Raw genomic sequence first — 137,094 nt, forward strand, 5'->3', positions numbered from 1 at the left:
ACATCTGATGGGAGGGCGTTCCACAGGGCAGGCGCCACTACTGAGAAGGCCCTCTGCCTGGTTCCCTGTAGCTTCACTTTTCGCAGTGAGGGAACCACCAGAAGGCCCTCCGCTTACTCTTCTTTTAAAGCAATCCAAGTTGGTTGCCATTTCTGTCTCCTGTGGCCGTGAGTTCCATAGTTTAACAATGCACTGTATAAAGAGATACTTTCTTTTTTCTGTCCTGAATCTTCCAACATTCATCGCCATTGAGTTCTAGCGTTATGATGAAAGAGGGAGGAAAAACTTTCCTCTATCCATTTTCTCCATGCCATGTATCATTTTGAAAACTTTTATCATGTCCTTGCCTTTCCTCTAAGTTAAACTAAACAGCCAGAAGTCCTTCAGGCACTGCCTGCTTCATTGCTGTTGCTTTGGGAAAAGGCCGCAGCTCAGCAGAAGAGCATTTGCTTTTCATACAAAGGCTCCCAGGTTCAGTCCCCAGGTAGGACCGGGAGAGGCCCCTACCTGACACTATGGAGAGCTGCTGCCAGTCAGTGTAGACAGTACAGAGCTTGATGGACCAGTGGCCAGGCTCAATATAAGGCAGCTTCCTAGGTTCCTATGTTGCCATGTTTTGAAGGCACCTATAGAATAACAACAACAACAACAACAACAACAACAACAATTTTATTATTTGTTCCCTGCCCATCTGACTGGGTTTCCCCAGCCACTCTGGGCGGCTACCAACAGAACACTAAAAACAGAATAAAACTTCAAACATTAAAAACTTCTCTAAACAGAGCTGCCTTCAGATGTCTTCTAAAAGTCAGGTCCTTGTTTATTTCCTTGACATCTGATGGGAGCCACTAGCACTGGGAAGTTGGAAGGGACCTCAAGGGTCATCGACCCTCTCAACGCATAGACATTCTGATGCTGCAGAAACAGGAGTATGGTACAGAAAGGCTGGCATCTGAGCAGAGCTTGGTGCTGTGGGTTTGCATTCCCCTGGTGGATGGGACTTTGCCACACCTGCTCTGCTCAGCAGTTTTAAGAAAAGAGGGGAAAGATTCCTCCCCCCCCCCAATAATTGGAGCAGACATTGCCGGTGGGAGGGAAATTATATCTGCTGGGTATGCGGGGGAATGTAGCACTTATAAAGACTCGCCTTATTGCTGCAATTTTTATTTGCTTTTAGTATTATATAATATTGTGCTTTGGATATTGTGTGTTTTAATTCTTAAGGAAGGCGGCAGGGAATGTTTCGCCCAAGGCTTCTGGCCAAGGCACAATGGTTTAGCGGATGTGTTTGTCCCCACCCCATGGACTAACAATCTAAGGGCAGATCCACACCAATACATTTAAAGCACGTCCAATGCACATTTAAAGTTCATGAGTTTCCCCAAAGAATACTGGGAACTGTAATTTGTTCAGGGTGCTGGGAACTCCAGCTCTGTGAGGGTGAAACTACATTTCCCAGGATTCTTGGGGGGTATTGTGTGCTTTAAATGTGCAGTTTTATTATTATTTCAACCATCCAATACAATATTAAAGAACAGCATTTATCAAAAAATTTATTTACATTAAAACACCACACACACACACACACACACACACACACACTTAAAAACAATTAAAAAGGTTAAAAGAACCAATGCATTAAAATCATCCAATTAATTATTTTTTTTGCCATTCACCATATTGACCCCAGTAAAAATTCTCCTTGGCTTTCAGGCAGCCACTGCAAATCTCACAACTTTGCCTGTCACGAATTTGTCAGAATCAGACAACCTACGTGTGATTTTCACTTGATTGTCACCATCAGGTATCTTACTTAACAAATTCAGAATAAACTTTACCCTCTGTTCAGAATACAAAAAGATCTTCTCTAAGTCAATAAAGAGGGGTTTTGGGGGGAGACAGAAGGAAATAAATACACAGCATGTTGCAGTCATTAAAAAAAATATAGTGTACTTTCATATTTGTGGGGAAAGAGACCTTATTTTTCTGTTTTGCATTTTTAAATGTTGTCGCATTTATACGCCACTTCAAGGTGGTTCTCCTCCTCATTTAACCCTCATAACAACAGCCCTGCAAGGCAGCCTTGGCTGAGAGGCAGCAACTGACCCCCCCCAGGTCACACCCAGTGAGCTTCATGGCTGACTGGCAATTCAAACCCCGGTCTCTCCCAGCTCCTAGCAGTCCAACACTCTAACCACTACACCACACTGCCTCTGTGATTATTATAATTAATTTCCCAGTGCCAACATGAAAGACCCGACAGTCAAGACTACAAAGAAAGAAATGACCTGCTCTTTTATTGCAGAATTAATGCCACCTGGCCTAAACCTGTACTGCAACTCACCAACAACGTGCAAAAAAGATCTTTGGGAGAAAACGCCCCAAAATTACTGTAAGGGGTGGGGTGTGGGGTGGACACTAACCCTGGCAGACAGAACCAAATTTATAAGTGTTGGCTAGCAGCGAGCCTTTAAGAGACGATCTCCCCACCCTCACCCCCCAAAATGTGGTGCAGTGTATATTTTAATGGGGGGGGTGGTCCTCTCCCTTGCTTTTGATAGGTAAGGGGGTAAAAAATAGCAGAATCCGCCATCCAGCCTTGCGAACCTCAGAATGGTTGGTTGGTAGGATAGATGGATGGAGAGCTAGACGCCTCCGCCCCCCCCGCCCCCCCCAATCTTAAAGGAACTGGATGATCTTTGGAGATGGCTTGGTAACGATTGGCCCTTTCGCTCCATCCCCGAAGCAGCAGAGGCACCAAAATAACACAGCGCCAGAGAGCAGCAGCAGCAGCAGCAGCAGCAGCAGGACACGTGTTCGGCGTGCAGAGGAGACGGGAGAGATCGCCAGAGCCCCCCTGCTCCGTGGCTCCCCCTCTCTCTTCCTCCTCCTCCTCCCGAGAGCGCAGCAGAAGCATGCAGCCCGGGTGAGGAGCTTCGCCTCGCCAGCCCCCGCCAGGGTGGTGGTGGACCACATAGAAGACCACCGGAGGATGCAGCCAGGTACCTTTTCCAGCAGAGCTCTTTGGGTTCCATGCAGGTGTGCAGCGGTGCCTGCGTTTCCCCTGGGCTGTGGGATGCAAACTTTGATCCTCGGGTGTGTTTTTTTACGGAATAAAATAGGATTTTAATTTTAAATACCTATCTTCAACCAGGTGGGCATCTGTTGGGGAGGAGGGCGGGCAGGGAGTTTTGGGGGCTCGTGAGCATTGAGAGAGTCAGGGTGGGGTGGGGGGAACTGCCCAGGGTTATTTTGCGCCAGGGCTGAAAGTGTGAGAAAATCATGTAATTTTTGCATCCGGGTTGAAAGTGTGACAAAAGCATGTTGCTTTTCCATGGGGGTCGAAAGTGTGACAAAATGAGAATATCTTTTTTGGGGTGTAAGGGCTTCCTTTAATTTAGGATGGGGGGACCTCAGACCCAGCAGGCTGCTGGATATTTGAAGGAAATCCCTACCAAAATCAGGGGGGTGATTCCCTCCTTTCCCCCACCCATCCCCGCTCTCCAAATGCTAAAAGCACGGGGGTCTCGAAGACACGGAAAGAAAAGGAGGGACCGCAGTAGTGCCAGATTCTCCCACCTTCTTCCCTGCAGGTTTAACAGACTCTAAATTTGCCAGTGACACCCTGGAGCAAAATGCACCCTCGCTTTGCGTGTGGACTGGGCAAGCTTCAGAGCTACCTCCATCCTTTCCTGATTTCCCAGTTCAGTAGTGGGGCTATTTCTAGCGGGTTTTAAAAAATAAATTAAAAGTATTCCAATCCAGTCATGCCTTCCGCCTCCTTTCGTTTCGCATCACCCCCACAACACCTGTTCAGGAAGACTGGGGTGGGGGGAATATTACTGATATCTTGAGCTATGCAAAGGCACCCTTTCTGCCTTGCTTCTGAAAACCACAACGAATCCATTCGCTCATTAAGGCTGGCTTTGGGCTCACTTCCCTACTGACTGTTATGTAACCAAAGTGGAAGCAACCCCCCACAACTCACACTAATTTTGAGCAATCTCTTTTGTCTCCACATCCCCAAACATCCAGGCCTGAAATTTTAAACAGAAACAGGACTCCCCTCTCCATCTGTCTCTGCACAGAAGGGTCTGTCTTGCTGAGGGACCCTGGGCAAAGTGGCAGATATTATCAGTCTGCCAAATAAATGCCACCTCCTTGCTCTTTATATTTAACCGCCTCCTAAGAATCAAGAAGATGCAATGCTAAAAATAAAGTGTGTGTTAGTGTGTGTGTGTGTGTGTGTGTGTGTGAGAGAGAGAGAGAGAGAGAGAGAGAGAGAGAGATTATTTCTTCAGTCATTCCAGTTTTCGATCTTTTAAAAATAATAATAATAATAATAATACAGTAATAATTTCAAAAGATGAGTCTGCCTCCTGCCCACCCACTTGGCATTAATGAAATCTCTCTCTCTCAATAAAGTCCGTTTGCCCAGCAATGGGGATCAAACGTTTGCTGTTTTGAGTGGGTCTGCGATTCCAGCGGAGAGCTCTCTTGAGAGCTTCTCCCGGCTTCGATAAATCTGTCCAGTCTCCAAGGAGGAGGGGAATCTGGGTGGAGGAAGACAAGGCGAAGGGCTTTAGTATCAGATTTGTCATTAATTTGGAGCCAGGCTTGTTGAGGATAAATTATGCATCTTGCTGGGAAACCCAAGATGGAACTGTATGCCTTATTACACCCCCAGCATGACATAAGGATTTTGCTAATATTTGATATATGGCTCTTGTAGATTTCATTCGAGTGCCCCTAGAGGGACTGGAGAAATGATATAGAGAGCAGTGAGTGTGGGGAGGGGGAGAGAGAGCTGGGAATCTGCAAGGACAAGGGTAGTCATTCGTCATTCTGTCAATTGCTGGGAAATGCAGGTGGTCCCCGGTCACCTTAAATAGCTTGACCTGAGCTTTGCGTTGCAATCCAAGAGCTGAGCTTTGGGGCTTGTATACAGGGAAGTTTTTAATGTTTGATGCTTCATTGTGTTTTCATATTTTGCTGGAAGCCGCCCAGAGTGGCTGGGGCAACCCCGTCAGGTGAGCAGCATAGAAATAACAAAATAATCATTAAATTCTTATTTAAGGGGCCCAAGGGTTGTATGTCCTGCAAACAGCGAGGATTGCTTTTCTTTTCTGCGGACAGCTTTTCCATTTCGTAAGTTCATTGTCAACGCTGCTGCAAGGGGGTTGGACTAGATGACCCCTTTCGGGGACCTTCCAATTCTTTGATTATATGTTTCTGTGAGCAAATGTATGCTAGCCTCAGATACGCTATCAGGCAAGCTTGGCCGTGTTGACATTTTTAGATTTGATTGCTAAATGCAAGCAAAACAAACAGGTCGAAATTAGATCACCCTCCAGGGTGACAGAAAAATTTCCCAGTGTAAATTAGCTGCATTTGTGTATGACATTCAAATGCTTTCCGGAAACCCTCGCATTGCTGGCTGCAAAGAGGAAATGAACCCCATGAACCACAGCTCTGGGGCACCGGCTGGGCCTCCCTCTCTATTTAAAATACTGTCCTGAACCAGGTCCTGTTACAGGGTCAGCAAGCAGTTAGTTCCCCACCCATCAGCCCAGGGGCCCTCCTTGTGGCTCCCTAAAATTATTCTGTGACCTGGAGTTAGTGAACAATCTCGTGAGTGAAGGTCTTCCTAGGAAGGGAGGCAAGGGCTGGGTGGGGCTGTTGGGTCACACCTTAAAAGACGAAAGCAAAAGTTTGGGGTGCCTGAGAACAAAGGAATTTTGTGTGTCCTCTGACCTCAACCTGCAGGATGTGCTGTTGCCAACTTTTTAGCCCCCCCACCCACCCAGCTTGCTACTGCGGCTTGTGTCAAATGTCCTCACGTACTCATCACTGCAGAATATACAGTGGTACCGTGGGTTACAGACGCTTCAGGTTACAGACGCTTCAGGTTACAGACTCTGCTAACCCAGAAATAGTACCTCGGGTTAAGAACTTTACCTCAGGATGAGAACAGAAATCACACGGCGGCAGCGGGAGGCCCCATTAGCTAAAATGGTACCTCAGGTTAAGAACAGTTTCAGGTTCAGAACGGACCTCCAGAACGAATTAAGTTATTTACCTGAGGTACCACTGTACTGCGGTTAAGGGCACAGAAACACTGGTCATTTGAATAGTTGGCAACTCTCCGTGGAGGTACTAATCCCCACTCTGCGGGATAACCTGCCTTTTCCCCAGAACCAGGACTCACAAACACTGGAAAAACCCAGAAATCTAAAAGCATATGAAGTATAATAGTTGAAAAGCAATTAAGGTATAGTAGAATGAAAATGACGTAAAAAACCAATCTATTAAAATGCAAATAGTAAAACAGCATAGCACTGCTATAAGTTCTTTCCTTAAAAAAGAAGACGGGTACAGTTAGTTTCCGAAGGCTTGTCAGAATAAAATAGCCTTCACCAGCCAGCGGCCAGTCTGGCCTCTCTAAGGAGGGAGTTGCAAATAGTATTAAGAAATTGGCCGGGCGCATTTTGCGACTGGCACGGGTCCAGTTGTGACCCATGTGGAGATCTGTGGGGGACTCCTATGCTCGGGTCCCATTTGTGGGTTTCCCTTCAGGGCCTCTAGTTAGCTGCTGTGCGAACAGGACTAGACGGTCCCCCTTTGGCCTGATCCATCCGGCTTTTCTTATGTTCTTATTTAATTATAGCAGCCTCCAGCAGCACAAGGGGTCTGTGCATCTAGCTGTTAACCAGAAGGTTGGTGATTTGGGCCCACTGTCAATTGCCAAGCTGGCATCCGGATTCTGTGGAAACAGAGTACAGCCATGGATAGCCTCCATGAATTTGTCTGACCCCCTTTTAAAGCCATCTAGGGAGGTGAGCGAGTTCCATCACGGGAGTGAGTTCCGTGGTTCGACTCTGCACTGAATTTTCTCTGTCCTGAATCTTCCCATGTTCAGCTCCACTCGATAGCCAGGAGTCCTAGTGCTACGAGAGAGAGGGAGGAAAACTTTGCCCTATCTACTTTATCCATGCAAAACTGGATATACTTCTACCATCCCACTCACCTTTTCTAAAAAGTCCCAAACGCTGCAACCATTCCTCATAGGAGAGCGCTTTGTTTTGTTTTAATTTTTTAAGGAAAGGGCCATCGCTCAGCTCTGGAGCCCCTGCTTTGCATTCCAAAGGTCTCATGCTTGATCCCTGGCATCTCCAGGTAAAGGTAAAGGTACCCCCTGACTGTTAGGTCCAGTCAAGGACGACTCTGGGGTTGCGCGCTCATCTCGCTCTAAAGGTCAAGGGAGCCGGCGTTTGTTCGCAGACAGCTTCCTGGTCATGTGGCCAGCATGACTAAGCCGCTTCTGGCGAACCAGAGCAGCGCACAGAAACGCCATTTTACCTTCCCACCAGAGCAGTACCTATTTATCTACTTGCACTTGACATGCTTTCGAACTGCTAGGTGGGCAGGAGCAGGGACCGAGCAACGGGAGCTCACCCCGTCGCGGGGATTCGAACTGCCGACCTTCTGATCGGCAAGTCCTAGGCTCTGTGGTTTAACCCACAGCGCCACCCGCGTCCCAGGTAGGGCTGGTGTTTTCCTGAGACTGAACGATGCAGTATCTTAAGTTCCTAGTTCATCGGCCAGGCTCATTCCAAGCCTTCCTATTCAATCAGTCCTAACTAACTCTGGGGGTTAACTGGTGTCGCTGCGCATGGCCTCCTATGATTTGTGGGCAGGAGGCGATTTGCCTGCCACACTAAATTAGCCACGGCCGGTAGTCAGAAGTGGGATTTATGAGCCAGAGTGCAGATTTGCTCAGCCACCCAGAAGCCACTTGCTCCAAAGCAAAGTCTCCTTGAAGCGGCTTTTGTTTTTAAAGCAAGCGCAAAAGGATTCTAAATTAGCGAGCTGGCCTCAAACAACCCGGCCGCCTTACCCCACTTTCCCCTCCTTCCAAGAGACACAGGAAGTGGAGGGGTGGCAGTTCCACGCCGCTGAGGACTGCAGCCTTGCTCAGGCCTCCTCCTGGTTTCCCCTGCGCAAGAAGAAATTGCAGGCTAAAAAAGATAAATGGGGGGGGGGGAGCCAAAATTCTGCCAAGTGACTCCCCTAAGTGGAAAAGTTGCAGCTTTTGAGACTTTTTTTTAGCTGAGAGAAAAGGTGACATGATAGGAGATTCTAAAATTATTCATGGCAGGCTAGTGATAAGTTTTTCTCCTCCTCTTGCAACACCTGAACTCGTGGACATTCCATGAAGCTGAAGAGCTTGGAAGATTCAGGACAGGTAAAGTTCTTCACGTGGCACAGAGTTAATCTATGGAACTCCCTCCCACAGGAGGCAGCAATGGCCACCAACTGGGATGGCTTTAAAAGAGTGCTGGACAAATTCACAGAAAGATATATTATCTGTGATGGCTGTGTTTCGTCCGAAACAGCTGGAGGGGGCCATGTTGACAAAGGCTGGCTTAGAGAACATGGCATATTGAGGGATGTATAGATTCATTAATCAATCAATAAATCAACAAAGCCAGCAGAAAACTAGAGGGTCGAGCGTGGATCCGAGGGCAAAAGTTGCCTTCAGGAAGAACCTAATACAGCTCACACAAATAACCTGGTTTGCGCAAGGGAAAAAAGACCCTGCCCAAGTGACGCTTCCCGCAAAGTCAACTAACCTTTGCAAAAGCTGCCCTGAGTTCCCTAGCGTTTAAAGGCATGGGCATCAAATCTCAAGAATGAGAATTAATTACCCTTTTCCCTTCTGGCTCCTGCGGAAGGGTTTCTGAGTCACAGCAGGCTGTTTTGGATGCTGCGCCCGGAAGGACCGGCCAATTGTGCCCGTCTGTGTCTTTAACAGCATGTGGAGTGAACGCTCCTCCTGCCAGCGCTGGCAGGGGCCGCGCCTCAGCGGGGGCAGCAAAATTGGCACAGCCTGCCTAAGAGACAGGAGGTCCTTCCCCCACTCGGCTTACCGCTGGCCACCTCTAGAAAAGTCACAGAGATGCTGGGAAGCATCCAAAAGAAGAATCTGCTGTTGAACTAGCCTTGGACTTTAAGGCCTCAAGCTGTCTCCTTGCAAGGTTTAACGCCTGAGCTGCCTAAACATGCATGGAATCGCCAGCGTTCCCCTGACAGAAACTTGCAAAGGAGCAGTGAGTGGTCTCTTATGTGGTTGTAAGAGGGGCAGAGAGGCTTTCAAAGTGCTGAGGTTTGACCCAGCAAATTCAGACCCCAAGAAAGCTTCTTTTAATTTCAACTGACAGAAGCTTGCAAAAGGAGCAGAGGGGATGCTAGCAAGGTTGTCGAAGGAGCTTGCAAAGTGCTGTGCTTTGATCCAGCAAATTCAGATCCTGGGAAAGCTGTCCCTAATTGTCAGGAACACGGCCCCCTGCTCAGGTCTAACTTCTCTCTTTCCGTTCCTGAACCACACTCCTCATTTCCTATCCCTACTCTTCCCTAATGCTACTCTTTTTTTCCACACCCCACCTCTTCCTTTCCCTGGGTCTATTCATGCTCCTCCTCCTCCCCTGATTACTTTCTTTTGCAGACTCTCCAAGCACCCCTATTTTTCAGGGGACAGTCCAGGATTTACAGCAGCCATTTTGGTTTCTGATTTGATCCCGGAATGTCCTGCTTTTCCTTAGGATGTTCCTATTTCCATCAGAGAAATGTTGTAGCGTATGAAGTCATGCGACCCCTGAACCAAGGAGATAAGTAACGATGCAACCTTTAGAAGACGTCTGAAGGCAGCTCTGTATAGGGACGTTTTGCAATGTTTCAGTATGTTTTTATATATGTTGGTGGCTGGGGCGACCCAGTCAGATGGGCAGGGTATAAATATTATTACAGTGGTACCACAGTTGTTGAACGTAATCTGTTCCGGAAGACCATTCGACTTCCGAAACGTTTGACAACCGAGGTGCAAAGGGCGGTCAGCAAAATCAGTGGAGAAAATTGAAATACACGCAACGGAAGCCATTCGACTTCTGAGGCACGTTCGAAAACGGAAACATTTAGGTACTTCTGGGTTTTCGGCATTTGAAAACCGAAACGTTCGGTTTCCGTGACGCTCAAAAACTGGGGTACTACTGTATTATTATTATTGAATAGGAAGCCCCTTATTTCATCAGAGAAATGTTGGAGGGATTGCTTTTGGACAGACCTTCAGAAACCCACAACATTGCTCCACAATAGAGCAGTCCTCACGCTCTGGTTTCCCTCGCTTTGTCTCCCATTCCAGGTCATGGCGTGCCCTGAGATGTCCTCCTCCATCTCGTGAACTCCTTGCCTCTGCCCAATGCCTGCGGAACCGCCTGCCACCACCATGGTCCACCCTGAGGGGAGTGCCCTGCTGAAGGCCGTCTGGCAGGGCAAGTTCCGCCTCACCCGCCTGCTGCTAGAGGGTGGGGCCTACATCAACGAGGGCAACATCCAGGGGGAAACCCCCCTCATTGCGGCCTGCGTGGCCCCCTACGAGGACCCTCAGAACAAGTCCCGCATGGTGAGGTACCTCCTGGAGAACGGGGCCGACCCCAACATCCCTGACAAGATGGGGAAGTCCGCCCTGATGCACGCCTGCGCCGACGGGGCTGGGGCTGAGGTGGCTTCCATTTTGTTGGCGCACGGGGCAGAGCCCAGCGCCAAGGATTACTCCGGGGCATCGGCTTTGGTGTACGCCATCAACAAGGGGGACCGGGGGACCTTGCAGGTGCTCCTGGACGCTTGCAAGGCCAAAGGGAAGGAGGTCATCATCATCACCACAGACACGTCCCCCTCAGGGACCAAGAAAACCAAGCAGTACCTGAACTCGCCGCCGTCGCCAGGCGTGGACGACAGCCGTTCGCCCGCTCTGTGCATGTCCCCCTCAGACATTGAGGTGAGGACCTCCCAGTCCCCTGGCGGCAGCGAGAAGGAAGAGGAGCGTGACGTTTTCAACTTCACCATGGCCACCCGGCTCAGCTGCTCCCCTCTCCCGCACGGCAAGGGGAAGGAGGCTGAGGAGAAAGCCCCGGCCCTCCCACCCAAAGGCCGACCCAAGCAGCTGAAGAGGTTGAACTCGGAGCCGTGGGGCCTGGTGGCGCCCTCTGTCCTAGCTGCCTCCCACCAGGAAAAGGCCCGGACCCCAGAAGAGAGGATGACGGCTGAGATGAATGGCCTGAGCTTCTCCAAGAGGCCTCCGTTGTCCCGGAGACACAGCATGGAAGGCCAGGAGTCGTCCTGCCTCAAAATGGCCGCTCACCAGGCCTCAGGGGAAGAGCTGGCCAGCCTAGAAGCCGCGTGGGCAGAGAAAGTCCATTTCAGCCACCTGCACCAGACTCTCGCCCGACGCAACACGGCGCCCGAAACCCAAGACGGCGGCCCGAGTCCTGGCTCCCGGGCTCTGGTCCACCCCAAGCTGAATTGCTTGGACCACTACGAGTTGGATTCCCTCTGCCCCGAGTCCATCCCTGGCTCCCCAGATTCAGGCCGCGTTTCTGTGGAGAGGAGGAAGTACAACGCCTCCCCGTTGACCCTGCCGGCCAGCTCGTCCCGAGAGAGTTTGGAAAGCATCCCCAACGCCGTCTCCCCCATCACGATACGACGCCGGGCCCCGGGTCTCCTCGAGAGGAGGGGCTCTGGGACGCTGCTGCTGGACCACATTGCCCACACCCGGCCGGGCTTCCTGCCCCCACTCCACCTCAACCCCCACCCTCCCCTCCGCGACATCCGGGGCAATGGCAAGCCCTCCTCCCCGGCCCACAAGGGCCTGATCCCAGTGGCCCCCACTTCTCCCAAAGGCAAGAGGCTACTCCGGAGGCACTCCATGCAGACGGAGCAGATGAAGCAGCTGGTCAGTTTTCAGAGCCTGATCGCCCAAGGGGACTCGGTGGCCAGTTAAGACATGGCGGAATGGGAACAGGGCAATCTACAGTCTTCTCGTCTTTGCCTCATGGGGACTTGGAGGGCCTTCCACAATGCCGTTTTCCTGCTTTCCTCGCCGGCCTCTGAGCCCACCCTGTCTTCGTAGCTGGGTTTCTGCGTCTTCCTCCTTCCTCTCATTTTGGTGTTCCATGTCGTAGCCGCCATCTTTATAAACTGGACATACGAAGCATGACGTCGGAGCCAACACCGCGAGGCCAGAGTGTAGGGGAGGGGCCTTTAGAGTGAAGTCGCTGAGGGCAAGTAGGCGACCCAGGAAGTTTTGCCCATCTGCTTGCGATGAAATTCTTTGGAGTGGGAAGGTTGAGTTGGGTGTTGGCTTCCTTGACTGACCCACCAAAATCTTCATCAGGCGTGCAGGAGACTGTTGGCATCCTTCGCTTCCTGCCCCTACAGACGAGGCCTGGGATCTGCAAAAAAGGCAGAGCAATGGAGTCTGATGCTTGACATGGTGACTCCATGGGTCAAGCAACATCTCTGAGATGAAATCTAGAGGGTGAATTCGCATTTGGAAAACATACGTTTTGTGGATCGATGTCTGCTTTGAGGGTCCTGTCCTCAGCAAGCAGAGACCCATCCCAGTAGGAAAGAGGACTTTAAGCCCCCAGATGCTCTTCCCTGGGTCACCTTCATCTATATTCTTTTGAATATTTTTTTTTATTTTGGGTGGGGGGAGATTTCAATTCTCTTGTTGACACTTGATGTTGGTTGGGTGGGTTATGGGAAGTTGTATGCCCAATTTCAGGGAGGTGAATCTACGCACATCTGGTTTTTAGACCTGGAAAGCTGAAAACCAGGAGGGCACATGTTCTCTTTGCCACCTCCTGGAGTGGGTGGCATGGGCAAGGGAGAGCTCTAGCAATGGGTTGCCAGGCTCTCTTCATATGGATCACAGCCCACCTGGGTTCTTTTGGAGGTGGGGTGTGACTTTCCTGAAAAGTTCAAATTAGTTTGCTGCAGCTGGGATAAATGCCAAACCCAACCCAAGCCTCTTTAAACTGGCATCATCCCCCAGCCCCACAGAATGCTGAAGCACCCAAAAAATGCCAAGGCAGCCTTTGCCAACCTGGTTTCAACCTGGAAGTTGTAGTCTAGAGCATATGGGGACCAAAAAAAATATGTTGGCAAAGGCTGCAGTAGGGCAAAACTCCCCCCAAATTATTTGATGCCTGAGACACAGGATATCTCCCTCCCCCTGCCCCCTACCCTTGAATTAAACTCAGAGACACTCTTCGTTCTTCCTTACAAGGAGGTGTATCTATTTCCTCCATCAGCTCCCAGAACAATGGTATGTTACTGTTGGGAGTACCTGGTTGCTAACCACTTTTTGGGGCACCTCTTCCTCTTCCGTTCCTTGCCAGGGCTCAGGGATGGCAACAGGATTTATCTGGCCAACAGGAGCAATGTTGGGATTCCTGCCGCCGCCCCCCCCCCCATGCGGCCTGTCAGCTGTAACCCAGTCTGCATCAGGGAACCCAGACACATCTTTGACGCAATCTAAGCGCGGGTGGCGCTGTGGGTTAAACCACAGAACCTAGGACCTGCTGATCAGAAGGTTGGCGGTTCGAATCCCCGTGACGGGGTGAGCTCCCGTTGCTTGGTCCCTGCTCCTGCCAACCTAGCAATTCGAAAGCACGTCAAAGTGCAAGTAGATAAATAGGTACCACTCCGGCGGGAAGGTAAACGGCGTTTCCGTGCGCTTCTCTGGTTTGCTAGAAGTGGCTTAGTCATGCTGGCCACATGACCCGGAAGCTGTACTCCGGCTCCCTCGGCCAATAAAGCGAGATGAGCACCGCAACCCCAGAGTCTTCTGCAACTAGACCTAATAGTCAGGGGTCCCTTTACCGTTACCTAAGCTCCCCAAGGCCTGGCCAGCTCTATAAGGCCCGAGCCTTCAACGCAGTGGTTCAACCCTCTTGCCTCTTGGCACTCAGTTTGCATGTCCTCTGGGCCAAAAGAGAGCACCCAGCAACCTCCCCGCAAGAAACATTGATTCCATGGCTGTTGGTCCAGTTTGAAACGGATTGAAATGTCTGGTGCAGACCAAGTGTGGGCCTTGACACTGCACTTATTTGGGCAGTCGAAGAGAGCAAGAGGCTCTCCTGCCTCTCCCAGCTTTCCACGTGCCTCAGTTTCCTGCCAAGTGGGGCTCCCGATACCGACCCACGTCTGTAAAACGACTTTGATAACCGAGGGAGGGAGGCTGTGGCAAAGCCGCCAGGGTTGCCGGCAACAACGAATGTATTCTCTTGTTCCTTCCTGCGGTTTAGTAGTGTCGACAAAGCAATAGTACTTCGGAGTAACACTTGAACTCAGCCCCTTCCATCCTTAAGCGCTGTTCCGGGGGGTGCTGAAATGACACCCCCACTCTCTCAGCAGGCACAGGGGGGCTTCAGGAAGGTGGGACCCCCACCACTCAAGGCCTGAGGCCCAATCCAAGCACACTCTCAGCTCTCCTGAAGGAGCACCTGTGCAGTGTTCCCTTTTTCTCGCACTTTTGCTCCCGGTCGTACGGCACACCCTGTGTCGCTGAGTTGTTGGTTGTTCAGGTGGCATGTGCCACCACCCTGTGGTTTTTTCCAGCGATAAAATTCAGTTCAGGTGGGGATGTCCATCCCCCCCTCTACTCCTCTTCCAATTGGATCCCAGCCTCCCCATTTCCCTTGCCTGCCTGCCTTTCTTCCCACAACTGTCCCAGTTCAAGACCAGCCAGCCAGAATAACCTCTTCCTTCTCTCACAGCAGTGAGCACTTAATTTTGCTGGAGGGACTCTTTGAGAAGGACATGCCAGGGCCCCACATTAACCTCCCCTTGCAAAAACTGTTTTTTTTTTTGTTGTTTTTTTTTTGCAAACCCTGCTTCCGCAATCCTCTTCCACTTCCGCCTTGGTAACTGGGGCAGAGCACTGTCTGGCCTGCTGCGCTGGAATGTTTATGAACATTCCATGACAGCAGAGAAGCTCAGCCAATAGCGACAGCTGTGCTGCCGGTGAGGGAAGATGGACCACCCACTTTCCTGCCTACCGTCAATTCCAGCCACCAGGTTTTTTGAATTTCAGTATTCTGAGCTGTGGAGAAGGGCGTCGGTATCCAGGGTATATTTCCTGCTGTGAATCCGCCCCTCCCCCTCCCCCCCGCCGCCCCACATGCTTTCTTCTCCCAGTCCCAATAATGCCCTCTGTCCGATAGGCAGCCCTCCATGCTCTAAACCGACGTTGTTTCCTTAATAGCAAATCACAGGTTTCCCCCCTGAATTTCGTTCAATTGCCTTTGCACTCGTCTTTCTCTTCCAATCGTGGTACAAGCACAATGTCGCCCCCTGTGGCCAAACGCACAACTTGTTGGGTGGTGAATGCCAACCGTTAAAGCTTTTCTGTGCTATAAAGTCCTGTATGGACCAATAGAGATAGATAGATATAAAATAATGTACACATAATACTGAACAAAAGAACTACTGCGTTTGTTTGCTTATTTGTGTGCCCGTGTTTGTAAATAGCCAACAATGTGCTCCACACCTCTTGCCTTAAATGCAGCTCAGAGCTTTTCGTGTCAATCAATATTCTCTTATAGGGCCTGTTTTCACCTGGAGGAGAGACAGTGCTGGAGTCTAAGGGTTTATGTTTCCTTTAGATTTGCGCAGCCTCAGTGTCAGTCCCAAGCAAATTCGGTATATGCTGTCTAGAGTTCTACAAGTTCATAACATATTTAAGCCACCTCTCCGCCACCCTCATCCTAGCATCTCAGACAACAAGGAACAAAAACTCAGGAGCTGGGATAGTCAAAAATATTTGATAGCCAGCTTGTACTTTTATCATTTCTTTCTAATATTAATATCAATATTATATTCATATTTATTTGTCACTTTTTCCCACTGAACAGTCTTGAAAAATAAAAGTAACAGGAAACATTTTTAATGAGCAGTAAAACAAGACCTGCAAGTTCAAAATGCACACCTCTAAAGAAGATATCCTGGCTATCCCGCTTAAAGGGTGAGGTCACAAACGTAAAACCCTAATTATCCTTCCAATGTAGGGTCAAAGGGTCAATAGAGATGGAAGAGACATAAAGTGTTGCTTCATCCTTCCTCTTAGCTCCTGTTCAGGTCAAAAGCATTGGGAGGCTGACTCCTACCCCACCTAGCTGTGATTCCTTGGTTCCTGCATTCTGGCATTCCTGGGAGATTAATTTCGCTACTTCTTCGTTATAAAATGATGGATGCCCGAACTCTCAAGTCAACGGCCAGCAATATCCCTCTGTCCCAAGAGCCCTTCCCAGAACACACACAGGATTGTTGCAGTTTACCCAATGAGCAGAAAGCACTCTTCACATGCTCAGAGAGAGACTGATCATTGCAGGATTAAGACCCAAAGGCTTTTTCTCCAGTTAAGAAGCCTCTAGGGGGATGAATCTGTAGTAACGTCCCTGGCTAGTTTTCTTAGTGGGTGAAACTGCCCACTTGATCTGGATCCATTCTGCAAAAAAATACCCCACCTGGTTCCTCTTGGTCCAGATCCACAAGCCAGGGAGCAGCGGAAGATCACGGTTGCAAAGCTCAGGCAGACTGTGTCAATAAAGGCAGGAGGACAGACAGTGACATTTTAAACAGCTGTTCGGAACAAGCAAGGCGCTTTGGAGGGGAAATGCGCACAGGAGTGTTGTGAAGCCAAGCTGGTCGGTAGCTGACGGCACAGAAGGAGAAATGGTTGTGGGTGGAGAGCTAAGCAAGAGGCAGGCTGGCACTGCTAAGCAGGGAAGTTGAGAGCAAGGACGATCCTGTCTTCTGCTGCCTCAAAGGAAGTGAGGGTAAATCGCACCAGGTTTCCGCCTAAGCCTGCCATACAGTCACTTTCATACTTTTCTGAGCACGCATGCCTCTGAGCACGTGCAGAGTGATGCACAAGCAAAGTTTTTGTTTCAAGAGCAATAGACTTTTGAGCATGGGCAGAGACCCAACCCCATGTGGAGGAATATGTTTGAAAAGTGATACTTTAAGACACAGTGTCTCTGGGTGGGAAGTGGCTTTTGAAAAAAGGTTGAGGCGAGGCAAATATTTCCTGTGGATACCTGTTTTCCAGCACAGGGCCAGGAGACTGAACCTCCAGCTCCTTACAAGCATATTTTAAAAAATAATAATGCTGTTGTTGTTTTTTAGCATAGAAGAGAATAAGATACATTATAGTATAAACTATATAAAAAGGAAAACAACATTTTGTTACAGCAAGTCAAATTCAAGTTTATTATGGGGCAGGTCCATAATAAATACCTCTGTTTAGGAAAGTACATCAAGTAAATATCTGAATCTATTTTTTAAGCTTTCCCATTTTCCTGTTTCAGGGTATAAGGATAAGAGATGCACTATAAAGGAGGCATCAGCACTGCTGGTGCATTTAATTAGAGTAGGTTAATTAGTGTTGGAGCACCCCGTTGGTATGCAGAAAACCCCAGGTTCCATCCACTCCAACTTCTTAAGTTTAAAAAGATCTCAGAAATAAGGCTTGGAAAATGCATGTGGGTGATAGAATTTCTTTCCTCCTCCCCATTCCATTCCTTTGATGTGTTTTGCTCCTCCTGGATTCCGGTCTAACTAGAAGAATTTCTGGAATGAATTCTGGAATTGGGAAATGTACCGCTTACGACCATAAGAAGAGCCTGGTGGGTCAGGCCAATGGATCATCTAATATAGCACCCTTTTCTCACAGAGGCCACCCCTGGGACACTCACAAGTCAAGTACAAAGCACCCTCTGCTCCTGTGGTTTCCAGAAGCTGGTATTGTGGAGGCAGAGCACAGCCATTGTGGCTAATAGCTGCCCCCTTTTCATTTCTCTTGTAGAGAGCCAGTGTGGAGTAGTGGTTAGGGTGTCAGACTAGGACCTGGGAGACCAGGGTTCGAATCCACACTCAGCCAATAAGTTCGCTGGGTAACCTTGAAGGCCAGTCACTGCCTCTCAGCCTAACCTGCCCCACAGGGTTGTTGTAGGCAGGGCTGTCTTAAACATATGCGGCGCTGGGGTGCAAAGATCTGCCCGGCGCCCCCCCCCAGGTTGCTCAGTCCCAGGCGCGCAGGAGGGCGGAGCTCGCGGCGCAGAGCCGCCTGCAGCAGAAGACCCCACCACGACCCTCTGATCGATGGGTCGGCTCTTCCCCGGACTCAACTCTCAGGCCCTGGACTCTTGGCCTGGCACCCTTGAGAGCCCAGCGCCCAGGTGCTCTGCACCCCTGGCTCCTATGGGTAAGACGACCCTGGTTGTAGGGATTGAATGAGGAGGGAGAGGACCATGTACCATGTACCTGAGCTCCATGAAGAAAAAGGTGGGATTTAAATGCAATCAAGAAAGCAGTAGAAGAAGTTGCAGCATCTCCCCACCTTGCGTTACTGAATGCAGACGTCTACACTGAGGAGCAGCACACAGTGTCAACCCCTCCCCTTGCAGCAGTCTTGATATGATGGTATCTTTGGCCATATCAAGATGCTTTTTCAGCGAATCAGTAAAGTGCCACAGGAAAAGAATCTTGCTGTAACCATGGACACCTAGTACAATCACTTCAAACTTGCTTTCTCTGTGTGGACAGTGGCTTTCCACCAGCAACACCCCATGTACCCAGGGCTGGGCGCACGGATGCATTAAGAATCTCAGAGCATAATTTTGTCTGGAGTGGTGTGCTGAGTTTTTCTTTTTTCAGTGGAGCGGAGGAGGTATGAAAGGACCTGCATTTGCTCTGCAGATAATTTGAATATATATATATAATATAAAATAAAACAACAGAGTATTCAGTATTGGATGAAAAATCTAGGAGGCCTCCAGACTCAGGCACATACCAGAAAAGTAGATCTGCACAACTAGATTCCAGAGGTCTGGAAAGGATAACTCAAATAATAAATCAATTTTATAGTTGCTCTTCACTATATGCATAATGAAGATAGGCCACTCTGCTGCAAAGGATTCCTTTCGTTTTATAACTTGTGCCATTCTAAGTTTATCACTGAGCTTCTCAGCAAGTGCCAATTACCTTATTACCATACCCTATTACTAACAATTCTTAGTTACACTCAGTCTTGCCATGAACAGTAGATTCCAAATCAGCAGCTCTGAGAGCTCATATCAAGTTCTGTATTATTTTGTGATATTCTAAACCAACGGGGAAAACAAACAAGATAGTCCTCATGGAGAGAAATGATCAGCGCGTGCGTGCGTGTGTGTGTGTGTGTGTGTGCGCGCGCGCGCGCTATCCGAAATACAGCAGTGCCCCCTGGTGTCTAAATGTTCCTGCTGCTGTTTCTTGTATTCTGCAACAACCAGCTGCTCAATGATTAGGCGTGTGTGGCCTGGAGAGAGTCCTAGGGGCCAGATAGAGAGCACCGGGAGGCTAAATGTGGCCCTCGGGCCCCCACCGCTGCTTCTAACATCAGCCAAACACACCCAACTCAGTTCTGCTTGGTCTATCGTTCTCCATGCCCAAGCATCCAACCAGGGGAGGTGGGGAAAGTTTCACCCATTTGTCTCTATGGCAGCCTCGTTGGACTTGCAAATGGCCATACTTCGCTGCTTGGTTTAAGGCCATTACCTTAACAAAAGAACTTGTCTGACCTGTCTCTTCCTCTAGCGCCTAAACCTCACTGGATACAGGATTGCAGGCAGGGGTGCCAACTTGAATAAAATATGGGACAGGGGCAGGTAAGCTCTGCCCCACACAATCAATCATAAGACGCTGTACACACACAATTGGAATGGCAAAGCTCATTAACTGGTGGTAAGGAGGTTTCAAATATTTTATTGGGGGCCCCAAAGGGACCTCGGCCCCTAGGGGTTGGCTCTTATGGTTGCTGGTTTGGAAGGGACCCCTAGGAACCATCTAGACTGACCCTCTGCAACACTAATAACAACTAATAAATAAAGAAGGGGCAACCAGCCAGGCACATGCATGGTTACAGAGGCTCATTTCATCATTTTGACTTTCCAAAATACCTATTAACCTTTTCTACAACAAAATGGGGCTGGTTATTCCCCAACAAATGTGTTCTAAGTGCCAGGGCAACAGAAGCAAGTGTGTTTTTATCCCTGAGGACCTGATGGTGCTGTGATTTAAGGACGTATAAAATGCACACGTGGCCAGCAAACTATCCTTGTTGTTGCTGGCATCTGCTGGTCTCAAGAGACAATGGAGTGCGCCTCCTGGGGTGAAGTCAAGCCAGGGTGTTAGCATTAAGTTAACCTCCCTGGGGCACAAGCCTGGGCAGTCTGCATGGAGGTCTTGGGCTGCCCAGATGCAGGGCCGTCTTATGCATATCCAGCGCCATGGTGCAAAGCTCCCTTCAGCGTCAACACCCCCCCTTTCCCAGAGTCTTTTAGGGAGGACAGTGCTTTTTTAGGGAGGACGCGGCGCCTCCCGGCTCAGCTGGCCGCTTTGTGCCATGGTGGCCATGGTAGATGGAGGCTCCAGACTGCTTCAGCGTGGCATGGCAGAGGCGGGCGAAGGCGGCAAGCTGGTGCTGGGAGGCGCCGCTTTCAGCCTCTGCCTCTTCCCTGGCACCCTCCAGAACTTGGCACCCCGGCGCCCTGCACCACTAGCCTCTATGGGTAAGACGCCCCTGCCCAGATGACAAGACCCCCACCCCTGCCTCGGCCTGGCTGATGTGGTCCAAAGGAAAGCAGAGCAATACAGTGGTACCTCGGGTTAAGAACTTAATTCGTTCCGGAGGTCCGTTCTTAACCTGAAACTGTTCTTAACCTGAGACACCACTTTAGCTAATGGGGCCTCCCGCTGCTGCTGCCCAGTTTCTGTTCTCATCCTGAAGCAAAGTTCTTAACTCAAGGTACTATTTCTGGGTTAGCGGAGTCTGTAACCTGAAGCGTATGTGTCAGAGCTGCTTCCAGATCCTAGCTCACAGAGGATCACGCTAGCCAGCGTTCACTTTATAAAAGTCTTTATTGAGTTACAGTTTCCATTCTCAAGCTGCTGCGTGCAGCTCTACGTCTTATGGGTTAGACCGGCGAAGCTCCGTCTGAGTCTCCGCCCCCTGTACACCAGCTTAATACCCTAGCCTTACTCCACCTTTTCCGCCTGACCGTTCTTCTCTGGGTCCCTCTGCCCCCCACGGTCTCTTCCTTCCTGGACTCTTCTGACGCTGACCCCCCGGACCCTTCTGTCTCCTTGCGTCGGGCTTTAGGACCTGGCTCCCTTTCCGGGCTGCTTACTGCGCCACCTTCCTGTGCATTTGAACTTGGCGCGCGCGCCCAACCTTCCACTTTCCGCTTAACCGTTTCTTCGCTCCCCGATGGAGGTGTGGCCACTCCTGACTCATGCCCTCCCCCCTGCTGCGAGCTGCCAGAGCTCGATACCTGGCGCCCTTCCTCTCCACTGCGCTCTGTTGGTGACGCTGGCCCCGATTTCCAACTGCTGCCCTCTGAGCCCCCTCTGGACCCTTCTTCCTGGGGTGTCCCCCTAGGCTCCCCCCTTGCTCTGGCCACTGGCGCTCCTTTCTGTGAATCTTCTGATTCACTGGAAAGACTCTGAGATCTCGGGTCGTCGTCATCACTCATCTTTTCTTCGGCCTCCTCCCCCTCACTCTCTGTTTCCTCCCTTGCCCTCGCCTCTGCTCCTGAATCCCTGACATCCATCCCCCCCTCGAAGCCCCCCCTTCCCCCCTCCCCTCCTTCCGGTGCGGGAGCTGGGTGCTGCAGTGTCATGGGGACGAATGCTGGATACAGTTCGCTTCCCGTGGCGGGCCTCCAACTGAAGACTTCCGGTTCTTCCTCCCTGCGCTCGTCGCCGACGGTCGCCTCCTCTTCCATCTCTATGCCACCGTGCTCGAACCCAAGGTCTTCCCCGAACACGTCCATGTCCGTCTCTTCATCGGTCCCTCCTGGGGGCGTTGCTCGCCCGGGACCCTCCAGCCACTTCCTGCGCCACTGTTCCTCTGGTCTATCGTCCCACCAATACGAGGGTTCTGAGGCAGATCCCGAAGGTGACCCTCCGGGGAACGTGTGTCCATAGTCGGTTCCTCGTCCGAGTCGAACCCCTGGAACGTGCTGGCTGAAAGCGTCGGTGTGAAAAGCCAATCGTCGAAAAAGTCTGCTGGCATGGGCCTGTGTGGGAAGAGGGCATGAAACTCGTCTTTGAGCAGAGGTTCCTCCAAAGCGTAGCCCGGCACCCAACTGTTGGCACTGGCCGGGGTGCCCTCTCTGGCGAGAAGGTATTCTACTCCCTCTTCTCCCCATCTCGAGTCCAAAATCTCTGTGACCTCGTTGATGGGCTCCTCCAGTGGCGCTCCCCCTTGCTCGGTTCCCTCTCGGAGTGGACTCGGCGCCGTTCCTGGTTCCTGAAATCTGTGAGGTGTCTTGTAGGGAGTGAGCACCGATCTGTGGAACACCGGATGCATCCTGGAGCCCTCCGGCAGCGTCAGCCTGAAGGCTACCGGGTTGACCTGCTCTTCGACTTGGTAGGGTCCCAGTTGTTTATGCCCTAGTTTCTTCTTCGCTAACGGCCTGGCCGGTACTGCGTGGGCTGCCAACCAGACCCAGTCTCCCACATGGATCTCTTCGCCAACCCTCCTGTGTTTGTCTGCTTGTACCTTGTATGCGTGCTTGGCCAGCTCCAGGTGCCGCCGAAGCTGATCGTGGACCTCCTGCAACTCCGACGCGAACGCGTCTGCTGTCTGCGGCTCCCCCTCCCCCATTCTTTCCAGTCCCGGGAAGGTTCTGGGGTGCCTTCCGTTGTTGGCGAAGAACGACGTCACCCCCGTGGACACGTGCTTCGTGTTGTTGTAGGCAAACTCGGCGAGAGGCAGGTAATCCACCCACGTCGCGGGCTGTTGATTCGCATAACATCTCAGGTACTGCTGCATGATGGCATTGACCCGCTCCGCTTGTCCGTTGGTCTGTGGGTGTCTAGCCGAAGCCAGGTTGATCTTGACGTTCAGGAAGCCCATCAGCTTCTGCCAGAAGTTCGGCATGAACTGCCACCCCCGGTCGGACAGTATTGACCGCGGCAGACCGTGAACCTTGAACACGTGATCTATGAACAGTTTGGCGGTCTGTTCCGCGGTGGCCACCTTCGCACACGGAATGAAATGTGCCATCTTGGAGAACAAGTCCACCACCACTAGCACTGCCGTCTTGCCTCTCGAGCTGGGCAGATCCGTGACAAAGTCCAGGGCCACCCTCTCCCATGGTTCGAACGGGGTTTGCAGCGGTTCCAGCAGTCCCGCCGGCGGTCTGTGTACTGGTTTGGCCCTCTGGCAGGTGTCGCACCTCGCCACGTAGTCCGCGACTTCCCCTCTCATTCTGGGCCACCAGAAGTCTCTGGCTACTAATTCTATCGTCTTCTCTGTGCCAAAGTGCCCAGTGGTGGGCGCGTTGTGCAACTGCCGCAGTACCTTGGCGCGAAGATCGTCCCCCGGCACGTAGATGGCCCCTTTACGGAGGAGTAATCCGTCTCGAACCTGGAACTCGCCGGTCGCCGTCGTGCCCCTGCGCGCCTCTGCCATCTTCGCTCGCGCGAAGGAGTCATCCTGCAACGCACGTCGAACCGCCTCCAGGTCAACAGTCGCGGAAGCGCACGCCCACGCTGTCGGTGCGAAGATGTGCATGGCCGCCGCTGGCATCGCCTCCTCGAGGTATTGCGGTTTACGGGAGAGGGCGTCCGCCATGATGTTGGTGTCCCCCGGGACATACTCTATGCGGAAGTCGAAGTCCACAAAGAACTCTGCCCAACGTATCTGCCTCTGGTTCAGGAACCGCGCCGTGCGCCAGTGCTCCAGGTTCTTGTGGTCCGTGCGGACCTGCACCGTGTGCTTGGCTCCGATCAGGAAGTGCCTCCACGCCTTAAAGGCTGCATGAATGGCCAACAACTCCCTGTCCCAGATGGTGTAGTTCTGTTCTGACTTGGTGAGCTTCCTGGAGTAGAACGCTCCCGGTCTCCACGCCCCCTGCAGGTCTTGCTGCAACAGCACTGCTCCCACGGCTCTGTCCGAGGCGTCCGTCTCCACCCTCATCGGTCTGCTGGGGTCGACGTGTAGTAGCTGCTCTTCCGATGCGAAGAGACGCTTGAGTGCCTGAAAGGACTGCTCCGCCTGTTCCGTCCAGATGAACTTCTTCTTCTTGGAGCTGAGCGTGTCTGTGATGGCCGCCGTCTGCATCGCAAACCCCTTGATAAACTTGCAATAGAAGTTCGCAAAGCCGACAAACCGCTGGACCTCCTTCCTGTTGCGCAGACTTTTCCAATCCAAAACCGCGCGAACCTTGGCGCTGTCCATGGCGAGCCCCTTATCGGACAACCTGTAGCCCAGGAAGTCCACCTCCGACACGTCGAACTGGCATTTTTCCAGCTTGGCGTAGAGCCTATGCTGCTGCAGTCTGCTCAGCACTTCCTTGACGTCTCTGTCGTGATCCTGCTGCGAGTCAGAAAAGATGAGTATGTCATCCAGGAAACAGACACACTTCTTGTAGAGGAGCCCCGCCAGCACGTGATGCATGAAAGCTTGAAAACAGTGGGGGCCATTTTGCAATCCAAAAGGCATAACTCTGTATTCGTAGGTGCCCAGGGGCGTGAACATGGCTGTCTTCCACTCATCGCCTTCCCGCATGCGAATGAGGTTGTACGCCCCTCGCAGGTCCAACTTGGTGAAGACGCGTCCCTTGCGCACCGTCGCGAGGAGGTCGTCTATCCTGGGCATGGGGAAGTCCGATGGCGCGGTCACCGCGTTCAAGGTCCGGTAGTCCACTACAAGCCTTTTTTGGGGCGTGTCTTTCTTCTTGACAAAGAATACAGGACTGCCCCCCACTGCCTTGGACTCTCGGATGAAACCGCGCTCCAAATTGTGATCTATGAACTCTTTGAGTTCCTGCAATTCGTCCTCAGACATGGAATACAGCTTCCCTTTTGGCAACGCCGCCCCTGGTAGGAGGTCAATCTTGCAGTCGTACGGTCTGTGGGGGGGTAGCTTGTCCGCCTCCTTCTCGCAGAAAACCTCCAAAAATTCTGCGTACTTGTGGGGAACCGCTTGCAGCGTCCCTAGCTGCAGCTGTGACTCCTCTTCCTCTCCTTCCTGCCAGGGCAGGATGCAGTGTTCAGCACAATAGGAAGAGCCGAAGGTCAGCTGCCTCTGGTACCACGCCAGCGTCGGGCTGTGCTTGTCAAGCCAACTCATGCCCAATACAATAGGCGTGTCCGATAGTTGAGTGACATTGAAGCTGATGACTTCCTTGTGATTCCCAATTCGCATCACCATTGGTGGCGTTTGCTTCACCACTTGCCCCCCGAGCAGCTCCCTGCCATCCACCGTGACGACCTGCAGAGGCAGTGTGGCAGGCAGTAACTGTATAGCGTGCCGGTCGACAAAGTCTTGCCCTATAAAGTCCGCATTGCTTCCTGAGTCAATGGTGATCGGCACGTCCATGGTGAGGCCATTGGGTAGCTGGAGCGATGCGGTGAGCCGCACTACTGGTTTGGGCGGGAGGGGGTCTGTGGGCTGCAAAATCTCTGGGGACTGCTGCACTGACACGTCTGGCTGGGCCCCAGTGCCTCTGTCTCCAGCCAGACTCCGTCGTTTCCCTGCTGTGGTTCTCCTTGCTGCGTTGCTGCAGTCACCATTGCTGAGGCTGCAGTGTGCTTGTGGAGCCTCTGGGGACACTCTTTCGCCATATGCTGGGGATTGTCGCAGATGTAACACTTCCTGTTCCCTCTAGGAGGCTTCGCTTTCACTGCTCCCAGTGCTAGGGCTCTGGTTGCTGACTGAGCCCTTGCAGCTCCAACCTCCATAGGTTCCGCCCCTCCTCCTGGCGGAGGCGTGGATTGCGCACGCGCTGCTTCTCTGGGAAGGAAGGAGTAGCCCCTGGCTGGTTCGCGCCCTCCACGCCCTTCGTCCCTGCTCCATGGACGTTCTTCCAGACGCACCCCCACCGCCAGCGCCCTCTGAACGATCTCCTGCGTGCTCCGGGGTCTCTCCCCCCTTGCAATTTCGTCTTTAACCGCGCTGTTCAATCCTTCCCAAAACAGGTCTCTGACTGGAGCCGAATCTCTGTCCCATTCCAGGGCACTGACCAATGCAAAAAAGCGGGCATGATACTGCCTTACACTGGCCCTCCCCTGCTTCAGTCCATGTACCTCCTTCCGGGCAAGATCCACGTCTATGCTTGACAAAAAGCACCCATCCATCGCTTTAATAAAGGCATCCGCATTTTGGAGCGCCGGATCTTTATCTCTCCACATATTGCGCAGCCATGCTTTAGCATCTCCATGCAAATGGGACATGATAAATCCCACCTTCTCTTGCTCATCTCTAAAGTCTTTGTCCAGCAGTTGCAGTGCACACATTACATCTGCTCTAAAGTTGGGGTACTGTTGTAAATTCCCATCGAAGTGAGAGACTAGACCGCCTGTTCGTCTCCCCAACCCAATCCCCTCCGGTCTGGGTGTCAGTTGCCCTTGCTTCGTAAGCATTTCCAACCTGACCTGGAGATCTCTGTAGGCGGCAGCTGCGTCCTCCTCCCTCTTCCTGGATGCAAGTATCTCGGCATTCAGTCGCGTCACTGCTTCTCTGAGATCCGCTATCTGCTGTTCGGCCGTCATATTGTCTGCCGTTCGTGAGCTCGCTAGTAGGCACCCGCCTTCTCTCCTCTCCGCGAGGCTGCAGATGCCCACAACTGGAGACGGAGCTTACTGTCAGAGCTGCTTCCAGATCCTAGCTCACAGAGGATCACGCTAGCCAGCGTTCACTTTATAAAAGTCTTTATTGAGTTACAGTTTCCATTCTCAAGCTGCTGCGTGCAGCTCTACGTCTTATGGGTTAGACCGGCGAAGCTCCGTCTGAGTCTCCGCCCCCTGTACACCAGCTTAATACCCTAGCCTTACTCCACCTTTTCCGCCTGACCGTTCTTCTCTGGGTCCCTCTGCCCCCCACGGTCTCTTCCTTCCTGGACTCTTCTGACGCTGACCCCCCGGACCCTTCTGTCTCCTTGCGTTGGGCTTTAGGACCTGGCTCCCTTTCCGGGCTGCTTACTGCGCCACCTTCCTGTGCATTTGAACTTGGCGCGCGCGCCCAACCTTCCACTTTCCGCTTAACCGTTTCTTCGCTCCCCGATGGAGGTGTGGCCACTTCTGACTCATGCCCTCCCCCCTGCTGCGAGCTGCCAGAGCTCGATACCTGGCGCCCTTCCTCTCCACTGCGCTCTGTTGGTGACGCTGGCCCCGATTTCCAACTGCTGCCCTCTGAGCCCCCTCTGGACCCTTCTTCCTGGGGTGTCCCCCTAGGCTCCCCCCTTGCTCTGGCCACTGGCGCTCCTTTCTGTGAATCTTCTGATTCACTGGAAAGACTCGGAGATCTCGGGTCGTCGTCATCACTCATCTTTTCTTCGGCCTCCTCCCCCTCGCTCTCTGTTTCCTCCCTTGCCCTCGCCTCTGCTCCTGAACCCCTGACAGTATGTAACCTGAAGCATCTGTAACCCGAGGTACCACTGTATACGTTTGGCACCAAGAGTCTCCGGAAGGAGGAGTACAGGACACAATCCTTAGGGATTCCGCTCTGGATTTGTGTAGGCTTTTCTCCTTAGCCTTTTCTTCTCCCGAATATGTCCCACAAGGCAGCAGAGGCTTAGGATCAGCTGCTGCTGCGGCACCTCCATATTGTACATAGAAACAAGTGCTTCACAATGGAAGCAATACTGATGGCTGCCCAAAGGGGACGCCATGGGAGACCAGCAAGTTCAGGGTTGAAAATAAGCCAGCTGCTCCAGCGTCTAAGATGGCCTTTAATGAATTTGCCATGAGATGCGAGCTGTCACATCAGCCCTGACCCACGGCTCACGACCTTTGCCCGCTGCGTTTCCCCGGTGTCGCTCAGTGGTTCCCAGGATGCCGAAGAAAGTTAGAAGCTGGCCATTGTTTGCAACAAATTCTTGCTTTTAAACAACGTGCTGGAGAAGCCTAAGAGGCCCTTTGCAAAGCAGAGAGTTTTCTCTGCACTGTGTCCTAAAGTGATCAGCTGGCATCTGGTACCCAGTGGGAACAGACTGAAGAGGCTGGGAGAAAAGCCCCCCCCCCCTTGGGTTCCTGGCCATCTGCGCTGTGTCTGGGTTGCTAGAGAGGGACAGAGAAAAGAAAATAAAGTGGCACCTTTAAATAGAAAAGGTGGTGATGGGAGGGAAGGAGGGAGGAGAGGGAGAGAGAGGAGGACACTGAAGGAAGCAGCATTGCTTCTGCAGTGACCTCCACCAAGGCTGTAACATTGGAAATCCACCACGGCCACTTGCTATCCCGCGATGGCATCGGGTGCACGACGCAGTCCCCAAAGCAAACCTCTGGCATCAGAGGAACTAAGGGGATAGAGAGGAACTCAGCAGCCCCCCTGCCTTGTTCTTGGAAGGGTTCCCTCCTCCTCTTCTCCCCCTCCCCATTTCTCTGCAGCAACAGCAGCCCATGGAACTGCGGAAGGAGCAGAGCAAAAGGATGGTGAGTAAGGCCGAGTGTCCCATCTGGAAGAAAGCCATGGGGATGGCGGGGACAGTGGCTGTGGGCACCCCACTAGGGAAAGAGATTGGGGTGGGGGAGCATAACCTGGCCCGCTGGTGGCTTTCTGAGGAAACAGCTCATAGATGGGCAGGAGGGATGTTGGTGGGCCACGTGTGGGTCGCTTTTGGTTCGAAAACCTCGCACATGGAGGGCTCTGCATGGGTCATATGGTGCGCATAGCTTTTCTGGGGCTTGGGGCAATTCTTGAGCAACCCAACTGCCGGGAGGGTTCCGGGGTCCCGCAGTCCATCTCTCCCATTTCCCCCCAGTTCAGTGTGAGTGCTCCAACCGGATGTACGAAGCACTGGTGAAAGGGGTTATTATGGCCACCTAGGAGTTCCCTTGCATAGTTTTGGTTGTTATCACAAAGGAATGCCCCTTGCCTGCCACCTTTTCGGCACTCCTGGGTCAGAGACTCGTAGAGCTGGAAGGGGCTCCAAGAGGCATCTAGTCCAACCCCCTGCAATGCAGGAATCACAGTTAAAGAATCCCTAACTGAAGGGTCCCTCGCCCCCAAGGTCTTCCAAGTTCTTCACCCATAAAAATCAGATTGTGGTCTGAGAATCAAGGGTGCAACTGCTTGCCCAGCTCAAAACTGCCCATTTTCCGCTCCACAGATCACAATGAATCCTGACGTTGTGATGAAAAGATTCCAGAAAGCTGGTTCCCTGAATAGAGAACAAGTTCTCTGCACATGCTCAGAGGCACTTTGCCCTTAGGTCCTGTTTCTAGGTGAAAATACATTCTGCACTCTGCACATGCTTTGGTGATGGTCCGAGGCACCACAGTTTTGAAGGCTGGTGGCCTTTAGTGGGCATGGGAGCTTGGGCTGACTCAGCTTTTTCATTACCTAGAGGGGGTGAAAAAATGGACAGCCCTGTGCCATGTACATTGGTGGATGCTTGTTGCAGTTCATATCAAAAAAGCAGGAGCACAGCAGAAGTAAGGGAGGCCAGATCTGTGGATTTCAATTACTCTCAACTTTTGTTGCACATTTCTCCTAATATTTTTGCAAGCAATTTTTATTATTATAATGCTATTTTCACTACTATTACTGCCACCACTATTAAATTTATGACCTGCTCTTAAGTATGCATTGCCCTAATATCCACATTTTTGGCTGGAAAACCCACATTGCAGAATTCAGGAAATGTGAAGCGTTGAAAGGTAGCAGAGTTCTGGATTTGCACATTGGATACTCTGCAGTCAATGAGAGCCTGAAAGTTGTGTCGGGAAGATCAAGCTATTATCTTTTCACACCAGCACCACCCCTTTGGGGCTATTAGAATTATAGAAACCTGTTAGGTATCATTCGTCATGAAACAGGAAAAGGGTCAGATAACTTTAAGGACATTTTCTATGAGTTCTGGGTGCGGTTTTCCAGGCTAATTAGGCACAGCTGGTGATGTGTATAAAGAGAGAAGAAGTTGCAGTTTGCAACTGCCTGCAGAAAGAGAACACCCACAAGTTTTGTGTTTGTATGGCCTAAATAAAACTCTTGTCTGAGTGTTTTACATCAGTCTTGTGGTTCAGTCATCTGCCGCCAGGGAAAATTCGCCTCCAATAAAACCTGCCTTAAACTGAGTCAGACTCTTGGTCCATCCACCTCAGTATGCCTGACACTGACTGGCAGCAGCTTCCAGAGTCTCAGACAGCGGTCCTTCCTACCTGGAGATGTGAGGGACAAACGTAAGGTTCTACACATAGGCAGGAAGAACCAGATGCACAAATAGAGGATGGGGAACCCCTGGCTGTACAGCAGAACACATTAAAAGGTCTTAGTAGACCACAAGCTTAACATGCGCCAACAGTGTGATGCAGCAGCAAAACAAGCTAATGCCATTCTAGGCTGCATCAACAGGAAAACAGCATCCAGATCAAGGGAAGTCATTGTGCTACTCTGTTCTGCCTTGGTCAAACCCTGCATGGAACCCTGAGTCCAGCTGTGGGCACCACAGTTCAAGGAGGATATTGACAAGTTGGAGGGTGACCAGGATGATCAAGGGCCCGGAAACCAAGCTTTATGAGAAACAATGAATGCGATTGCAAGGCACTCACAAGAGCCCTGCTGGATGAGGCCCATCTAGCCCAGGATCCTGTTCTTGCAGTGGCCATCCAGACCCCTGGGGGAAGGCTGCAAGCAGGACCTGAGCACTGGAGCACAGATCTCCCTCCCTGTGGTTTCCAGGAACCAGTACCCAGAAGCGTTACTGCCTCCAACCGGGGCAGCAAAGGATAGCCATCATAGCTAGTAGCCATCAATAGCCTTGTCCTCCATGAATCTGTCCCCATCCTCTTTTAAAGACATCTAAGCTGGTGACCACTACTGGATCCTGTGGGAGGGAGTTCCATAGTTCAACGATGTGCCACATGGAGGACTTTCCTTTCAGATCTAGTGTTATGAGAGCGGGGGGAAATCTCTCTTCGCTTTCTCCATGCCATTTCCTCTAAACTAAGACGTCTCAGACAACCGCAACCTTTCTTCATTGAGGAGTCTCTCTCTATTCCCTTGATAATTTTGGTTTTCCTTTTCTGGACCTGTTCCATCTCTCAGTATCTTTTTTTTCTTTGAGGTTGAAGTGAGCAGAGCAACATAGCTATGTCTGCATTAGGGAGGGTGTGTCTGTATCCTCTTGCAGGGTTTCCCGCTTCCCTTTGTTATAAGAAAAAAAATGCTCCTTTATCTCTTATGGGTACCCAAGAGCCCGTATAGAGTCCTTATGTTTTCTATCAGTAGGAGAAAATAACAGAGGCCAGCCAGAGAATATTGAGAAGCAAAGCAGCTAGTAAGCATGATCTTTATTAAACTGTTGCAACAGGGTCCCCCATGCAGCAAGGGAGGAGAGGAACCCCGAACATTGGTGTGCAAGCTCTTATATAGACTCTTGAAATTGCCTACCCTGTAGCTCAAGACCACCCCCCAAAACATCATACATACATAACAGAAAGAGGTGGTCCCCAGTAGAAATTTGAGTGTGTTGCTTCTCTCCTGTCTGCCAGGATACCAAATAATTCCTTATCTGATGGCCATGGTATTACGCATATCGATAGTGTGCTCAGCTTAACAGATACTTGCCAGACTGTATTTACAGGGAGTTGTAAGCCCCTACAGTCCAAAGACAATTGGAAAGCTTTTCCCACTTCCTTCCACCTTGCAGAGAAATATTTGAGGTCAATTTGGGAGAGTCAAAATGGCTTCAGGATTGTTCTCCTGCACTATTTCAGACACATGGTTTATATACTTATGTGTTTGCCTTGTACATTTATTTTATATATATAAGACCTTAGAATTCCTGTAACACCTGCTCATTTCAGCCCAGCATTTGATGAGGATTCGCAGCCACTGGAACTCTTCTCAGGAAACATCCCTGGCAAAGGAGGAGGCAGGTGGGAAGGAAAAGAGGTATCCCCTTTGCATGCTTGGCTACCCACTGGGAGCTGCTGGAAATAGCTCAGGGCCCGTCTTGTTCCTCTTATCTCAGGCTTCTCTCCATTGTTCCTCCGGCTGCACTCAATAAATCAGCGGCTGGCTAACTAGAAACCACAGCAGCTAAGCTAAAAATAAGCGCCAGTGTGGGCAGGTAGGGTGAAGTGTCTGCGACAAAACCTCAAGGATGGGCGTTGCATTTTAATTGGGAGTCTATTAATTTTTCCGTTCAACAGGATGGGTAGTTTAGGAACTGGGGAAGACACAAAGAGGTATCTGATTATTGAATGTAGGAAGGAAGCACCCTTCCAGGAAACCTAGCAACAGATCTCAAGGGCATCAGGCTTTCTTCTCCTTCAGGCTTTGCATGCACAGGGTCCCGGGTTCAATTCCCAATGCCATCTCCCGGACTGAAAACCAAGTGAGATGCTGCCAGTCAGAGTAGGCAGTGCTGAGGTAGACAGACCGACAGTCTGACGTGGCATAAAATTTAATAAATAATTTTTTTTGTAAAATTTGTAAGAAAATAATTGCTGCCTCCTGTGGCAGCGAGTTCCAAAGTTTAACTATTGCACTGCATATGAAGAAGTGTGTTCTGTTGCCTGTCACAAATCTTCCAGCGTTCTGCTTCATGGGATGTCCACAAGTTCTAGCGTTCTGAGACACAAAACTTTCCTCTGTCCGCTTCCGCCATCCCATGCCATGGCAGGTCCAGGCACTCTGGGAGGAAACCAGTTTTCTAAATCTGTTTCAGTTGGGGTTTATTAGGCCTCATTTTGGCACAGGAACTGCTTTGGTCACCTTGTACGATGCCATCTGTCGGAAGAGAGACGGGGAAATATGTCCGTTAATTTTCCTTGACCTCTCTGCAGCTTTCAGTACCGTCGACCATGGTACCCTTCTGAAGCGATTGATTTGGGGATAGGTGGCAGTGATTTGGTCCTACTTGGATGGCCATTTCCCGAGGGTGGTGCTTGGGGAGTGCTCTTTAGCCCAGTGGAGCCTTCAATGTGGGGTTCCTTAGGGTTCCATTCTATCCCCCATGCTGTTTAACATCTACCTGAAACTGCTGAGTGGGGTCTTTTGGAATTCTGAAGCATGCTGTCAGAAATATGGTGATGGCACACAGCTCTGCTTTTCCTTTACATCTGCAGGTGAGGCAGTGGAAGTGCTGGACTGGATGAGAGCCAACAAAATGAAGCTCAGTCCAGATAAGCCTGAGGCACTGTTAGTGGGCAGTTCCCTAGAGCAGATGGATGAGAGGTTGCCTGCTTTTGATGGGGTTACAAGCAGGTTCACAGCTTGTGGGTCCTTCTGAATCCTTTGCTGTTGCTTGAGGTCAGGTGGTCTCAGTGGCATGGAGCACCTTCCATCAGCTTCGGCTGGCGGCCCAGCTGTACCCCTACCTGGAGAGGGGCAGCCTAATCTGTCGTTTGAGCATATTACACCGATCCTGACCTGATTGCATTAGCTGCTAATTAGTTTCCGGGCCCAATTCAAGGTGCTCTTTTGAACCTAATAAAGACTTAAATGGCTCAGGACCACAATACCTCAAGGACCACCTCTCCCCATATGAACCGACACAGACCCTGCATTGATCATCTGAGGCCCTTCTTCATTTGACTCATCCACATGAGGTCCAGACAGTGGTAACACAAAGACGGGCTTTTTCTGCAGTGGCTCCCTGCTTATGGAATGTTGTTCCCTGGGAGGCTCGCTTGGTGCCTTTGTTATATACAGTAACTTAGGCACCAGAAGAATCATTCTCAATTCCATGCAGTGGAGGGTTTTGTTTGTTACTATGTTATATATTTTTGTGTTTTGCTATTGCATACCTCCCTGTGATCCTCCAGCGAAGGTTGGTAAAGAAATTTATGAAACAAATAAATTTATACACTTCCAGCGTGCCACCTCTTACTTGCCTTTTCTCTAAACAAAAAAATAAATAAAAATTCCCAATTTGTTGGATACTGTCCCAAGAGATGATTATGATTATTATAAAAATGTGTCCCTCAAGACCTAAAGTTTTAAGTCAAAATCCCGGCAAACATAAAAGTTAAATTCACCAGATACTGATTTTTAGGCAACGTGTTAAAATACCCCTGGAAGGAGGGAGCAGGGTGGTAGTGGTAGAAATGGCAAATAGAACTAAGCTGATCTGTATTCTGTCCCCACTGCAGGTCCTTGGGCTGTGCTCTCCTTCTTCAGTGCTTTAAGAGGCACTAAAACTGCCCTGAAGAGAAAAGAAATGTGTGGGCTGTGAACTGTTCCCCCGGAGGGAAGCTGGCCAGATAAACCACAGAGAAATCCTTGAAAAGGCACCATCTTGGGCACCGACTGAACTGTGTGTTCCTGACATGGCCACAACATTAGAACTACATTAAGTAGACAAATCTCTTCTAGTATTTGGGACTGGAAATAGAAAGATCAAAGACAAGGGATTCTGGACCTCCCAGAGAGGTCTCACCTGGCAGCAAGGTGTAACTGGTCAGCTGATCCAACAGAAAGGACACCTTGCCACCATTCGATTTGGAGCAGAGTTGGGTAGCTCAAGCTCTGTCTGAACAAGGGAACCATGCCCTATACCTGCCAGATCTGCCCCAGTCTTGGAAGAGAAGGGCTTCCCTGGGAACTGGTAGGGGCCCAGCACGATTGGGAACCCCACATCCAACTAGGATCCGTGTATCTGTTTGGGGCAGGACACCGTCTCAGTCTCGGGAAAGCTTGACATTGGCCCAATGAACACCACCACCACCCAGATGAAGCTCAGCAAGATGGTGGGTTCTGGGCTACCCACCACGTCCAACCAAAGTCAATGGAAACCCAACGGCCTAGAGGAGCTCTTGTCCAATGGGGGGACCATCAACGGCAGTGTTCCAGGAGAGGAGGTCTTCCAACTGCCCACTTTCTCTACTGCAGCCAAAGTCCGCGTTGCCATAACGGTGCTCCTCTTCTTCTCTTCCGCCTGCTTCAACATTGCTGTGCTCTGGACTGTCACCCAGAAGTACCAGCGTAGGCCTCACCTCCGCATTCTCCTCATGAACTTGGCGGCTGCCGATCTCCTGGTGACCTTTGTGGTGATGCCTTTGGATGCAGCATGGAATGTCACTGTCCAGTGGTATGCCGGTGACCTGGCTTGCCGGTTTCTCATGTTCCTCAAACTTGTGGCCATGTACGCCTCAGCCTTCGTTACTGTGGTGATCAGCCTGGACCGCAGGGCAGCCATCTTGCACCCGCTCAGCGTCAGTGAGGCAAAGAGGAAGAATAAGGTCATGTTGTCTGTAGCCTGGGTCTTGAGTTTGGTTCTGGCGTTACCTCAGGTAGGTGCTATTTATTTTATTGGCATATATATATATGCATTATATGCATTTATATCCCATCCTTTTCTCCAAGGAGCTCAAGGTGGCAAATTCAGTTCTTCCTGCTTCTTGCTTAATCTCCACAACAACCCTGTGAGGTAGATTAGGAAGACCTTGGCGGTCAGGGATCTCATTGGCCACTGTGACAAGATGGCAGACTAGGTGGGCTCTTGGCCTGATCCAGCAGGTTTCATCTTATGCTCACTGGTGCAATGCTGGCTGTTGTCCAATGCTATTTGAAATGACTTTCTCCGGATTTTAAAATAAAAAGGAAGTATATAGCTTTTCTCCAAGAGGGGATTGACACTGAATTATATATTAATTATTTGCGCCTAAAAACAACCCACAGATAATGGGACAATAAAGAATTATCATAGAGCCAAACTCAGGGTGCCTTCAGACGTGTGACACTGGACGTCGCTAGTCTCCTACGCTTTCCGCAATGCCTGCTTCTCTTCCCCCACAAAAACAGCATGAAAGATCCACATGCTGTTATCCTGCCCCAGATTCTGTCACCTTACCACGATTTTCTGGGTGAAGGGGGGCTGTAAATGCATTTTTTCCCCCTGCCACCAAATCCAACGGAAATGGACGCTAAGCATGTGCTATATATCCCGTTAATTTTCCAGATGTAGCTTTTACAGTTGTGTGAAAGCCAAATATAATCTGGGAATTAACAGTTGGGGAAATGGAATTAACTGCTGTGTGAATGCAGCCACTACGTTGAGATGCCTGCTGGATTTTTTTTTAGGTAATTGAGCACTCTGATGGATCTCTCTCTCTCTCTCTCCCCCCCCCCCCCGGTCCTGTCTCCAGGTGTTTGTCTTCCACACTGTCAGCCGGTCTCAGCCCACCTACTTCATCCAATGCGCCACCGTAGGGAGCTTCCAGGCTCACTGGCAGGAGACCCTTTACAATATGTTCACTTTCTCCTGCCTCTTCCTCCTGCCGCTGCTAATCATGGTCCTTTGTTACGCCCGCATCTTCGTGGAGATCTCAAGAAAGATGAAGAAAGCTTGCGGTGAGGTTAACCTGCAGTGCGCCAACTATCCTCCTGGTACCTCCCCAGAAGGGGTGGGTGAAGGAGCGTTACTTTTGGCTTTGGTTTTTTAAAAAAGACTAGTAAGTCTAATAAATAAGATGGTGCTGTCCCCTCAGCCCCATTCAGCATTGTCCTTGGTCAGGGTTAATGGGCACAGAAGTCTAAGGATCTGTGGCTCCGGAGAGGTCCGGAGTATGGCCTTCTCTGCAGTGGCTCCCGGTCTGTGGAATGCTCTCCCCAGGGAGGTTTGCCTGGCGTCTTCATTATACACCTTTAGGCACCAGGCATGGCCAAACTTGGCCCTCCAGCTGTTTTGGGACTACAATTCCCATCACCCCTGACCATTGGTCCTGTTAGCTAGGGATGATGGGAGCTGTAGTCCCAAAACAGCTGGAGGGCCAAGTTTGGCCATGCCTGCACCAGACAAAAGTGTTCCTTTTTAACTAGGCCTTTGGTTGATTTGATGGACATCCTATGCCCTTTTAATATGTGGGTTTTTTGTGGGGGTGTTACTGGGTTGTTTTTATTTTCATTATATATTTTGTAGCTTTATATTTTGATTTTGTTCTGAGACCTCTGGGTATAGGAAAGCACACAAATTCAATAAATAAATAAATAAATAAAAATTGTTAATAAGAACATAAGAAGAGCGTGCTGGGTCAGGCCAATTGCCCATCTAATCTAGCATCCTGTTCCCACAGTGGCCAACCAGAAACCTGGGGGAACTAGAAAGCAGGACCTGAGCACCACAGCACCCTCCCCTCCTGCAATTGGTGGATGTAGAGAACAGACATCAAGGCTAGTAGCCATTGATAAGCCCTCTCCTCCCTGTTTATTTGTATGCCGCCTTTCCATATTTAAAACCATGCTCAAGGCGGCTTACAGCACGGAAAGATTTACAGTTACAAAAAATAGAACAGAAGCAGTCATAAGCAAGAAATAAAACTGTATCAAAGTATACACAAGAAAATCAAACAACCTGCCGCCGCCCCATGTTCTAAAAATAAAGGTGCAAATCTTGGTATCAATTAAGCATCTCCAATTGTGACCCCAACAAAAAACCCACAACAACTCTGGGCCCAGAGATGGAGAGAAGATAAAGTCCCTACTAGAGAAGAATGGCAGATCATGTTGATGGATTATGCCAAAATGACCGGAAGAATCAGAAATCAGGAAGAGCAAAATTTTAACAAGGAATGGGGAAAATTCATAAGTTACCTTAAAAACCATTGTAAAGGGTTAAAGTGGTTAGTAGGATTGGAATATCACTTGTAGTTTAATGGTGAATTTTGGACACAATGGAGAGGTAAAAGATTTTGGATTATCATAAAAGATGCAGGAGGAAATGACTAACAAAAGGACCCACAAAGGGGAAGAGGGAAGTCCAAGAGATTCCTTGGAATCTTGTTTTTATGTTGTAAGTTGGACGTGTGACTGTCCAACTGAATATATATATATATATATATATATATATATATATATATATATATATATATATATATATATAAACCCTCAACAATACCCCACCCCAAGAGCCCAGAGGCATCTAAGATCAGGCATCCCCAACCTGTGGCCCTCCAGATGTTTTGGCCTACAACTCCCATGATCCCTAACAGGACCAGTGGTCAGGGATGATGGGAATTGTAGTCCAAAACATCTGGAAGGCCGAAGGTTGGGGGTGCCTGATCTAAGATGGTTTCTGGTTCTTTGGCAGCCTCAACGTATGAAGCTGGAGTCAGGCAGGCAGGGACCTGCTCTCCCAGCAAGGTGGAAGGAGGCCAGCAAGGAAGGGAGCAGGTCTTGCAGGACTCACAGCCAGGATGTTCCAACTCCCCAATTCCCCCAGACCCTTTACTTTTTGCCTCTCACCAACGTCTTACTCCTCCTCCAGCTTCACCAAAGTCCAGGGAGTTCCACCTCCGCCGCTCCTACAACAACATTCCTCGGGTGCGCATGCGCACCCTCAAGATGTCTGCCGTCATCGTCCTGACTTTCGTCGTCTGCTGGACTCCTTACTACCTGCTCGGCCTGTGGTACTGGTTCTCCCCCGAGATGCTGACCAGGGAGCAGGTGCCCCCTTCCCTCAGCCACATTCTCTTCCTCTTTGGCCTCTTCAACGCGTGCCTTGACCCCCTGATCTACGGCTTCTTCGCTATGCACTTCCGGACGGAGAGTGGGCAGGCCTGCTGCTGCCCTCAGAGGGAAAAGGAGATGGAGGGAGCTTCCGTGCTCACTGGCTCCTTCCGAGCTTCCACCATCAGCGGGGGAGCTGCCAGGCAGCTGAGGGAGCCCAAGAAGCACAAGCCAGAATCGGCGCTGGCGAGGGTCAAAAAGCTGGGGTTGAAGAGGAATAAGATGGCGGAGAGCTTCATTTGAACACGTAGATAAAACATGGTCCATTACCTCACTTGCTGGGATTTGCTTTCACTGCTGGGAGTTGGGTGGAAGGCCGGCACTACTGTTTGGCAAAGTGATGCAGCTGCCTCATGTGCCAGTTATTCAGAGGCGGAGGTGTTGGGGGATGCAGCTGCCAGTCCCAACCAGCCTGCTGTAGAGGGTGCTATCTTGTCACAAGCACCGGCGTAAGAGACAACTGTCAGCTCAGTCAACTTCTGCACAGGGAAGGTAGGTGACATCTTGTCCTTTGCTACAGGTGGCAAATTGTCTTGGTGGCTGGTTGCAGCATAATTCGAGCCCTGAAGGAGCTTCCATGGCAATAGTCAACACTCCGAATCTCTGACCAACAAATACAGAATATTTTCTCAATGAGGCATCCTCTCTCTTGTCCTTTATTTCTCTTTTAATGTTACAGCTATGGAAAAAGGCAGTTGCCCAGGAATAGTAATGTGGTACAATCACATCTTATGCGCATTTAACTTGCCTCCCGATTTATATTGTGCTCTAGGAGGCTTAGTTTGGTCAGAAGCGAGTATGCACTTTCAGAGTTAACACAAAATGCATTACTTCTGGTAAATGAGCCACCATAACCGCTAGAGGGCTATGAAAATTTGTGTCTTGGGCTTTTGCCCATGTACTATCTGAAACCAAAGTGCCGCATTGGCTGCCAGATGTGATTCCCCCCTCCCCGCTCTCCTACCCTGCTAAAGTAGCCATCAATAGCCCTGTCCTCCATGAATTTGTCCAAACCTCTTCCAGAGCCATCTAGGTTGGTGGCCATCCCTGACACCAGTGGGAGTCCCATAGCTTAACACTGAGCTGCATAGCTAACCTCCAGAAATGTCAGATTTAGGATGGTGAGCTGAGGGGCCGCAGAATGGACGGTGAGAGGGCATGAATATAAGAAATACGTAGTGGGAGGCACCAAATTTTGTCATCAATTTTGCCATATTACCAAAGTCCACCCCTGCCTGCAGCTTCTCCTGGGAATAAAATGCCTGGAGGCTTTGCCCTTCGCTGAGACTATTGCCTCTCTTTACTCTCCCCCTCCTCCTCCTCACTGCTGTGCTGCCTCAGAACCTCCATGGGTTCTTGAATCCTCCACAGCATCCTAGCCTTTCCTGCCCTCTCTCCCTGCAGCCCCATCCACTCTAAGGATTGCATCCCTTCCTCCTTCAGGATCCTGGCTCCAGCCGCCTGCAACTCACCCAAAGTCCTCTGCTGACACAGGCAGCTGCAGGAACAGGCAATAGCACAAGCTGCCTTGGGAAGTGGAAAGCTCTCCTTCGTTGGCCGTTGTTGAACACCTCTCACCATCTGCTGCATGTCTCCTGAAATCTGCTTCCCAGCAATTTAGAACCGGGCTGATCTTTCTTCATCCTAGCTGTCTTTTAGGAGATGCTGTGACTTCAATCAAGCATGGAACAGGAGACATGTCTAGATCCCCTCCTGCTAATGAGCATGGTTTCAGTCTAATAAAGCCACAGCCCCACCCAGTGACCAAAGGCTACCTGTGACACCTCACTGAAGCAGCTGATCATCAACAGCTTATCCATAAAACCATAAAGGGATCCCAGGAGTCATCTAGTCCAATCCCCTGCAATGCAGGAATCACAGCTAATCACTCTTGGAGGATAAGGCTGTGTACCACCTCAGGTATCAGAGGGGATACACCACTGAATACCATCTGCTGACTGTTAAGTCTAGCAGTAACAAGAGACCAATACCTTTGTTAGGGACTGAAATCACAAGAGAATGAGCTTTCAAGTTTGACACAAAAGGCAGGGGCACAGAGTGACGCGAGAGAAAAGGATGCAGGCATGCGTGTGATGAATACGCTCCCCAGCTAAGAATTGTGCCGTTGTTCTAAAAAATGAAACAGAAAGGGAGTTGCTCAAGTCTTTGTTAAAAGCCAAGATTGGTGGACAGGAATCTTACACTGCACCAAAGGCTGTAGGAGGCAAGAGAAGCAAGGACTATTCTCCCTTGGAAAATCTATGCCCCAGGAGCGATGACTCTTCGACTGTAGAATCAAGGCTTTACCCCTCATACCTAGTCCTTCTCTTCGCTATCTTCTTCTCCCCCCTTGGTATCCAGCCTGAAGGTAAATCTGAGGGCTGTGGAAAATCACTCACTTCTTCAGTTTTTGGTTGACAACAATGAAAAGGCATTACTTTATGGCTGCTTTCAGAGTTTTCTCCCAGTGGACCAGCAGACTCAAGAGACTGCCAGAAGAAAAAGAAAATGCTCCACAAATTAGACTGATGAATCTTTTCCCTGACAGATTTTCTGCCTTGAATGAGATGACAAGAGGACCACTGTGGTGTTGTGCTTAGGGCATCAGACTAGGCCCTGGGAGACCAGGGTTCAAATCCTCACTCGATTATGAAATTCACTAGGTGGCCCTGGGCCCAGCCGCTCAGCCTAAACTACTGTACTAGGTTGTTGAGAGGATACAAGGGGAACAGAAGAACTAAACATGCCACCTTGTGCTCCTTAGAGGTTAGATAAAAATGTAATAAAATAAATAGAAATGAATGCACAAATGAGATGAGGGCAGCTGTGGACATTGTGTGCACCCTTGTTTTGAACAAATATTGTCCTGCTTCTGGCAGCCAGGATGAAGTGTGGTGGGCAGGCAGAATGCTATGGGGGTCTTGAAGTCTTACCCCCTTGGTCCCAGCCCATTCTCTCTGGCTCTGTAACCAAAAGCTTTAAAAAATTGCACCAGGAAAGTGGCGGGAAAGAAATGAAAACCTGCTAGATCTACACAAACTTGCGTGACATAAACATGTGGAGCCCTAGTGCTTTTTCCCTCCCTGGGGCCTTTGATGCGCCACAAAGGACTTACGTAGACAAGTGTGAGAAGGCTAGTAACTTTTTCAGACTGATAAAAACAGGTTTTGGGAATTTTTATGGATGCCCTTGACAGTCCAACCACAAAAGAGGCTAACAGCTCAGCAAAGGGGAGGTGCTAGACTATAGTCACTCTGAAGCCACCCCACCACCTTGGAACACATCCCCCAAGCAAAGGAAGAAAGGTTAAACGCAAGGATTGTTTTATATAAAAAAGTCCATAATCTTTTTATTCTGAACATTGCTTTCAGACAGTCCCTTCTCAAAGACTAAAAAGCACAATTTGTACCAAGACACAGGAGGACGTATGTCCAAGGACACCAATAACAGGAAATCTCATGTAAACTGAGACATCAGATTGAGAGTAATTAAGAAATAGTCAAACTGTGTAAATACAAAATTAACCGGGGGGGGGGGGGGAGGGGGGAGAAAAAGATGTAAGCATATGGTCTCTTAGTGCAGATGGGCATTTCCTTCTGGTTCGCCAGGACTTAACATCACAAGCATCGCAAAAAGGAGAACCTCCCTCCCCACCTTTAGCGCCTCCTTCTGTCAGGACTCCTGCTCCTTCTACGGCCACCCCTGAGAGGAAAGAGAGGAGACAAAGAGGTCCATTAAATTATGCTGAGTTTCTCTCCATAAGCAAAAGCTGAGAAAGTTAACAAGACTGGATGAGGCTCATGAAGTATCTGCTGGAGAACTGCGCTCCATTTATCATGCCCCAAAGCCACAAATGGAGGGCAACTCTAAACACAGTGTGGAAGTGGTAGATGAAGAAGAGAGCTTGCTGCTGGCAAAAGACCAGAATTTGGCAAGCCCCAAAGCAAAAAATATTTGCAATCTAATCTTGTTTATACAGTTACACAGACGCCCCCCCCCCCCCCGATCAGTGTCAGTGCCTTAGCCCTGGGTTCAGTTCATGCTTGTGGTGCATAATCAGTCCACTGTGCAGCCTTGACTCAGTTCCCTTTCTGAAATTGGGAACAGTGGCAGGGAGTCTTAGAGATCGAGAAGACAAAAAACAGAATACATACAAAACTATGGACAATTAGAAAAGGGTATGTAAAGTGTGTCTTCCGTTATGCTCAAATTGTTTTGCAAAAACAGGTTAACGGGGCCCAGGCAACAACCAGATCTTTTGATTAAATTCATCTTAGCTTGCCTGCTTTAACATATACAGAAGACAGAAAAAGAGATGTAGTGTTATTAGTTTGCTCTACCTTTTAGCTCACTGTGAGAAAAAAATGTACAATTTCCTCCCACTTCTTAGTGGGAAAATCTCACCTTCGCTTCCCTTTCGGAGGTCCCCTGACAAAACACCAATCCACGCTGATCGGCTGCCCCATAAGGTCTTGTCCATTCAGTCCCTCCATGGCTGCCTGGGCTTCTTTGTATGTTTCATATTCTACCAGGGTGTAGCCCTGTAAAATACGAGGACGTTCAGGGGAAGAAACATAATTCACTCAAACATTTTTGGAAGGGTTTCTAGACTGTTCTTCAGCCAAATCTAAAGGACATAACACAGAAGGAAAAGAAAGCAGGAAGGAGAAGGAAAAAGGCAAACTCAGGCTCACATTCTTAGTCATAGTTATTTTAACTATTGGATGGAATGGGAAACAGTTCAAGAGCACTAGGTGCCAAAAGTTGCTGGTCTCTCAGTTGAACTGATGGAGAGTCCTTGCTTTCCTTCTCTTCCACTGCTGCAGTCTGAACAAACTTCCCCTGGTCAGACTAACTGACTGATCCCAGGACACCTTATTTGTAGCATGATTCAACACTGACAAGCAGACTGGCAAGAAATAAGGCTGACAAAATGCAACAACATATTGACAAAATCAACCTCCTCTTCTTAAGCTTTCCTTTCAATGCCTTTTGTGCATATCCCATGGCTCTTTTGAGAAACCTGCAGATAGCCCCCGCTCCCCCAGCTTCTAGAACCTATCTGTGCCTGCAGTCACAGGGAGCAGATCTGAGGCTTTTGGTAGTTATAGCAATGCACTACTAAGGTGTGTTCCTTGACTATCTCCAGAAAGAACACAAAAGCAGCCATCCCTGTACCTTCAGGTAACCTGTCCGCCGGTCAAGATTCAGGTGGAGGTTCTTGATTTCCCCAAACTCTGCAAACTTGTCATGAATGTCCTCCTCGGTGGCCTCCTCGTGGACACCTGTGACGAAGAGAATCCAGCCTTCCACCGCTGTAACAACAAAGAGCAGGACAAAAAAGAGTCATCAGCTGTGCTTGGCGGAACACATCTCAATGTGGGCTGCCTCATGCAAAGGAAAGAGATGTTACCATTGGCCAATTAGGGTGGGCGGGACATGGGAGAGAGAACATGCTCTCTGGACACGTACTCACATCTCTGGGGACCCGGCTCATCCCCATCTTGCTCCACACTGTCGTAATCCTCACGGACACGGGCTCTGGAACCCTCCTCTGATTATATGCACCAACACACAAAGAAACAAAAAGCAAAGCAACCAGAATATGATTTAGAAAGCACTAACGGTGCTGTGGAACCCTCCCAACACACCCACACCCTTATTTTAGGTTAATGGCATGTAATACACATCAGCAGCAGGGACTAATTTCCCCAGGCATCACCCTCAGGGATACCACAACCCAGATCTCACATCCTCAGTCCCAATAACTAGAAAGTGTAACTCTCTGCACAGACATCCCCTCTGAAGCACCTGCAATGATGTTCCCTAATAAAACTCCTTCAGGGAAGGGGCCCTGAGTGCCTCCAAAATGACAGCCCTGTGCTTTCCAATGCTTCCCCCAGAGGTCAAACACTCCACAGAGTAACTCCCCCAGAAAGCAGCCACTTCCCCTCACAGCCACAGCTTGAGAGCCTGCTCATAAGGCTGTCCACCTTTTCTGGCTGTTGCAGCTGTCCAGGAGCAATGAATGTGTTGTCACTCTGGCAAGTTGGAAACTAAGTATGAGAGTGTTGAGCACACCCTTTCCGCTTCAAGGGCAATTATACAGGGCTATGGAGAAAACTCAAATGTGAGGTTGGAAACACCACCATGCCCTTTCCTCTAAGGGCGGTGGCAAAAACAAAATCTGGCTACCCAGCAAGACCAGCTATAACTGGCAGCCCACCAATCCCCCTGTGGCAACCAACGGCAGATCAAAGCAACTGGCAATACAATGGTACCTCGGTTACAAACTTAATTCATTCCAGAGGTCCGTTTGTAACCCGAAACCGTTCTTAACATGAGGCGCGCTTTCGCTAATGGCAACTCCTACTGCTGTCACGCCACTGGCGCGCAACCCCAGCTCGCATCCCGGGGCAAAGTTCACAACCGGGAGCATCTACTTCTGGGTTAGCGGAGCTCGTAACCTGAAGCATTTGTAAGGAGGACGGTACATAACATGAGGTTCCACTGTACTGCCACTGATATTTTTCAGACAAAGGAAAGGAAGAGAATCAAATAACATAACCTCTGAGATAAACACACACATCTAAGCAACATACATGAGGCAGCCACCTTACCTGACCCAAACCCTCTGCCTTTCCTCTTCTTCGCTTTTTCCTTCAGTTTGTGGATGCTTTCTGCAGAGAAATCAAACAGGCTGGGTCAAAGTGACTATCTAAATGGGTGGCATGTCTCTAACTGCATGCGCTCTCAAGCCTTATCCAAGGCATTATGTACACATGTTGCCTGGGAGTGGAGGAAACCTTGAGCGAGATGCAGCTTATTCCAGCCTTCACCCACCTAGCTGGGAGTTGTAGTTGAAGGGCACCAGGTCAGCAAAGGCTGCCTTAAACCACTGAGATGGGAAACAACTAATGAAATGGGGTTGGGGAAGAAAACAACACCAGAGTCAACCCACAGAAGGAAGTAGAGGAATGTATTGGGAAAGCATTGCATAACTGTTTTAATATTTAGCATGGACCTGTTACCCACTGTATTGTAGCTAGCATGTTCTTAAGTTTATAATCATGTGTTTTCTCTATTGTAATTAGTCTATTACTTGTAAGCCACCCTGCAAGGAAAGCTTTCCTAAAAGGTTCATGTGTGGCCTCCAGATGCTGCAGTCCAACATCATCTTGAAGGCACCACATTGGCTACTGCTGGAAACGAAGCTGACTAACTGGCCTTAGGTAAGACTGTTATTCCTCATCTTCAGCTTTCCCCCTTTACAAAACAAGGATACAGGGCTGTGAAGGTCTCCTAACAATACAGTGCAGCCTTGAGGGGCAGGGGAACAGCCCACGACAGACCCTTTTGCAAAGTAGGGGTAATAATAGTAGACTAAAGCGTGGGGCTGTTCTAAGCGCTTTCTTTCTTCTCTCTCTCTCTAGGGCCTCAACCATGTATTTTATTATTAATTCACTCACCCTTCACCCCAAGGTCCCAGAGCGGGTTACAGCAACAAAAACACAGTATTAAAAACAGTTATTGGAATTACAGAAACAAGGAGGGTCCTAAAAATAGGTACCTCAAGCCTTCAACATCTTAAGATGCTGTTTATTTTGATTAAGCGGTATATAAATCGTTCCATCTTTCTCATCTAAAAGATAGCGCCACCGTCACCACCCTCTACTCAATATAGGGAATGGTCACACCGGCCTACCTTACAGGGCTGCTGTGACTAGTGAATTAAATTAACAGTTAATACTAATAATACTGGGGAGGAGCAAAGTCAGAGTTCATCAGCCGCCCCCCCCCGCGCCTCTCCCTACCGTCGCCATCCTCGTCCATGGCGAAGTCCTCGCCGCCCGCCTCATGAAGGTCCAGTACGTCCGCCATCTTGGCCACTCGAGCGTCTTCCTCGGCCGATGGAGCTAATCTAGCCGCCCGCCTGACGACGGAAGGAGCGCAGTGCACGCCGGGAGAGCTCGGCGCCGGCGCAGATGGGTTGGCTAAAGAGGATGCGTGTGGCGCCATCTTGAGGAGGTCTCTATGCAGCTAGGGATACTTCAACGCCTGCGCAGATGAGCCGGCTGGGGGAAGTCTTCTGGCGTGGGAGAGAGGAGGGCTCGTGAAGCGCCATCTTGAGGAGGTCTTTGCGGCGCTATACGCGCGCGATGGCGGAAGGAGCGTTGCAAGGCCTCGTGGGAAGAAGGGCCAAAAGAGAAATAGGGCGGGCAGAGGGCTCCAACTTGTAAAATGAGGGTGAGGGGTGTGGCTAAGACTGAACGGGATCTTCTAACACGGAGAAGGGGACTCTGAAGGACCCTACCCGTGGCTATCTTTCCAGATAGTGTGGTGCAGTGGTTATATTGCCTGACTAGATCCTGGGAGTCCAGGGTTCAAATCCACACCCGATGACGAAGTGCACTGGGTGCTCTTGGGCCAGTAAAAGGTAAAGGGACCCCAGACCATTAGGTCCAGTCGTGACCGACTCTGGGGTTGCGACGCTCATCTCGCTTTACTGACCGAGGGAGCCGGCGTACAGCTTCCGGGTCATGTGGCCAGCATGACTATGCCACTTCCGGCGAACCAGAGCAGTGCACAGAAATGCCGTTTACCTTCCCGCCAGAGTGGTACCTATTTATCTGCTTGCACTTTGACGTGCTTTCGAACTGCTAGGTTGGCAGGAGCAGGGACCGAGCAATGGGAGCTCACTCCATCACGGGGATTCAAACCGCCGACCTTCTGATCGGCAAGTCCTAGGCTCTGTGGTTTAACCCACAGCGCCACCCGCATCCCTTATGACGAAGTGCACTGGGTGCTCTTGGGCCAGTAGCCTACCCCAAAGGGTTGTTGTGAGGATAAAATGGGAAGAACTATGTGTATGCCAACTAGAGCTCTTTAAAAGTTGGGAAATAAGCGCAATAAAATAATAATGTTCCACTGAAGTGTGCAGGTGAGTTAGAGAAATTAGGGTAACTAGCAAATAATTTGCATAATGCAAAGGAATTTGATTTTTTTATTTATAAGCAAGTTCCACAGCCATGAGAAGAAAGCCACTTTTTCATTTTTGGATGAGGACATAACAGTACTAAACAGCTGGCTATAAAATACCTTGTCCAAGGGAAGATGAGAGGTAGATGAGCTTTAAGTGTTATTTGTAAGGGGAAGATATTGCAAGATGAGTTAAATGACTTTTAGCCCCTGGAGGTGGGGGGAAGCACAGACTTCTAATGTGAAAGAACTAGACCTTTCATGTGCTCCTCTGATGCAGCTCAAAATGCAAGGAAAAGCAGTGAGCAATGTGCTGAAGAAGGGGTAATTCCCCCTTTTCCATCTCCAGGAGAAGCATGTTTTAAATAACAGAAGGGCACCCAAAAGCACTCTTTCACTGCAAGAAAAAAAGATCATGCATTTAGGAAGAGTGACAAAGGGCACCCATTCCTGAATGTCAATGACACTCTGGACCAGGGTCAGCAAACTTTTCCAGCAGGGGCCGGTCCACTGTCCCTCAGACCTTGTGGGGGGCCGGAGTATATTTTGAGGGGGGAAATGAATGAATTCTTATGTCCCACAAATAACCCAGAGATGCATTTTAAATAAAAGCACTCATTCTACTCATGTAAAAACACACTGATTCCCGGACCGTCCGTGGGTCGGATTTAGAAGGTGATTGGGCCAGATCCAGCCCCCCAGGCCTTAGTTTGCCTACCCATGCTCTAGTCTAGACTATCAATCCATGCACTAATTTTGCAGACAGGATGATGTCTGGAGCTTTTAAGCTCTTGCAGCCAAATGGCAAAGGCTTATCATTAAGAAGGTGGGGGAAGGAAGAGAGAACCAACAGATTAGGCTCTAACCTGTTGACAGAACAAGCTTTGGGGACAAATCTAATGACAGAATTTCTAACTGGGGAAAAACCAAGGAAGCAGAGATTCAAAAAAATGCTATTTTATTGTATAAAATTAGGCATTACAAAATTAAGTACTGGACTTTATCGCTTATAGTAAAAGAAAAGGCAGACAGTATGTAGAACTATATTGAAAACCTGGACAGTAGAAATATTGAGTGAAGAGGAGGATGAGGAAGGCAGCTTATTCAGAAAACCAGCACCAAAAGGAGGGGATGTGGGGAATCAGGTTATAGGTGACAGCTGGGGCCTGCCCAGAGGCAAATGTCTGTAGGCAGGTCTCTCTGCAAGGAAAATTCAAGAGCCACATGTTTGGAAAGGAAAAACTCAAACCCTGTATATAGTTTGTTTCTAATAGAAAGTAGTAAGTGAGGCAAGTGAGACATTCATATACAAACTGTCAAAGGATTATTTATAAGCCAACTTTATAAATGCATTTCAACATTAATACTATTGTGTAAACAAAGCTGTATATAAAAATATATATATAAAGGACAAGACTGATTTATTATTTCAGGTATACAAATGGACATAGTGTGGAGGCCAAAATAATGCCACTTCTTGAGCTCCCTATGGAACAACTACCATCTCCACACATCTTCTGCAGCCCTTTGTCTATTCTCCCTTTCTCAGAGTGGTAGTCTGAGCTCCCCCAGTTATGAAGTATCTGTTTGGAGGTCTGACTGCAAAGCCTCACTGAAGGACTATACACCTGCTTATACACCATCTGGCTAAGAGACTAAAGGCCCTCAGCTTCAGTAAGGTGATTCCCAGGTGGAAAATAATCCTGTACACATAAGAGTTGTATCTAGACTAAGTTAGTATGTCTACTTGAAACCAACAGAACCAGGTTAGTCATGACTTAACTTGGATCCCTCTGTGTGTGTGTCTTGTCCTCAGCTTCTAATGCCCAATTCAGAGCGTTCTACCCACACTTCCTGAAGCACCAAGTTCTTATTCCTGTATACAACTGCATTCCTAAGCAGCACACAAAGGACACAGAAGTGCATTAACAGCTGACACACCCCTTTCTCCTCACCCACATTTTGCAGGACTACCATTCTTTTAGGACCCAAATGCCAGTTGTGAGGAATGGTATGCATGTGAAAGTTACAAAAAACCTTGGGGAAGCAATCTGGTGTTTTACCTGCTGAGGCTGGTTCAAATATTTTGTGGCTCTCACGCCCCAGACAGCAATTTCACTTTGTACCAATCTCCTATAAGATACAATTATAAGCAAGGGCCTGTCAGTTTTAATTACTGTATAAAAGGACTCAACAATACTATCACAAACCATGTGTTGCTATATACAGCTGTCAGCACTGAGACTGTTTTTATACTAAATGTCTTTTGCCCTTTGAGTGCTGAACAAGGCAAATTGATCAAGGCAGTATCAATTCAAGGGCATGTTCTAGTTAAATATAGTCCGAGTGCACAGGTCATCTAGCTCCATCATTCCTGGTGACAATACCCTGGAAGATTATCTTCTGAGATAGAAGAATTACTATAAACACATTATAACACAAAATGACTTCCAGGATGGAGTTGCAGGAAGCCAGGCTATTTTCCCTTTCAGTAGAAAGAATCAAAGGGATCCAAGATCTTTGTTCACAGTAAGGGTAAGCTAATGCCTTGCAAGGAAGTGGGGAGAAAATATATGGGAGGATGTTTTGATTAAACTCCTATTCTACCCTGTAATTAGAGAAGTTTTTTTAAAGTGTAACCATGACAATTAATCCCAAGGCTACAGGAATGCTGTTGCACATGGGTTAAGGTGCAACAGGTCTGATGACAAGTCAGACCCTGAAAATCTGGGGTAGGAAACACTCAAAACGGCACTAATGTTAGCCCAATACTCCCCTTCCCCAATCACACAGTCCTACAGTTGTGCTTCTGGATAGCTCCCTACCTCCAGTAAGTAAACTACATAAAGCTCCGAGTCAGAATCACCAGTACTGTTATTTTCCTTATGCAGTTTTAAAAATAAAGTCAATGCCATGTACACAAAAGATTCCATGTACACAAAAGATTCCACTGGATTTAGCATCAACCTGGAAGTAACTGTCACCCCCTAGTTCTGTGTTCACAATTAATAAAGTAGATTATAACCCCAATTTCACCTCAAATTACGCACTGAAAATTGGAAGTAGTACTGTTACTGTATCAACTTAAGATATTTAAGTGTTAGGTGGTAACAAAATTATCTCAAGCAAGCTCAATTAGAGCTACAATCCTGTACCCACTTAAAGGGGAACAAACCCCACTGAACTCAACAGGACTTTCTTAGATTGCACTGTTAATCAGGAAGATTATTCAAAAGTGTCACAACACAGCACTCTTGAGAGGCCTAGTCCCCCTCTGTAACCTATTTTATTTCCCCCCTTTAATCCTTAAACATCACATTTTGCTAGTTCATGATACTGTCTTAGTCCCAAATCTTAAGGGTGTGCTTTGGAAGGCAGTTCTTTAGCAGGCAGATGTGACAAAGTCAGACACAGAACACGCAATGCTCTCCTCACAGTGCAGATGAGTGATCTTGGCTTCTGGGTGACTGACATGATTCCCCCTTACATCTACATCAGCTTTCCCTCATATTACACGTGATCTGCAGAGCACTTCTGTCTCTGAAGCTTCAAGCAACTTTCTCTATATACATAGTCAGTATTACTATTTAAGAGTCCTGCTCCTAGTTTCAGTCTCTCTTTTTTATATAAAAGTGCATACATATATAAAGTTTGTATTCTACAAATTTTTGTAACTTTCTAATGTTGCTCGAACAAAGAGGCATTTCTTCTTGCAGCTGCACAATCACAGTTCTTCACTTACAAACAAGTAGCTCTAGCTATTGTGTGACAGGCTAACTCACGGAGCACTCTGCCGATGCAGTCTCCCAAGACACAGGAGGCTGCTCGATTGGAAATGAACCAGAATAGCATGATTTGTGGACTGCACACATCACAGTTCACAGAAGCAAATCATGGAAGTAGACCTCTCTGAGGCACCAACTGAATCCAGCGCTCTGATATGAAGGTCAAACACAACCATAACAACAAAGTAGTGCTTCCCCCTTTGACTCAAGATAAGCCTATGGTATCTGCAACCCAATCAAAGGATTTTGCACATAGCTGTCAACTTTTCCCTTTTCTTGGGAGGAATCCTATTCGGAATAAGGGAATTTCCCTTAAAAAAAGGGAAACGTTGGCAGCTATGATTCTGCATTCATCAAGAAGCTGAAGCTAGCAGGGAAAGAAAATGAGTCAGGGCTTTTTCTTTTAAATCAGCTGAGCACCTTAGCAACAACAGTTCATCTATCTTCCTTCCCTGCAAGAGGCAAGCAGAGAGAGACTAAAATGCCAAAGGCTGGGAGCTCCTCATTAAGATTCATTATAAAGGGGTCATTCCACACCAAATCACCTGATTTTAACACTCAACCATGCTCTCACGACTCAAGATTGATACACGTGTCAGTTGTGGTTTGCACGCTATGGCTTATTGAACCTACCAGAAGTAAAATGACAAAAATTCACTTTGGATGGTTGGTGACCCTTTTCTGTGGCACTTGATACCATTTTTATACCTTATTTTTAAAGAGGCCACAATTAGCTTTATTTTGATACCAAAATAAGCCCAATCGGTTGAAAAATAACCAAAACAGGTTTTTTCTAAACTGATGCAGAAAGTGCATTAGCCTAAATTGTGCGAAAATCAAAAATGTCAAAAATTCTCCTGCGCCCAATTTTGGATCAAAAAAATCTTAAAATACTAATTTGAGGTTATCTCATAGGTATCTACACATAAATTTTTTTTGAAGAAAATCTGAGTCGTGAGAGCACATGGCACCAGGTGATTTGGCGTGGAATGTCCCACAGTGAACTCAAATCTCTACAACCTGGAAAGCTCCTTTAAGCGACTCAAGCATGAACGCAATTCATTCATGAAGCGCAACTAGATGAGTTGTATTTTACTTATGAGAGAGAAAAGCAACCCAGTATCTCTGGTTCAAATGTAACGCTATGTCAGAGATTGTGGTTTGTTGCTCCCACTTGTGCTAGGGGAGGAGTGACATGACAGCCAGCCATTAACTATGGTTTACACAATGCAAATGCAGCCACTATGACGAGATACACCCCGTCCCTTGCAGCAATAGGGAACTGCTCAAACTCTGTGGAACCTTGCAATCAAGACACCAGCTAGAACAAGATGCCATTAACCAACTAAATAAAAACCTTAATAGTAGTTCGAGAACAGTGAAGAGGAGTGTTTTAAGTGCTGTGCTTATCAGGTGGCAAGGGGAAAAGGAGTGTATCAAACTACATAAACTGCAAGAATACATTTGCCTAACATACAGTTTATGCCTTATATCCATGGCAAAACTAGTATCCTCTTGGCAGTGCTACATTTCCACTTAATACTGTATAGTACCTGGATAGAATTGAGGACTAAATGAGTATTAGTATATTTAACACTAAAAAGGCTACATTTAAAAATGTGCTCTATAGTGAATCAATAAGAAATTCTCTATCCCAAAGAGAAAAAAGATAACTAAGAATATCCAAGTACATTATAAAATCTATACAGAATTTTTTTTTTTTAGCAAAGAGATTTTAAAAATGTGCAAATGGGCCCCTATTCTTCAAAAAGAGGCATCTGTGCACACTCTTTAAGTGATGTGATTCAGGTTAGAACTGAAGCTCAATTATGAACAAACTCAACCTGACCAAGTTTCAACATTCAGATTTTGAGATATTTCTCTCTGGCTGAAGTATATTGAAAAATGGTGTTTGTGTGTAAGTAAAATAGGGGTTGGGTGTATCTATCTGCGATACAAGTTATTCACTTGCCAAATCTCAACAATCTACAACCAGATTAGACTTAAAAATCCAAAATCCAAACAGCATGTTGCATGACTGATAACGTAAGAAAAATTTGAAAGTCAATTAGGAGAATTTGGCTGGACATTTTGCCCCCTTCAGTTTTGTAACAAGCTCTAGGTCATACCCCATTAGCAAGTTGGTAGTGAAGTGAGAGTGTAGGGAAGGGAAGGGAAGGGAAGGGGAAACAGAACAGCTCTCTGGGGTTTCTCAACAGTTGGAAGAGTGCATGTTCCCCAGCTGGCCAGCTGCCAACATCAGAATGTCTTTCTTCTCCTTGTGGAACCGCAGCTCTTTCCCAGCCAGCCGGGCTTCATCCAATTCCCGCTCTGTTGAGGCCAGCTCCCTTGAAAGAGCCCCTGGGATATTTTGCTCCCGATTGACCCAGTCCATTGCCATCTGGTTCCTTATATCGTCATCGAGAGCACGGTGAGAGTAGTGAGCCAACACCTCCTAGCAGGAGGGAGAGAGAGAGAGATCAGCAGATGAGCACTTGACTGATGAAACTAGTGTCTTCCAAATACCAGGGCTGTGGAATGGAATGGGCAGGGACCAACCACAGAGGAACCACTACGGCCAGCCCATCTGCCACTGAGATGATGTGCATACTTTAAGCGGGACTTCAAAGAAGACTGGGCAAACAGAAATTGATTGGCACAGATAGACATGGCTAAGATGCAGTAGTGAGGGCTAGAGCAACAAGAAAGCTTAGGCAATCACCTCTTGTTGGTGTGCCTGCCTGGAAATTCACTAGCCCCATGACGACCCAAGTGAGTATGCTCAAATAAACTTTGTTGAATAGGGAAGCTTACCCAGCCTGTGCTGAAGGCAAGTGGCGACATATTAAAGCCTTTACTACAAAATAAAAAAAAAATCCTTTTTTTTATTCTAAGAACTAACTTAGTTGGTCTTTAAGGTGCTACAGGAAGGAATTTTTTTATTTTGACTATGGCAGACCAACACGGCTACCCATCCTTTACTACAAAGACGTTCATGGGTTACACCTGGGTTCACCCTCCCATACTGCATTGGGAGAATCCACTGCCAGCCACATGAATCCCACACAGAAGACAGGATTGTCAGTCCAAAGGTTCAGGAATCCCATCTGCAGCTCTGCTTACCTGTCGTGAGCACTGTCTCTCTCGCATGGCTTTGAGGCTGCCATTCCAATGCAGCAGCTGGAAGACGGTCATCAGCTCCTGCCAAAGGAAAGCAGCCCAATTTTAAGCACTGTTTCAACACTAATGAAGCAAAGAGAAGGAAATTAAAGAGATGTCCACTGATGGGTGAAATGCTTCTCAGAGGAAGTGTAACTAGATGTTCTGAGAGAGAGAAAGACACCTTCACCTACTATGGCTCAGCTCCAAGGCATCCCACAAGGCTTCATCTTGCTCCCACCCACCCACTCTTTAACATCTACATGAAAATGTTGAGTGAGGCATCGTCAACATGGGGATGACACCAAACTCTGTTTCTCTTTTTCATCAGACTCTGGAAGCACTGACCAGTGCCTGAGATCTGTAATGTACTGGATAAAGGTGAATAAACAAGGTCAATTCAGACAAAATGGAGTTGTTGTTGGCAGTGGATAGCTCATCCATCTATAAAGGTGGTGCTTAAATCTACTTAGGCAACACTCTGTCTAATAAAACAGGACCACCATTTGGGAGTGCTCACAGAACCATACTTGCTATTGGAGTTGCTGGTTGCCTGCTTCTGTGGCATGGAGTTCTAGTGCACCAGCTGCTACCTGTTATAGACCAAGATGGCCAAGCCTCAGTTGACCATGTTCTGGTAGCCTTGTCCATTAGACTACTGAAAAAGCATTGTACATGCAGCTGCCTTTGAAAATGGTGTGGAAACTCAAAATACAGCTGTGAGGCTGCTAACAGTGACCAGGCACTGGAAACGTCTCTTGCTGGTGAGAAGAGACACATACATGCAGGTTCCCAGTCCGTTCCAGGCCCTAGCCAAAGTGTTGGGATTTTCCTTTCAGTCCATTCACAGGGAAGAGTCAGGATGAAGGATTGCCCTCTCTAAAAGAACTTAGCTGCATGAGATCATATTTGGAAGCCCTCCCTCAAAGTTTCCATCATTATGGATGTGGTGGGTGGTGACTAGAGAAAAGGGCCTTCAGAGTCGTGGTGCTCCATTTGTGAAATGTTCTCTCTGGGGAGGCTGACAGGGTGCCTGCCTGCTATGGTGTCGTTTTGGCAACAGGGAAATATGTTTTGCTTTTCCCAGGTCTTTGAAACTCTGAATTATAAATCCATGTTTATCGGCTTTATGCTGCTCTTAGACTGTGGATTGTTTGTGTTTTATTGTATGCCTTTATTATTTTATACAGTACTTTTGTGTAAACTACCCTGTGAAAGATTTTGACGGGTGGAGTATAAATACATAAAATTGGTGTCCCCCAACCCCTCTCCATTCTCTAAGAGTATAGCTTTCTCAATTTATAAAGCTTTAATAAACCTAAAATGTAGCAAAAATGCTGTGGGAGATGGACATAGAAGCACAAATAGCAATAGACAGCTTTGTGGTCCAAGATACCATAGAAATTGGTTTATGCAAAAATCGGTATCCTCATTAAAACTTCTGCATAGGTGGCACTATACACCTGTGAGGCTATCCCAAATATCTTAGGAAGTCAACCCTAATTGTTGGAGGGGGTGCACAGTCAAAGGTACATATTTCCATATGTGGTGGCTTTGCGATATCATTAAAATATATTCAAATAAGTCAGTCTGATATATAACAAAACCACTGAAATATACAGTGGTACCCCGCAAGACGAACGCCTCGCAAGACGGAAAACCCGCTAGACGAAAGGGTTTTCCGTTTTGGAGGCGCTTCGCAAAACGAATTTCCCTATGGGCTTGCTTCGCAAGACGAAAGCCCATAGGGAAATCTCCGGGACAGCGGGGAAGCGCAGCGCGTCTTCCCCACTGTCCTCTGACCTCCTCCGAAGGCTGGCGGTGGGGCGGAGAGACCTCCTCCCGCCGCCAGCCTTCGGAAGCCTGCTCCAAAGCCTGGCGGTGGGGTGGAAAGACCTCCTCCCGCCGCCAGCCTTTGGAAGGATGCTCCGAAGCCTGGCGGCGGGAGGAGGGCTCTCTGCCCCACTGCCAGCCTTTGGAAGGCTGCTCCGAAGGCTGGCGGCAGGAGGAGGTCTTTCCGCCCCATCGCCAGCCTTCAGAAGGCTGTCCTGAAGACTTGCGGTGGGAGGAGGGTTTTCCTTCCCACCGCCAACATTCAGAATGCTGTTCTGAATGTTGGCGGTGGGGAGGAAAAACCCTCCTCCCACCGCAAGCCCCGTGAACAGAGGAGAAGCGCTGCGCCCCTTCCCCTCTGTTCCCGTACCTGTTCTGAAGGCTTGCGGTGGGGAGAAAAGCCCTTCTCCGCACCGCCAGCCTGGCAAGCGGTTTCCATAGGAACGCATTAATTGATTTTCAATGCATTCCTATGGGAAACCGTGCTTCGCAAGACGAAAAACTCGCAAGAAGAAAAAACTTGCGGAACGAATTAATTTCGTCTTGCGAGGCACCACTGTATCATGCACTAGCACTACTTGGGCTTACTATCCTGTCTGCCCAAGATTACCCTAATTATGACCACTTAGCCAGATGTTGGGCTTAACTTCAATTCTTGGTGCACCAGCATATGGTCAATAGCATTGGGCAAGAAACTAACATGTCAGGTCAGAGTAGGAAAGGACAAACATAATCCCTATTCCTTTTATAACATATGGCAAATGTTACTGAATACATTAATTTTTCAGACTGTGGCAGGAATCCACCCAACACTCATGGGGAAATGTGGCACGATCTTTTAGAATAATAAAAAGAAACTATGCAGACTTTTGTCATGCTATGTAATAATCATATCGGAACAAGTTGTTTGTTGTTTACTGTTGTAACAATTGTTTTCTCAGAATGTATCTTCTGTACCATGGAAAATAAATAAAAACCTTTTTTAAAAAATTGGTATCACCCAAAATTATTGGCAGAATTCTACCAAGTGCATTTGCCCCTAATAAAAGAAAAGCCAAGAGCCTCCACAAATCTGTTGTAAGTTTTTGTATTTTGGGGTGGAATTGAGTGCCAGCTTAACTGTTCCCCAGCTGTTTGTCTCCAAAACAGTGTCATAGGCAGAGGGATCACAGCACCAGGGGTGAAAATCCCAGCTCTTACAAAGGCCTTTTGTATGTCCTATGAGGCTAGTAAAAAATGCAGCATGATAGAGTTCAAGACAATGCAGGCCTGTTGCCTAGAAGAGCCATTCCAGCTGCCTTGGGAAAATACCCTGACACTTACACAGAAGGACTGTGAAGACCGTCACAGATTCTCATGGTTTGGGTCTGCTGTGTGCATGTACCACTAAGAATCCTAGAGCTACAAAACTGCATGAAAGCCAGCAGAAGCTCAGGCCAAAAACTATCCCATAAACCTCCCTCACGTAGGCAGGCAGGCAGGTCCATAAATACAGCAAGAGCATGAGGTAATACATAACCAACTGAGTCACTCTGTATAAGCAGGGCCACTAATATAAACCTTGCTCTGCTAACCTACTGCAATGTTATCATAACTAGAGAAGGAGACATCAGCACCAGGGAAGCTGATTTGCAGTCACAGGCTGAGGCACCTGCCTTCAAAAAGAAAAAGAAAAAAACAAATCTGGCTCCATTCCAGCCCCTAGCAGTGAAACTCTGGGGCCCAATTTTCCCTTGACATAATGTCTCTCTATTGTCTATTCAGTGTGCTGCTAGCACAGAGTGATCATCAGAGATTTCTTCCTAGACACACAATAAGCAACGTTTACATTCCATCAGTGCACTTTAAGGTTTAATTCCTTAAGCATCCTGCATGATACCTCTGCCATTCACAGACACTAAGCTTTCAAGTCCCACTACAGTATAAACTAGAGGTGGAGTTCTCAAACTGTGGTCCATGGGCCACCAATGGTTAATGAGCTTGATTCAGGTAGTCCACAGCATGTCTGTGGATTTTGGTTGAAGAAGGGGGATGGCACATCCATCACATTAAATATTCATATTAATTATTAATTTTATTGCTTCTTTTATTTCTTATACCGCATTTTATTGTATTACAATGTGAATTCTACAAAATTCAAACACCATCAATAGGAAATAAAAGAAGCAATAAAATGAAAATGAAAAATCATATAGCATCTAGCACAGTGCATTACAACTGCTACAACAGGCAGAAAAATAATTAAGTGTTCCATCACAACTCTTAGCAATTTTGAAGTGGTCGGGGGGAGGGGAGGGAGTGACAGAACTAGACAAATTTCTCTCCTCCTAAAAGCAGAATAAATACAAAGCATAAATTCCTTAAATTGTCACAAGATTGAGGATTTAGAGTTGGTAAGAAATTCAAAAGCCATCACTTCAGTCTACTGCCCAATCGATTACAAGCTTTAATCCCTTAAGTACCTATTTTAAAGCTAACTGCAGAGGTGTTACGTCTTAAAATATTCATCTTCCTGAGTTGTAGCAAATTAAGCCCTCTGCTGCTCAGCAGTGTGTGTCTGAACTGGAAAAAAATACTGCATTACGAAACCACTTGGGTTCCCTTTCTACTTTGCATTTAATAGGCCTTTTTTTTTAATGCAGCCTGACTGGTCCCATTATGCATACAGCACACAAGGCTGGAATGAAGGGCTGGCCCAACACATTTTGCTGCCTGTGGCAAAGTACAAGGCGGCACTACCTCTCATTCCATGTACATAGATTGATCAGGCTGGCAGCAAAATCTTACTTTAATACTGGTAATGAGAATGTGTCTTCCACGGCGCCTGAGGGCAACGGGCTAGGACAAGGTAGCCGACATGGCACACAATCCTCTTCTTCCCAACAACTTGCTGCAGCTCCCTCCTGCCTCACTTTGCCTAATGGTAGGGCCAGCCCTGGAGGAATGATTAATCATATTAAAAAGAGTACCTGGAACTCTAACATGGACTTTCCTTTGTTTGACTCCAACATGAAGCGGAAAGCACCAATGCCTGTGCTTGGATTATCTGCTTCTTCTCTATTGCCCTGCAAGAAAGACAAACATTCAAGGAGCTTAGGGCAGACAGACCTCTAAGGAGGTATTTCCACAGCATTTGGATACAAGCAAGGGTGTGATGTTTAATAGACATCCTTCTTTCTCAGACAGGGCAGCCTTGGTGGACTGCTCTGAGTAAAATGTATTTGTGGGGAAAGCTGTATATAAATAAACAAACTATGACTATACTGAGATTAAGAGAAACTGAAACACTGGCAAACTCTGTCTCTTGTCCATACCCAAAAAAGAGAGGGAAGGGTGAATTCACAAGCTCAAGGCTTTGCTCAGGCTCATTCCAGCTCACACACATAGCACTAACCCATGGTTTAGCATAACATATAAACATAGCCATTTTCTTATGGTTGCAGGACAGCTGAAGAAAGATACACAAGCTATTTAAGAATGACTCTTATATCTCAATTTGATGGTTCACAAATAAGCTTCCTCACACCACACAACAGGCATTCCAGTTACACTCACACAGAAATAACTAAACCAGAGTTCATCTAGTTTAATAGGCATTCACACTCCCAGTCCCTAGAACTGTGGCTCAGCAAGAGTATGGCTAGCAATTTAGCCAAACCCCCACTATTCACCATATTATGGTTCCTAAGATTATTTGGCGCTTAAATATGTACACAACAAAAAGTTTAGAGTGTAGATATGCAATGAACTTCAATACATTTTGCTGTCTTATTAATCAAGCATCAAGTGCTTACACTAGGCATTTAGAGTGGAATTGTCATACATTTTACAGGGCATCAGCCAAATATTGTCACCCTGTTTCCCCCCCTGTGGTTTTTCTATCCTCAGACTACAAAAAGTCAGGACTTCCCCCACAACCCATAGAGCAGTAGAGTAGTGCAATCTCTACAGGTGTGTAGATGCCTTCAGCACCACTCAGTTTGGTGTCATCTGCAAATCTAATGAGCATAACCTCTACCCAGGTTATTTATAAAGATGTTAAACACCACTAGGCCTGGGACAGAACTCTGTGGCACTCTACTTCTATATGTAGCAGAATGTATACATAGAAAAAGCAAATGTGTAGAAAGGCAGTTCCAATTCTGCTTGTAATTTACAGCAGAAAAGCAATGGTTGGGTGGTAGTTGGAGCCACTCCTTCTGGAAGCAGGTAATTAATGCAGAAGATATCAAACACAAAAATATATGAACTTGATTTTCAGATAAACAGGTGTCTAGTGTACTGAAACCTATGATCTCACAATTGCATAGCACTTTAGGATCTTTATCCTATTTTTCCTCAACACTGAAAAGCTTTATTCCCACTATAGAGAAAAGGGTGAGGTGAGAGCAATTTGCTCAAGGCTGTCCCATAAACCCATGACAGAGGCAGGATTTGAACCCAGATCAAACATTCCACCTCCACCATGAACCACAAAAAGAAGAGAGTTATCAGTTTTGGTTTTTTTAAAAGTATTTCACAATAATGTTGATCAGAGCTCAGAAAACTCTGGTGTGCTTTTGCATGGCTCTGGAATTAGAACAGTTTAGTACTCCAGAGAGCTTCCACACAGGGTGTAGTGAAAGTGTCAAGGGCAAATTAACAAAAATGCAACTGGGAGAAGCTCTGCATTCAATAGAGAAGAGAGCATGGGCTGGGTGGGTGTTTAACAGTTTATTTTGATGACATTCCCAGAGTTGTTAGAAACCTTGCCAATAAGGGTTTCCAGATGCAAAGAATTTCCCTTCCCATGGAGTCGTGATGCTTCCCAGCAATTCTGTCCCCACCAATTATAGCCGCAGGGCTTTGAAAAGCACTCACGTTGAAAGATGCCAGAGCCTCCGAGACACTCTTCTCAATAAACTCGTCTGTGATTCTCCGGGACGGATGCTCATTGAACACTGAATTCATCAGTGCAATTTTTGCTGCACTCCTCCTGGCTTCAGCTTTGGTAGGACAAAACTAGGGGGCGGGCAGAGACAGAAGAACAGGGCATGCTTAAGAACAGGAATCAAGAAAGCCAAGATCAGTTAGATCCCACATACTATGAAGTATGTATTCTACCCCAAATTACTAGGTTGCAGCTATGCATGCTGACATGGTGCTCTCCAACATCCTGAAGTCATTAGGAACGGGCTCTTTAAACCCAAAAACTCCAGTCATCTACAATGCAAGAATTACACAAGCAGCTGAAGTCAGCACATATTATTTAGAGAAGGAAATACCACAGCTGGGTCTGTCAACAAAATTAATTAGCTAAAACCAAGCTGTGAACACCCTATTCTAAACACCCATTGCTGTTCTCCAAGTGGGTAGGCAGTTCAGAAACCAGGATTGCTTGTTTGGGATACCTGTTTTAAGCCCACTACACAGAGCCTGGGTTCAGCCAAAAGTAACAGCCAAGACTTCCAAGTGTTAAATCTGTAACCTACCGGAATTGAGGTAGGAAGGAAGATATATTGAAGTTTATGGCACAATGACACTTACACCAGAATGCTTCACACACTGGTCTTGGACAATCAAGAGACTTATGATTTACTACAGCAATTGGATGGACTTTAAGGAATAATCCACACAAAAGTTTAATGCAGGCTTCAGGCTGCTTGTGTCTCAATCTGTGAGTGTTTGTAGTATCCATCCACATAACATCCAGCTCTTCTAACTGGCAGCCCACACTTTCCCTCAAACTTGGATTTCCCCAAACTGCCTGCTAAGTGTAAAAATGAAATATAAAATTACAAGTTACCCAACTGTGTGGGGTTTTAGTGTATGGAGAAGTTTTGCTGGGTGCTATCTATTGCCACACCCCTACCTCCATTTGCACCTCATCTGAAAACAAGCTGGCCATTTTGTTTCCAATAGCCCAAAGGAAAGGATTCAGCATGCCTATTTCCACCAGTTGTTGCTGAAGGAGCACTGGCAGTATTTTTCATCATTGTGGTGTGTGAAACAACACTATTTCCAATTTTTGCATGTTGAGGTCACATTTGCAGAACAGAAATCAAACATGCACACACCACAACGATGCTCCCATCAAGGACTGCCTGCTGGTATGAACAGGTAACACTGGTTTAGAAATTAGAGGCAAAAGAGTTAAGCATGCCTGCACATACACACCCCTGCACATGGGAAAATTGGTTTTGAGCTATCCACCATATGAGATAACACTCCTGTACAGACAGGCCACATATTTTGATGAAAGGAATGGATGGCATCTATCAAGCAAAACCTCCTAGGTGAGGTGAGCTTAAAAAGAGACACCATTTTTGCCCACTAAGTCACCATTAAATCCAGAACCATTTTGCTGGGGACAATCAAGCCCTTCCAAACATAATTAGCACCACTGCAAGAGATGCATGCACATTTTGTGTTAACTGTTGTGCCTACCAGATTGTGTCCGTGATGAATCACACACACATACACAGACCACGGAGCAGCTCTCATATCCACAGGATATATTTGTACAATTCTCTAGCTGCCTGTGCTAGATCAGGGCTAGTGCCATGGTTGTGGTATGAAGGGAAATTTTCTGGCTTTGATCCACTAAAGCCATCTGTACACAGCCTAAGGAACTTTTAATCAACCCCACCAGATCAGAGTTCCAGACCACCACAACATAAAGTAATCAAAACATCTAGTTAACACATTCTAACCTGAAAACTGCCAAAACAGCTCCCCCCAGGCAATGTGACATAACAGACATAAGGAGGACTGTTTGATGGGACCATCTCATAAACCACCAGAGCACCATTTTTCAGATCAGCACCACGTGATTGCTTCATCTGCCAGAATTCCTGGAGAGCTTCCACAACGTTGACTGAAAATAGAGAAAGAGGCATATATCATAATAGAGTATTTACACAGAAGGCAGCAAGAGGAATATAATCTACAATCATCATTTGCTGCTTATCATCCCCCCACCCCCAAGAGAGATACAAAGACAGGTTCAACCATGACCAAGGGTCAGCAGCCAAATCTGAAGCATGTTGCCTTAGACGTTCAGCATCCTTGGGACATGTCCAAAGCTAGAGGGGGAAAAGGAAAGCCTGTGGTGATAGTTACTGAGTAAAAGTTATTCTAAGGCATACAATACTATACTCAGGTTGACTTTTAAAATGCCTCAAAGGACTTGTTTTGAGGCAGAAAAAAGTTTAAAGCATGAAATTGCAACTCATTTCCCCCTAAAAATAGGCACCCTCTTGACATTTAAAAACTAAGATACTACTGCATAATGCCTTGTGTGCTATTCTGATGCAACTGAAAATAGTTTGAGAGTGGGCAGGTTAAGAGCATCCATTAATAGTCTGACTGACCTGCCCAGACACACCTAGCACAATTCATAATATTTTTCTGTGCTAGATTTTGAAACAGACATACAAGAGAAAGCAAGCAGCTGATTCAAGATTCATATGTGGTATTTCTCGGCAAATTTAAGGATTTGGGGATAGCACATCATACAAGTATTTTTAAGATGTAAAAAAAAAAATAGAATTAAGAAGAAGAAGAGGAGTTTGGATTTGATATCCCGCTTTATCACTACCCGGAGTCTCAAAGTGGCTAGCATTCTCCTTTCCCTTCCTCCCCCACAACAAACACTCTGTGAGGTGAGTGGGGCTGAGAGACTTCAAAGAAGTGTGACTAGCCCAAGGTCACCCAGCAGCTACATATGGAGGAGCGGAGACTCGAACCCGGTTCACCAGATTACGAGCCTACCGCTCTTAACCACTACACCACACTGGCTCTCTTAAGCCATACTGGACCATAGAAAAAATATCAGAAACCCACAGAAGGAGAATGCCTTTATTAGGACCACCCACCTCTTGGGGTAGAGAGTTACAGAGCCACAAAAATAAAGGCCTTGTCAACAGAAAAGTTTCACTTGGTGGTAGAACACTGAACTGGGTCTCCAATGAAGAGCTATGTAGGTGGGCAGAATCCAACCTTCAAGTGCCTTAGTCCTAAATCATTTAGGGCTTTAAAGGAAATGAGCAGCACTTTGAACTACACTTGGAAATAAACTGTAAGGCAAAGAATCTGGTACAACAACCATGTTCTAGATCTCTTTCTTTAAAAAAAAAATTTGGTCACAACTCTGTCACAATGTGCACCCGTTAAAATTTACCGTATGTGATCTTTTCAAAGCGCAGCTCCAAGAAGAGCACATTACAATGATCCAACTTATTTTAGATATTTTTTTATAAAATGCTATGACCTATCTTTCTTGATAAATTCAAGGTTGATTCACATTACTAGGACATGTTTTATAATAGCTAAATCTGCCTTGCTCAGCAAAAGATGCAGCTGGTACACAGGACTCAGCTATACAAAACCATTTAAGTCCACAGCTACCATCTGGGTACCAAGGAGCAATACTAGGATCAAGAGCACAAACACACATAAACCTGGCTTTTCAAGCAGAGTGCTATCAGCTCTAACAGAAGCTAGATGCCTAACCCCAAATCAGCTTTTCAGATAATTAGAAATACTTTTGCCTTATTTCAATTCAATATCAGCTTGTTCACCCACATCCAGTCTTTCATCAAGCTCTTTCAGGACTTCTATTGCCTCCCCAGAATTTAATGTAACTGGTGCTTGTCATCAGCATATTGATGGCACTCAATCCCACATCTTCAGACAACTTCTCCAAGCACAGTAGCTGCATTTAGATGCTAAGCAAAACAGAGGATGGAGGCAGAACACTGCAGACCTCATTAGCCAATGCTGATGAAGTTGAGTAGTCAAATTCCAATAGCATCTTTGAAGCTCTACCCTCCAGGAAGGACTGGAACAATTGCAAAACGGTGTCTTCCAGTCCACCCTATCTAGGCAATCCAGATGGATACCATGATTTGTGGAAGTGCAAGGAGCAACAGAAATTGATTAAGTGGGGTGCATCAAATCTAGATTTTTCAGAATCACCACCATCTCTCTTCTCCATGCAAATCTACAGCAAAGAAAAAGAATTTTCATATTAATGTGAATTAGCTTGATTAGCTCTAGGAAGAAGAGGCATAATAGATACATATGCTGCTAAAATAGTTTCAGCAAGATTCTGAGGAATGACTATTAATGGAGATTTTTCAGATTTGGGGTTTCCTTTATACACATGTGCATGCTCTCTCTCTCTCTCTCTCTCTCTCTCTCTCTCTCTCTCACACACACACACACACACACACACACACACACACAGCAGTTACTAATGAAAGGAACTCACAGGAAACCATAAACAATCTGTGCAGTATGCTGTATGGGAAACCATTGAATGCCTGGAATTCAAATGTGGGCAAGCAAAATTTATTTTTACTAATGTCAAACATGCACTTTCATTCCGAAGAAGACCTAAAGTCTTCTTCTGTAGTAGTTTGTCAAGCTATCACAAAGCAACCAAACCCATAATGCACAATCAAATATATTAGCATTTTTATGTTAGTATGCCTTTTATTTGCTTGCTCAAAAAAAATCCAATCAAAATAATTCCCCTAAAGCAGATTCTACCCTGGATGGTACATAAAATATGCACACACACCCAGGTCACTTACCAAAGCCCAACTGTTATTTTCAAAGGGCAGCTTTACTCATGCATCAAAAGCTGGGAGAGAAAATTTCAGGGCTGGGTCAATTTAACTGTTAAAAGTAGCCCATCAGCTGAACTAAATACCCCTGTGGTAAATAAACATTCTAGATTTATGTTATGATGCTTGAAATCAACAGTTGGATAATCTGGTGCCCACGGATGGCATGTCACCCATGGACAGAAGGATGTATATTGCACTGTAATGCCCCCACTCCCATGCATGCAGTGTGAGATTAAGTGAAAAAGCATACCTCTAGAGTATATGGGTGGTATTCTGTGCTAGTCCTACTCAGAGTATACCAACTGAAGTCAACAGATATGACTTAGGTTCATTAATTGCAACAGGTCTACCCAGTAGGACTTAGCTGAATACACACCAAATGAAACAATAGCATTCTAGCTCAGTGTGGAAATGGCTATGGCCAAACAGAGTGAATAGTCTTTAGTAATACTTCTCACTATGCTTCTAAGAATTGTCTGCAAGTGTTTCTTCTCTCAGAATTGGCCATTAGCTTGCCCTCTTCTCCCAGTGAACCCCTACATTATTTATCTAGAATCTTCATGACACAATATCAATTCATCATGTGTCAAGAAAGCAACCAACCGGTTTGTGTCTGTTTGCGATGTTTGAAAGCAGCGAAAATGGTATTTTGTAGCAAGAGCATGGGTGTTCTATTCTCAGCCCAGACAAGATCCCGTTACACACTGTCCCCTTTGTACTGCAAAGTGTTATGTTTGTGAAAGCATGAGGCCAGACAGTGGATAATTATGCTAAGCAGCCGCACTCCTTGACTAAAATTAGTACTTCCCTAGAAGATGGAAACCAGCATTAGCAGACTAAGTACAAATAGTATGAATATTTTGGTTAGAAAAGATACAACAAAATAGTTTCATATTTAAGATTGCAAAAATGCATGAGCTTAGAAACAAAGTCCTGTTTTGCATTTTAATATAATATGTAGAAATAGCAGTGTTATTGTTTTAAAGTTATGGTTTAAAAGTGAATATGATCTGAGAGAGCGAGAGAGTTTGTGGCAATACTGCACAACACAGATTAATTACCGAAGCGATACTTTTCAATCTGTCAAAATATATTAATCCACTATGAAGATGGAATTCATTCTGCAATATCTAAGGGTCAATGCTTTCTTGGTCACCAGCATTCTTAAGAACCCCATTAATGTGACATCTTTAAAAAAGACAAAAACTGTGTGTAGGCTGTAGCGCTTCTCCTAGACCACTTTACTAACTCATATTTTAAATAAATGCAGCCTAGAGGTTCTGATTTTAAAAGGAAGATGGAAAAGCCCAAGGAAAAATAAAATAATTATTTTGGCTAGAAACATTTGAAAAAGCAAGCAATGATGTCTAAGATGTCCAGGTTTCCATGAAGAATTGGCTGAGCCTTTCCTCAAAGTATGCAAACACCGCATAGGAGATAAAAAGCTTAACGAAGAACAGCTTTCCAGAGGCTGCTTACTGGCTCCAACAAGAATATGGAAAAGCAATGCTGTCCAAAGCACTGTGGAAATGAAGCTGGCTTATATTAGAATGGAAGTGTGCTTAAAGATTACAACAGGAGCCACTGTCCACACTAGTTTTTACAGTTGGTTTTACACAGTTGTCTTTGGTCCTCGGGAGAAAGTTGCTACTTCAGTTCTACCTCAGGCTTGGAGCACATATAAACAGTATGAGCTACTGCTCTAGGATGTCTTCCCAACTTCTACAAGCTAATTTATACAAGACTATGCTTATGTATACACAGGTAATCTGAAGACTGTGTATGTAGTCCTTCAGAATATAGGGAAATGATTGAAGAGAGAACAATTACTTGTGAGCTGAAGGAAAAGCTAGAGGCAATATGCTAAGTAAAGCAAGTATGCTACACGAATCTCCTTAACTGCTGGTTCAGAAGTAGTATCAGACATTTCAACGCCAGGGTTCACAAATACTTGGGTCTAACAGAATGCTATTCTCAATCAGCATCCATGTACCATATTAATACTAGCTGGTTTTTTATAAGCCTGGAATTTACTGAGCAGCAAAAAAGGGGAAAAAAGAAAGTCAAAACAAAACACAAAGCCTACACAGATTTGCATAGTAAAAAGAAACCCAGGTTTATGTTAATTGAAATGAGAACCCACTCCATAAATACAAACAGCCAGTGTGACTATGAATTTGCCCAACTCCCTCTATTTTCTTCCCAAACTATTCTCATAAAGAGATCCTCTTTTAGGCTTAATATCATTTATAAAGCCCAATCAGATTGCTATCCATTCTCACATTCTCTCTGAAGAGGGAGAGGAGAGGACAAATAGAGACCTCTTTCACACACACCCCTAATTTACTTCCTCCAGTATTTCAAATGCTCTTGCTTTCTGGAAAGAGCAGACTGAGTTATCCATGTACTGTACTGGGGACACCAAGTGCTCTACATAGAGATGCATTTGAAGAAAAAACAGAAAATTCAACCAGTACACAATGCAATCATTGGTTGGAGTCAGGCAGTTTGAAGTTGTAACACCGATGCTGTACCATTTGCTCTGTATAGCAATGTATTTCTCGGTCCAGTTCATTGAACTCCTAACAACCTTTAAAGCCCTGAATGGTTTGGGCTAGGGTTACCTTACGAACCTGCTATACCCTAATGTACGTTGGATGCCCTGTTGAGAATACAGAAATGCCACATCTTATAGGTGGGGGACTGCAGTTCAGCAGCAAAAGCAATGCCAATCTTAAACGGGAAACTTCAGCACATCCATAAAAACCTACCCCTCTATTACCCTTGCCCTCCAGAACTTTTGGACTACAACTGTGCTGACTGGGGCTGCCCAGAGTGATTGTTCAAAAACCCCTTTCATTGCATTTCACTGAAAGAAATTATATTTCAAAGACCTCAACAAGTACGAAAAGCAGCAGTTCATTTTTACATTTCCTACCTGAGAGTGAGGACGTTTACAGTCAGACCACTGGCTGTTATTTATATCCACTGTTTATGGCCTTGGATCACATACTCTAGTCCCTACCTTGTGTATGACAGCACATCTGACTTGCATATTAAATAGGAAAGAATAAATGATTCCACATGGCCTCAAAGCCTTTCAGAGCCAGGAAAGCAGTGTTGTGTTTAAAGTCACAGATTGCCTGCCAAGCATTCGCTGCTTAGAACCTGCAAGGCGGTGTCTACTTTGCCTGCTGCTGCTGTAGGCCAACATCTGACACCCCAAGTGGCCACAAAGTCTCCCCATTTGGAGCAGAGGACAATATTTTTCCACATAGATGTTTGCATCATTTTAACTGCTCCTTTCCTACATTTCATAAGCCAACCAAACAGCTCTTGAAATTGGCCCATTTTGAGGCTACCCTGGAGTATGTTCACAATTAGGGCCTTCTGTACTATCCCAGAACATAAAAATTGTAGCAGGCTAGAAAACATTTCCCAAAACAGACAAGAAGAACCTGGGCCCCATTTCATCCAAAAACAGGGACAAAACATTGCTAAAAAATACAGCCAATCTGAAAAAAAGGATGGGAGGGAACAGGATTCGCCATTATTGGTGGGAAACTTTCTCAGGGCGGGGGAAGACCCCTTCATTTAACATTAGCTGAAAACAAACATTCTAGACATCTACCCTATGGGTGTACTTAATATAAGCCACATAACACATCAGGCTACAAAAGAAACAAATGGTTGCTTCAGATGTGTAGGATTTAAATAGCTTATTTTTACTTCAAATAGTTAGAAGCCAAAAATGCTAACATCCATACTTAAAATAAATCAATGAACAAATAAAATTATCAGTGGGAAGCAAGCAATCTTAGCAAGCAATCAAGGGCTGGAGATGGGAAGAAGAGGGTGTCTCTACCCAGAACTGCAGGTGCACAACACCTGTACACCTCCCAATTACTGTCTTCCCTCTCCAAGATCCCCCGACTCAAGAATCCACACCACTGGGGCTCCCCAGTTCACCAGACCACAACACTCCCTTACTGAAATCCACAGGACACTTTTCCTCCAGTAGTCAGTTTTGTCACCAAAGAAAGACACTCAGCTCACCTTTTAAATGTAAACAGCTGACTAGTAAAAAGTCAAGTCATTTTTTTGCTCAGAGGCATTTTGACTTCATTTCTTACATTTCTATCTCACTTTTCCTCTAAGAAGCTCTAGGTATTCTGCAAGTCTTCTCCCTTGTTCTGCTTTACTTATTTTTTGTTTCATAAAAATTATACACTGCTTGATTGGTTTAAAAAGAAAGCAATAACCTGCAAAGCAGTTTACAGAAAAATACACCAAATTATCAGCTATTTAAAATGCTAAAAAATAACAAACAAGCAATAAGCTAAAAACAGATTAAAACACACATCAACATTCCTACATATCTAAATGGGCTTATCTAAACTTTTTATGCTGTGAACCACCCCGAGATCTATGGATGAAGGGCAGTATATAAATGTAATCTATAATAATAATAAAGAATGACTATAAACAAAATCATTTTTAATGATAATAATGATAATTTATTATTTATTATTTATACCCTGCTTGACGGGGTTTCCCCAGCCACTCTGGGCAGCTCCCAAGAGAATATTAAAAACACAATAAAACCTCATATGTTAAAAACTTCCCTGAAGGGCTGCCTTCAGATGTCTTCTAAAAGTCAGATAGTTGGCACCAAAATGAGTGCAATGAAGTTTTCTGCCTGATGTCACATCAGCACTGCAAGGCAGGCTGCAGTTAAGAGAAGGCAACTGAATTCTGCACATGCTTCAGCCCTAACTTCTAAAAAGCTGTCCATCAGAAGAGACAGGACCACTCCACATGCTTACTACAGTCTTTTCTAAAAAGCTGGCTAATGGGAAAGCGGGACCATTTTTCCTCAGGGATACATTCGACCTCGTTCCTTACATTTTTCACCCCACTTTTCCTCCTAGAAACTCTGGGCCTTCTGTAAGGCTCCTCCCCGGCCGCCTTTATCCTTACAACAACAGAACAACTCTGCCAGGTAGGCTAGGCTAAGCTTATGACACGGTATCTGCTCCCGCTATGCGAGCCTGGATGGGTGAGGCAGGCACTCTGCACACGCCCAGAGGAGAAAAGCAGATAACGGTGGCCGAGGCAGCCCTTCATCCTCACCGCGGCCGTAGCCTTGCGTGTGCTTGGCGAAGCTCCTGACGACGGCCTCGACGGCCTCCCTCAGCACGGCGGGCGGACCCGTCGCTGCGGCTCCCGGGGGGCTGGATCCGGCTGTCACGCCCGGCAAGAGCGACGGCGGGAGAGGCGGCAGCGGGGGCGGGGGCGGCGGGGGAGGCCCCAGGGTGAGCGACAGCCCGAGCGGCGGCGGGGGCGGCGGCAGCGGCGGCGGGGGAGCCGAGGCAACCGCCAGGGACGCTCCCGCCGTCACGCCAGGCCGCAGCGAGCGCAGCGTGCCCCCAACGCCCGGCTGCAGCCGCTGCACGCGCAGCGACTCCATCATCATGGCGAGCACGGAGGCGTCGGCGGCCCGTCGAGCGACTGAGGGGCGAAATAAATGCTCGGCCCCCGTCCCCTCATGCCAAAGTGTCCGTCACCGGAGCGGGGGAGGCGCCCGAGCTAAGGGCTCAGCCAATGGGAGCGCCCTCCATGAGCCAGGAGGCGGGGCTTCGGCTCCGCCGCGGTCGCGAACACCTCAGGAGCGGAGGCAGAGGATGGAGCAGGAGGGGCTGACGAATGACAGCTCGGCCGGAGCGGGGGAGGTGCCTGAGCTGAGGACTCAGCCAATGGAAATGCAAGGTCCCCAAACTAGGAGGCGGGGGTATTGGGAGGGGTTTCCTCCAATCGCCGTCGTGAACACCTCAGGGGGGGAGGAGCCGGGAGGCCGGCGAATGGCTGCCCAGCTTGGGCGGTAAAGAGAAGGCCGACCCAGCCTCTTAGGATCAGCCAATGAGAACCGTGCGAACCATGGCAAGCGTCGGGATTTCCCCCAATCGCCTTTAAGAGGGGGGCGGGCGGAGGAGCAGCGATTCAGAGCGAACCAGTTAAAAGAAAATAGCAAAACTCCCGCAACGACAACAAAGCCTTTGACCATTAACCGTGTTTAAATTTGTCCCTCGGGCGCTGCCGTACTGCCCCCGGAAGTGACCGCGATTTCATTTGCCCGCGGCCGAGGGGACGGGCGGGGGCGGTGTCGGCCCTGCGGGAGGCGGAGGGCGGTGCGGCCCTGCGAGGCCGAGGAAAGAGCTGCCGAGGGCTGCCTGCGAGCCTGGAGGAGGCGAGGGAAGGAGGGGGCCCGCCGGTGCTGCCTTAGCCGAGGAGAGGCTGCTGCTGCTGCGATGGATTCCTGGGTGCGATTCAGCGCCCAGAGCCAAGCCAAGGAGCGGGTCTTCAGGTGCGGCGGAGGGCGGGGAGGGAGAGGCAGGGGGCCGCGAAGGGTACCAAGAGCCAACCCGCTCCCGGTACCATCTCTTGGGGCACCTTTCGTTTGGGGGAAGGGGAGCGGGGGATTCGTGTAATGGTCGTGGTTCGTTATTATGATCCACATAATAGTGTGTTGTCACTAGGTTATTGTTGTTACTGTATTCTTAAATATTTTACATTTCTTCTGTGTATCTGAAGAAGTGTGCATGCACACGAAAGCTCATACCAAGAACTAACTTAGTTGGTCTTTAAGGTGCTACTGGAAGGATTTTTTTTTTTTACATTTCTTTAGTCATTGTTATTTTGTTCTTTCTGTTGGTTTATCATTTATCATTATTTGTTCTTTAAGCACCCTCCTTTCATCCCAAGGTGGGCCAGGGTGTCGGGTAGTGATTAGAAGTGTCGGAGGAGGACCCAGAAAAGATCAGAGTTCAACACACATACACATAAACACACCCCTCGGCCACGACTTTTGGCCAGTCTCTCTCTCTCTCTCTCTCTCTCTCTCTCTCTTTTTCTCTCTTTCTCAGCCTAACTGCCTCACAAGGTTACTGTGAGGGTAACATGGAGCGGTAGGAGAACTTTATGTGCCCCCTTGAGAACTTCTTGGAGAAAAAGGATGTGAATGCAGTAGCCAATAGGATAAGAAATATGAATAAGCAAACTAAAACTCAATATTAAAAACAATTTAAGACAACTCACAATCCTAAAACAATAAGGTGTGCCTTTAAACTATATAACCTCTCAAATGTCAAAAGCCATATTTTGGGGGGGGGGAGGGGTGAGTTTGAGACTTCTTGGTAGAGAGAGAGAGAGAGAGAAAAGACTTTTTGTTTTTATGTCTTTGTCACATTTATATCCTACCTTTTTTTTCTCAAAGGAGTTTAAGTTGGTGCAACATGATTCTCCTCCTCCTCAGTTAATCTTCAATTAATCCCCACAGCAAGCCTGGAAAGTAGGTTTGACTGAGAGGCAGTGACTGGCCCAAGATCACCCAGAGTGAGGATTTGAACCCTGGTCTCCCCCAGGTCCTAATCCAATACTCGAACCACTACAGAATGCTGCCTTCTTATTAATTATTATTAGACTTCCCTTTTAAAAAATGAAAAGAAAATACAATTGCATTTTTAATTTTACATACAATAAGCAAAAGAAAAATAAACACAATAAAAGCATAAAATCTCCTTTGACTTCCCTCCCCTCCCCCTTTGTGCATCCTCATATAATGATTTTCTCTCTGCATCTCTTCCATAACACTATTTTACAAATCCTTTGCCAATCCATAGTTCAAATTTTAGCTGCTGCTCTTCCTTGGCCAGAATTGTGCCTTCTTTCCACCTCTGGACTAGAAGAATCCAGGCTGCTGCTTCCAAGTAGTCCTTCCACACACTAATATGCTTCAGTTTACCTTTGCACGCACACACCTTCCTGTGCAATTTCCTCATTTCACTAGCATTGTTTGGGGCACGTGGTTCATTCTGTGGTTTCCCTTGTTCTAACAGCTGTAGGTCACAAATCCTTCCCAAATTGTGTGACAGTAGGTCTTGATTTGTCATCTGGCTACTTTTTGACTATATGCCTTTTAAATGGATTTTTATTGCTTTTTTTAAAAGAAAGAAATAAGGGGGGATTTTTCCAGGAGCGGGGGCAAAGTAAATGCCCCAGACAAAGATAACTGGTATCGGAGAACACGTGTAGCCTTTTTGGTAGATCTGTTGACTGAACAGTGATGTGACCTGGCACGTCTGTCTCTGAAAGACTTGTACTGCAGGTTTGCTCCTCCCTTGTTTCTCAGTGGTGGCCAAATAATTCCTTCCCACTCACCACTGACACCCTCAGTTCTTTCATCTCCCCCAGCCCATAATTAATTGTATCAGCAGTGCAATCTGCTTTACAGTTGCTTTCCTTCATTTCCATACCCCTACCTGCCCAAAACCAGGATAACTATGCTGGACTGCAGCGTTGTGTAATGTGCTACTCTTAACCACCCCCATCAAAATGGGTTCCATTGCAGGGGTGGTTTAATCCACACACTCTCAGCCACACCCTGTCCTCTGCATTATGGGACTAAAGATGATGAACTTTATCTCATTGGCATTAGCAGAGCTATTTTTTATTTGATTAAAAAGTTTACAAACTCAGGGAAAGCACACCCTCTTTTTGACGGAAATAAACTTTAAATTAAAAAAACCACAAACATACTTCTCTTTTCTGCTGCTTTTTGCTTTGGGCCAACACAATCCCCTCTCCCCATCACAGCTGCACTAAAAATCTCAGATTGTTCAGTTTTCTTCCACTGGCCAGTAGCAATTGTTTGGTTAATGGTTCCCAAACTTCCCCCCCCCCAATCCATTTGTAAGTCATGCACCTTAATGCTTCTCAGGGTGCATTTGCTTTTTCCCAGCTGGGAAGACTCCTGAGCAAGGAGGCTTTTCTTAAACTTCAGGATTGTACAGTTAATTTGTTAAGATGCCCTTTGCAAAATGATTCTACTTGTAGAGAAAGGGTCTGTCCACAGAGTGTTTTTTGCTTCTGTTCATGATACAGTAGCAGCAGGAATTTATGGTGATGCAATAACTCCTCCACTCCTCTCACATCTTACTGCATACCCAAGAGCTCCTCCAAAGTTCAAACTCCAAGGACATAACAAGCACTCGGTGTGGTTGCCTTTCTCCCTTCCCTCCTGGAGGCTTGCCGGAGCTTGAGAATATGTCAGTTGCACTCTCTGTTTGGCCTGGCAGTGTGTGATTGGGGGTCTTAAGCAAGCCTTGTATTGCCATCCACTGCCCTCCAGATATTTTGGGTTACAACTTCCTTCATCCCTGACCATAGACTGCACTGGCTGAGGCTAATGGGAGCAGCTGTAGTTCAGAACATCTGGAAGGCATCAAGTTGGAGAATGTTGACATTTATGTGACATATCCTAATTTGAAAACCCTCCTGTATATAGCTATATAATTATTCCAGGAGGCTCTCATGGACCCACTTACACAGTACAAGTATATACCTCCCCTCCTTTTTGCTTTAGCTTTTTGCCTCGCGCTGCCAGCTATTGCAATAGGGATATTTCATTGGGGCCTCAAGTATCTTCTCTACCAGGCTAACCCCTTTCCACTGTTTGTTTCTTTCCTCCTAGGGCTGCCCAGTATGCCTGCACTCTGCTCGGCTACTCATTGCAGAAGTATGGGGCCAGCCCCGATTTCATTGCTAGGATCAAGCAGTTGGAGGCTCACATGAGCTTGGGGCGCAAGTGTGAGTGCAAGAGGGGTTGACTGGGACCTGAGAGGGTTGGGGAGGGATTCATTTTTATTTATTTGAGGAAATTTCTGTAGCACTTAGTATACATCTATGCAGTGCAGGGCAGATTTTTTTGAAAAAACACATTTTACAAACATGCAGTAAAAGCATCAACGCAAGTGCAATGCAAATATACATTTGGACATTAGTACTGTAACTGAGTGGGACACGGGTGGTGCTGTGGGTTAAACCACAGAGCCTAGGGCTTGCCAATCTGAAGGTCGGCGGTTCAAATCCCTGTGACGGGGTGAGCTCCCGTTGCTCGGTCCCTGCTCCTGCCAACCTAGCAGTTTGAAAGCACAAAAGTGCAAGTAGATAAATAGGTACTGCTCTGGCGAGAAAGTAAACGGCGTTTCCATACGCTGCTCTGGTTCGCCAGCAGCGGCTTAGTCATGCTGGCCACATGACCCGGAAGCTGTACGCCGGCTCCCTCGGCCAATAAAGCGAGATGAGCGCCGCAACCCCAGAGTCGTCCGCGACTGGACCTAATGGTCAGGGGTCCCTTTACCTTTACCTTACTATAACTGAATACAGTGGTACCTCTGGATATGAATGGGATCCTTTCCGGAGCCCTGTTCGCATCCAGAAGCAAACGTAACTAGCGATGGCACGTCTGCACACGCGCATGGCGCTTTTCGCCGCTTCTGCGCATGCGCGTGACATCATTTTGAGCGTCTGCGCATGCGCAAGCGGCGAAACCCGGAAGTAACGAGCTCCATTACTTCCGGGTTGGCGCGGAGCGCAACTCGAACGCGCTCAACCCGAAGCGCATTCAACCCAAGGTATGACTGTACTGATGTTAGCCCCTCCTTTAACACACCTCCCCACACTCAGCACCACTCAAGCCTCATGACTCTCATCCAGGACCCAAGCAAACCCACAGGCCGCCCCAAAACCTCACAGAAAAGAGCCTAGGAAGAGCCTGCTGGATCAGGTCAGTGGCCCATCTAGTCCAGCATCCTGTTCTCACAGCAGCCAACCAGCTGCCTGTGGGAAACCCCCAAGCAGGACCTGAACACAAGAGTCTTCTCCCCTCCTGTGGCTTCCAGCAACAGGTATTCAGAAGCTCTGCTGCTGCCAACTGCAGAGGAGCAGCATAGCCATTGCAGCTGGCAGCCTTCTCCGTGATTTTGTTGGATCTTATTTTAAACCCATCTGAGTTGGTAGCCACCTGTGGGAGTGAGTTCCATAGTTTAGCTATGTTCTGTGTGAAGAAGGACTTCCTGACTTAGCCCCAGTTCCTCACTCTAGGGCTTACACGCAGGCACTAAGGTCTCATTGCCTCCTCAGGCTTCCCACAACTGTGTCCCTCCAGCAATCAGTCAGCTGCTCTCAGCACACCTAGTTCCACTCCAGGATCTGGTGGACCTAGGGCAGTGGTGGCCAAACGTGGCCCTCCAGCTGTTTGGGAACTACAGTTGGCCACTGGTTTTGTTAGACCATCCCTGGCCACTGGTCTTGTTAGCTAAGGGTTATGGGAGTTGTAGTCCAAAAACAGCTGGAGGGCCAAGTTTGGCCACCACTGACCTAGGGTATTAAAAAAGGGCAGGCTTCATTTATTCATGCTAAATTGTTTTTGCATCATTTCGCCCTTTTTCAAATTTGTAAAATGCTTCATAAGTACAGTGGAACCTTGGTTTTCGAATGTAATCCATTCCGGAAGACTGTTTGACTTCCGAAATGTTCAAAAAACCGAAGCATGCATTTCTGGAAGCATTTACGTCTGGAAAACTCAATATGGAAGCCACGTGGCATGTTCGGCTTCCGAAAAGTGTTCAAAAACCAAAGCACTTCCGGGTTTTCAGCGTTCGAAAGTCAAAACACCCAACTTCCGAGACGCTCGAAAACCGAGGTACCGCTATACAGGAGAGCAGCCCTCCTAGATCATGCTGAAGAGCCTCCCAGCCAGCCTCTAGTCGCCCACATAGTGCAGCCAGACTGCCTCCAGGAAGCCTCAGAGGCACCAGGTTTCTCCCCATGGAGCAGCTCCCTTAGAAACTGCTTTTCAGCACACCTTACTGTTTAAGGTTGTTCCCATTTTACAGATAGGGAACCTAGACGGATAAAGTAGGTTTCTCAAGCCTTCCCAGAAAGTTTGTGCCCCGAGCTCTGTTAGTCCAGGCTTGAAGGTAGCCAGTTGCCTGGTCCACTCTGGCAAGTAAGAACCTTCCCCCAGGTAACTAAACGAATATGTTGATTTTGGTTTTTGCCACAATTGGTTATGTGCAGCCATGTAGGATAGGAAAACCTATTTGTTGGATTGTAACTTGTACAGCATTTTGCAACCTTGTGATCCTTACAGCCGTCCTATAAGGTAAGCCTATATTGGGCCTACCTTGCAAGGTTGCTGTAAGGATCCTCCCCCCACATGGCAAGGGTTTATTGGTGCTGAGAATGGCCTACCCAGTCTAATGAGGTCATATCAGCAGTAAAATGCAAAGCAGGGACCTAATGATTCCTAGCTCCCCTGTCTCATAGCTGCTGTGTTATCCTAGTTAGCAAAGCTGCCCTAGAATCTGGCCTCTTGAAGATCCCCTTGGTCTATCTGGCCCCATCTCCTGCCACTCCTAAGGCAAACACATATTGTAAGGACGCATTCAGACAGCCAGTTGACACCAAATCTGATTGCAGTTTGGAGCTTCTCCTTTAAAGAGCTGCAGAGGTGAGACCAATGTTGGACAAGCACTTTAACTTGGGATTCCTTTCCAGTGTTCCGGCTGGGGAATTCTTCAGATGCCCTGGAGGCGGCCAAACGGGCCATCCACCTGTCAGACATGGTCCTTCGCTTCTGCATCACTGTCAGCCATCTAAACAGAGCCATGTATTTCGCCTGTGACAATATCCTGTGGGCAGGGAAATCAGGTCTCGCCCCGCACATGGACCAGGAGAAATGGAGCCAGCGGTCTTTCAGGTGAGGTTTTTTTAATTGTATGAATGTGTGCTTTTATTTACACTGTTGATGGGCATAAAACGTTGCAGCGGTCTGCTGACTGCAAATAAAGACACTGTGTAAGACGGCTGTCACAGCTGATATCTGTTGATAGTGTTGGGATACTGCCGAGGAGACGGGGGCATTTGGCAGGCCCCCAGCTGGCTCCAGCCACCGGCCGGCAGCCGGGCGAACTCTGGTTCCCGGAACAGCATCAATCAGCGACACAAGCCTCAGATACCTTTAGAGACTTGGCACGCTCTAATCAGCAGAGTGAGTAACTTCTCAGAATGGAAGTGGCGGACAGAAACATGTGTAAGCATTATTTACAGGCGTTTATTTAGCATAGTTCAGGAACAAAGGAAAAAACATGTCCGCTTCCCTTCGTTTCCAAGCACACAGCAACAAAGCAAAAGCAATATACAAGCCTGTGCTGGAAGTACATTGTATATATTGTATATATATACAATATACAAGCCTGTGCTGGAAGTAAACAGGCATCTGACACACAACAGTCATGCCTGTTCCTTTTAAGGTGGAACGGAACTGTATCCTAACAGATAGAAGTTAAGGACTTTTCTTCCTCCCCACCCCTTTGCCTTTTTTGCAGGTATTACCTCTTTGCACTGATCATGAACCTGAGCAGGGACGCCTATGAGATCCGGCTGCTGATGGAGCATGAGGCGAATGGGAAGTGCCAGCGAGGCGGTGGTGGAGACAGCCCCAGAGTGGGGGAAGACCACCGGCTCCAGCAGCTGATCTTGAGGCTGAAGCTGCAGGTCCGCCTCCTGTGTCACGTGCTGAGGGACAACCCCCCTCTGCTTCTGGACCTGGCAAAAAATGCCTGTGATATTTTTATCCCCATGGACAAGCTGGGCCTGTACAAGACCAACCCAGGGTTCGTGGGGCTCTGCGGCTTGACGTCTTCCGTTATCTCCATCCTCACCATTGTCTTCCCGTGGCTGAAGCTGAAGCCTTGAAGGGCGGGAGCAGGGGGGCGGGGCGGCTAGCTGGCGTCTGTGGAGCAGGCCACTTGTCACAGGGCTTCCTCTTTCTACGTGTTCCACTTCCAGGGGCCAGCACGAGGCGTTTGCGATTTTGACAGCTTTAGGCAGCCGGTGGCCGTTTCTGTAGCATGGGCTCCTTGGTACGTGGGGACTTGGGCCTGTTGGCGCTTTGGGGGACATCTAATTTGCACTCAGTTTTAAGTGGGGGACAGCAACTTCGAGACCAACTTTCCTCACTCCTCTGGGCCACCGTACTACAACCCTCCTATGCAGATGGTCCTCAAGATCTATCCTGCCCCTGGCTTGCCCCTCCTCTGCCCTTCCCACTCCACAATACCTCTCCCCACAAATCCCACCCACTCACCTGATCTTTTTAATTCATCTTGGGCTGCTCTGCAATGGTTAAGCCCCCAGTGAACTGTGGGAATGCATCCTTCAGTGCTCTGACATTGGAGCCACTGGGGAAGGGATCGGAGCTATTCTATGCCCCGCCACACCCAGCCTCTTCCACTCTTGAGCAGGAGGTGAAAAGTGAAGGTCTGTCCTTGTGCATAAACCTAGTGACCGGCTGCCTCATGGCATGGTGCCTCGGTGCCCCTTGGCAAGGAAGGAAGGAAGGTCTGGGGAAACGAGGCCCTGTGGCATTCTGCATCCTCTCTGCCTCTTTGCGGGGAGGCCAAGGGAGAACGGCTGTGGAGCTGGGGCCATGTTTGGACTGAAGAGTAAGCACATGCCCAGTAAATGGGCTTCTGGTATTCCTATTGAGCTGTGGCTCCTATTTTTTTAGGCTTCACCACTCCATTAACAAGCAGAGCTTTAATGTCTGCGTTTCCTCAGCCTGGTCCTCCTCCAGATGTCCTAGACCCCAGCTCCCATCAGCCTGCAGCCAGCATGGCCACACTGAGCATGATGGAAGTTGGAGTATCCACACGGCATGAGAATTAGGAAGGGCTGTTCTCTGCCATGCCTTGATATTTGGCGCTGTTAATTCCTTTTCCTGATTTTGCAAGCCTCTCCCCCATCCCCCCCGTCTCATAAACAACTTTTGAAATCGAGTGACCTCCTGAAGCTAAATGTAGTCAGCCACAGAGAGTTTTCTTTGGTATTACTATTTTTAAATGGTGGGTGGCTCCTGTTTGCCTGGGGGAGGGTTAAGTTCTGAGTATGGATGCTGGTTTTCTGCCAGGCAGCTCACAGGGCATAACATGTGCTCCAGATCTGGTTATGATCTGATACTTTATATAAAGTCAGGTTTCTCGCTGTCATTGTTCTACAGCGAGAACTGGCAAATTCAGACCCTGAGAAGACTCCTGTCAAAGAACATTGGGGGATAGGGGAAGCCCTTACCCAGCAGACTTCTCTGCTAAGTATCTCCTCCGCCACTCTTAAAACATAGGAATCTTCTCAGAGTATGCACATAGCCATCTTACTCCTCACACTCTGTGCTGCCACCTCATTTCCCTTCACAGGAGCTCTGTGCCTTTAGTAGTTGCACAACAAACAGAAATTCCACCTGGGCTGCTTCCCCCTCCCTCTTCACTGTGGCCTCTCCTTTCTGGGAGAAGCTGCACAGATTGAATTTTTGCCTGCCACCCCTCTGTTAACAGCTACAAAGCTTTGGACCTTTTGTTCTCATTGAGATGCACAACCTGTGGCTGGGTGGCATCCCATCAGACTGCTGTGGGGTGGGTGCTCCCCTGTGTCGGGCGGTGGGGGTGAACTAAACATCTCCACATAAAAGAGAAGTTAGCGTGTCTGGTGGGGGGGCTAGGCAAGGTTCTTTCCCCTTGATTTCTGAGTGGAGGGAATTATTTTTATGGGGGGAAAGTAGTCAGGAACATGACACACACACACACACACACACACACACACACACACACACACGCCTCTTTGCTGTCTGAAAGAATGCATTGCCAGCTCGGTCTGAGCTTAGGCCATTGTGGGGAAGCCCCAGGGGTCCGTATTGATCCGTTTGGGGGTTTTTGGTCATCTTTTTCCATCTCCAGCCCAAGTCTCCTTTCCCCTTCCAGTACTGCTTCTTAATCTCCACCATCAGCACCACCCATCTGCCCTGCTTATAACCCCATTCCAGGTTTTGAAACAGGTGTTCCTAACCTGGAGCAGGTGATATACCCTGTTCCTCTGCTAATACAGTGCAAATACCCTCCAGATGTTGCGGAGCTTGCAGCCTCCATCTTTCACCATTAGCCACACTGGTTGGGTCTGAGCAGAGTTTGGCGGGGGTGTGTGTGTGTCCTCCAGCAGTATCAGAAGGGCACCATATTGGCTACCCCAGGATTAAAAATTTACCATTTCTCCCAGTCCTCAACTACACTTCTACCTTTCCCTCTTACTAGTGTATCAAATAAACAGGGTTGATCATTTGATCCAATAAATTAAGGTTGGCATATGTTGTGTAGCCTCGGTTCTTTTTCTTGAACGAGTGATCTCAAGGGAACACCCCTGCAAACCAGTTCCTTTGGGGGGTGGGGGGTGGGAATCACTCCCTTTGCTTTCACTGGTGCCCATTCCTCTGGGCCCTCACCTCAGCTGGATGCTGCTTTTTCTTTTAAGGAAGTTTCTATAAAAGCATGAGAAAGCACCTGACTGCTGCATCACACCAAAGGCCCATGTAGTCCAGTGTCCTGCTCTGCAGCAGTGGTTCCCATTTCCTCCCCAGGCCATGGCTTCTTTGGTTCCATAAACTCAACCCTAGTGCCCCCATCCTAGAAAAAACATTCACAATAGCGGTTTGCACAATGCATGAAGGAAGATCAAGACCATAACCCATCAACTGCACATTGATTCAGAATCCATGTAGAACTATTTATGTAGTTCTAACTGTAAAGTTGATCCAGCACACCACCACCACCATCCTTATGTCTGAGCACCCACTTAGGTACCTCCCCCGGTCCCAGGTCTGATACTATCCACTTTGATAGTATCCAAGCTTTCTCTGCTCCTTATCCTCTGACCAGTCCTGCCAAGAGTTTTTCATGGGACTTGGAACCAGTGGTTTCCATTAAAACAGGCATCCTCAAACTCGTCCCTCCAGGTGTTTTGGGACTACAATTCCCATCATCCCTGACCACTGATCCTGTTAGCTAGGGATGGTGGGAGTTGTAGTCCGAAAACATCTGGAGGGCCGAGTTTGGGGCAAATCAGATTTCTCTCATCCTTCCCTTCAGACATTGCCTGGTGTAGCAGAGGGTGCTGCGGCAATCAGAAGTTTGGGAAGCCTGCTATGTCAGCCCAAGTGGATTCATTTCCCCTTCTCTTCCAACTCTGCTGTGGAGATGACAGAGGTGCTGCACATGGGTGGCAGGGGAAGTGGTGGTTTGTGATAAGAGTAAAAGCCCAAAGGTCCGCTCCTTATCTCTGGGGGCTGTTGCCAGCTGCTCCCTGCTGTCAGATGGCTCTCTGGCACTATAAGGACTAGTATCTTGCTTGATTTTACAAAAGAAAGAAAAATAGAAGCTTAAAAAAAGCCCTTACAAGTTAGCATCAATCCTTGTCTGCTGGGAGAATTGACCTGTGACTTTGCAGACGAAAGCAGGCTGGAAAACTCTTTGTAAAAGGAAGGGGAAGTTGTGGAGTTCTGGCCCGTGGGAGACGTCAGCCTGTCATAAACTGGCCTGATCACCAGGTGGCACTACTAATCCACTTGATGCAGCTTTTAACTGCGAACTGTAATGCAAAGGAAAAGCAATGCTTTAATCCACCATTTATTTTGTTTCTTGGGGTGCTATTCTGCTTAATTTTACAGGGTGGACCCATTAAAATCAATGGATCATTTCAGTACATTACTTTGTTGAATACCACCTGTTACTATTTATTTAGGATTGTATCCAGTGTAATGCCTACTCTTGAGCAGTCCCCTTAAAAATAATGGATGTGACTGAAGACCGAACCCTTGGTGGAAGGAGAATTGTGCGAGCAACTCCTCCATGAGGTCTAGCAGAATGCAGTGTCACAACACGGCATCTGTAGGCTTGGTTCAAGCTTTTGCTCAGGGCTGCACAAATTGACCGGAGGGGAGGGGACAGCTGCTGAGGGCCACGAGGGCTCTGCTTTTGGACCCTTCCCAGCCGGACGATTCCCTCTGTTCAATTTGCTCTGCCTTCAAATCACCTCTTCTGTCTTTTTGTGCCAGGTTGTATTTTAGCAACCCCCAACGCTTAAATGGAATCATAGGAGCTTTTGTGGGAAGGGAGGGGAGAGAGGGGAAAACAACCCCTTTGATCGCCTTTCTCTTCCAATTTTTAAATAACAATATTCTGTTCTGAAACAGGCTTTGCCGAACACCTGCGGTGTCGGAACAAATGTTCCCAAACGTGTCAAGTGTTCCAGAGCCCCACCCCCAGATTGTGTCATTCAGCAACGTTTTAAGTTTCATAAACTCTGCTCCGGTGAATTGTGCACAGTTCAGGCTTGCATCTGAAGGCAGGAGCTGTTCTTTCTTCCCCAGTTGGGGTCCACCTGAGTCACGGCACACACGCACCCCTGCAATTTCCCTTCATCTGGCAGCTTGCAAGGTTTAATGCTGGATTTCAGACAAAGGGTGAGGTGCATAATACCCACAAAGGCTCACAAACGTTGAGAATGAATTTTATTTTGTTTTTAAAGAAGACGGAGGGACAGGAATGAGAGGTAATACTGTTTTGTGCACACCAATCTCCAAGTGGCGAGAGAGACTCCAGGGGTGTCTGAGCAACATCCCTGTCACTTAAGGCAGGACTTGCCATGTCAGGGCTCAGTGGGGCTTTGTGGGGCAACTGAGACTCAACTTTGGGGCCCAGAGGCCAAAGTCTGTGGCCCTACAAACCCTGCCCCCTGATTACTACCCAAAGAGTGGCAGATGGTGGAGGCCACAGCAAACAGGCCCCAAATGAGCACTTGAATAGGTTCAGGCATGCCTGGGCCCATGGGGGCCAGCGCTGGTTCCCACAGCAATTCTTATTTTCCAAAAAAATCTTTTAAACTGTTTTTAACGTTGTGTTTTAAATTGCTGTGGCTCTCTCTGGGGCTTTAGGGTGAAGGGTGGACAACTTCCAAGCAGTGCGATACTTCGTCTCATCTTCAACAGTGGCTCTAGGCCACAAAGGGCTTGTGAGGATGCTGTCCTTAAGTGGTGGTTGCTTGGCAACGGAGTGTGTGGCCCTTGTTGTCAAGAGGCTGTGCTAGGCCGGATCCAGAGAAACACAACACATACATACACCAGCATGGGCCACAGCCTACCAAACACCTACTGATGGTTGCTAAGTCTTCCTCTGGTGGTTGTGTAAACCTTCCTCTTATTTCCTGTCCCTGACCAAGTCAAATAATAAAAAAGAACCCATGTAAAAGCAGCAGCAGCTGCCACAATGCAAGTTATTCAGGATTTGCCTGGGTTTTTTCCTGACAGGAACCTCATGCCTTAATAGTTCCATGACAGGTGAAATGTCACCTGGAATCACGTTTTCAGCAATGCAGGAAAGTGCACCTGCTGAATTTCTGCCTTTTAAAGGCAGCCAGGGACATATTGAGTCAGACCCTCAATTTGAGGGCACAGGGCATGTTTGTGAACTAGAGAAACTGCCACGGATTCACCCCCCCCCCCAAACAAAAACACCAAATGCAAGCTGCAACCTTTTATTTGTTGCTGCTGCTGTTGTTAAAATAATGGGGACAGCGCAGAGATGAAATGCCTCTGTTGGCATATGCGTGCCCATGGGTGCCATATTGGTGACCCCTGTGCTATACTGGCAGCAGGTCTCCCAGGTTTCTGGCAGCAGTCTCTTTCAGGCAGAGGTGGCCGGAGAGCATTGAAATTAGTAGGGCAAAAAGCAGGGAGCCCAACAGTAGGTTGCGCCTGAGCCAATGGCGCCTAAAAAACTACATAACTATAGTTTTGCCTCCCATCTTCCTTCTGCTGAATTTGATAACAGCAACACAGGCTGTGAACGCTATACCTCTAAAGCACATTTGAAGCAACACAGATTTATTTTGGGTGCTTGCCCCTGCAAATGTAGGATACAAATCTGCATGTGACATAAAGCGTATACAACATTTCTGCAAATTTTGTGGATCCACACACAGAAAACCCTGTTGCCAGCCCTGTTCACAGCTTCCAGCCCTACACAGGGATGCTGAAGACTGAACCTGAGACCTTTGACATGCAAGGCAAGGAAGACGTTTATACTGAGTTGGGATGCAGCTCAGGGGTAGGGCTCCTGCTTTGCATGCAGAAGGTCCCGGGTTCAATCCCACACACCCCGCCCTGGCAACTCCAGGTAGGGCTAGGAGAGACTCCTAGCCGGAGGGAGCAATACTGAGCCAGGTGAGCACAGGGACACAGTAGGTTGCTTTAGATTATCATTAGAAGATCCATGCTATACAGTTAAAGCTTAGCCAATAAATGTGCACAGGACTTTGCCCAAGGAATCCTGGGAGCTGTGGTTTCCCCCTCAAAGGACTACCACTTCCAGCACCCTTAACAAACTACATTCCCCAGGATTCTTTGGGGGGAAGTCATGTGCTTTACATGTATAGCATGGATTTGCTTCTACAGACTGTCCACAAAGCGCTGGTTATACAGCTCAGAACAGTTTCCTCCTGTATGAACCTGCCCTGGCTCTAAGATCTTCATGGGAGGCCCGTCTCTCTGTCTCGCCACCCTCAAAGGTATGCTTGGTGGGGACGCAGGAGAGGGCCTTCTCAGTGGCTGCTCCCAGACTTTGGAACTCCCACCCTAGAGAAGCCAGACTGGCTCCTTCCTTGTTGTCCTTCTGCCTGCAGGTAAAGACACTTTTCTTCCAACAGGTCTTTGGGAATTGACTGTTTTCCAGGAAAGGGCTAGTTTTATTATCTGTATTTTAAGCTTATTTGTTTTTTATATATATTTTAAATTCTATCAGAGTTTAATGACTTTTTAATAGCTATATTTTATGTATGTTTAGCTTTTTTGTATTTTGCCTGTTGTTTGAATTTGTGTAAGCCGCCTTGAGTTGCAGTCTGGGGAAAGAATGGGATATAAATAAACTAATAATAATAATAATAATAGTACAGTAATAATAATAGATCCTAACAGAAGCACAGAAAGAGTGGGCAGCTTTGCAGCATTCAAGGTCAAGATACAGGCCGTGAAATAACCACTGGTCATCCCCCGCCCACCCCCACCGCCCCAATTAGCTCCAATTATAGGTCCTGATGTCTCTTCGATTGCCTGCAACCATAAATAGCTGCGCCTTTGGTCTCTTCCACCTGCAGCGTGTCAGCAGGATCTTAATCCCATTACTATCTGTCCCACCTTTGAAATGCAGTGAAGGTCTTTCCTCTGTGTCACTTGCCACCAGGAAGGTCAGAAGGTCTTGGGACTGATTAACAAGAAAATCTGTAATTGGCGTTCTTTTCTTTCATTTCATTTTCCCAGCTCCTCTAATTAGGGTTTTAACAATATTTGCTCAGACAGGTGTGGACTTTGTGACTTAATGGAACCCTAGCAGGGGAGATGGGAGCCCAGGAGGTAAACAGAGCCTCCTTGAAGTTTGCAGAGAACACTCATTGTGGTCCTGGCTGAGGGTTAGGAGTACACCAAAAAATAATAGGGAAGGCAGAGGGTGTGCATAGACGCAAGGCTATAACCAGAAGCAGTGTGGTGTGGTGTAGTGGTTAGAGGGCTGGATTTAGACCAGGGAGAGACTCGGGTTCAAATCCCCACAAGTCATATAGCTCAGTCACTGCCTCTCAGCCCCAACCTACCTCATGGGGTTGTTGTGAGGATAAAATGAAGAGCAGAAGAACCATGTAGGATTATAATTTTAGCAGAAATAGTAGTTCTTCTTATTAATATCCAACCTTTCCTTCAGGGAGCTCAAGGTGGTATACATGGTCCTCTGCCCCATTTGCCCAAACATTTAATCCTCGCAGCCCTGTGAGCAGGGGCTGGCCCTGGATGTGTTGTCACTGAGGCAAACCAGAGCATGCCACAATGGCAACAGCCGCCAACAATAGCAACGAGAAAACAGGGCATGGCATAAGGAGGAGTTGCTGTTGGGGCTTCAGACTGTACTGCAAAACTGTTGTTCTGATATTGCAAACGAGTTGTTGGAAACAAGTGTTTTTGTACTTATCATATTTTCCCCAGAACGGGTAAATCTGGATTAAAAGGGAACAGGGCAGCTGGCATATTGATGCCAATGACATCATGTGGGCGCTGCAAAAAATATTGCACGTGTGCCCAATCCCACAATAAACACCCACCTAAACGTTTCAGCCAGTGGGATGAAATTTCCTTACTTTCTTTTCAATGTTGGCAGTACGTCACTTCTTGAGACCCACCGGGAGCTCAGGCTCCCAGAGAATGTGCATTTGGAAGGAGTGGACTGTCTTGTTACAAATCCACCTGTGCCCGCTTGCGTGACCAGATCAGAAGGAATGCTTTGCATACCTCTTGGGTGCCTTTGCACCCACTCTCCACCACCACCGCTGCTGGGAATGCGGACCTGCCTTTCCCTTGGGCAGGCTCCAGCGGTCACCCATGACACAACGTGGCAGGGGGGCTATTTTAAAAAAAGACAAAGAAAGGGAAAACTAGCCTGGCTGGGTGTTTGTTTTGTAAAGTTTCAGATCATTTGCTAGAAAAGCAAGAACAAGGTTGTGTGTGTGTGTGTGTGTGTGTGTGTGTGTGTGTGTGTGTGTGTTTACATAGAATTCTAAGAATTGGGTGGGACCTCAAGGGTCATCTAGTCCAACCCCCTGCAATGCAGGAATCACACCTTAAAAATCTGCGACAGATGGCCGCCCAACCTCCATTTAAACTCCTTCAATGAAGGAGAGTCCACCACCATCTGAGGCAGCCCATTCATTCCACTGGTGAACAGCTCTTACTGTCAGAAAGGTCTTCCTAATGTTTTATTGGAATCTCCTTTCTTGTCATTTGAATCCATCGATCCAAAGTCCTATGCTCTGGAGAAGCAGAAAACAATCTTGCTCCATCTTCCATGTGGCAGCCCTTCAGATATTTGAAGATGGCTATCCTACCCGCTCTCAGTCTCCTCTTCTCCAGGCTAAACACACCCAACTCCCTCAACCATTTCTCATAATTCTTGTTTTCCAGACCCTTGATCATCTTGGTCAACCTCCTCTGAACACCCGCTAGCTTGTCCACATCCTTCTTTTTAAGGTGAGCGTTCCTGAATTCTAGCCCCTTGGGCCTACCCTGGACTCCACCCATAGACCCTGCCCAGGTACCATGATGTTTGAATTCAAGAATCGGCCCCTCAGTTTTGGGGAGAGGAAGGAAAATGGCACACCTCTTGGGCTTCCATGAGGAGTGGCTCCCTTTTTAGATCAGGAGTGAAAACTACTCTTCAGTCCATCTGGGAAAAGGGCAGGCTATAAATAAATATTATAGCAGTGTAATAGCATTGTTGTTGTTTCTGGGGGAGCAGTTGTATCGGGCTGCTCCAGCTCGCTACCTGGCGGATATCCACTACGTGGAATACCGCAGACTATTTACTGCGGCTAGGCTGAATGTTCTTGACTCGGCGGTCCTGAAGGGAAGATATGGAGGAGTTCCATATGACCAGAGATTATGTCACTGTGCATTGGGTGAGGTAGAATCCACAGAGCACATTTTATTGAGCTGTCCCTTCTACAACGATTTAAGACAGTATCTTATAACTCCATACTTACCCCAGCTCAGTTCCCGACAAAGAGGAAAGCAGACAGCATATCTGCTAAATAAGTCTTCTGGGAAAACAACCTTGTCAGTGGCTAAATTTCTTTTCCTGGCACTCAAGTGTCGGAAACGTATAACTGAATGCTTTGATGTGGGTTATCTGTGAGAGGTCTAGTTCTGTGGCCCTACCTTACTTATGTATCTCCTATGATGTTATAGTTTATAATTATTGTGTAATGTTTTAATTCTGACTATCGGTCGAATAAAGAAATTGATTGATTGAATAAATATTATAGCAGTGTAATAGCATAGTAACACCACAAGCAATCCCCCCAAATAGAGGTGTTAATTTTTACAGGTGGGGGAATTGTCCAGAATACTCATTGGGGAAAAACCAATGTTATTGATGTGTAGCAATTGCAAACTTACAAAACCAGATTGGGTGAAAGCCAAAGTGTTAACTGGCCCGAATATAGAATCATAGAATCATAGAATCATAGAATCATAGAATCATAGAGTTGGAAGAGACCACAAGGGCCATCGAGTCCAACCCCCTGCCAAGCAGGAAACACCATCAGAACACTCCTGACATATGGTTGTCAAGTCTCTGCTTAAAGACCTCCAAAGAAGGAGACTCCACCACACTCCTTGGCAGCAAATTCCACTGTCGAACAGCTCTTACTGTCAGGAAGTTATTCCTAATGTTTAGGTGGAATCTTCTTTCTTGTAGTTTGGATCCATTGCTCCGTGTCCGCTTCTCTGGAGCAGCAGAAAACAACCTTTCTCCCTCCTCCATATGACATCCTTTTATATATTTGAACATGGCTATCATATCACCCCTTAACCTCCTCTTCTCCAGGCTAAACATGCCCAGCTCCCTTAGCCGTTCCTCATAAGGCATCGTTTCCAGGCCTTTGACCATTTTGGTTGCCCTCCTCTGGACACGTTCCAGTTTGTCAGTGTCCTTCTTGAACTGTGGTGCCCAGAACTGGACACAGTACTCCAGGTGAGGTCTGACCAGAGCAGAATACAGTTGCACTATTACTTCCCTTGATCTAGATGCTATACTCCTATTGATGCAGCCCAGAATTGCATTGGCTTTTTTAGCTGCCGCGTCACACTGTTGGCTCATGTCAAGTTTCTGGTCAACCAAGACTCCTAGATCCTTTTCACATGTACTGCTCTCAAGCCAGGTGTCACCCATCTTGTATTTGTGCCTCTCATTTTTTTTGCCCAAGTGCAATACTTTACATTTCTCCCTGTTAAAGTTCATCTTGTTTGTTTTGGCCCAGTTCTCTAATCTGTCAAGGTCGTTTTGAAGTGTGATCTTGTCCTCTGGGGTGTTAGCCACCCCTCCCAGTTTGGTGTCATCTGCAAATTTGATCAGGATGACCTTGAGTCCATCATCCAAGTCGTTGATAAATTTAATCGCACATCTATTTAGTGCGAATGTAAGAAGCGCCTGGCTGCTGGATCAAGCCAGAGACCCACATCCTAGATGCTCCAGCGTTCAGCCAGATGCCTCCAAGCGAAGCTCACAAGGAGGACCTGAGCACAAGAGAGGCATTTGAGATTCCGAGCAACTGCTAACCAGAGGCATACTGCCTTCCACACGGGAGGTCATGCGTAGCCAGGGCTATCAATTCCTGTCTGTACTGCTGTACTGTCTCAAGCAGAGATCATCCTAGCAACAAGAAGTTATTTTAATATATAGTAGCAGGAAACCATCTAGAGAGGCGTTAGGGCTTTTGGATGCCAAGGGAGTCGAAGAAATTGTAAAGGAGGATAAAGAGATCATGGAGAAACTGAATGAATTTTTGTATCTGTCTTCATGATGGAAGATATAGGGGAAATACCTGTGTCTGAACTGACCTTTGCAGGACGTGAGTCTGGGAAACAAAGGCGAATAGTGGTGGAGAGAGGTGAAGTTCTAGGCGTAACAGGCAAAATAAAAGCTGGCCAATTGCTGAGTCTGGATGGCACCTACCTGACAGACCTCCAAGAATTCAGATACTAAATTGACCATCCTCTAGCAAAACTGTGTAACGTGTCCCTCGGATCAGCCTCCATATATGAGAGCTGGAAAATAGCCAATGTAATGCCAGTTTTCGAAAAGGGATCCAGGGAGCATCCTGTAGGCTCCCCTCATGTTCTTCTGTACCTATCGCACCCTCCTGCCAACTGAAACCAAAGGGCAATGCAAGAGTTTGGCCCCCTTCCTTAATTCCTCTTCTCTTGTATGTCATGCAAGTGGCACGCAGACCCAAGCATAGCGTCCTGGCGCAAACTGGGTGATGACAAGGATAAGGCCTTTGTTCTTTTCTAGGCACCCAGCCAAGCGAAACTTTCTGCCCCATTGCTTTGCTCCCTGGGGGATCTGTAATAACCAGGAACATCTCCTCCTCCTGCTGCTGCCAACCACATCTTGATCCCTTCCTCCCCTTTCATTTGCATACAGTGCTCCGGAATGTGCATCTGTGGTTCCCTCCTCACAAACAATTCTCAGCAACAGGTCACCCACCCTTAGTCTGGCTTTACAGGCTGAGAGAGTGCGAGACAGAGAGACCTGATCCAGGTTGCCCAAGGACTGGGGATTGACGTAACGTTAAACTAGGAGTCAGCAAATTTTTTCAGCAGGGGGCCAGTCCAATGTCCCTCAGACCTTGTCAGGGGCTGGACTATATTTTGAAGGGGGAAAAAAGATGCAAGAGCACCAGGCAGGCTCACCTGTGTCTTGCGAATGGCGGGGGCTGGTGGCGGCGGCAGGACGATGAGTGCGTGAAAGGGCTTGCTCCAGAGAGGGGTTGCTTTAAATGGCAGCCACTCGAGAGGGGCGCTCAGCCAACCGCAGCTCAACAAAGCCCAGCCCCCTTCCTCCTCTAGACAGGGCAGAGAGAAGCCAGGAGGAGGGAGGGAGGAGGTGCCGCCAGCGCCGCTGTGTGACGGGGAGGAAAAGAACATGTGCGCTGGTGATCCACGTACTGGCAATCAACGTGGCGATTCCTGGACCGTCCATGGGCCGGATCCAGAAGGCAATTGGGCCTGATCCGGCCCACGGACCTTAGTTTGCCGACCCATACGCTAAACCGTGGTCCAGCATTCTGTGCACATGCCTTTCACGCCTGTGCACTCACTTTTATTTTCTTTAGTTATAAAAAATAATTGATACACAGCCATTCACAAAAAGTACATATATCAGACCAGTTTATAACATTTACGCATAAAGCTATATGAGAAAACTCATTTCAAAAAGTTAAAATCAGAAATCAGCTAACTATCAATGTCAGCATGTTCCAAAGTGTAGGTGCTGCCATGCTAAAATATCAATTCCGTACAGTGCCAGTTCCACAAATCGCAGCCATCGCTTCCATCTCTGCAATTCTATGAGGCTCGTAAAGCATCAATATTGCACTCCAGGCTCAAGTGCCTTGCTTCAGGGAAAAGTTGAAATTGTTTCCCTGCTATGCAGTCAAGCAATGCTCTCCAGAGAACATCCGGCTGCGCTCAGCTGCTGCTAGCTTGGCGCATACCGTCCAGGAGAGTGACACCCTTGCTCTCAGGGAGAACAGTTTCCTTTGCAGAGAGGTCCCCCGGGGTGACAGAATTGTGTTAGAATAAGGCACGCAGAGCCTGGTAAGAAACATTTTTGCCTGGCGGGGCTGGAAGGGAAGAAGGGAACATGATCTTTGTATTGAGTTAGCCGTTGAGTAATCTCACAATAAGGAGGAAGCAGGAGCAACGGAACATCTCTCGTTCTCGCCTGCCAGGTGTCCCATCACATGGAACTTTGGGTCTGGGAAGGCTGTTCCTTTCTTGGGGGCAGAGTATTGTTAGTGTTGGGAGTGGGTGAGGCGGATCAAAGCCTCCATCCTTGCCCAGGGAGAATTGTACTCAGAACTGTACTTTCTAGACATGGAACTAGCGGAAGTGTGGGGAAAGTCCTTAGCTTCTGTACAACCAGTGTGTATGTGTGTTATCTCATCCTTTGCGGCAGGCCACGAAATACCGTGGCCTGGCCCTGCTTGTCTCCAGCGCGTGCATACGCACATGCAAATCCACGTGCAATTAGATGAGGGCCTTGCGTGGTGTGCAGGCGCACTTCCTTTCCACATGCTGCCATTGAAGAGGTTCCTTCTGATCTGCAGTTATTAGAGGGCAATTATATTATATATTATATTACAGGGCAATTAGGGTTGTTGTTTTTCCTTCCTCTTGAGGGTATCTTTAAGCAAGAGGGGGAAAGCTCTGCTTAGACATCCGTGCACATGGAACAGGCAGCGATCTTCCGTGTGTGGGTAGGAGAGAGAGAGAGAGAGATGTCTGCAATGATGTGAGATAATTCCTGTCCATCATGGAAAAGGTTCAAAAAAGGGCAAGGAAAAACGGGACATTCTGGGATCAAATCAGAAACCAGGGACTCATCGACATCGATGGTTTTACTACGTTTTGAGGTTGTTTGGGAATGGTTGTGGCACGTAAAGGACAAACAACATCCTGCTTTAACTCTAGTAATGCATTATAACCAGGACGGCTTCTGTGAATTCCAGGACTGTCTCTGGAAAATGGGGACACTTGGAGGGTCTGTAAGTGCCATACAGGGTCCTATGAAAATATGAAGTGCCCACCCTTTCCCCTTCTGGCTCACTTCCTGTGTTACATAATACAAAAATGGTATTGTTATAAGTTTCAGGGGCGCTAGAGTCTGAGGCTGATGTTGGCTCCCTTAACAAAATACAGTTCCCAGATTCTTTGGGGGTTAAGCATGTGTCGGACGTGCTTCTAAGTATGGTATGAATCTGCCCTATGTCGGAGCCTTTTGGTGTTAGATTCATGCTGCAGCGGGCTAGCTCATTGCAGGGGGTTGGACTGGATGACCCTCGGGGTCCCTTCCAACTCTACAGTTCTAAACGGCACATGGAACTCTTTTCATATAAAATAATAATAATGAAATTTGGTGGGCTGTTAATCCTATCGCCACAGATGTGAATAGGGGGAAAGCTTTTGAAAACAACGACAATGACAACAGCATTTCCAGTGAGCGTCCAAAATATAACAGGAGTCTTCTGCTGTCAGGCCTTTAGTGTCACCATCTTCTGGGTACTTTTCCTTTCCCTGGTGGAAATTTCCTCACTTCCAGTTGCTCCCCCCACCCCCCCTTAACCTTACTCCAGCCATGCAGTTTCACATGCTGTTCCACATCCCCTCCGCCATCACCCGCCAGGAGCATATCACACTCATTTTGTCGCTGGGGACAGCTGCCAGCAAATTTGCAGCTTCACACTGTGTCTGTGGAGACCATCTGTGGCCGAGGATGTGACTTATAATCGCAAGAGATTTAAATGTCATTTAATCCAGCCCCCCTTATGTATACCCTGCAGGTACAATAATCCATCTGCCTCCTGCATCCCCTATGATCTTCGGGTTGCATTTTTATCTCACCTTTTTATCCTCAGGGACCTTGAGGTGGTGCACATCAGTGGCATGCGGTCAGTGGACAAGGGGGACTAGGCTACTCCCCTAAATGTTCCCCCGGTGCCTCCTCCCCAAAGCTCAGGAAGCTTCTGCCTAGCTTGGGGAGGGAGGGGTGATGTTATTGTCATCGTCCCCCCACAATTGCCCTCACAAGCTGGTGCTTCTGGTCTTGTTCCCCATGAAAAAATTCTATCTTTTAGAGTTGCAGGGGTGGGGTGGGAATTATAGGTTATTCATATCCTGCTTTTTCCCCAAGCAGGGATTCGTGGCAGCTTCAAACATTTGAAAACAACATTACAAAAGAAAGAAAGAAAGAAAGAAAGAAAGAAAGAAAGAAAGAAAGAAAGAAAGAAAGAAAGAAAGAAAGAAAGAAAGAACCCTAGTTAAAAATAATAGTTAAAATACTGTACATCAAAATACTTTTTGAACCAGCAATGAAAATGCAGCCTGCCATGTCAGCAGCCAACCCAGTGATCAGCGTTAGTTTCCAAAGGCCTGTTTGATTTTAACAGCTTGCTGCTTTCCCCCTTGCAGTGGTGCAGAGGCAAGAGAAGCTGTCCCGGTAAAAAACCTGTTCCAAAGCAGCTCTTTAAAAAGTACACCTGGGGCTGCTGGGCGTTGTAGTCCAGCAATATCTGGAGGGCACCAGCAACATCTGACAACAGGTGGTCCAGCCTCCAGTTCAATGAGCTCCAGCTCCCCTGTGACTTACTGCTACCCCAGTAATGGATTGTGCGAACTGGGTCCTCTGCCAAGCGTGTCTGAGAAAGCTCTCCAGATCTTTGTGGACTCTAGAGGAGCCGTTGCCCCAGAGAGGCAGTATTTTTCGAACCCAGGCCCACTCAGATCCACAAATAGCAGCACCACCCTCCCTTGGACGTCTGTTCTCTCTTAGCAGCGTTGTGTGCGTGCTTCGGAAAGTTCACAGAGCATCCTTGCTTCCTGCCTCTGCCAACTGCTTGAGAATAATAGTGCTGAAAATGTGTTTCAAAGGGAATTTCAATTTGCAGTGCAGTGCTTGATTACTTAGGCAGCTTGCAGGCAGGGACTGTATGGATTGATGTGGGGGTTTTGGGGGGGAGGGGGCAGTCTGGATGATGCTCTGAGCCCCTTCCAGTTCTTGGAGTCCTGTGCCCAGGGAGGGTTAGAATCTAACAAGTCAGACAAGGAATAGGTAAGAGGACAACCTTAGCTCATAGCTGTCAACTTTTCCCTTTTCTTGCAAGGAATCCTATTCGGAATAAGGGAATTTCCCTTAAGAAAAGGAAAACGTTGAAAGCTATGCCTTAGCTGGTCACTTAAGTGTCCTCATCAGTATCCCAAAAGAATGAGTGAGATTGCACCCAGTAAAATTGCAAAAATGTATAGGACCAGCTCAAATGTTTACTGGAAATGTAAAAGGAAAGAGAGTACCTTTTATCATATGTGGTGGACATGTGGGGAGGTAAAAGCTTTCTGGGAAATGATATATAACTTTTGTTTAAAATACAGAGGCTTTTTTGTTAGGTATTACAGGCGTGGAACTACCAAAAAATAAAATAAAAGACTGTTTATGTATGCAACGACAGTGGCAAGGATGCTCCTAGCCCAGAGATGGAAAGGAGAAAAAGTATCGGCCAGAGAAGAGTGACAGACCAAGCTGATGGAATATGCAGAAATGGCAAGACTGACGGGAAAGATCAGAAACCAGGAAAACCAAATATTTCTAAAAGACTGGAATAATTTTTTAACATATTTGATAGACCACTGTAAACAGCTCAAATCTTTGGCAGGGATACAAGGACACTTGTAAAGTAACAAGAATTTTGGAAACCAGGATTGTAAAATGGATAGATTACATTAAAAGATGCAGGAAAAATATATATAAATGGAACCCATGGAGGGAAGGAAGGTCTGAAGGTTCGAAAGAACCGCTTTTTTAATTTTTGGAAATGTTATGTTTGTTGTATTTAACTTTTATGAATACATATATACAGTGGTACCTCGGGTTACATACGCTTCAGGTTACAGACTCTGCTAACCCAGAAATAGGACCTCGGGTTAAGAACTTTGCTTCAGGATGAGAACAGAAATCGTGCTCTGGTGGCGCAGCGGCAGCAGGAGGCCCCATTAGCTAAAATGGTGCTTCAGGTTAAGAACAGTTTCAGGTTAAGAACAGACTTGAAAGCCAGTGTGGTGTAGTGGTTAAGAGCGGTAGTCTTGTAATCTGGGGAACCGGGTTCGTGTCTCCGCTCCTCCACATGCAGCTGCTGGGTGACCTTGGGCCAGTCACACTTCTTTGAAGTCTCTCAGCCCCACTCACCTCACAGAGTGTTTGTTGTGAGGGAGGAAGGGAAAGGAGAATGTTAGCTGCTTTGAGACTCCTTAAAGGGAGTGAAAGGCGGGATATCAAATCCAAACTCCTCTTCTTCTTCTTCTCCGGAACAAATTAAGTTCTTAACCCGAGGTACCAGTGAGAGAGAGAGAGAGAGAGAGAGAGAGAGAGAGAGAGAGAGAGAGAGTGTGTGTGTGTGTGTGTGTGTGTGTGTGTGTGTGTGTGAATGAAGAATGAGTGAGATTGCAAGAGCTGCAACTAAGTGATGATTCCCTCCAGACTATTGGGTGGCCCTTTTCTCCATCCCCCTCACCTAGCTGCTAGGGAGGAGAACAACAGCCAGTGCAGTGAATGTGAGCTGAGCTGGAAAAGCAGGCTGGAAGCTGGAGACACAGAGACCTGTTTGCTCTGTGCTGGATCCAAAGCTGCGACTGAAGGAGAAGCAAGACCTGTTGGGGTGTTGACGCTGTGAGCCCCTCCGTCCTATGTTCAAGTTGTAGAGATGTGTAACTAAAACCATATATCCTAAAGACACCACAATCTTGACTAACCTTCATTCCAAGCAAACAGAGCCCTGAGTAAGCACCAGAAACCTTTGCAGTGGAGTCTCTCGCTGCTTGGAGATTTTTGGGAACAAACCAAGAAAGTTCACCACAGTCCATCACCGTCATCATAAATAGTAAACTTTTTATTACTCATCCAAACATTACGACAGTGAGAGGTTTCTTCTGCAAGAGTTTCATTCCAACAGAACAGTTCAATAACAAAATAGGTTTGAACGTAAACAAGAATCCCCCCCCCAAAACAAATTTTGAATAAATGAAAACAAAAGGAAACCACGACAAAATGTTGCGCTGTGTCCTCACTGCCTAAAATGACTGCACCTGTTCAGTCCTCTTGCAGGGCGCTGTAAACCACCCTGCTTCTGGTTTGCTGCTATTTTGGGGTGGGATGATGGCAAACTGGGCAGTTACAGTTGATGGGGAGGTCATGAGCAGCAAACCTGCTTTCACAAAAAGATGGGAATTGTTTTTTTCAATGGCGGGATAAGGAAATGCACTGGAAAGTCTGGGATGATGCTAGCTTTGACACAACGTCATCTAACCTCTCTACAAACAAATCAGAGTAAATAGACCGCTCAGTAAATAGCAGTCGTCATCTAATCTCCCTGCAGACAAATCAGGTTGAATGCTCAATAAACAAATCATCTAAAAGCACCCCAGGCCTTCACCAACCTGCCCTGTCCTGAACTACAACTCTCATCAGCCCCAGCCTTCACTGCTATGCTGAGATTCTCCATTAAGCTGTGCACTTAATGGTACAGATGTGTGCACAGTGGTTTCAAAATAAAAATAAATGATGGGCACAGCAATGAGGAAAGGAGGGCAAGATGGAACATCTGAAGAACCTTGCTTGCCATATCAGGCCAGCTACCCAGGAGAATCTTGATGTGCAGGATGCAGCTATGCTTGCTCTCTTAAAAAATACTGGCTCATTGGGCAAGGCCACATCCTCAGCACGAAGAGGCCAGAAGTGATGGGGTGGGAACGGGAGGTTTATGTCAGAGGAGAAGGTGGAGCCCAGTCAGAGGTGCAGTCGGGGAACAACTGATGGGAGGAGCCATTTGGCGGAATTTGAAACAGGCCAGTCTTCCGGGCTGGTTAGGGATTGAATCTGGTTAGGTTATTTGTCTTGGCAGAATATTGGCTGGTTGGCAACCCTATAATTTGCTGGCTGGCAACTCAGCACAACCAGAATCCAAATACTGTAACTACTTTGGGTAGGTACACTCATTGGGACTTTGGACTCTCCTCCCAATCCCAGCCAGCTTTGAAGAGCAGATCCCTGTGATGTTTCACCAACATGCTGTAGAAATGCCCGTCCGTTCCAAAGTCATTTGCCCAAGCAGGATGGTGTGTCTGTAGTTTGAGAAGCATCCTGTAAAGGCTAAGAACTTGCAGTGTGGCTGTTTGGATCATGACCATAAGAGGTTCATATTCAACATCTATTTTTAATAATAATAATAATAATAATAGCAGCAAATTTGCTGGTCAGGACTACTCTTATATCTTCTTCCTAAAGCCAGTGGTTTAACCAAACTTATACGATAAACAAGGACATAATGGTAAACATTTTAGTTTTCTTTCCCGGGGATAAAAAGAAGGGGAAAAATCCCCCCCACACACACACACATTACAGAGTACTGGAAATTTGCCTCCTTGCTATTTAGCTCTTCTCCATCCCTCTTTTTAAAAGGGGAATTATATAGCATGCAACCGAGAGCAGGCGCCTTCTGGGTGGCTTTCAGCATGCATAACATTTAAAACAACATGGCAAAGCCTCCAGCTACCTCAGCACTTAAGTCAAAGAGAAAGTGCTTTGGGTGGGTGGCAAGCGCCCACGGTCCAATCCAGCAGGGTTCTTGCACTGAACTGGCATGAGATCCATTTGAGCTCTATTTCCTACCCAATCAACCTAATCATTTCTCCAACCCCTGCAGAGCCTCTGAAAAGGTTTGCCTTCACACAAATGCCATAATTGCTCTTTCGAACCCTGCCACTGCAGAGTGATTAATGTAAGCCGGCCTCCCCTGAGCAAAAGCCACAGCCTCTGACTCGCAAGACCCACCCTCTAACTCCGGAGACACGGTGTCTGCTTTTGCTGCTGTTCAGCGATGAAGCAAATGGTGCTCTGCACATGCTCCAAAGCACCTTCCTCGTCCTTTTTTTTCACAACGCCGTTCCTGATCCACAGCGCCAGACCCTGGTAACATCGTGCGGGAGGTGTGCATCACTCCTGCATCCAAGGCGCAAAATCACAGAATCACAGAGTGGAAAGGTACCCCATGCGGTCATTTAGTCCAACCCCTAGCAAAGCAGGAACCACAACTAAAGAACCCCTGTTGATGGGCCATCCAACCTCTGTTTTGTGCTTGCAAGAGACGGCTACTCTCAGAGACAAGAAGTACATTTATAGCTGTCCATAACTCTAAGTCCAAGGTGTGCAAGCTTTCTGCACCATCCTTCTGTGGTCATTTCGCCCGATGTTCCTTAGGGATGGATGCACATCCAACTGAGCGGCCGTCACCAGAGCTCCTCTCCCAAAATTCCCTAGTTCCTCTCTTTCCTCCCATCTCCCTGAAACCAAAGCTCATTCAGTCCTTCTCCTCCCAAGGACAGCTGACATGCTGCGTACGAGTCCCCGGATGCCCACTGCCTTTTTGGTGGCGCTCCTGGAGTCCCGTACCAGGTCCAGGAGTTCGTGGAAGACCACCAGGGCGCCATGGTAGGTCTCGGCGGCAGAGATCTCGAAGAAGCCCGCGTCGGTGGAGAGGGCCAGAAGGCGGCCTTCCTCGCTGGAGACGGTTCTCAGGTGCTGCAAGTCCCGCTTGTTCCCCACCAGGATAACGGGGACCTTTTCGGCGCCTCCTCTCTTCTTCAGCTGCTTGATCCTCTGGAGCTGCTGGCGGGCGAACTGGAAGCTGGCGCGGTCGCAGATGCTGTAGACGATGACGAAGCCGTCAGCCCAGCGGAGCTGCTTCTCATTCAGGCAACCCTGGAGCTTGGCCATCTGCACAAATTTGAACGAGGGTCGGAGTTAGCGAGGCACTTTTATTTACTCCTACGTGGGGCTACCTTTGAAGGTGACTTGGGAAATGCAATTAATCCAGAATGCAGCAGCTAGACTGGGGACTGGGAGTGGCCGCCGAGACCATATAACACCGGTCCTGAAAGACCTACATTGGCTCCCAGTACGTTTCCGAGCACAATTCAAAGTGTTGGTGCTGACCGTTAAAGCCCTAAATGGCCTCGGCCCAGTATACCTGAAGGAGCGTCTCCACCCCCATTGTTCAGCCCAGATACTGAGGTCCAGCGCTGAGGACCTTCTGGCGGTTCCCTCCCTGCGAGAAGTGAGGCTACAGGGAACCAGGCAGAGGGCCTTTTCGGTAGTGGTGCCTGCCCTGTGGAACGCCCTCCCATCAGATGTCAAGGCAATAAGCAACTATCTTGCTTTTAAAAGACATCTGAAGGCAGCCCTGTTCAGGGAAGTTTTTAATGTTTAATGCTGTATTGTCTTTTTAATATTCTGTTGGGAGTCGCCCAGAGTATCACCCTCCCTCTCCCCTGTGAAGTACCTTAGGCTGGTTGGGCCAAGGCCACCTAGTAAACTTCATAATTGAGTGAGGGTTTGAACTCTGGTCTGCTAGTTCCTAGTTTGATACTCTAACCGCTACACCACCCTGCCACCTGCCCCTAATGCTCCTTCAGGAAATCGACTTTCGGGAATCAAATTATTAAATTAATGATTCAGGCCTCCAAAAGAGCTTCCTCTCTCTCGCTGCCCATCATGTACGTCTCTGGCTAATGGCACAACATCATTTCAGAGCATGAGAAGAACCCCACATCTCTCAGCAGTAATAATCCTCCTACGGAACCTATCAATTTACATATTGTTATTTATTTATTACATTTATATACCCCAGCTTTCCTCCAGGGAGCTCGAGGCAGCGTATATGCTTCTCCACCTCCCCATTCTATCCCTACAACAAGCCTGACAACAAGTGATTGGCCCAAGGTCACGCCCTGTGAGCTTCACGGCTGAGTGGGGGGATTTGAACCCTGGTCTCCCAGCTCCTAGTCCAGCTCCCTAACCGCGGCATCACCGCTGGCAGGCCAGCTTCAGCCAGGCATTCGCCTGTTGTGGAAATTGCCTTGGTGAATTGTGTGTGGTGATGTCTTACCTGGGGGCAGACGGAGTCCCAGATGCTGAAGCAGGCTTCCTGGCCAGCCATTATCACTTTGTGGGTGTAAATTGATTCTGGAAAGGAGGAGAGGTGGGGAGAAAATGTGTTAATAACAGCTCAGGGTGCAGGCTACATTAGCTGGTCTTATTTCTGGTCTGTTGGCCATAATAAATTGAGGGTGCGTGTGCATTAACTCTGTAGCCATGCCGTCAAGGGCAGATTGTATGGATTGTATAGGGCATGGGTAGGCAAACTAAGGCCCAGGGGCCGGATCTGGCCCAATTGCCTTCTAAATCCGGCCCACAGACGGTCCGGGAACCAGCGTGTTTTTACATGAGTAGAATGTGTCCTTTTATTTAAAATGCATCTCTGGGTTATTTGTGGGGCATAGGAATTCGTTCATTTACCCCCCAAAAATATAGTCCGGCCCCCCACAAGGTCTGAGGGACAGTGGACCGGCCCCCTGCTGAAAATGTTTGCTGACCCCTGGTATAGGAGATGTAAAAGGTAATGGTAAAGGGACCCCTGACTGTTAAGTCTAGTTGCGGACGACGGGTTGCAGCGCTCATCTCGCTTTACTGGCTGAGGGAGCCAGCGTACAGCTTCCAGATCATGTGGCCAGCATGACTAAGCTGCTTCTGGCGAACCAGAGCAGTGCATGGAAACACCGTTTATCTTCCCGCCAGAGTGGTACCTATTTATCTACTTGCACTTGGACGTGCTTTCGAACTGCTAGGTTGGCAGGAGCAGGGACCGAGCAACGGGAGCTCACCCTGTTGCGGGGATTCGAACTGCCGACCTTCTGATCGGCAAGTCCTAGGCTCTGTGGTTTAATTCCTTAGCCCTTGCCACAATGCTGCTCCTGATTGATGCAGATTTATGTCCTTTGTATTATAGCTCCAAGGAACGTGATTTGGCTTGCATAGTTCTCCTTCTCCCCATTTTAAGCTCACAACAACCCTATGAGGTAGGTGAAGTGGAGAGTGAGTGATGGGGCCAAGGTCACCCAGTGAGGTTCATGGCCACGTGGGAATTTGAACCCTGGTCTCTCTCAGGTCCTAGTCTGACACTCTAACCACGACACCACACTGACTTACAGGTGTGGGAGCCCCTCCCCTATCCAGATTAGGACCATATTGTGGTATCTCCAATGTCAGTCCTGTTCAGAGGTGACCTGTTAAAAATTAACTTAGGTCCATTAATTTTAATGGAATTTTACTTAGAAAAGTTGCATACAATCCATATTTGCATAGGGTGGGTGGGTGGAGGAAGGGTTATTTATTTATCGTTATGCATCTATCACACTTTTCCTTCAAGAAGCTCAAGGAAGCATTCAGAGGGGTTTTTCAACCACCCCGACTCCTATTTTATCCCCACCACAACAACCCTGTGAGGTGGGAGATGGTGAATAGCACAAAGTCAAGGGAGAGAGGGAGGGAAGGAAGGAAGGAAAGTGAGGGGGTGACTAGGAGGGAGGAAAAGGAAGATGAAAAGGATTCTATTTATTTATTTTTCAAGATTTATATACTGTTTGATGATCACAACGAAACCCCAGAGAGCTTTACAAAAAGAATCAATAGCTTTATTATTTCTGCAGATCACTTTGAGGTCTTATTACAACCAAGTGGTATATAATTTTAACGTAAAAATAATTTGTAGAATTGATTATCGGGGGGGGGGGGGGACCAGAGAAGGATTATCTCAAAGGTCACTTACCAATATCTCCATATTCGCCAATAAACCTCCGAGTCAGAAACCGAACCGTCAAAGCTAGAATGTGGGAAGAAGCAGCAATATTAGGATGGCATCATTGATCCGGCTGCTAAAGGCAATAAATCTTTATTTACAGGTTGGTTTCATTATTGCATTTATAGTTTACTTTTCCCTCCAAGGAGCTCAAGGTAGTTCACACGGTTCTGCCCCTCATTTAATCCCTCACAACAACATCCCTGTGAGGTAGGTTAGGCTAAGAGGCAGGGACTGGCCCAAGGTGAAGTGGGATTCATAGCTTCATAGGTGTAACAAGAATGATTTGATTTTGGTCAGACTAGAAGTGACATCACCACATCCCAGGTGAGGATTCATCCCAGATCCATCGCAACTAGAGAAAGAGACAGACAGACAGACAGACAGACAGACAGACAGACAGACAGATGTGGGGGATCTTCCTTTGCCATCTACTTCCTCAGAGCCCCATTCTGACATGAACTTTCCCCCTCACTTCCAATATTGTGCAGCTCCATGAGGGGGAAAACAATGAGAATGGGCGCGGGAGACGGACTGTAAGTTAAGAGGTGGGTTTAGCGTTGGGCCCGTCCTTGCAGTCCTCCTGACACGATACCCAGCTGCTTCTGAAGTGATCACGGCCCACTTGACTCAGAATGTAGGCATTTCACCCACGTTGCAGAATCCTAGAAATTGTAAAGTTGGAAGGGACCCCTAAAGGCCATTTAGCCCAACCCCCTGCAATGCAGGACTCACAGGTGCAGAACCTCTGGCAGTTGGCCATCCAGCCTCTACTCAGAGACCTCCAATGAAGGAGAGCCCACCACTTTCGGAGGGTGTCCCTCCCACAGAGCTAGGCCTCTGCCGAAAGTACAGATACAGAAGCCTTCACCAACCTAGTGCCCTCCAGAGGTTGTGGACACCTGTCAGCCCTACAGCTGTGCTAAAGCCACAGACAGCCCTCGCCTTTCCCCTTCTCTCCCCGGCAGACTACATTTAGATTGCAACAGGGACTATGTTTTCAAATCGTACCTCTAAAGTGGCTTTACGTTGATGGCATTTAATAAAAAGCTGACAAAAAGCAGCGACGAAGTCGTCCTTTGCAGTGTTCCTCCTGGCAGGGAGGTCAATCTTGTTGTCCCCTGGTTGGAAACCAAGGGACTTGCTTTGATATTCAATTCCCTGTTTCCTATCCTAGCTCACAGCATAGTTGTGACATGACTAAGAGAAGAGTTAGAGGCAATATGAGAGAGCCACCTTCAAATACCTGAAGGGCTGCCCCATGGAAGATGGAGCAAGCTTGGGGTTTTTTTGCTGCTCCAGAGGGTGGGACCCAAACCAATGGATTCAAATGACAAGGAAGGACCATCCCGACTCAACATTAGCAAAAGCTTTCTGAGGGTAAGAGCTGTTCGATGGTGGAACGCACTATCTCCAAAAGTAGTGGACTCTCCTTCAAAGAGAAGTTGGACGGCCAGGGATTATTTAGCAGTGATTCCTCCATTGCAGGGGGTTGGATTAGATGACCTTTGGGGTCCCTTCCAACTCTACAGTTCCATGACACCAGCTCCTTTATCCTCGGCAAAGATGGCACTTTGCAGCATAAGCAAACAAGCAGCCAAACTCCTGCCCCAATATGCTTACAAATACGTGGACCATTTAGCCGACCAGATCCAAGCCAAGTCCTTAACTTGAGGCCTGTTTAAAACCAACAGCAAAATTGTGGAAGCTGCCCTATACTGAGCCAGAGCGTAGGCCAGTCTTATCCTCACCTTGTGTGAGGAGCCTTTGCCTGCCCCCTGCCAGATGTTGCTCAACGACGAGTCTCTGGTCACTGGCCATGCTTGCTGGGGTGATGGGAGTTGCAGCTCATCAACATCTGGAGGGCTGAAGGTTCCTCACCATCCTCCCTTCCAATGTCCTCCAGATGTTCTGGTCTAGAACTCCCATCAGCCCCAGCCAGCATGGCCCAGTGATCAGAGCCGATGGGACTAACCCCCAGCAACTCTGTGGGGTCATTCCCAGCCCTGCTTGGAGATGAGAGAGGGACTGAACCTGGAATCCCTTTGCATGCAAAGCCAGCACTTGCGGGTCACTCACCTGACTTGCCCACCTTCCCAGCTCCAATGACGAGGATGTTGGCTTCCAGTTTGGGCAGGCTCCCTTCAGATATCTTCCCGGCCTGCTGGAAAGCCATCCTCAGCTTGACCAACATTTGGAGTTTTAATCCCCTGGAGGAGAGAGCGAGCAGAGAGCTCAAAGGGCGCAGCCGGCAGGGTGTTCTAAAGGAGCTTCTTGGCAAAGTGCTTCCCTTCCTCTGCCTCTGCTTCGTTCTCCCTCCTTCTCTCCTGCTGGTATTTTATATAGCGGAGAGGAGGGGCGGCTGCTTGAGTGGCAGGGACAGCCAGGAACAGCTCTGCACTGTGCGTTCTGTGTTTGACGGAGCCTGAATATTGCAAACGGGTCACTGAGATATTGCACGCAGGTTATTTTTGACAGAGTCTTTGTTTGTTCTTTAGCAGATCGTCCGTGGAAAAAGAAACTCTAGCTGAAATGGAGGGGAAAACACAGGCTGGTGTACATGGCTCCCCCCACCCCGTCATTTAATCCGCACAACGACCCTGCGAGGTGGGTTAGGCTGAGAGTGAACTACTGGCCCAAGGTCACCCAGGGAGCTTCACTGTCGAGTGAGGGGGGGGGATTTGAATACTGGTCTCCCAGTTCCTAGTCTGACACTCTTAAGCACTACGTCACGCTGACCATTGTGCAGAGACTGCAAGGAAAAAAATTGTATGGATAAGCAGCACCCTTCCTACAATAAGCACCCAGAGGGAGAGCAGAATACCTGCAAGGAATGCCTGGGTGCGGACAATGCCTTTGGCTGCCCTAACGTATGCACCAAGCAGAGAATGAGCTTTCAAGTCCCTGTGGAACAAATGTCAGTCTATGAGAAAGAAGCAATTCAGGGCTTTGGGGAGAAAATTGCAAAGGGCATCAAAAGAGGAATTTTTTAAAAGACGTCAGCAGTGGGCAGAAGCAATACAAGGAAGCCAAATGGATTGTTTTTAGTTAGTTGCAATATTTATGGTGCTGTTGTTTTTTGTTGTTATTGTTATTTCCATATAATTTTTTATGGAAGTTTTAAAATGATAAGGAAAAGAAACAAATTTCCAGAAGATAAGTAAGAAAGTGATGAGAGAGGGGGGTGGGGATACTGGAAGAGAGCTATTATGCAGCACTGATGCATAAATATTGTGGTTTAACAAATACTTCTGCATATTTGGAAAAGAAGATACAGTGGTACCTCGGGTTAAGAACTTAATTCGTTCTGGAGATCTGTACTTAACCTGAAACTGTCCTTAATCTGAAGCACCACTTTAGCTAATGGGGCCTCCTGCTGCTGCTGCGCCACCGGAGCACGATGTCTGTTCTCATCCAGAAGCAAAGTTCTTAACCCGAGGTAATATTTCTGGGTTAGCGGAGTCTGTAACCTGAAGCGTATGTAACCTGAAGCATATGTAACCCGAGGTACCACTGTACTGCGATTTTATTTTATTTGAAATGTTCATAAGGGGATTTATGAAAACTTGAAAATGTCAGAACGATTAAACAGAACAAATCTGGCTTTCTTAATAATAATAATACCGCTAGAGCAGCAAAAGAGCCTTGCTCTGATTTTAATTAGTTTTCTAAGGTCTCATATACACCTCCAGACTTGGCTGGACCAGGTAGCACCACTCTGCAGCTACTGCCTTGCTCCCCCGCAACACCCCCCCCCCGCCATTAATGGGGAAAGAGGCCGTGGCAAACCCACATTTGGACAAGCCCAGTGTGGACAAGCCCATATTCTGCCTTCCCAATAAGGCACTTCCTTCTTTCCAAGCTCTGAGAAGAGACTAAGGAGAGGTGCTGCCACCTTGTGACCAGAAAATAAAAAAAATCCCATAAAGACTAGAGTCACCTCCAGATAATCATCTTGATTTTCATGTTGTTCATCTTGATTTGTTTGAATCAGATTTGCAAGGAGGTTTGATGACAACCTGGTTATCTCCAATTTTCCAGCCTGCATATATCCAGCTCCCTCAGCCGTTCCTCACAAGGCTTGATTTCCAGACCCTTGATCATCTTGGTCACCTTCCTCTGCGCACCTTCCAGTTTGTCAATACAGTGGTACCTCTGGTTAAGAACTTAATTCGTTCTGGAGGTCCGTTCTTAACCTGAAACTGTTCTTAACCTGAAGCACCACTTTAGCTAATGGGGCCTCCTGCTGCTGCCGCGCCACCAGAGCACGATTTCTGTTCTCATCCTGAAGCAAAGTTCTTAACCTGAAGCACTATTTCTGGGTTAGCGGAGTCTGTAACCTGAAGCGTATGTAACCTGAAGCGTATGTAACCCAAGGTACCACTGTATCCTTTTTAAACTCTGGCGCCCGGAATGGGACACAGTACTCCAGATGTGGTCTATGCAAGGCAGAATAGAGTATTACTATTACTTCCTTTGACCTGGACACTATACTTCTGTTGATGTAGCCTAGAATGAGCTTTTTTTGCTGCTGTAAGGTAAATAAAAAAGAAGGTAAAAGTAAAGGACCCCTGGATGATTACGTCCAGTCAAATGTGACTATGGGGAGCGGCACTCATCTCACTTTCAGGCCGAGGGAGCCGGCGTTTGTCCACAGCTTTCTGGGTCATGTGACCAGTATGACTGCTTCTGGCGCAACGGAAACACCGTGACATAAACCAGAGCGCAGGGAAATAATGTTTACCTTCCTGCCGCAGCGGTACCTATTTATTGATTTGCACTGGTGTACATTTTAACTGCTAGGTTGGCAGGAGCTGAGACAGAGCAACAGGAGCTCAACCCATTTGGTGGATTCGAACCACTGACCTTCCAATCAGCAAGCCCAAGAGCTCAGTGGTTTAGACCACAGCGCCACCCACTGTGGCGGGTGAATCACACTGTTGACTCATGTTAGGTGAGGCTGAGACACAGGGACTGGCTTTCAAGGTTGCCCGGTGTGAGAGTTTCATGATGGCCAAGTGGGGTCATGAAACCTCTTCTCGCAGATACTAGGAGACTGGCACTCTAACCGCTAATGGGGCTAATGGGGCAGAGAGGAAAAATGAGGATTTGTCTCCCTTTGGCAGGATCATCTCAACCTCCCAGATAACAATGCAATGCTGCAAAAGCAGGCTGCCTCTGGAGCTTTCCCGCTTCAGCAGTCAGTGGTTGGCAGGTTTCTCCTTGTATTACGCTTGGCTTGTTTTCCTAGACTTCCTGAAAGCCACGCTTGCTTCCTTGCTCATTGTGAAATTTTCTTATCGATTTCCTCCATTGTTCAGGAGCTGATTAAAATCGTTGATTGTCAGGTTGCCAGCTGACCCAGGAAGAATATGTGACCCTCCCAGCCTTGGGAGGTTGCAAAGAAATAAATAAATTCCATAACATGAACCCATGTGGTTTGTGCACAGTAGGGCAGAGTTGGGGAACTCTTTGTAGCCCCAGAACCACATTTCCTCAGGGACAACTTTCTGGGGAGTGGCGGGGTGGGGACTGTGCGTCAGGAGTGGGTGTGGCCAATGGCAGGAAGTGGTTGGAGCAACAGAGATGACTTTGTTCAGTAGATTTATCCCTCTCCATCCGCCATCCAAGCAAGCAATAAGCAATCTCTCTCTCTCTCTCTCTCTCTCTCTCTCTCTCTCTCTCTCTCTCTCTGTGTGTGTGTAAGAGAGACAGACAGACATAGAGACAGACAGACAGAGACAGAGACAAGCATGAAAGTACAGACAGGGATAACCACCCAAAATGTAGGGGAATACATTTACAGTGGTACCTCGGGTTACATACACTTCAGGTTACAGACTCCGCTAACCCAGAAGTAGTACCTCAAGTTAAGAACTTTGCTTAAGGATGAGAAAAGAAATCGCGCGGCGGCAGCAGCGGGAGGCCCCATTAGCTAAAGCGGTACCTCAGGTTAAGAACAGCTTCAGGTTAAGAACGGACCTCCAGAACGAATTAAGTTCTTAACCCGAGGTACCACTGTATTGGGACCAGCCAAAATGTCATTAAAGCAATTCTTTCTTTGGGTCTGCAGGGGTTCAATCATCCGCAGGAGCCAAACTAAACTCAGCACTACTTGCTTATTTCATTTGTATACCACTGTTTCCCCCAAGGAGCTCAAGGTAACATAGTTCTCCTCCACGCCCCCGCCGCCCCACAACAATCCTGTGAGGTAGTTTAGGTTGAGGGACAGTGACTGCCCCCCCGTCACCCAGTGAGCTTCATGGCTGAGCGGGATTCGAACCCTAGTCTTCCAGGTCCTAGTCCAATGCTGTTGCACCACACGGGCTCTCTGCTTTTATCCAGGCCGGCCCTGTCCTTAGGCAGGGTGAAATGGCTACCTCAGGTGGCAGTTGCTGCGGAAGATGGTGGGGTGCAGAGCGGCAGCCTGTCCTGAGCCCCTTAGCACTTGGGAGTGGGGGGTGCTATCCCATCAGCAGTGTTGAAATTAGACCCATCTGCCAGTCCAGGAGGCTTCTGAGCACGGCATGAGGGTGGGAGGGTGCCAGTTTGTTCTCTCCTCACGTAGCAAAGGTGTCCTGTGCCAGCCCTGCAAGGGAGCTTGGCTCCACATTGAATACCTTTATCAATATACACTCCCACGGTACATTTATCAGTGACTGCAATTCAGGGTCCAGAAAAACGTCTGGTATTGGAAGCACCCTGAGGCCAGAAGGTGTCTCTTGCTAAATAAGCTTTGGAAAAGCACCTCCCTGCCCGGGGGCTAAATTCTTCTTTGGATTTTATTTTATTATTATTTTTTTGAGAGGGGCAGAGATTTGAGGGAATAGTTTTGGTGAAGTTAATTTGAAGGAAAAGGCCAACTCTTTCCTCTTGGTATGGAGGCTAGCCTCGAGTGAAGAGATTTCCTCCATGTGGACTAGTCTCCTGAGCTGTCCTAAATGTCACCCACTCCTCAAGAAACTGGCCTCAGATGTTGCGCCGAGTACCACCCCTTTGACACACAATACAAGCGAGTGTCACTCCTTCATTTACAAGCATTCAGATGTTTGGGCCTCAGTTGCATGCTGATAGCAAAGGAGTGGCTTCCAGGAGGGTCGCCAGCTGACCCACAAAGCAACAGCTTCGCCTGCTCCTCTGCCTTTCACAGGACTTTGGCCTGCAGAAATCAATGGGTGGGGCACCACCCTGGACTGAGATCAGCAATGCCGCTAGCTCATGCCTGCAGATTGTGCAGCTGTTAGCGGCACAGCTGCAGAAGCCGGTTGAGAATTTGGCAACCCAAGCTGCCCCGTTTGGCACAAATGACCTTTGTCAGGAAACAAAACAGCCTAGGCAGAGTCTCTGTGAGGAACAACAAAGAGTGCAATACCAGGGGTTTGTTCCCAAGGAGATGTTGGGTGCCTATGGGATGCTATGACCCCCACCCACCTGACTCCAGCAGCAATCAAGGAACACAGTCAGAGGCTGCAGGGCCACCATATTAGGAGTCAGACCAAATCTCTAGTTCTCAGCCAGCTGGCCAAAAGCGACTAAATTCAAGACTGGCAGGCAGGAGCCCCTTGGACCTGTTCCCACAACCTCAGGTCCCAGGGAACAAATACCAGAACTCTTGCAGGTGTCTTTTCCTAGGCAGGAGAAACTGGGTGCCGGTCAGCACACCTCACCAGTCGCACAGCACACACAACAGCATAAGAAAAGGCCACTGGATCAGGCCTTTGACCCATATAATCCAGCCCCCTGTTCTCATCCAACCTGATGCCCCCATGGGAAAGCCGCAAGCAATGGGAACGTGACCACAAGAGCCCTCTCCCCTCATCATCTGGCCTGATGAAGAGTTCTGGAGAATTCTATTTTTATTTTTATTATTTTCCTTATACATACTTTTACAATACAATACAATACATCACATTGATACTTTTAGCTCTGCCAAGCTTGCGACTTCCCTCCGTCCCTTCATCAAGTATTTTCTTATATTGCATATTCTATTTATTTAATCTTATATCTGCCATACATTGTAGGAGCTACTTCAATCCTGCCAGTGTTTTTAAAGTTTTACAGTTATCCTTTATATACACCATAAATTTACTCCAATTTTCTTGAAACCTCTGATTGTCCTGATCCTGAATTCCTCCGTCAGTTTGGCTAACTCCGCATAACTCATCATTTTCGTCTGCCACTCCGCAATAGCAGGAACTTCTTGCAATTTCCAGTTTGGGCAAGCATGTTTCTTGCCGCTGCTGTGGCGTACATAAAGAGTCTTTGGTCCACTTTCTTAATTTCCTTCCCCATCAAACCCAACAAAAAGGCTTCTGGTGTTTTGGGAAAGGTATATTTAAATATTTTCTGGAGTTCATTATAAATTAACTCCCAAAAGTTCTTAACTTTATCACAAGTCCACCACATGTGGTAAAAGTCTCCATCCGCCTCTTTACAGAAGAATTCTAAAGCTTCCTTGTTCTCATGCAACAGTTTGGCTGGGCCTAATAAAGATGTGGATTTTGGCCTTGTTCTGACACTCAAGATAGATTCCTTGGCTCTTTGAGTACCTTGGGGTGATGGAAATAAAACGCTGTTCCGGCTGGAGCCAAGCCAGGTTTGAAGCCCAGGTTTGGCTCCTGGGAATGAGGGTGGAAGATGAGTGGTGTCTGTGTTGGAAAATATTCCTCAGCATCATGATGTTTTATATCTCCCCATCTCCTGTGGTGTTTTAAGTCAGCCTCTGCCAGCCTGGTTCCCTCAAGGGACTAGCTGGAGCCACTGGGAGTTATAGTTCAAAACATCTGGAGGGCACCATCAGAACATAACAACTGCCCTGCTGGATGAGGCCAGTGGCCCATCAAGTCCAGCATCCTGTTCTCACAGTGGCCAACCAGATACCCCAATGGGAAACCCATGATCAGGGGTTGAGCACTAGAACCCTCTTCCTTCCTGTGGTTTCCAGCAACTGGTGTTCAGAAGCATTGCTGCCTCCGACGGTAGAGGCAGAGGGCAGCCATGGTGGCTATTAGCCACTGATAGCCGCCATCTCCTCCATGAATGTGTCCAATCCATGTTTAAAGCTCTCTAGGTTGGTGGCCATTACTGCCTCCTGAGGAAGTGAGTTCCAACACTTTTCTCTGAACTTTTCCTATGGTTTATCATTGTAGATTGTGGCGTGAGTGAACGTTGGCATATAACATACGCTCTTCGGCGAACCTTCTTCCTGCTCTCCATGTGAAATATACTCGGAGTCCTGTAGTGATTTCATGCTCTTTATTGCAGCTTGTAAAACAGTGATTGAATTGCCCCCCAAACCTCAGGCTTTTATATACAGTGGTACCTCTGATTGTGAACGGGATCCGTTCCGGAGGCCTGTCCGCAACATGAAAAGAAAGCAACCCGCAGCGGCGTGTCTGCGCATGTGTGGGTTGTGATTCGCCGCTTCTGCGCATGCGTGTGACGTCTTTTTACGCGTCTGCGCATGTGGTGAAACCCGGAAGTAACCCTTTCTGATACTTCTGGGTCGCCGTGGGACGTAACCTGAAAGAACGTAACATGAAGCGGACATAACATGAGGTATAACTGTACATTATGTACACAATGAGTCCTGTCTGATTGGCTGATTCTGCTTCCCTCCTGGAGCCTGATTGGTCTTTTCCTGCAGGCCAATCAGTTGTTGCATTCTAGGATCCTACTTGCCTATTGTTCTAGGATCTAAGCTTAGTACATAACACCATGTTTTGATCCCGTGCATTATTTTGCCCACTTCCGCCCTGCCCCCTCACCTTTTCTGCGCTGTGCCCTTTCTTCATAAGAGAGGCACCGCTTCATCCCCTTCATCGTTTAATCCCATTTTCTGAACGCTTTCCATTTCTACAATATCCTTTTTGAGGTGAGGCAACCAGAACTGCCCACATTATTCCAAATGCAGCTGCATCGTTGATTGTGTATAACAGCACCCTTAGGTGGTTTGCAGCTGATCTCTTGCACGACTTAGGCTGTTAATTTAAACAATTTGGCAGTTGTATTTTCCATTCCTTTCCTAATGACCCCAGGCCTGAAATGTGCTATTGTTGCAACTGCTGCACACGCAAACGCCGTTTTAAATATTTGCATGGTCTCAAAGACCAAAAAACGATCTATTTATTGTCAGAGAAAGTTCTAAGAGACTCCTGTTTCTAAGAGAAACCTAATTCTTAAACAGTGTTTGCGGGTTTTTTTAATCTTTCAAGCCTTTGCCTTGAGTATAACTTAAGGGCTTCAGATCTAAAAAGAGCCACACCAGACCTGAAACAGCCACTCCTCTCTGCATTCCTAGATGCGGGAGCTGAGGGTGCCAGCTGGCTAGGAAAACAGCGAACAAACCCTCCAAACCGGCCTGGCCTGCCTTGAAACAGCAGCTTGATCGGCAGAAATGAAGCTTTTTTATGGTATGCAAATAAAAACACACAACCGTCTTCTAATACCCACAGACTAAAGATGTTGCTAAAGGTGCAGCAACAGGAGGCAGCAAGGCAGAAGATGGCAGCTAGTGGAAAGGAGCTGGCTTGCGGTTGCTTCTGGGTGCAATATAACGCCCACAGAGACCACCTCATTTTTTTGTTATTACTTGGCAGAACTCTCTTAGATTAAGCCTTGGCAGACTTCACCAAAGTTTTGCAACAGATGGAAAAAGGCCCAACGCCCCATTTGAAAAAAATCAAGGTTTGGAGTCTGGTTCCATAAGCTCATCCCCAGTGACCCCCGACCCTATAAAAAGCATAAATCAGAATAGCGATTTGCATGACCCACATTTAAACATATTCCTCCTTCCAGCAAGAATCCTGCAAACTGATACCTACCTCTCACAGAGCTACAATTCCCAGAAGACTTAAACTACAGTTCCCAAAATTCTTTTTTGCGGGGGGGTGCTTTAAATGTAGCAGTGACGGTAGGGGGGGCGGAACTGTATACATAGAAGGGCTCCCCCCAAGCTGAGGGGGATTCCCATTCAAATAATGTTTGTGCACCGCGTCATGTAATCAATTATGAGGGGCGGGGCTTACCTGCACCCCCCCCAAAAGCCTCGCAGGAGCCGGGTTGGGGGGCGGGGGGAGGTAACAGATAAAGCCCCGCCCACCGCGGGCTGGCGGAATAACATGCCAATGGGGAGATGTCCCTTTAAGAAGCCACGCCCCTCCTTTTTGCTGGGTTTAAAGGAAGGCGTGTGCCCGCTTGGCAGCTGTGGCGCGCGATGTGGCTGCGCGGGATGATCACAGAGGACTAGGAGGCTGCCGCCTGTTTTGTGCTTTGGATCTGCGTACGCGGCAGCCGAGGTAAAGGAATCTGCTCACTTCTTCCGCGTGACGGTGGGTTTGTGTGTTTGTCCGTCCCGCAAACGCCTGACTCAAAGGGAAGCTTTGTATGTATTGCTAATCCGTGGTTTTAGAAGGCTGCCTTGCGCTGGGATTTGTGGTTTTCCAGGCGTGACTGTCCATGCCTGCCTGTTATTATTGTCATCTTCCAGAGAGGGGGGAGCGACTAAGTCTCGGGCTAAGCGATCCTGTGAAGGGCTGCAGCTCACGGGGAGAGCACCGGTCTTGCAAGCAGAGGGCCTCGGGTTCAATTCTTCTCCCGGCAGGGCTAGGCGAGACTTCTGCCTTAAGCCCTGCAAGGCTGCTGCCAGTCCGAGTTGGCAAGGTGGACCAGTGGCCTGACTCTGTGCAAGGCAGAGTGTTCCTAATCACTTCTCCAGATAGCCAGCCTCTTTCTCCCCCTGCCTAGCCCTTTCTCACCTGCAATTGTGATTATTGGCCTACACTGCAAGGCTGTAGAGTTTACCCGCTGAAATGCCGTCTAGGTTGGCTTGCATTGCAAGATGCCTGGCAGGACTTCTCTCTTTCTGCCACTCTGGAGAGCAAAGCTGTCAACTTCCCCCTTTTCTTGCAAGGAATCCTATTCGGAATAAGGGAATTTCCCTTAAAAAAAGGGAAACGTTGACAACTATGCTGGAGAGTGACATCTGTTTTCACGGGGAGAATTTTATGTGTTGAGATATTTCATTTGTTGCCGGCACCCTTCTGTCTCTGGAGATAATGGCTTTGGGGGGGAAGTCAAATCATTGGAGAGTTACAGCTCTTGCTGTGCCTGCAGAGACTGATATGAGACATGTTTTATTGCAAATGGGCAAATAAAGACGTCCGGTTGTGCTGCTGCAGAGGCACCATGGCGTTTTCTTCTCTCTGCTCTCCTCCCAGCGGTTGTTCCTCCTCTGGTCACTGCTGTGGCTACACGACCTAAATGTCCGTCTCCAGGTGCTGCCGTCTGCAAGGGATTCCTACACAGCTGGGTTGATGTTGCCAGCCTTCAGTTGCAGTTGCAGACATCTTTTGTAGTGCAAAGCTGGTCTGCCAACAGGTCAGGCACCTGAAGCCCACTCCTTGTAAAGCGCCTCCTTGGAGATCCATTTTCCATTCTGTGTGCATGACCGAGATCGGCATAGACATCTCTGAGACAGAAGTGCAAACATGCTGGGAATGTGTGCTTGGGAGAGGACATCTTTGTTTGAGAATGTCCTGCCCAAAGTCTTCCTGATGTAGAGCATATGGAAGGCATTGAGGTGTCTGTCGCTCCTGGCAGGTGCCCACAACTCACTTCCATAAAGCAGCATGCTCTGTGTGTAGGCTTGGCATTGGCCATTATTAGCATCCCCTTCTCCCATTCCCTTTTGGAGAGGGGAGCCATTGCCGTAGCTGCCTTTCCCAATATACTTGTCCAGCACAGCGTTGTTGGAAAGGTTGCTGGTTACAAAGGAGCCCAGGTAGACAAAATTGTCTACCACCTCAAGTGTGTGGTCACCAGGGCTGATGTTTGGAGTGCCGGTGACGTCCTGACCGGGGATGTTGGCCTTCGTCAGGCAGATAGTGAGGCTGAACTCCATGCAGGATTGGGCAAAACGGTTGATGAGACTCTAGGGCTTTCTCAGAGTGCACTGTCAAGGCTGCGTCATCTGCAAACAACATCTTTTGGGGTGGAGATGTGCCGGGTTCAACAGCCCCCCCCCCCCCGTCGCTCCTTGAATGGAACTATGTACAGGGGTACCTCGGGTTAAGTACTTAATTCGTTCGGGAGGTCCGTTCTTAACCTGAAGCTGTTCTTAACCTGAGGTACTACTTTAGCTAATGGGGCCTCCCGCTGCCGCTGTCGCGCGATTTCTGTTCTTAACCTTGGTTTATTAAACTTAAACTTGGTTTCTTAAACTTGGTTTATTAAAAAAAATAAGATATATACAGTAGTACCTCTAGTTACGTACTTAATTCGCTCTGGAGGCCCATTCTTAACCTGAAACTGTTCTTAACCTGAAGCACCACTTTAGCTAATGGGGCCTCCTGCTGCTGCCGTGCCGCCGGAGCACGATTTTTGTTCTCATCCTGAAGCAAAGTTCTTAACCTGAAGCACTATTTCTGGGTTAGCGGAGTCTGTAACCTGAAGCGTATTTAACCCGAAGCGTTTGTAACCCGAGGTACCACTGTACTGTCTTCTGTCACGCTGAAGACACGGGAGAGCAATAGGAATAAAAATATGCCAAAGAGATTTGGAACGAGAACACGGCCCTGTTTCAGTAACTCCTACGAAGCTCAGTTGTGTGTGATATAATGGTGCCTCTGAGCACATGCAGAGCACCTTCCCTCACCAGCGAGTTAATCTAAAACCAGCCCCTGTATATCTGATAAATAACAGCAGGGGGTTCTGAGGCAGTGAGCTCCCCTGGATTTCTGCCCATTACACACACATTACACAAACTAGTCACGGGCTAATGGCTGATATATTATTAACCCATGACTGCTTTTTACCAGCAGTGACTCCTGGGTGTGCTTGCTTTTACTGGCTGTGTAATGGGCAGAAATCCAGGAGGTAAAAGAGGACCTTTTTCTGGAGTTAGTGTGTTTTGTAATGAATGTGTGTTCACTCTTATGCTCACAAGAAGTTCACATGCAAAAGGAATAAAGAAAGGTTGGTTTAGTACATGAAATGAAAGTGTCGGTGTGTCTGGATGCTGATTCAGACAGCCAAGTTACAATACAAGCAGGCGTCAACTTGTACAGTAAATGCACATCTTGAGTGAAAAGAGGATCCTTAAGTATTCCAAAAGAGAAAATGAGTGACAAGACTCAAAAGTAAAGCAAGAAAGAGAAGAGGGAGGGCATATCTGTCCTGAGGCGAAGGCCTTTTTAAAAATGGCCTTGGTTTTCAATAAAGCCTCACTTACACCATATATTTAAAGCATTTTAAACTCTCATTGCTTCCTCCAAAAGATCCTGGGAGCTGTAGCTTCTTAAGGGTGATGAGAGTAGTTAGGAATTCCCCATCACCTCCACCGATTCTCCAGCCAGAGCTAAAATTCCCAGAGTAGTTAACAACCAGTCATCCTTCACAGGAAATGGTTGCAAGCACAAACTGTTGGAGCTTTGGGGAGGGGGTGATTGGCCAGTGACTGCGGTGTCACAAACACACCACTTCCGCCCCGATCTTCTTGGTGCACACTTTGGAATCTTGTTTAAAATGTTTTGTGGGCTTAAGGAATAAAATAAAGTGGGTTTTTGATAAAATCATTATAAATAAGCAAATGTATATGCTGCCTTTTAAAAAAGGGTTTAGAAAAGCAAGACCGATGCATGAAATGGTGTTAGATATGCTGTCTTTGCAGATGAGCATCCTGGCAAGCTGCATGCTAGCCCCACAGCTTGGAGCCCTCACTCTAGGGTGCATTTGCTTTTATCCACCATGTGCCATCCCATTTGACACTGCTTAGCTGGAGCAGACCAAAGGTCCATTCTTGTCTCTAGCTGGAGGCTGAGTCAGTTCACAGAATAAACAAGATGAAAGCAGTGTCCTTAAGAACTCAGTTTTAAAAAAACAAAAACAAAATTGATGTTTAATTTCATGTAACAAAACATACCCACGCAAGGAATACAGAGTTTAGTAGTTGTTAAGAAAACAACAAAAAATGGAGGCTGATAGTTGTCATTTTAGACATTCCAAGAAAGGCAATCGAATGAAAGTGTATATCAAAGTTATGCCACGCTTCTGGAATTTGGCTTCTATTCTGTATGTCTAAGGAGTTAGTTTTAGTTCATTTTGTGTGTACGGCATTGCTGGTAAACTTACGAGTCCCCCCTCTTCTTTCACAGCAAAATTGGTGATATTCCAATGAAAGGGGGGAAAGTAAGGAAATTTGCCTGGGTTTTTTAATCCCCTCTCCTTTGAGGGAACAAAAACCAACTAATTTAATGGGCGATCTTATCACTAGACTCCCCAGCTGCTCTCCACGAAATGGAAGGGTGGTAGTTTATAGGAAGGGCCTTGTCTGATTTGCACATCAAGGAACTTCTGATCAGCTTCCAATGAGCTCTCTGGCTTTCCCAAGACACAGTTTGAAACTCAGTAAAGCATGAGACTGTTCTGTTTTAAATCTGGAAGCAATGGATAGCTGGATGGCTACTGCTAGACCAAAACATTTAATGGGCTGGGATCAATTTGACTTTACCCAGCACTAATGTATGAGTATCATCCACTCCAGTGGGTGAAGGCAGCCTTCAACTGTTACTGGAAAAATCCGAGGGCTCCCTTGGACAAAAAGTAAAGACACCAACCAGAGTAAATTGGAGCAAATCAGCAGCCTGTAGGCTTGTCCTTTATTGAACTGTTGCAACAGGGTGCTCCCCTCACTTGCAGGAGAGAGGAAAAGACAGAGAAAAATGGTGTGCAAGGCCTTATAAAAACTTTTGAAATTCCCACCCTGTAGATCAAGCCCACCCCCAGAAACATCATTCATACATCACAGAAAGGAGGGGTTGAGGGAGGGGTGGTGGTGGTAACCTGAGTGTCCTGTCACCTGGCTGGTTCCCTTCTCCCCCTCCCCATGAGTCATTTTCAGAAGACAAAAGGTAGTTGCAGTTTCCTGCCCCCTGAGGGTGAATCCAATCACTGTTCTTTTGTTATAGTCCGTGTTGAATCCACTTGTGTATGCAGTCCATTGTGTTGTTGATGGTCTTCTGTCTGAGACCATCAGGGTTGGCATTAGCAACTGGGCAGGGCTCCTGTGGATGTGCTGCTATGCTCAAGGGATTATGGTGGCCTGTATCAAACCTTCCCCATTTTGTAGTCCTTCCTTCATGGAGTAAAATAAAAGTGGAACAGTGCAAATCCAATGTATGGTTGATTTTCTATGAATTTATAACAGAAGCATAGTGTATGAGTGTGTGTGAAGTTTGTACAAACTGAATGATTGGGGGGGGGTTCCTGCTACACCCTGTACCTGCCGTCCTTCAGAAGTTTTGGATTCCCAGCTGTCATTAGCCCTAACCAGTATGGACAGTGGTCAGGGATGATGGGAGCTGTAGCATAACAATATCTGTGAGGCACTAGTTTCAGGAAGGCTGTGTTAAGGGAGACAGCTGCTTTGTTACTTCCAGGAATTAAATTTAATTCAGGGTGGGGGGAATTAAAGAGTGTGTTAGCAATATAGAGAAGAGTTTTGATTTACTGTCTTGGTTTTCGTTTTCCTTCTCCACTCAGGTTGACAGTAAAGATGTGAAGTGGCATGGAACTGCCGCCCATCACCGTCCTGGCGTTGCATTTGGCGATCCTGGCTCATGCGAAACCTCCTGAAGCATCTCTTTGCCAGATCTCCCTCAAGGCAGCTACTTGCCGAGGTCAGAACCTGCTCCGAGTCCCTAGGGATCTCCCAGGCACTCTGGAATCATTGGACCTATCTTACAATAAGATTCAGCAGGTCACCCGCAGGGATTTCTCTGCCTTGACCCAGCTGAAAAGCCTGAATTTGGATTTCAACAACATCTTGTCTATCGCTGACGATTCCTTCGCCTCCAACGTCCTCTTGGAGCAGCTCAAACTCTTCAACAACTCGCTGAGGGAGATCCCGTCTCAGGTGCTGAAACCGCTGAGGAATCTGAAGGTGCTGGAAATGTCGAACAACTTTTATCCCCGCTCGACGCTGGACGGCGTGTTCGGCACTTTGAAAAACCTTGAAACCCTCTCCATGGGGGGCCCTGCTGTCCACACGGTGGGAAGCCAGGACTTCCTTCCTTTGAAAGACACCCCGTTGAAAAAGTTTGCTCTGAAAACGGCAGCCAGTTTGCAGGAGTATCAACAGGGGGCCTTTTCCAAACTCAACACCACCGATTTGTGGTGCGACATGTCGCTGGACGGACACACAGAGGTCTTGCCGCTGCTGCTGCGGGACTTGAGGGGAAGGCCTCTGCGATACCTCCATTTCCGCAACCTCTTTGAGTTCACGTACTACACAGGCTCTACGGACCTCTTCCACGACTTGGCTGGGGTGGAGGCCACAGAGCTGGTCTTCCGCCGGGGGAAATTCAACGAGAACTTGCTGCGTCTGATCCTGCTGAACGTCCAGAGGTCTCACGTGCAAGACCTGTCCTTCATAGCTATCGATTTTGCGCGGTCGCCCAAGTGGAAGGCGCCGGAAGCTGGCATGGCCAACCTCACCCTGCGGCGGTTGGTTCTGGTGGACATCAGCAACCCAGACGTCCTGCGTTTCGACTGGACCTTCACGTGGTTTGCAGGCGTGACGTACCTCTCCATCATCAACGTCAACTTCAACATGGTGCCTTGTGATGCCTGGAAGGAGATGAGGAACGTGGTGGCTTTGAACGTCTTCAACAACCGCTTGCAAGATGGCTACGTCTACAACGAGGCCTGCCAGTACCAGGGCACTCTGCCCAAGCTGGAACAGCTTGACCTCAGCTACAACTTACTAGTCCACCTGAGCACCCTTGCCAAGTTGACCTTCAGTTGGTCCCGACTCGCCAAACTAGACCTGACCCACAATCACATTGGGGGCTCAGGTCGGTCCCCCTGTACGTGGACTCCCAGTCTGGTTTGGCTGGCCCTGCCTTACAATGCAGTTACCACGGAAATCTTCCAGTGTCTCCCCACTACTTTGCACTTTCTGGACTTATCGTATTCCCAGCTGGAACGGCTAGATATGGGCTACTTCGAGGTCGCTGTTGACCTCCAGGAGCTACTGCTGAGTGGGAACAAGATCAAATTCATCCCTACAGAGTGGAGATGCCCAAACTTGAGGGTTCTGGAGTTGGATGGCAACTCTTTTGGCGTCATCAACAAAGGATCCTTTGTCAACATGCCTCGTCTTGCTCAACTGAAGGCGGGCAACAACCCTTATCACTGCATCTGTGATCTCTACAGCTTTGTTCAAGAGACACTGAGGAACGGGAAACTCAGGCTGCAGGACTGGCTGGCTGGATGGACCTGTTACCACCCTGAATTCTTGTTGGACACTGCGGTGGCGGCTTACGTCCCGAGGGTGACAGAGTGTGACGTCACAGTGGTGGTGGCCATTGCAGTCTCCATCACAGCTGCGGTGCTGATCGCCGGCATGGTTCTGTGCTGGAGGTTTGATGTTCCGTGGTATCTCAAGGCCACGTTCCAGATCGTCCGCTCCAAGTACCGAGCCGGCCGCTCCCAACTGTCACGGCAGTTTGCCTACCATGCCTTCATTTCCTACAGCTGCTCCGACGCCGAATGGGTGAGGCGAGAGCTTCTGCAGAGGCTGGAGGCTTCCCGCCCGCCGTACCGCGTCTGCATCCACGAGCGCGACTTCACGCCGGGGCGATGGATCATCGACAACATCATCGACAACATCGAGAACAGCCGCAAGGTCATCTTCGTCCTCTCGCGTAGCTTTGTTGACAGCGACTGGTGCAATTATGAGCTCTACTTTGCCCACCAGCGGGCCGTGGGCCTGAGCTTCGAGGACGTCGTGCTGGTGCTGAAGGAAGCCATTGACCTGCAGGCGTTGCCCAACAAATTCTGCAGGTTACGGAAGATGCTGAGCACAAAGACTTACCTGGAGTGGCCTTCAGATCACAACCGGCAGGCCTTCTTCTGGGTCCAGTTGACATCTGTGCTGGGTAAAGCCGAGCCTGTCAACTCAGACCCAAGCAGTGACCCAACTGATGTGAATGGGGCAGTTGACAATCATCTTGAGATGGGTCCTATAGCTGAAGAAAACTGTGTTGGATGTAGCTGAGTTCGGCAAGGATTAACTCAAGCCAAGGCTCAACCACTAGACTTATTGTTCGGTCATCTATGTCTGACTTAGAAGTGTTGAGGTCAATGCAATAAGATGCTTCTGGTGTGGAGATGGGGGGAGGAAAGTGATGGAGCCTAGGAATTGGGCTTCCTCTTGGTCCAACTAGCCACCGCTGACCACTGACTGGCTCTCCTGGCAGAGAGGGAGCTGCTTTACTCATTGCCTGCGAGTAAACCCATATCTTAAGTGGCGATGCCAAGGACTGAACCAGAGACCTTCTGCCTGCAGTGCATGTGCTTGACCACTGGGTGGTGCTTCCTTCCCAGTTGAGTAGCTGGCTCTTGGCGTAAATGACAAAATAGGATTATGCACAGGAAGCTGCCTTATACTGAGTCTGGCCATTGGTCCATCCAGTTCAGTATTGTCCACACTGGTTGGCAGATACAGGTCTCCAGAGTTTCAGACAGGGGACACTGCCAGCTCTGTCTGGAGAGGTGAGGGATTGGACCCGGGACCTTTTTCTCTGCCGGGTGAGCTAGAACTTTCCTCCTAAAACTAAATGCAAGATTCTAGTCCTCATTGGATTGATTTAAAAAAGAACAGAAGGAGCTGCCTTATATTGAGCCAGACGAGTGTTCCTTTGACTCAGTATTGTCTACACTGATCAGCAGCAGCTGTCCCAAGGTTTCAGGCAGGAGTCTCTCACAGCCCCACCTGGAGATGCCTTCAGGGATGGAACCTGGGGCCTTCTGCATGCAGGGCAGGTGTTCTGCCACTCGGTTTATGGCTCTTCCCCTAACCCTTGGGAGATAATAGTTTTCTACTGCATTTAAAAGGATGGAAAGATGGAGGGATTCCCTTTAGAAATGTTACTTTAAAGGAGAATAGCCTGGTTTACGAGGGATGTTGAAGGAAGCTAGTTCTGAAAAGTATCAAGACTCAGGAGGGGCAGGATTGACCCCCCAGGATCAAGGTAGGTGGGTTGTCAAGGTAGCAGTGACCCACACTTCTTTTTGACATTTCTTGCTCAAAAGTCTCCAGCTAGTGTTCTATTTGTGTGGCATTTGTTTTTGTGTTATATATATCTTATTTTTTTTAATAAACCAAGTTTGCTCCAGTCTTGTATTTCTCCTTTCTTAAAAATCTCTTTTCATCCTCGTTAAGAGGATGCTGGTTTTGTGGTGGGTGTGATTGCACAATGAGGGGCTGGAAGGGAGCTGGGAGCTGGGAGTGTTTTTGTCCACTAGGGGTTGCTGCACCAATGAATGAGTTTCTAAAAAGAACTAAGCTAAACAAAGAGTCCCAAATGTTGTACAGTGGTGCCCCACAAGACGAATGCCTCGCAAGATGAAAAACTCGCTAGACGAAAGGGCTTTTCGGTTTTGCATTGCTTCGCTAGACGAATTTCCCTATGGGCTTGCTTCGCAAGACAAAACGTCTTGCGCTTTTTTCTTAAAGCCGCTTGAAGAGGCTCCGTTGCAACGGACTGTACTTCGCAAGACGAAAAACATCGCAAGACGAAAAGACTCGCGGAACGAATTATTTTCGTCTTGCGAGGCACCACTGTAACCCTTTTTCCTAAGAGGGTTGCTCCGAGCCCTTGGTCATTTTGGTTGTCTTTTCCCCCTGAATCTGCAATATACAGTGGTACCTTGGGTTAAGTACTTAATTTGTTCCGGAGGTCCGTTCTTAACCTGAAACTGTTCTTAACCTGAAGCACCACTTTAGCTAACGGGGCCTTCTGCTGCTGCCACGCTGCCGGAGCCCAATTTCTGTTCTCATCCTGAAGCAAAGTTCTTAACCTGAAGTAATATTTCTGGGTTAGCGGAGCCTGTAACCTGAAGCGTATGTAACCTGAGGTACCACTGTACCTTTTTGACGTACAGCAATGAGACTTGATTTTTTTTTATTCTTTGCGTTTCTATCCTGCCCTTTTCTCCAAGGAGTTTCAGGAGTCATACGCGGTTGTCCACCTCCTCATTTAATCCCCACAACAACCCTAGAAGGTAGTTTACACTGAGAAGCAGTGATTGGCTCAAGGTCACACCCAGTGAGTTTCATGAGGATTTGAACCCTGGTCTCTCCCAGGTCCTAGTCTAACCACTACACCACACTGCCTCCCTCTTACATAGTATTCCAAGTGAGGCAGTTGTGTGTCTTCAGTCCAGTGGGGGCTGGTCCTTTAGAGCAAACCGGGCACTGCCCCACCAACTTCAGCCACCTCCTCAGAATCATGGAAACACTGATTTGTAGAGCTGGAAAGGGACCCCGAGGCAGTGCAGGGTTTTCAACTAGAATTCAGTGGTTCTCAACCTTGGGTCCCCAGATTTTTTGGCCTACAACTCCCATGATCCCTAGCTCAGAGGACCAGTGGTCAGGGATGATGGGAGTTGTAGGCCAAAAAACATGGGGACCCAAGGTTGAGAAAGGCTGAACTAGATCATACATGACAAGATGGCCGTTCAACCTCTGCTTAAAAACCTCCAAGGGGACAAGAGTCCACCACCTCTTGGGAGTCTATTCTACGGCCAAACAGTTCTTGCTATCCAAAACATTCTTCCTGATGTTTAGTCGGAATCTCCTTTCTTGTAACTTGAGTCCATGGGTCTTTCCCTCTGGAGCAGGGAGAAAACAAGCTTGCTCCATCCACCATGTGTCAGCCCAGTTCGAGGTGTGGGGTGTGGCACTGCCTGCCTGCTGCTCCTCCTCAGTTTCAGTGTTGCTCTTATAACACACCACAAAGATGGGGTAAAGTAGAATTGATTAATTGGCTGCACCTGTCTTAGCTCTGGCGCCACCTACAGTCGGCCTCCCAGATGGGCCACCCCTGTTTCGGGCCCTTTTCCCAATTGTTCTCACTGTTTTTTGTTTTCTTTCGCACACAGGTCCCTCCTCTTCACCGTCACAACCCTGGGGTCTCTTTCTGACAAGATTTTGTTCTTTTGTTCCAGCGGGACTGGAAAAGGGTTTGGTGAAGGTGGGGAAGGGGAGATTTGGAGGACTGCAGGGAGTGTGTACAGGCACAAGGGGGTGCAACAGGCCAAGACATTAGGATGGAGACATCCTTCAACATTCTTCTGTTACTCCAGCAAGAGTGAGGAAGTCTTGGGGATGCCACACACACACACACACACACACACACACTTTTGGTGCAAGCAGAGTGTGGTGAGCTTGTGGTTTCAGAACAGCAATTCACTCAAGATTTCACTGCTGGCGCAATTCTCTTCTCTTCCATCCAGAAAACAAGCTTGCTCTTTCTTGCATGGAGCAGCCCTCCAGATATTCGAAAAGGGCAGGTGCACATTGCACAGCACAGCACCTTTTCATGAGTTTGGAAAATATTTTCCTGCTTTCCAGCAGTTGGGCAAAAAAGGCGAATTTTTAGCTCCTCGGAAAACAGATGTATTTCCTGGAGAGTGGAAATGTCATACCCCAAAAATGTTTGATAACACAAAAATGAAGGAAGAAGCAATTTTTAGATGGTGCAGATAAGACCCAAGCAGTGTCAAGAGCTCCGAAACAGCACAGTCTCCCTTAGCAGCCATTTTACACACACCCTACCTTACACAAGACTCACATGTGTTGTGTTAGGCTGGGAATTGGGGGCTGCCCCGAAAGCAGAAAGTGAGCAAAAAGGTGAAACTGTGCATGGTCAAAGTGTTTTTATTTATTGAGGGTGGCAAAACGTTTTTGCCGTCGTTTTGCTGAGAGTTGTGTAAATGCACAGGCTGAAGTTATTATGATTTTTAATAGCGTGGTCCGAAGTGTTGAAAAAGGATCACAGGCCAGGTATATATTACACACACACACACACACACACACACACACACACACACACTTACTGAAATGAACATTCCCGCAGTACAGAAATGGGTGGGAGGCAGAAAATTGCAAGGTAACAAGGGACAGCATCAACGTGGAGGACTAGCACCTTACCAATGTATAAGGGAGGTGGGGCAGTGATATTCTGAGTGAGGACTGCAGTACAGTACAGGGGTGCCAACTTGAATAAAATATTTGGGAGAGCAGGTAAGCCCCACCCCACATAATCACATGACACGGGGTGCACACACCATTTGAATGGCAATGCCCATCATTGGGGGGGGGGAGGGGCTGGTCCCCTCAAATATTTTGAGTTGGCTAGCAGTTGGCTCCTATGCTGAAGTTGTAGATCACATCTATTTCCCACCCACAAGTAGCTCAAAATGGCATAGGCGGTTCTTCTTCCCCTCCTCATTTAATCCCCACAACAACCCTGTGAGGTAGGTTAGGCTGAGAGGCAGTGACTGGCCACCAAGGTCACCCAGTGAGCTTTATAACCCTGGCTCTCTGCTACAAATGTGGCCCTATTTTCACCTGAGAAATGTCAGAGGGCGTGCTATACACTGCCACACTGAAATCAATAAGGACTAGAAATTTGCTTTTGTTTCCTTTTAAAGCAAAAGCACTCATCAAGGTAAGTTCCGCAGGCTGTAATCCCAACTTCTGCCTTGTGCCTTCGCTTCGCTTCAGATGCGCTCAGACCTGCTCTCTTTGCAGCGATTCTAAATTTTGGATGGGCATAGCCTTTTAGAGGGAAGCTGGCCCAGCCTCAGAGCCTCTGGCCACCGGGGCCTTGTTCTCTGGGAATTCTGCGGTGTAGGCAGAAAAAGGCCCCGTCGGCTTTTCTGTGAGTGAACACTGCAGCTTTTGTTGCTGCAGCGTTTTTCTGGATTCCTCACCGCCTCAGCCACCACCGGTGTTTGTTGCTGTTGCTGCTGCTGCTGCCGCTGCTGGGTCACTCTTCTGGGATGGCTCTGGAAGCAGAAAACAAACAAGAGAAATGAAAGCGAACTCAAGGACTCTGCTCAAGGGCTGCCCTTGAGGGTGTTCCCCCTCCCACTAGCTTTCCAGGGTTGCTTCTTTCAAGGGGGGTTTCTCGGGACAAGATTCCAGCTAATTTGGAGATGATCTGGAGTCGTCCTCAAGGACTTTGCAGTTTAATTATGTGATGAACAACTCTGCCTGCCAAGGAGTCCTGCAATCCAGGTGGGAATCCGTTCTGGGGGGACTTGACCTCAGAGAGGCAGGTAAGAATTCCACAAGCTGGCCTCGAGGGACATGGTTCTTGGCTTCCCATTAGGGCTGCGAGATCTCTAAGGCTGACTTGAAGTCTCCAGGTTTGCCTGACGTCCTCCAGGTGTCAGTGGGGGTGGGGGGTGGGGACAGAGGATTTGAATATCTGGGTGGGCAAGAGTGCCTTTAATAATAAGGAAAACAAATATTAAGAAGACTGCATGCTGCTTACAAGCTTCAACCTGGTAGGAGCTGTCTGCAAATTATCTCTAGGGAGGTGTCCTCCCTTCTCCCATTCCCTCTCCCAATTAACCTCCGTCTCCAGGGCCCTCCCCTGTGACATCACCAGAGGCCACCCCTAGGTCTCAGGTTTGGATCCTGAAATCTCAAGGTCAGGGATGCTGCTGACCTGGCAACCCTATTTCCCATTTCACTGGCCATCTTAGAAGTGATTTTCAGAAGCTACTCGGAGAGATATTAATGCTATATAATATATAAATACTTAAATAAATAATGTTGCACACCACCCCAATCTCCTGAGCTGTGCGAGATTCCCAGGTTCGGTTTCCTCAGAATGAGGGACAGCAGAGACTGTGGTGTCTCTAGGATGTATGGTTTACTTAGACATACAGTGGTACCTCGGGTTACATAAACTTCAGGTTACAGACTCTGCTAACCCAGAAATAGTACCTCGGGATAAGAACTTTGCTTCAAGATGAGAACAGAAATTATGCAGTGGCGGCAGCGGTGGCGTGGCAGCCTCATTAGCTAAAGTGGTGCTTCAGGTTAAGAACAGTTTCAGGTTATATACAACCTGAGCCTACGACAGAGGTGCTCACGGCATTAACACCCGCAGAGGGTCTTGCTTTTCCAATAGCTGCAGCAGAAATCAGGCATGGCCCTGACTCTCAGCTGCCCAGCCTGCAGCCTGCTTCAGCTTCTAGCTCCCCCACACCTCAGCTCTGGCTTTTGTCTTTCTAACTATCAGACGGTTAAGGGACAGGACGGGAACCCACCCATTTGCCCACTGGCACAGAGCCACTCCTGTCAGCAACTGTGCTGCAGCATTCTGCACTGGCTGCAGTTTCTGGGGCCAAGGGCAAGGGAAAGCCCCACACAGAGTGCCTTGCAGTACAGTGGTACCTCTGGTTAAGTACTCAATTCGTTCTGGAGGTCCGTTCTTAACCTGAAACTGTTCTTAACCTGAAGCACCACTTTAGCTAATGGGGCCTCCGGCTGCTGCCGCGCCACCGGAGCCCGATTTCTGTTCTCATCCTGAAGCAAAATTCTTAACCCAAGGTACTATTTCTGAGTTAGCAGAGTCTGTAACCTGAAGTGTATGTAACCTGGAGCATATGTAACCCGAGGTACCACTGTACTCTGGTCTTGAAGTCACCAGGGTCTGAATTATTGTGATCCAAGCTTGAGGCACCAGTTTTTTGGAGACGCTGCTCTATCAAAAGTAACATAAACAATGAGCTTTTGGAGCTCTGACCTGTCCTCTATCGCTTGCCTTGGTTGGCAGCCGTTCCCCCTTTGTTTGTCAGCACGGGCACCTGAGATTCTCTTGCCTGGAACACGAGATACCTGGATTTGACCTTCTGCAGGCAAAACATGCATGTTATAGCCTTCCTTTTGTCTCCACAATCTTTAACAACACAGCTGCAAGTCCCTGGAGTCTCCTGTTTTTAAAGGCTTCTGTGTAAAAGCAGCGGGGAGGTGTGGTTCTGCCGGACATTCCGGAGTGCTGGCTGGGGCTGATGGGAATTGGAAGTCCAAAACACCTGGAGGGCACCAGGTTGGGGAATGCCCACAAAACCCTACAAGACCTGGCACTAAGATGCCTGAAGGACCACCCCATTCCATCCTTTGACTGAAGCTATTTCCCACAAGTTTCACCCAAGCAGGGCCCATAATATGAAAATTGTTTCGAATTAATTGGCTGGTGGTATGTTAAACTGTGCTATGTGGTATGTTAACTATTTAGTTAAACTAAATATTACGCTTTGTAGCTTGCCTCTAACTGCGAATTACAGTGGTACCTTGGGTTAAGTACTTAATTCGTTCCGGAGGTCCGTTCTTAACCTGAAACTGTTCTTAACCTGCAGCACCACTTTAGCTAATGGGGGTCTCCTGCTGCCGCCGCGCCGCCAGAGCACAATTTCTGTTCTCATCCTGAAGCAAAGTTCTTAACCCGAGGTACTATTTCTGGGTTAGCAGACTATGTAACCTGAAGCGTATGTAACCTGAAGCATCTGTAACCCGAGGCACCACTGTATATCTTATGTTTTGAAAACAGACATTTTATATATAGAAAGCATAACGAAACAATATTGATAAACAACCAGTGAAACAGATTTTTAAAACAACGCCAGCCAATAAATTCAACAGAGGCAGTCAGCAGTTAGATGCAACTTCATGCTCTCCAAAGATCCCAAACGTCTTCCCAAACGAAACTCTCCATCCAGTGTATAAGAATTGGCAGCAAAGGGACAGAGAAGCCAGAGAACTCAGCCCTGGGGATATGTTTTCCAGTAGCACCTCAATGACAGGTGCAACATGTAGGCCTGGTTTTTAGACTGGAAAATTAACACTGCAGAGGCAGAACCAGAATAGATTCTTGCTCTGATTGTCCCTGGTCTCAGTTTCCTTAATATCCCTTGAATTCCTGCTCTATTGCACCGCCATGGCCAAGAGACATTAAACACCTGACTTATTAGCTCAAATATCCTTGCAACCAGGGCAGCCTGTAGAGAACCTGCACAGCCCACAAATTTAAACGCCTGTGCACATATGCACATTTAACCTGCTGAAAGTCTCAGCACCGGCATCCGCCTGTGATCCCCCTAAAGTCAAGTTAAGGTCTTTGAAGCAGGTCGCCCTGGCGGAAACCTGTTAAGCAGACCCAGCGACAAGGAGGAGGGAGTAGAGGCCTAGTCATTTCCTTCTGGGCTCTGCCTGACAGTGAGCCTCCTACACTGGGTAGCCAGTAAGGGAGGAATGAAGCAGGGCTCTGAAATGCCGCCCTCATCCTTCCCCAAATCTGCTGTTGAAGAGCCCTGCATCAGTCGGGCTCATGCTAAAGCCAGCTTTGCTTCCGCGGTCCCTAGAAGTTAAATGGACACATCTCTAGCACACTTGCATTAAAGGCACCTGCCATTTCACAGGCCCCAGATGCTAATGAGGTACGTTTTTGAACCCTAATAACCTATTGTCAAACATTTATCTTTTTCTGGAGGTGCCAGTGGGAGATTGCACCTGGGAACGTCTTCATGCAAGGCAAGCGGTTTGCTCTGAGCCTTCTCAGTTTCTGGCTGCATCAACTTATCTGAATACTTGGCTTCAGTTTCTCGGCTTGCCCAAATGAGCCTGCATCCACGAGGGTGAGCCCTGCTGACTTTTGAGGCGATCTCTTTCGCCGAAACGCTGGAAGCACAGAGTTGAGTTTGTTTCCCATTGATTAATTAATTGCCTCCCCTAAAGCATCTCAAAGCATTTTCACAGTGGAAGCGCCCGCAACTAAAAACTATTACGGCAATTTATTAAAAACAATTGGAAATCCACTTTTGTACTTATAAAAAGGAAAAGAAAAACAATTTCAAATCCAATACAGACGAGGATAAAGAGCTCGGCTTCAAAAATCTTGTGGGTCTTGCAGCTGAAATAGTTTCCTGATGAAGTGAGAAACGGTAAGGTTGATCTGCTGTCAGAGGAGTCCACTCTCCTGTGTGTGTTTTGAAAATATTATTTGTTATTATTGTTATTACTATTACACAACATTTATATTCTAACTTTCCTCCAAGAAGCTCAAGGGGTGTGGGGAAGTGTGAATGGTTCTCCCCCTGCCTCATTTAATCCCTACAACATCCCTGTGAGGTAGGTTAGGCCAAGAGGCAGTGACTGGCCCTCAAGGGATTTGAACCAAGGCCTCCCAGGTCCTAGTCTGACACTCTATCCCAGGGGTCAGCAAACTTTTTCAGCAGGGGGCCGGTCCACTGTCCCTCAGACCTTGTGGGGGGCCGGACTATTTTTTTATTGGGGGGGGGGGGAAATGAACAAATTCCTAAGCCCCACAAATAACCCAGAGATGCATTTTAAATAAAAGGACACATTCCACTCATGTAAAAACACACTGATTCCCGGACTGTCTGTGGGCCGGATTTAGAAGGCGATTGGGCCGGATCCAGCCCCCAGGCCTTAGTTTGTCTACCCATGCTCTAACCACTACGCCACTCTGTCTTCCTAGTGTGTTGTGGAGAAAATTCAGGTGATCCCCCCAGACCTCAACATATCCAGACTTCCATGAGCCCAACGCAGCAAGAGACCTGACAATCGAGACTTCTTGGGGAGTCTGTTGAACTCAGTGAGGCTGACATGAGCAGGATCAGGCCACACACCGTGCTAATTGAAACAGGGCTGAAGTCAGTCATAGCTAAGACCTTTCTTTTTTAAAAAAAGGAGTGCAGTTCCAACTTGCTTTTCCTGGATTCCACCCATAGGAGCAGATCAATGTCACACTCGGCACATGCTCAGAGGGCCCCGTGGTCTGCACTGGAGGACAGTTGTGGATGTTGAGCGGTGGCGAGAGGCAGCGCTTTGCACGTCCTCAGAGGCACCCCCTCCCCGCAAACAGGATCCTGAGCACAGCGGAGCCTTCCTTGGAAGGCTGCGGCCGAGAGGTTGGCACTTGGCCATCCTTGCCATGCTGCACAAAGGTCTCCTCAAGAGGAGCCACCCCTGTTTGCTTTCCAAACTGCAAGAGAGTCTGTGTTTAAAAGGGCGGCAAGTAGCAAAGAGGAGACAGGCATGGGTGTAGCCAGGTTTTTTTTGGGGGGGGTGCAGAACCTAAGATTTGTATTGATTTGTGCTGATTTGCAGGGAGCAGCTCCCCCCGCCCCCCCTCGCTACGTTCATTGAGATAGAAAAAACTTTCTCTCCATTTCGCATTTTTACTCATCTTAAATTTGACATGTTTCTGCATCAGTTTGAAAGGTTTCTTTAAAGCCCTCGTGAAAATTTCAGTGCAGGTTTCTCCCCATATTTACCTTTCTTTGCAATAAATTTCATCGGTGCACAGTAGAACGTTTTTGTACGCTAGTTTCACTCTTACTGCTCTGTTTTAGTTGTGATACATAGCTTTGTTTTCCTTTAATCTAGTTTTTTTTCAGGGTGGGTGAGTGAAATTGAATGGTATAATTTATCATTTGCTTGCAAAGTCTCCTAGAAGAGACATGTTTTTGTTTGAATTACAGTGGTACCTCGGGTTAAGAACTTAATTCGTTCTGGAGGTCCGTTCTTAACCTGAAACTGTACTTAACCTGAAGCACCACTTTAGCTAATGGGGCCTGCTGCTGCTGCTGCGCTGCCGGAGCACGATTTCTGTTCTCATCCTGAAGCAAAGTTCTTAACCCAAGGTACTATTTCTGGGTTAGCGGAGTCTGTAACCTGAAGCGTATGTAACCTGAAGCGTATGTAACCCGAGGTACCACTGTATTTGGTTGGGAAACCGCAGTCACTCTGGATCGTAAAGGCCACATTCCCACTATGATACCGCTTTAAACAGTTGCAGCTTACCCCCAAAGAATTCTGGGAAGTGTAGTTCGTTAAGGGTGCTTGTTACGAGACCCCCCCCCCAGTCCCCTCCCAGTGCTACAACTCCCAGAGTGGTTTAACAACCAGCCCTTCTTCCCTGGGAACTCTGATGATACACACCCCTTCTGAAGCCTCCGGCCATCACCTAATCTTGTGGCAGGGAGTTCCATTGGCTAATTATGTGTTTGTTTCCTGAATCTACTGTCAGTTCAGTCTGGGTGACCTAAAGTTTTAGTATTGTATGAGAATTTTCTCTCAATTTCCTCTGCAACATTCAAGGGTTTAACAGTGCCCAGAAGCAGCCGGAAGAGGCTCCACCCATGCATGTGAATGTTTGCACGAGGGCTGCTGTCTGTGCCTTGTGTGTCTGTGTGCACAAGGTGAGGGCTTAAGGTGACGTGTGTTTGTGTGTTCCTTGCCTCACCTCTGTTATCACACTGACTTTGGCATCCTCCCTCCTGTCTCTCTCTCCCTTCCAGGATACCTCCTCCTAGCCAGCCGGGATTATTGGTGGTTTATTATTATTATTTACTGCTTTGGCCCACCCAGAAGCCTTTTCTCCTCCTCCCTCTGTGGCAAACACACACACACACATCTAAACATGAATAGAAAGACAGTGCCTCTGAGCATGATTTCAAGGTGAGTGGTAAGTTTCACTGGACCAGCCAGAATTTCACCCTCCAGGCCCAATAGTCAACAAAGACCTGCGATAGCTCAGCTGGTACAGGGTTGAGGGTTTGAGTCCCACGTTGGGTGAAAGATTCCTCATTGCAGGGGGTTGGACTAGATGACCGCAATGGTCCCTTCCAACTCTACAGTTCTGTGATTCTAAGAGCCTGGAGGGGTGGAAAGTGTGTTTTCACATTGTTAATTCATTTATTAATTATTGCATTTATATCCCACCTTTTTCTCTCCAAGGAGCTCAAGGTGTGGCGTACATGGTTCTCTCCCCCCTCTTCATTGAATTCCCACAACAACCCTGTGAGGTACACTGTCTGAGCTCAGGGTCACCTCCAGTGAGCTTCATGGTCCAGTGGGGATTTGAATCCTGGTCTCTCCCAGGTCATAGTCTGACGCTCTAACCACTACATCACACTGCCTCTCAATATACATTCAACAGTGTATGCTTAGACCTGTGCCAAAGGGTAAACACGCAGGAACAACACTCTGCATGTACCTTGAAGCACTCTGTTCTCACACCCGTTTTTTTAAAAAAACTTTTTTTTAAAAAAAGGAGAGGCAATCTGCATGTGCTCAGGGGGATTTTTAAATAAATTGATTCATTATATTTCTATGCTGCTTTTCATTCATGTGAATTGCAAAGCAGCTTACAAACAATAAATAACAATAACGTAATCTCTGGGATAGCTCAGCAGCTGGTGGAGCATGAGATTCTTCATCTCAGGGTCTTGGTTTTGAGCCCCACCTTGGGCAAAAAAATCCTGCATTCCAGGGGGTAGGACTAGAGTACTCATGTGGTCCCTTCCAACTTCACAATTACAGTGGTACCTCGGGTTACATACGCTTCAGGTTACATACGCTTCAGGTTACAGACTCCGCTAACCCAGAACTTTGCTTCAGGATGAGAACAGAAATTGTGCTCCGGCGGTGCGGCAGCGGCAGGAGGCCCCATTAGCTAAAGTGGTGCTTCAGGTTAAGAACAGTTTCAGGTTAAGAACGGACCTCCGGAACGGGATTAAGTACTTAACCTGAGGTACCACTGTATATGATTCTGTATGATAATTATAGGATACTGCAAATACAACATAAACTGCATAGAATAATTAGCAAATCGTCAGTAAATTATTAAATTTGTATAATCACCCTTCACCTAAGGATCATAACACAAAACAACAAAAAAGGGAATGCAAAGTACATATTTTAATTTTTTTAAAAGGCACACGTGTTGTGCATATGCAAATGGGAGGTCTGGAGGAAGGGCGGCAGCTTAGCCTAATAGATGCTAATAACAGCCTCTTGTTTCCTTTCAAGAGGAAAGGTGCATGTTCAAATACTGTACACTTTATTCTTCGTTCCTTTTTTAAAAATAAATAGCTAATTGGAAGACCCACAGGGACTATAAAATAGGGTAAACGAACTACACAAATTAGGCCACAAATATGTTTATGATGATGAAATATTAGTTATTATTTACATACATAAGGTTATTTAGACGAATGAAAACGGAAAAAATATCTGGTCTCTGCCCCTAAGGCGCATACATTGGAGCAAACTGGGTGGTAATAGAAACAATAGGTTCTCCCCATTTGAGATGAAGATTGATTTGGATTTCTTGGGCTGTGTTAGCTCAAGACGACCCTCCTCCATCTCTCTCTCCTCTCTAAGGTACACATGATTTGTGCGCTGTCCCCTTTAAGTTATGAGTGCCTCTGTTTCTCAAGCTCAGAGAGGACCTCTTTCTTCTGGCTTCCCATCTCATCGGCAGGTCCGGGGGCGCATATAAAACCCTGGAGAACTGGCATGGTGGGGGGGGGGGAGAGAGAGATGGACCCTAACCTGTTTGCAGGAGTAGCAGAAGTTTCCCCCCTCGGGGCTGTGGCTGCAAAGAGCCCTCAGGCGGAAGGAAGGGCAAAGGGTTAACTCCGAGGAGGATCTAAACGCAGGGCGGCTGTTCCTGGTTTATTTGGTGTCAGGAGAGGAGGAGGCTGGAGCAGAGAAGAGGAAGAAAGGGAAAAGGCTAGGAAGCAGCCCTCAAGCCGGGAGGTGCAAAAGGTGGCTTTTGGTTCTGCCCAGGGACACCTGATATCCTGGTTAATTTCACCCTTGTCCGCCCCCCTGAAACTCCAGGGCAGAAGCAACACTGGGGGGAAACTGAGGAATTGAGCTGATGGGAGACTGGCTTTCTCCCTCTTCTGCAAAAGGTACGTTTTGTGGGGGCTTGTTTGTTTGATTTTGCCTTCTCCCTCCCTTATTATAAATGGGTTTCAGGTGATGATGCTCTCTTGTTCTCTTGGCAGCAAAACAAAGTTTAATTATTATTATTATGGGGGGCGACCACAGAGATGCCAGAAGTTTGAGGGTGGCCCGGAGTTATAGCTTCTGACCTCCCTGGATTGGAAGCTTTTGCTCCTTAAGATCAGCCACGCAGGGCTGGTTGGAGCAAAGGCACTCTGCACGTGCCCAGAGGTCTTTTTGATGACAGCTTCACGGGGGTTTGCTTCAGTCCTGACTCTCTTAGCCCTAGAGCATGTGGAAAAGGATGGTTGTGTCTCTCTGAGCATGGGCAGAGTTCTTTTCACAGAGTGAGCCGTGCCTTCATTCTCTAATGAGAGATGTAGGTCATGCATTGTGAGGCTGAGGTAGGCAGTACCTGAATATGAGTTTGGAAAGATTATATGTTGGTTTGTGGGTCCGTGATTATTATTATTTTTAAACTAGTTCTTTGGCAACGTTCCTTTTTTGCTGTTGTCGGAGGTTTGTTGTGGTTGCTTAAAAAGCTTCCTTCTGAGCTGTTCTCCTGTCTTCAAGTTTTTCACCTAGTTACTTCCTCTCTAACCTTTACCCTGTGCCTTGGGACTGTAAAGCAGAGTTTGCATCCTGTTGGCTTTTGGAAATAAGCTGATGCCTCCTTGGAGAGCCTCAGAGTGGGATCACGGATGTGCCAGCTTGCTGTGGAGGGAAATGCACTCTGCACATGCTAAGGGGCACCCTCTACTATCCTCCACACTGATGCTGAAGAAAATCTGCTTTCTTTCCCCAAGGCAAGTGGTGGTGGTGGGGAGAGAAATAGGAAAGCTTTAGGGTATTTGATACGAGGCAAGCCTAAAGAATCAGGCATGATTCCATCGGTTCATTTTAAGACTTCTGTGCTACTTTACATAACTCAGTCGCTCTCGCAAGTGGTGTACAAATTCCAGAATGAACGTAAGGACATTTGACAGTCACCCCTTGAAAAATGAACAAGGAGAAATTAATTCAAACATGGCAGTTAATAAAAGTCACATGAAAGATGGAGCAAGCTTGTTTTCTGCTGCTCCAGGGGGTAGGACGTGAACAATGGATTCAAATGACAGGAAAGGAGATTCCAGCTAAAAGTTAGGAAGAACTTTCTGATGGTAAGAGCTGTTTGACAGACTCTCTTGGAAGGTG

General features: G+C 47.7%; 7 protein-coding genes and 1 long non-coding RNA gene across 13 annotated transcripts; 5 read left to right on the plus strand and 3 right to left on the minus strand.

Moving 5' to 3' along the window:
- The first annotated feature begins 2,798 nt into the window (after window positions 1–2,798).
- On the plus strand, window positions 2,799–13,416 carry ANKRD34A (ankyrin repeat domain 34A). Its single transcript, XM_081175454.1, has 2 exons — window positions 2,799–3,002; window positions 10,199–13,416. The coding sequence occupies exon 2, from the start codon at window positions 10,256–10,258 to the stop codon at window positions 11,834–11,836; it is 1,581 nt and encodes a 526-aa protein (XP_081031580.1). The 5' UTR covers window positions 2,799–3,002; window positions 10,199–10,255; the 3' UTR covers window positions 11,837–13,416.
- A 14,012-nt stretch (window positions 13,417–27,428) lies between these two features.
- LOC308576263 (gonadotropin-releasing hormone II receptor-like) lies at window positions 27,429–41,886 on the plus strand. 4 transcript variants are annotated; one of them, XM_081175457.1, is made up of 5 exons: window positions 27,429–28,323; window positions 29,001–29,102; window positions 33,991–35,130; window positions 35,986–36,190; window positions 38,103–41,886. In XM_081175457.1, the coding sequence occupies exons 3-5, from the start codon at window positions 34,549–34,551 to the stop codon at window positions 38,585–38,587; spliced, it is 1,272 nt and encodes a 423-aa protein (XP_081031583.1). In that variant the 5' UTR covers window positions 27,429–28,323; window positions 29,001–29,102; window positions 33,991–34,548; the 3' UTR covers window positions 38,588–41,886. The 4 variants fall into 4 exon arrangements, with proteins under 4 accessions (XP_081031583.1, XP_081031582.1, XP_081031584.1 ...); XM_081175456.1 differs by lacking the exon at window positions 29,001–29,102; XM_081175458.1 differs by lacking the exons at window positions 27,429–28,323; window positions 29,001–29,102 and adding an exon at window positions 31,173–31,770.
- On the minus strand, window positions 41,664–46,316 carry RBM8A (RNA binding motif protein 8A). Its single transcript, XM_081175477.1, has 6 exons — window positions 46,159–46,316; window positions 44,965–45,024; window positions 43,821–43,898; window positions 43,523–43,659; window positions 42,749–42,885; window positions 41,664–42,046 (listed from the first exon to the last, which is right to left on the minus strand). Exons 1-6 carry the CDS (start codon window positions 46,223–46,225, stop codon window positions 42,001–42,003), a joined length of 525 nt encoding a protein of 174 aa, XP_081031603.1. The 5' UTR covers window positions 46,226–46,316; the 3' UTR covers window positions 41,664–42,000.
- A 4,301-nt stretch (window positions 46,317–50,617) lies between these two features.
- LIX1L (limb and CNS expressed 1 like) lies at window positions 50,618–71,263 on the minus strand. Its single transcript, XM_081175358.1, has 6 exons — window positions 70,848–71,263; window positions 62,793–62,956; window positions 60,961–61,101; window positions 59,070–59,165; window positions 54,232–54,309; window positions 50,618–53,563 (listed from the first exon to the last, which is right to left on the minus strand). The coding sequence occupies exons 1-6, from the start codon at window positions 71,188–71,190 to the stop codon at window positions 53,321–53,323; spliced, it is 1,065 nt and encodes a 354-aa protein (XP_081031484.1). The 5' UTR covers window positions 71,191–71,263; the 3' UTR covers window positions 50,618–53,320.
- Window positions 71,264–71,735: 472 nt separating this feature from the next.
- Window positions 71,736–80,395, plus strand: PEX11B (peroxisomal biogenesis factor 11 beta). The gene is made up of 4 exons (XM_081175359.1): window positions 71,736–72,078; window positions 75,244–75,359; window positions 78,114–78,315; window positions 78,944–80,395. Exons 1-4 carry the CDS (start codon window positions 72,023–72,025, stop codon window positions 79,311–79,313), a joined length of 744 nt encoding a protein of 247 aa, XP_081031485.1. The 5' UTR covers window positions 71,736–72,022; the 3' UTR covers window positions 79,314–80,395.
- Window positions 80,396–85,666: 5,271 nt separating this feature from the next.
- On the plus strand, window positions 85,667–92,351 carry LOC308576279. Its single transcript, XR_014003164.1, has 3 exons — window positions 85,667–86,117; window positions 88,438–88,503; window positions 90,446–92,351. It is a non-coding gene; the product is annotated as an uncharacterized lncRNA (long non-coding RNA).
- Window positions 92,352–97,454: 5,103 nt separating this feature from the next.
- LOC308576273 (ras-related and estrogen-regulated growth inhibitor-like protein) lies at window positions 97,455–105,609 on the minus strand. The gene is made up of 4 exons (XM_081175476.1): window positions 105,357–105,609; window positions 103,248–103,301; window positions 101,529–101,605; window positions 97,455–100,357 (listed from the first exon to the last, which is right to left on the minus strand). Exons 1-4 carry the CDS (start codon window positions 105,469–105,471, stop codon window positions 99,938–99,940), a joined length of 666 nt encoding a protein of 221 aa, XP_081031602.1. The 5' UTR covers window positions 105,472–105,609; the 3' UTR covers window positions 97,455–99,937.
- An 8,858-nt stretch (window positions 105,610–114,467) lies between these two features.
- LOC308576258 (toll-like receptor 2) lies at window positions 114,468–123,454 on the plus strand. 3 transcript variants are annotated; one of them, XM_081175444.1, is made up of 2 exons: window positions 114,468–114,574; window positions 119,817–123,454. In XM_081175444.1, the coding sequence occupies exon 2, from the start codon at window positions 119,842–119,844 to the stop codon at window positions 122,332–122,334; it is 2,493 nt and encodes an 830-aa protein (XP_081031570.1). In that variant the 5' UTR covers window positions 114,468–114,574; window positions 119,817–119,841; the 3' UTR covers window positions 122,335–123,454. The 3 variants fall into 3 exon arrangements, with proteins under 3 accessions (XP_081031570.1, XP_081031572.1, XP_081031571.1); XM_081175446.1 differs by having other exon boundaries at window positions 114,496–114,607; XM_081175445.1 differs by lacking the exon at window positions 114,468–114,574 and adding an exon at window positions 115,508–115,655.
- Window positions 123,455–137,094: the final 13,640 nt, after the last annotated feature.

The sequence above is a fragment of the Podarcis bocagei genome (genome assembly GCF_964188305.1).
Source record: "Podarcis bocagei genome assembly, chromosome: 16".
Taxonomy (NCBI): Eukaryota; Metazoa; Chordata; class Lepidosauria; order Squamata; family Lacertidae; genus Podarcis; species Podarcis bocagei.

Bases quoted from the DNA above. Each gene is read 5' to 3' on its own strand.
- ANKRD34A (XM_081175454.1), top strand. From the start codon at position 10,256: ATGCCTGCGGAACCGCCTGCCACCACCATGGTCCACCCTGAGGGGAGT.
- LOC308576263 (XM_081175457.1), top strand. From the start codon at position 34,549: ATGAACACCACCACCACCCAGATGAAGCTCAGCAAGATGGTGGGTTCT. The intron at 35,131-35,985 runs GTAGGTGCTATT...TCCTGTCTCCAG, and splicing joins TGGTTCTGGCGTTACCTCAG to GTGTTTGTCTTCCACACTGT. The intron at 36,191-38,102 runs GTGAGGTTAACC...CTCCTCCTCCAG, and splicing joins AAAGATGAAGAAAGCTTGCG to CTTCACCAAAGTCCAGGGAG.
- RBM8A (XM_081175477.1), bottom strand. From the start codon at position 46,225: ATGGCGGACGTACTGGACCTTCATGAGGCGGGCGGCGAGGACTTCGCC. The intron at 45,025-46,158 runs GTAGGGAGAGGC...ATTTCTCTGCAG, and splicing joins CATGGACGAGGATGGCGACG to AAAGCATCCACAAACTGAAG. The intron at 42,886-43,522 runs GTACAGGGATGG...CGTATTTTACAG, and splicing joins GGCGGACAGGTTACCTGAAG to GGCTACACCCTGGTAGAATA.
- LIX1L (XM_081175358.1), bottom strand. From the start codon at position 71,190: ATGATGATGGAGTCGCTGCGCGTGCAGCGGCTGCAGCCGGGCGTTGGG. The intron at 59,166-60,960 runs GTGAGTGCTTTT...TCTTTCTTGCAG, and splicing joins AGGCTCTGGCATCTTTCAAC to GGCAATAGAGAAGAAGCAGA. The intron at 54,310-59,069 runs GTACTCTTTTTA...TTCCTTTGGCAG, and splicing joins AGTCCATGTTAGAGTTCCAG to GAGCTGATGACCGTCTTCCA.
- PEX11B (XM_081175359.1), top strand. From the start codon at position 72,023: ATGGATTCCTGGGTGCGATTCAGCGCCCAGAGCCAAGCCAAGGAGCGG. The intron at 72,079-75,243 runs GTGCGGCGGAGG...CTTTCCTCCTAG, and splicing joins GCCAAGGAGCGGGTCTTCAG to GGCTGCCCAGTATGCCTGCA. The intron at 75,360-78,113 runs GTGAGTGCAAGA...ATTCCTTTCCAG, and splicing joins CATGAGCTTGGGGCGCAAGT to TGTTCCGGCTGGGGAATTCT.
- LOC308576273 (XM_081175476.1), bottom strand. From the start codon at position 105,471: ATGTTGGTCAAGCTGAGGATGGCTTTCCAGCAGGCCGGGAAGATATCT. The intron at 103,302-105,356 runs GTGAGTGACCCG...CCCACATTCTAG, and splicing joins TGGGAAGGTGGGCAAGTCAG to CTTTGACGGTTCGGTTTCTG. The intron at 100,358-101,528 runs GTAAGACATCAC...AAATTTGTGCAG, and splicing joins GGGACTCCGTCTGCCCCCAG to ATGGCCAAGCTCCAGGGTTG.
- LOC308576258 (XM_081175444.1), top strand. From the start codon at position 119,842: ATGGAACTGCCGCCCATCACCGTCCTGGCGTTGCATTTGGCGATCCTG.